The 120,343-nt window shown below is 44.9% G+C and overlaps 5 protein-coding genes and 1 long non-coding RNA gene across 13 annotated transcripts; 2 read left to right on the top strand and 4 right to left on the bottom strand.

Moving 5' to 3' along the window:
• Positions 1-15,574: 15,574 nt before the first annotated feature.
• LOC121846482 (leucine-rich alpha-2-glycoprotein-like) lies at positions 15,575-17,259 on the bottom strand. 2 transcript variants are annotated; one of them, XM_042321488.1, is made up of 2 exons: positions 17,123-17,259; positions 15,575-16,797 (listed from the first exon to the last, which is right to left on the bottom strand). In XM_042321488.1, exon 2 carries the CDS (start codon positions 16,785-16,787, stop codon positions 15,771-15,773), a length of 1,017 nt encoding a protein of 338 aa, XP_042177422.1. In that variant the 5' UTR covers positions 16,788-16,797; positions 17,123-17,259; the 3' UTR covers positions 15,575-15,770. The 2 variants fall into 2 exon arrangements, with proteins under 2 accessions (XP_042177422.1, XP_042177420.1); XM_042321486.1 differs by having other exon boundaries at positions 17,118-17,220.
• LOC121846483 lies at positions 16,176-18,886 on the top strand. The gene is made up of 2 exons (XR_006083346.1): positions 16,176-16,241; positions 18,782-18,886. It is a non-coding gene; the product is annotated as an uncharacterized LOC121846483 (long non-coding RNA).
• On the bottom strand, positions 17,583-19,739 carry si:dkey-90m5.4 (leucine-rich alpha-2-glycoprotein). Its single transcript, XM_024419554.2, has 2 exons — positions 19,610-19,739; positions 17,583-19,328 (listed from the first exon to the last, which is right to left on the bottom strand). The coding sequence occupies exon 2, from the start codon at positions 19,316-19,318 to the stop codon at positions 18,320-18,322; it is 999 nt and encodes a 332-aa protein (XP_024275322.2). The 5' UTR covers positions 19,319-19,328; positions 19,610-19,739; the 3' UTR covers positions 17,583-18,319.
• Positions 19,740-19,821: 82 nt separating this feature from the next.
• LOC112249926 (solute carrier family 66 member 3) lies at positions 19,822-25,518 on the top strand. Its single transcript, XM_024419662.2, has 7 exons — positions 19,822-20,350; positions 21,418-21,500; positions 22,714-22,783; positions 23,266-23,323; positions 23,705-23,825; positions 24,237-24,278; positions 24,506-25,518. The coding sequence occupies exons 1-7, from the start codon at positions 20,187-20,189 to the stop codon at positions 24,595-24,597; spliced, it is 630 nt and encodes a 209-aa protein (XP_024275430.1). The 5' UTR covers positions 19,822-20,186; the 3' UTR covers positions 24,598-25,518.
• A 1,374-nt stretch (positions 25,519-26,892) lies between these two features.
• On the bottom strand, positions 26,893-93,170 carry LOC112249925 (rho-associated protein kinase 2-like). Of its 7 annotated transcripts, none has more exons than XM_042321483.1 (35): positions 92,477-93,170; positions 75,294-75,375; positions 71,296-71,396; positions 70,218-70,355; positions 69,864-70,124; positions 66,319-66,463; positions 65,813-65,951; positions 59,532-59,623; positions 50,279-50,438; positions 49,540-49,624; positions 48,578-48,666; positions 48,404-48,452; positions 48,185-48,320; positions 47,545-47,636; positions 47,162-47,408; positions 44,740-44,846; positions 44,190-44,349; positions 43,600-43,760; positions 42,281-42,465; positions 42,003-42,072; positions 40,416-40,519; positions 39,129-39,315; positions 36,777-36,870; positions 36,509-36,603; positions 35,255-35,446; positions 33,294-33,465; positions 32,699-32,929; positions 31,954-32,021; positions 31,569-31,657; positions 31,227-31,305; positions 30,810-31,080; positions 30,353-30,663; positions 29,743-29,836; positions 28,274-28,384; positions 26,893-27,685 (listed from the first exon to the last, which is right to left on the bottom strand). In XM_042321483.1, exons 1-32 carry the CDS (start codon positions 92,573-92,575, stop codon positions 30,422-30,424), a joined length of 4,422 nt encoding a protein of 1,473 aa, XP_042177417.1. In that variant the 5' UTR covers positions 92,576-93,170; the 3' UTR covers positions 26,893-27,685; positions 28,274-28,384; positions 29,743-29,836; positions 30,353-30,421. The 7 variants fall into 7 exon arrangements, with proteins under 7 accessions (XP_042177417.1, XP_042177415.1, XP_042177414.1 ...); XM_042321481.1 differs by having other exon boundaries at positions 28,281-28,384; XM_042321480.1 differs by lacking the exon at positions 28,274-28,384.
• A 5,214-nt stretch (positions 93,171-98,384) lies between these two features.
• LOC112249830 (sine oculis-binding protein homolog B) lies at positions 98,385-118,491 on the bottom strand. The gene is given in 8 exon segments (XM_042321478.1): positions 98,385-101,340; positions 108,209-109,620; positions 109,623-110,210; positions 111,340-111,435; positions 112,637-112,788; positions 113,392-113,565; positions 114,157-114,295; positions 118,148-118,491. Coding segments are annotated over 7 exon segments (2,607 nt in total). The 5' UTR covers positions 118,241-118,491; the 3' UTR covers positions 98,385-101,340; positions 108,209-108,255.
• Between the last annotated feature and the right edge of the window lie 1,852 nt (positions 118,492-120,343).

The raw sequence follows: 120,343 nt of genomic DNA, 5'->3' as shown, positions 1-120,343 counted from the left end.
AGCCAGGCGCAAAAATGTTTTACAGAGGGCACACAGCGTCCGCCATGTTATTTTAGCGCTGTCTCAATTCAGTTGATAGATTTACAGGCTTATCATTAAGGAAATTGGTCACAAGAGACCGAGACCATAGATAGAAGTTACTTTACAAGAGGCTGAGACCATAGAGATAGAATCAAATCAAATTCTATTTGTCACATACACATGGTTAGCAGATGTTAATGCGAGTGTAGCGAAATGCTTGTGCTTCTAGTTCCGACAATGCAGTAATAACCAACGAGTAATATAACCTAACAATTACACAACAACTACCTTATACACACTAGTGTAAAGGGATGAAGAATATGTACATAAAAATATATCAATGAGTGATGGTACAGAACGGCATAGGCAAGATGCAGTAGATGGTATAGAGTACAGTATATTCATATGAGATGAGTAATGTAGGGTATGTAAACATTATATTAAGTTGCATTGTTTAAAGTGGCTAGTGATACATTCATTACATCCATTGTTCCATTATTAAAGTGGCTGGAGTTGAGTCAGTATGTTGGCAGCAGCCACTCAATGTTAGTGGTGTTAGAAGCTGTTTTTCAGTCTCTCGGTCCCTGCTTGGATGCACCTGTACTGACCTCGCCTTCTGGATGATAGCGGGGTGAACAGGCAGTGGCTCGGGTGGTTGTTGTCCTTGATGATCTTTATGGCCTTCCTGTGACATCGGGTGGTGTGGGTGTCCTGGAGGGCAGGTAGTTTGCCTCCGGTGATGCGTTGTGCAGACCTCACTACCCTCTGGAGAGCCTTACGGTTGTGGGCGGAGCAGTTGAGGTACCAGGCGGTGATACAGCCCGACAGGATGCTCTCGATTGTGCATCTGTAAAAGTTTGTGAGTGTGTTTGGTGACAAGCCGAATTTCTTCAGCCTCCTGAGGTTGAAGAGACGGTGTTGAGACCATAAAGATAGATAGAAGTGGTTTCACAAGAGGTTGAGACCATAGAGATAGATAGAAGTGGTTTCACAAGAGGTTGAGACCATATAGATAGATAGAAGTGGTTTCACAAGAGGTTGAGACCATATAGATAGATAGAAGTGGTTTTACAAGAGGCTGAGACCATATAGATATATAGAAGTGGTTTTACAAGAGGTTGAGACCATAGAGATAGATAGAAGTGGTTTTACAAGAGGTTGAGACCATAGAGATAGATAGAAGTGGTTTCACAAGAGGCTGAGACCATAGAGATAGATAGAACCAAGAGGTTGAGACCATAGAGATAGATAGAAGTGGTTTCACAAGAGGTTGAGACCATAGAGATAGATAGAAGTGGTTTTACAAGAGGCTGTGACCATATAGATAGATAGAAGTGGTTTCACAAGAGGCTGAGACCATATAGATATATAGAAGTGGTTTTACAAGAGGTTGAGACCATAGAGATAGATAGAAGTGGTTTTACAAGAGGTTGAGACCATAGAGATAGATAGAAGTGGTTTCACAAGAGGTTGAGACCATAGAGATAGATAGAAGTGGTTTCACAAGAGGCTGAGACCATATAGATAGATAGAAGTGGTTTCACAAGAGGCTGAGACCATATAGATAGATAGAAGTGGTTTCACAAGAGGTTGAGACCATAGAGATAGATAGAAGTGGTTTCACAAGAGGCTGAGACCATATAGATAGATAGAAGTGGTTTCACAAGAGGCTGAGACCATATAGATAGATAGAAGTGGTTTCACAAGAGGTTGAGACCATAGAGATAGATAGAAGTGGTTTTACAAGAGGCTGTGACCATATAGATAGATAGAACTGCTTCAGGCAAGTTGCTGGTGATTCCCTCCACGACTGATTTTCTCATCGCGAGAGACAATTATATTTTATGAACCGGAACAACCTTCTCAAGTGGTCTCGTCCAATGATCGCAAATGATTTGGGGTTGAAGTAAAAAACAAAAAAACATTATTGAGTGACTGTTTCATTAAGCGTAGGCCCATGGCTCCTCTAGGGCTTAATATTTATTTCACACGTTAGATTTAATCAGATATGCATTTACCATGAATAATTATGTAACAGCAAAGTCTGCATAATGACAATGAATGCGCCTAGACTAATAACTTGTAACACTCCCACTTGTGCGATGTTGATGGAAATACTGTGCAAATAGCAATAAAACAAGCACAAATATACATGGACGGATGGACCTAAAGTTGCCAATTCAGATGGATGAAGTGCTTCAGTCTACAAGCATAGATGTAAATACTGTACATGAATCTGTACATTGAGTAAGTAAGTACTTACTATACAGCTCATGATAAATTCCCATTCCCGAATTCCTGTCTGAATTCCTGTCCATTGGGGGGCATCCCAGGAAAGTCCAAACCTCTCCAAGGCCATTTAGTAAGTTTCTAACAACCTTACCATCTGTGACACTTAGTTGTCATCATCTTGACCCTGTTCTGATGTCATCACCTTGACCCTGTTCTGATGTCATCACCTTGACCCTGTTCTGTTGTCATCACCTTGACCCTGTTCTGATGTCATCATCTTGACCCTGTTCTGATGTCATCACCTTGACCCTGTTCTGTTGTCATCACCTTGACCCTGTTCTGTTGTCACCACCTTGACCCTGTTCGGATGTCATCACCTTGACCCTGTTCTGTTGTCATCACCTTGACCCTGTTCTGTTGTCATCGCCTTGACCCTGTTCTGATGTCCTCGCCTTGAGCCTGTTCTGATGTCCTCGCCTTGAGCCTGTTTTGATGTCATCACCTTGAGCCTGTTTTGATGTCATCACCTTGAGCCTGTTCTGATGTCATCACCTTGAGCCTGTTTTGATGTCATCACCTTGAGCCTGTTTTGATGTCATCACCTTGAGCCTGTTCTGATGTCATCACCTTGAGCCTGTTCTGATGTCCTCACCTTGAGCCTGTTCTGATGTCATCACCTTGACTCTGTTCTGTTGTCATCACCTTGACGCTGTTCTGTTGTCATCACCTTGACGCTGTTCTGATGTCATCACCTTGAGCCTGTTCTGTTGTCATCACCTTGACCCTGTTCTGATGTCATCACCTTGAGCCTGTTCTGATGTCCTCGCCTTGAGCCTGTTCTGATGTCATCACCTTGACTCTGTTCTGTTGTCATCACCTTGACGCTGTTCTGTTGTCATCACCTTGACGCTGTTCTGATGTCATCACCTTGAGCCTGTTCTGTTGTCATCACCTTGACCCTCTGTCTCCCGATTCTTTGAAGCTCATGCTTCAAAACAAACAGGGTTGAAGAGCAGTAGACGCGTCGGTCAGGGGCCCAGAACCGGACCCCACTAAACCTGTATCAACAGCTGGATGCTCCGTAATAGACGACAGGTTAAATCCCACCAGGATAGACGGAGCCAGTCACACACACATCTCATTAGAAGAGATTATAAATGCATTTTATATGTCCCCTCACATCTTATCTATGAGAGCTAATGAAGTTGAAAAGTTGTTTTCTTTGAACTTATAAGACTTAATTATAGTGTAAGAGGGCAGAGAAGGTGTTGCTGTGTAGTATATATTTAGATGGCAGCTTAGGCGAGAGGACAAAGATATCTTAACAAAAAGCCACAGCACGAAGGTGTGTGGTCTAATTGCATAGCGCAGGGTCAGGGAGGAGGTAAAGGTTAGCCAGTATTTACTCCATTGCAGGCAGACTTCAGCGTGCCAAAGGGTGAGAGTGAGACCTGCCAGTCTATAACTATAGCCACTCTGTAACGAGCTTCCACCTGTCCAAACCGCTCAGATCTACAGGAGGGACTAAAGAGGCTCGGGGCCAACAGCACTACTGTTTAGTCCTTCAACAGAAAGGTGAAACCTGCCAGTTTCTCACTACTACTCTCTCTCATTAGCCAAAGCACGCCTCTGCCTAGTTGTGGCTGGTGTTAAATTCATAGTCTGTCATCTCTTGTCTCGTCAAGTGATTGTTTTGGCTGCGTTTAGTTCTGCAAGGTCAATGAGATGGATGCCTGGGCTGTACTGCTCTCTATCATGGCTCTAAGAGAAATGTAAAACAGCAGTGTGCTCAATTTAAGCTGTCCCAACATTCGCACTTAGACTTTGTTGTTTTGTGTGAGCAATAGAGTTGGATGATTGGCAAAGTTGGCTAGGGTCAATTCAAGTTTTCAATTGAGTCAATTCCAGGAAGTAAGTTGAAATAGAATTTAATGATCTGAAAATGGCCACAAAAAAAATCTGTTGTTTTCAATTAGGGGGGAATTCTGACCCGAGTTAAGAGTGTGTAAATGGAATGTAAATCCCTTTTTTCTCTCTATGCTTATTCTGACCTTGAACTTAAGCAGGAAAATAGCATGCTATTCACCCTCTATTCCCTTGTGGGTTCATTTTGAAATCAGTCTGGGTAAGCAGGAGAATAGCATGCTATTCACCCTCTATTCCCTTGTGGTTTCATTTTGAAATCAGTCTGGGTAAGCAGGAGAATAGCATGCTATTCACCCTCTATTCCCTTGTGGTTTCATTTTGAAATCAGTCCGGGTAAGTAGGAGAATAGCATGCTATTCACCCTCTATTCCCTTGTGGTTTCATTTTGAAATCAGTCTGGGTAAGCAGGAGAATAGCATGCTATTCACCCACTATTCCCTTGTGGGTTCATTTTGAAATCAGTCTGGGTAAGCAGGAGAATAGCATGCTATTCACCCTCTATTCCCTTGTGGTTTCATTTTGAAATCAGTCCGGGTAAGCAGGAGAATAGCATGCTATTCACCCTCTATTCCCTTGTGGTTTCATTTTGAAATCAGTCTGGGTAAGCAGGAGAATAGCATGCTATTCACCCTCTATTCCCTTGTGGTTTCATTTTGAAATCAGTCCGGGTAAGCAGGAGAATAGCATGCTATTCACCCTCTATTCCCTTGTGGTTTCATTTTGAAATCAGTCTGGGTAAGCAGGAGAATAGCATGCTATTCACTCTCTATTCCCTTGTGGTTTCATTTTGAAATCAGTCCGGTAAGCAGGAGAATAGCATGCTATTCACCCTCTATTCCCTTGTGGTTTCATTTTGAAATCAGTCTGGGTAAGCAGGAGAATAGCATGCTATTCACCCTCTATTCCCTTGTGGTTTCATTTTGAAATCAGTCCGGGTAAGCAGGAGAATAGCATGCTATTCACCCTCTATTCCCTTGTGGTTTCATTTTGAAATCAGTCCGGTAAGCAGGAGAATAGCATGCTATTCACCCTCTATTCCCTTGGGGTGGAGCTCAAGTATATTAAGTTGTTTCTACAGATACACCGTATTCCGACATGGACTTTATTCCCTAATAATTCCATCATGAATAAAGTCTAGCGAAACTACCGGTTCCAAGTGGAAAAAGCATCTTTATTTTTGAAGACAGAAATAGCACCATTCTCCATGCACTTGTAATATACAACTTGATAAGAGCTATTGTTAATGGCTAAATGAGTCATCTGTTCGCAGAAGGGGATTGTAAATATAAATTACAATTGTTTTAGATCTAGTTTACCTTATAATCACTGGAGACAAATGTGAAACCAGTCATATGGCAACAATCTGAATCATATCAGCTTATCAACTTTCCCACAGGAATGTTTATGAAATGCTTTGCCATTATGCTGAATTTTTAATGTACAGACTTTTAATTTTCAGGGATGGGCACTCTCGAATGTCTTAATTATAGGCTACCCCGACTTTCTCTGTTTCCCATTTCTATCATGTTAAAAATGAGTCACTATCACTATAACCACACATATTACACTGTTAATTTACTGTTAGTTCCCTTCACTTGGTATAGTCTGCATTATCATTCCATTTATTGAAATAGTTTTTCGTTTACTCCATCTCCCACTAGGCACTGACGTCAATTCAATATCTATTCCACGTTGGTTCAACGTAATGTCATTGAAATGAAGTGGAAACAATGTTGATTCAACCAGTGTGTGCACAGTGGGTTGCTTCCTTTGTAAACTCCTTCACTGCTGTGTGGTTTTTGCTGAGGATCATTAGTAACATTTGATTATATATATTTTTTAAAGACATGTGGGCTCATTAAATCGTTATGGAGCGGAGCGCAGACCAAGCCATAACAGCTTGAACCCGACGCATGGTGCAATACTTGGCCTCTTCATCACACAGTTCCATGGTTGGTGCAGGCAAAAGACAAAGGCTGTTATACACTATTCTCCCTATTATAATTCTATGTAATTAACAGCTTCGCACCCCCCGCAGCTGCTTGCCCAAGCCTCCCCAGCTTTTCCTTCACCCAAATCCAGATAGCAGATGTTCTGAAAGAGCTGCAAAACCTGTACCCGAACAAATCAGCTGGGCTAGACAATCTGGACCCTCTCTTTCTAAAATTATCCGCTGTCATTGTTGCAACCCCTATTACCAGTCTGTTCAACCTCTCTTTCGTATCGTCTGAGATCCCTAAAGATTGGAAAGCTGCCACGGTCATCTCCCTCTTCAAAGGGGGTGACACTCTAGACCCAAACTGTTATAGACCTAGAATCATAAAACACGGGACGAGATATTAAAAACTGTCCATTGTGCCAATAGATGGAATGCACTCACATGAGATTTGCCGTGATGTTGACAGAGTGGCATGGGAGGTTTATTTCTTAGACTGGGTTAAGATGTCAATTTTGGGACACATCCTCAGTAGTGTGCCTTCGAATCAGTGGGTGTTTCGGCCTTTAATCACTAAACACCCTCATCAAAGGTGGCCAGCTAAAGGGTGATCAAGCCTTAGCTTGTGTCCCATGCCCAATTAAGATGTCCCACGGGACTATGCAAGGCAGGGGCGTCCTCTTCCCTGAGCCAACTCCTCAAGTTGGAGGGATCTGAATTGGGTTCTCAGGTGGGGGTGGGGGTCATGAAGTTATAGCCCAGCAAGGGTCCTTCCGTTTGATCCAGATCCACTGGCTGCCTCTTTCAGCTGCTTGAGAAACTGCTCTGACGGTCTGCCGCAGAGCCTGTCCATGGATTCCAAGTTCTTTCAGCAACCTGATGGTGGAAGAAGCCACGAATCCTCTGCATCCCACTTCAACTGGCCAGACTTTTGCATTCCAGCCACGCTGAGTTGCGTCTGCTGCCAACTCTGTGTAACGCAGTTTCTTACGCTCGTAGGCCTCTTCAACAGAGTTTTCCCACGGGACTGTGAGCTCTATGATGTACACAGCCTTTCGTGAAGGGGACCAGAGTACCATGTCCGGCCTATGGTTGGTAGAAGCAACCTCAGATGGAAAAATTAGTTGCTGGCCAATATCGACAAGCATCTTCCAGTCCCGGGCCATGGCTAGGTGTCCAGTTTCTGGCTTCGTAGGAGGATACTTGGGCCTTTTCTGTCCCTCCCGGATGAATGTTGTTGTTTTGCTTGTTTTTGGAGGTAATGAATTGGTTGCACTCCTCTTGGTCTCAAGTGCTGCAGCCAGGCTCTTGAGGACCTGATTGTGCCTCCAGGTGTAGCGGCCTTGTGAGAGGCTGGTCTTGCAACCTGTCATTATATGCCTGAGAGTCGCTGGAGCTGGGCAGAGGGGGCAGGTCGAGTCCTCGCCATACCATTGATGTAGATTTTTTGGTGATGGAAGCACATCATAAACAGCTCTTATGATGAAGCTGATGTTGCTTGCCTCCATTTGCCAAAGCTCACTCCAGTTGATCTTTCTCCTCTCCAGGCCTTCCCACTGCGTCCATTGCCCTTGTTTGGCAAGAGAGACAGCCTTTGCACTTCTTGCAGTCTCCTCCTGTCTGCGCACCTCCTCGACCACCAGCTTCCTGCGTTCAGATGTTGTTGCCTTATGGAACGTTGGTTTGCTTGCTGCCAGGCCAAAGCCTCCTCTTCCATGCTGGATATTCCCCACAATGTCTTGGTGTCTCAGGGCTGATGTTGCTTGCTGCACAGCCTTGGATGATGTCCATTTCCGTCCAGTTTGTAGGGGAGGTGCAGCCTTGCTAATGGTCTGGTCTTTGGAGTCCTTCAATGTCATCTGAAGTCTTACTTTAGAGCACTTGTACTCCTCCGTTAGACTTGTAAGAGGTAGTTCAAGGACCCCTTTGCCATAGAGGCCGATGTTACTCAGGCATCGTGGGACACCCAGCCATTTCTTCACGTATGAGGTAATGGTTCGCTCCATCTTCTCCACTGTTGTTATTGGGACCTCATAGACGGTGAGTGGCCACATTACCCAGGGGAGAAGTCCAAACTGTAGGCACCAAAGCTTGAGCCTCCCAGGCAGTAGGGTCTTGTTGATGTTCTCAAGACCGTCGGCGATATCCTGCCTTACTTGCTGAACTTGATCTTTATCCCGGAGGCTTTCGTTGTACCATCTACCCAGGCTCTTGATGGGTTGCTCAGACACCGTTGGTATCGGGTCATCTCCAATGCAGAACCTCACATCTTTAAGCTGTCCCTTGACTATGGAGATGCTTCGAGATTTGCTTGGCTTGATTTTCATCCGGGCCCACTTGATGTTATCCTGCAGTTTTGCAAGTAGCCGCCTGGTGCATGCTGCAGTGGTGGTCAGTGTAGTCATGTCATCCATGTATGCTCGGATAGGTGGGAGACTGAGCCCTTCCTTAGTTCTCTCACCGCCGACCACCCATCTCGATGCCTTGATGATGACTTCCATGGCCATAGTGAAGGCCAGAGGAGAAATTGTACAACCTGCCATTATGCCTACTTCCAAGCGCTGCCATGTTGTTGTGAAGTCAGGTGTTGTGAAACACAATTGCAGGTCTTGGAAATAGGCCTTTACCAGTGTAGTGATGGGTTCTGGTACGTGGAAAATGTTGAAGGATTCCCAGAGGAGTTCATGGGGAACTGAGCCAAAGGCATTGGCCAGGTCGAGGAAGATGACATAGAGGTCTCTCTTGTCTTTCTTAGCTGTTTGGATCTGGTGCCAAATCATACTAGTGTGTTCCAGGCAACCAGAGAAACCAGGAATGCCTGCTTTCTGCACAGATGTATCAATGTACTTGTTCCTTTCCAGATAAGTGGACAGCCTCTGTGCTATTATACTGAAAAAGATCTTCCCTTCGACGTTGAGAAGGGAGATTGGTCGGAATTGACTGATGTCTGTCGCATCCTTCTCTTTCGGGATTAGCACACCACCAGCCCTACCTATATCTATTCTGCTCTGCCTTTCTAAAGTCTTCGAAAGCCAAGTTAATAAACAGATCACTGACCATTTCGAATCCCATCGTACCTTCTCCGCTGTGCAATCCGGTTTCCGAGTTGGTCACGGGTGCACCTCAGCCACACTCAAGGTTTTAAACGATATCATAACCGCCATCGATAAAAGACAGTACTGTGCAGCCATCTTCATCGACCTGGCCAAGGCTTTTGACTCTGTCAATCACCGTATTCTTATCGGCAGACTCAACAGTCTTGGTTTCTCAAATGACTGCCTCGCCTGGTTCACCAGCTACTTCTCAGATAGAGTTCAGTGTGTCAAATCGGGCAGTCTCTATGGGGGTACCACAGGGTTCAATTCTTAGGACGACTCTTTTCTCTGTATATATCAACGATGTCGCTATTGCTGCCGGGGATTCCCTGATCCATCTATATGCAGACGACATCATTCTGTATACATCTGGCCCTTCTTTGGACACAGTGTTAACAAACCTCCAAATGAGCTTCAATGCCATACAACACTCCTTCCGTGGTCTCCAACTGCTCTTAAACGCTAGTAAAACTAAATGCATGCTTTTCAACCGATCGCTGCCCGCCCAATCACTACTCTGGACGGTTCTGACGTAGAATATGTGGACAACTACAAATACCTAGGTGTCTGGCTAGACTGTAAACTCTCCTTCCAGACTCATATTAAAAATCTCCAATCCAAAATTAAATCTAGAATTGGCGTCCTATTTTGCAACAAAGCCTCCTTCACTCACGCCCCGCCGAACATACCCTCGTAAAACTGACTATCCTGCCAATCCTCGACTTTGACGATGTAATTTACAAAATAGCCTCCAACACTCTACTCAGCAAACTGGATGCAGTCTATCACAGTGCCATCAGTTTTGTCACCAAAGCCCCATATACCACCCACCACTGGGACCTGTATGCTCTCGTCGGCTGGCCTTCGCTACATGTTTGTCGCCAGACCCACTGGCTCCAGGTCATCTATAAGTCTTTGCTAGGGAAAGCTCCGCTGTATCTCAGCTCACTGGTCACCATAACAACACCCACCCGTAGCACGCGTTCCAGCAGGTATATCTCTCTGGTCATCCCCAAAGCCAACACCTCCTTTGGCCACCTTTCCTTCCAGTTCTCTGCTGCCAATGACTGGAACGAACTGCAAAAATGACTGAAGTTGGAGACTTATATCTCCCTCACTAACTTTAAACATCAGCTATCTGAGCAGCTAACCGATTGCTGCAGCTGTACACAGCCCATCTGTAAATTGCCCATTCAATCTACCTACCTCATCCCCTTATTGTTTTTATTTACTGTTTTGCTCTTTTGCACACTAGTATTTCTGCTTGCACATCATCATCTGCACATCTATCATTCCAGTGTTAATTTGCTAAATTGTAATTACTTTGCCACTATGGCCTATTTATTGCCTTACCTTCTCACGCCATTTGCACATACTGTATATATATACTTTTTTTCTATTGTGTTATTGACTGTACGCTTGTTTATTCCATGTGTAACTCTGTTGTTGTTTGTGTTGTTTTGTTTTATCTTGGCCAGGTCGCAGTTGTAAATGAGAACTTGACCAACTGACCAACCTGGTTAAATAAAGTTGAAATAAAAAATAAATTACTTTTTTTATTTACATGAATCCTTTTCACCGTTTTCTTTCTGTCATGCATAAAGACGCTCTGAAACTGTATTTTAAATGATTTGTAAATACTTTCCTAAACTTATATAATCTAGAATTGAAGCTGAACTGGAGACAAATATGCATATATTTAGATGGCTCCCGACTGGTGCAGCGGTCTAAGGCACTATCACAACTGGCCATGATTGGGAGTCCCATAGGGTGGCGCACAATTGGCCCAGAGTCATCCGGGTTTGGCTGGGGTAGGCCATCATTGTAATTAAGAATTTGTTCTTAACAGACATGCCTAGTTAAATAAAGGTTAAATAAAAAAATACTATTAAAATATATCCCTAATATCTGAACCAGTTCTCTCAATATGTTCTCGTGAGTCTGTCGATAAAATAAGGGATGGCTTAAGATACTGTACATGTACTGAAAACCCTATTGAATGAAAACTGAATGAGAAAATCTGTTGAAAGGGCAAGTGGGAGGGTTTCAACTGTTGAATGAAATGTATTCAGAGCGTGCAAAGTAGCCACACCTGCAGAGCTAGTGACCGAATAAGTTAAATCTGAACAGAAAATACTGAGAACTGTATAGGAAAGGTGTATGAATCAGCCCCTTAATGAACTGAATTTTCATTCACTGCCTGAATTGAAAAGAGAATTGACCCCAACCCTGAGTCAGACAGCAATATCCATTAATTATAATCCACATAATAATTCACATGTCCGATTGCTACAGGACTATTTTCATGCTTTAGCAAATTAAGATCCTACACCTGTATGCTATCATTGAGGTATGATGAGTAGGTTCACCCTTAGTCAATTTATGCTTGATCTGAAAATGTAGTCAGACGCTACATATTGAGGGTGTGACGCAATTGCGTAGCCTCCAGAGGCCACATTTTGTAACAGTGAGGAGGTACAGCTCTAAATTGACAAAAATTTGTTGACGGTAGGTGGGGTGGAAGGTCCTGTATAAACACAAACTCACTTCCTTGACAACTTCCTACACAACAACTCTGCGCTGTTCCGCGAAGCGCAAGAAGTATGAATTCCCTTGCTGCGCAGCCGTATCACCTTAAGTGCTGCACGGCCAATGCAGATGGCAGATTGACCATGTAGAGCCTCTAAACATGCTCTCTCTTTCTGTGTGTGCGCGTGTGTGGCTGCAGGTATTTAATGAGCATGTCTCTTCCTCCTCTCACCGAGCTGCAGGTAGGTATTTAATGAGCACGTCGCTACCTCCTCTCAGTTTTGATAGAGCTTTGAACATCTACAACAAATAAAATGACCATGAACTGTGGGATTTCAAGGGCGCTGACATAAGAAATCCAACATGTGGGGTCTATTGAAAATAAACGTTTCAATAATTTGAGTACAGAAAAAGTAAGTCTACTGTACATTGATAGGCCGTCATTGTAATAATAACTTGTTCTTACTAGTTAAATAAAAATGAGTGGGAAACAATACTGTTTTCCTTTTCCAAATTGCACCCTATTCCCTTTATAGTGCACTACTTTTTACTAGGACCAATATGGCTCTGATCAAAAGTAGGGCACTATGTAGGGAATAGGATGCCATTTGGGAGGCTCCCTCAGTAATTCCTGGCCTGTATTCAGAAAGAGTCTGAATGAATGCTGATCTACAGTAGGATCAGTTTGGCCCTTTCGATCAAACAATAGTATTTGTGTCTTACAGGATTGGGATAAATTCCATTAATTTAGTCAGTTCGGGAATTAAATTCCAATTCCAAAATGTCCATGTAAAAAAACCATCACACATTTTTGGGGGGGAATTTCAGTTTTTCTGAACTTTTTGAATTGAAATAGAATTGACCTTACACTGCTCTCGTAACAGCAGGGTTAAGGTCCTGTAACGGCTCTCGTTGGTAGAAGGAGACCATGGCGTACATTGTATTTTCATCGATGACACAAAAAAAAACTGAACGCGCACAGTTCTGTAAGGATAAGACACTAAACAGAAAACAAAATCCCACAAAAACCCAAACGGAAAATGACAACTTATATATGCTCCCCAATCAGAGACAACGATAGACAGCTGCCTCTGATTGGGAACCACACTCGGCCAAAAACAAAGAAATAGAAAACATAGACTTTCCCACCCGAGTCACACCCTGACCTAACCAAACATAGAGAATAATAAGGATCGCTAAGGTCAGGGCGTGACAGGTTCATAGTTGTGAGCCATGATCCTTGCTTTACCACAATGGCACATGTATTCACAAAGGTGCCAGGAATCAGGCAAGACCTTAATGGAGAGAGTATTTATATAAGGCACTGTAGTTCAGAGATGGAAGATGACAACCTATTTATCAGGTGCTATAAATCATGATGGGGTGTATATCAATCAAACATTTAATGTGTCCCAAATGGCACCTTATTCCCTTTATAGTGCCCATAGGGCTCTGGTGAAAAGTAGTGCACTATATAGGGATAGAGTGCCATTTTGGATGAACACAATTTTCTATTCAATCAAACACTAAATCACAGCAATTCCATAAAGCATTTTTAGCCACAACTTGTTTTCAGTCTATTACTATAAAGCACTATAGCGTTCACAGCATTTTATTGAGATGCCATTCTCTACCCAAATGATTTTGACTGAAATATTTAGGTTGGCAAAAATACATTTCAGTTTTTCAAATGTAGAATATGAAGTTGTTATTAGTATTTCTTTTACAAGGCAGAGTTATTGAGCACCTACTAGTCATACTCATATCACATCACCCTCATTTGGAAGATGAATTACATTTTAACTCTTCATTTTGTAATGAACCATGTTTGTTTGGCGTGCATGAAAAGCCCTGCCAATAACATTTTAAAAGACCTGCCAATAACCTATTAAAAGCCCTGTTAATAACCGTTTAAAATACCTGCCAATAACATTGTAAAAGCCCTGCCAATAACCTATTAAAAGCCCTGTTAATAACCGTTTAAAAGACCTGCCAATAACATTTTAAAAACCCTGTCAATAACCTTTTAAAAGCCCTGTCAATAACTGTTTAAAAGTCCTGTTAATAACCTTTTAAAAGCCCTGTTAATAACCTTTTAAAAGCCCTGCCAATAACCTTTTAAAAGCCCTGTCAATAACTGTTTAAAAGCCCTGTTAATAACCTTTTAAAAGCCCTGTTAATAACCTTTTAAAAGCCCTGTTAATAACCTTTTAAAAGCCCAGCCAATAACCTTTTTTTATCACTGTCAGTCAGTCATTACAGTGCGGCCCGATGCCAGAGCACACACTCCGTCTCGTCCATCCTGATCAGAGAGAAAGGTCACCTGTTCGTGGGCAGAACGAGCGTAGGACGCATAAAGATGCACTAGAGATCTCTTATCTTTGCAATCTTTGTCTTTGTCTGATGCCACCAGCTATTGAGGGCTTTTTCTCTTTTAAAGTGGTCAATTTCCTCTCCTATGATTGTCTTGGCAGTACATAGGTGCGTACCACCACCTACTGTGCCGGAGTGTGTGAAGTCAGAACACGTCAAAGTTGGTGATTTAATTATGAAATGTTTACTCGGGAGTGTAATTCATTGGCTGACACCTCCTGCTGACTTGGATGGAATTATTTAATCCTTCTTTAACCCATAGCAAGTCCCACCCAGTTGGCTACTTCAAAATGGTTAAAGCCCTCAATTGCGCTGTCCATGGTAAAACGGGCTTTGGCACCCTCCATCCAACTCTATTGTACGATGCTGGGGGAAACCGCTCCGACGTCCGCTGACGTTTCAGGAAGCCATGTTTTCTTCCGCTCTTCAGCAAATATTTATGATCAGGGTTTCATTTTCATTAGTAACCACCTCTGGAGACGTGGGTGCTGCTTTACAAGAGTCATAAATTATTGGGTCTCTCACTTACTGTGATCAAGGCCTCCTGAGGACAGAGAGGCCTGTGCCACATCCGCAGAGGACAAACTCACTGATTCTCTCTCCCTCTCTCTCTCTCTCTCTTTCACTCCCTACCTCTCTCTCTCTCTCTTTCGCTCCCTACCTCCCTCCCTCCATCTCTCTCTCTCTCTCTCTCTCTCTTTCTTGCTCTCTCTCTCTCTTTCTCGCTCTCTCACTCTCTCTCTCTTTCTCGCTCTCTCTCTCTCTTTCTCGCTCTCTCACTCTCTCTCACTCTCTCTCACTCTCTCCATTGATTTCAATACCATTAAAAAACAGGAGAAGAAGAATGAAGTGCATATACAAGTGAGACAATGCAGAGGGGAAACCACAAAGTATTACCACCACCAGATCACTAGATCCACCAGGCTGATTGACCTGTAGAAAAGTAGCTGTCACAAAGACATCCTGTCACAAAGGTGTCCATTTTCTATTCATGTATAGTTGTTTTCAACCATGTATTATACATTAGAACAACTGTTCAGGACAGGTCACTCAATAGTCTACTAGGGAGTTTATCGTGCAAAAACATTGAATATGATGCCACCTAGTGCCAGTGGATCTTATAAGGGTATCCAAAAAATATACAGAAGCCTTTATTGAAATGCAAGAGGTGTTTGTCTCAAATGTGTATGTGAGTATGTAAGTGAGTGTATATATATATATATATATATACACACTCACTTACACATTTGAGACAAACACCTCTTGCATTTCAATAAAGGCTTCTGTATATTTTTTGGATACCCTTATAAGATCCACTGGCACTAGGTGGCATCATCATATATGTAAGTGAGTATATATATATATATATATATATATACACACTCACTTACATACTCACACATATATATATACATACATACAGACAGAGAAAGACCTTTTAGCCAATCAAAACACAGAATCATTTGCAGTTGTTACCTGAAGAGTGGGCCTGTTTTATTTGTCAGTTTTGAGGCCTAGCTCTTTCTCTGTCAGAGACACAACCGCTGGTCCTTAACAACCAGGGCTGGCACATTTCACCTCCTCCAGAAAGAACACTCTCCCCGGGGTCATACTGAGACACCTCCCCCACCGTCTTATTGTTTAAGTAAAAAATATAATCAGAGTCCTAGCTCACTGTCAGTTAGTGACATAACTGATCGTTCCTTCAGAGACTCGGGGCTGGCACACCTGATGTCATCGGCCAGGAAAGCTTTCTTCTGGTTCTTCTGCAGCCACTTCCACAGGTCCTCCACCTTCTTATCACACACCCAGGGGTTCTGGCTGAAGGCCACCCAAAGATGGTGGCTTGTCCATGGGGAGGAGAGCTGCTCCAGCAGGGTGTTGGAGATGTGACCAAGCCGGTTGAAGTTGAGAAACAGGAACTCGAGGCGATGGAGCCCCTGGAGGAGAGTCGGGGGAAGCCTCTCCAGTTGGTTCTCCTGGAGGAAGAGGTGCGTCAGGTTTGGGGTGTTCCTGAAGGCGGAAGGGTCCAGGGCGCTGAGTTGGTTCCCCTCCAGGTTGAGCCTCTCTAGGCTGCTCAGAGGATTCAGTGCCCCCGCCAGGAGCTTCTCCAGGCGGTTATGGGAGAGGTCAAGGTTCTTCAGGTGGCGTAGTTTCTGGAACAGGGCTGTGGGTACGGCCGTCAAGTGGTTCCCTGATAGGTCCAGCCAGGTGAGGTTACTGTTGTCAGGGAGCCAATCAGCATCCACACCGCTGATCAGGTTGATCTTCAGCACCAGGTTACGCAGTGGAGCGTGGCTGAAGACATATGGTGGCAGGAAGTGCAGGTGGTTCCCTGTGAGATCCAACGTGTGCAGGTGAGGGACAGCTCTGAGGAGATCTGAAGGAAGTGTGCTCAGGTTGTTGTAATATAGTTGGAGCTCTTTCAGAATGGGCGTGGCCTGTAAGTGGTTGGCAGTAATCGTGCTGAGGTTGGTGGATTGGATGGACAAGGAGGTGGTGTTGCCTGGGAGACCATCGGAGGGGAACTGGGAGAGGGAGTCGTCACTGCAGACCACCTTGGTGTCGCTGGAAGAGAAATGGCAGGTGCACATGTCTGGGCAAGAGAGGGCGCCATTGCTACGGCTGCAACAACAGGTCAGCACACACAGAGGAAGGAGGAACCAGGTGCTCATCTTTCTAAAACTGTGAAACAAAGAGATAGTTGGGCCTCAAAACATACATGATTTAATATTTGCAGAAGTGTATGTTAACGCAAAAGACATAGGTGACTCATAAATCATAAAGAATTCCTTAATGCTCTGTAACATCAAGTCCATTATACATGCAATTGTTTTAATGGATGATAATATTCTGATCGGTATCTTTCAATGTTCGATATAATCATAAGTCGTAAATAATGCATAACAAATAACTTGAGTTATAGTTTTTTTCAGATACAGATAAAAGCATTGTTTGTCAAGAGGATTAAGACACAGTAATTCAATCAAAGTCCTTTAGTTCACCTTACCTGAAGTCTTGCTGTCATTCATGTTTTGTTGCCTTCATTGGCTTGCTTGTTTCATCTGCTCTTACGACTATTTCAATGCTCCTTATATAAAATGTGTGTGTGTGTGCGTGTGTTTGTGTTTGTGTGGGTCAGGCTATGCACCAGACAGAGTAAATAATGAGTGGGTTTAGATAAAGTCCACAACCTGTTTTTGTGGATTTATTGCAAAATGTAAACAAAGAAATAGAAACCTGGGCAACTGGGGAATTTCCATTCTTAGTCATTCATCATACGCTTATTTTTTTGCTGTAACTATTTTTGGGGTAGTTGAAAACATGACATGGGCACTCTACACAACAACGACAAAATATCATGTAAATTAACAGTTGAATTACAGCTATTTTTGTTACGTTCGTTGTTGGAATGAGACGAAGGTGCAGCGTGGTAGGCAAACATCTTACTTTTATTTCAAATGAACAAAAAAAAAAAAAAAAAAAAAAAAAAAAAAAAAAACGACCGTAAAGTTCTGCAGGCTATACAGGAACTAACCAAATCAAGATCCCGCAACTGAAGGTGGGAAAAAGGTCTGCCTAAGTATGATCCCTAATCAGAGTCAACGATAAACAGCTGCCTGTGATTGGGAACCACACTAGGCCAACAAAGAAATAGAAACATAGATTTGCCCATCCAAGTCACACCCTGACCTAACCAAATAGAGAATAAAAAAGGCTCTAAGGTCAGGGCATGACAATTTTGGTAATTTTTTACAGGTAAAATATAAATTGTTGACGTGAACAAAGAGACTGCGGTGGCCTGTTGTTTGCATTTCCTTCAGTTATGTTCAGAGATTAATATCAGTACGTGTTTAATTAAGCCTTTAACATCTGACTACTTTTACAACAATTTGACTTAATACATCATTATTTAATAGGCATATTATTCAGTCAAGACGTGGGGCCAGTTGGTGGGGTATTTATACCCCTTTCTGACAGACTAAGGTGCTAGAGAGCAAGGATAGGACACCAAGATAAGTAATTTAAAATTCCAATTCAGGTCACTTTTTTATTTACGTGGATGTGTGCATAATTATGATGAAAATACACAATATGCAATAGACCAACATTACCTTAGATTCACTTGAGATAGGAGTTCAATAGACCACAGTTTGAGATAGGTTAAAGTGATAATTCATAATCTGAGTGAAAAAGGTTTGATGGATCAGAGTCCTAGCTCACTGTCAGTTAGTGACATAACTGATCGTTCCTTCAGAGACTCAGGGCTGGCACACCTGATGTCTCCGGCCAGGAAAGCTTTCCTCTGGTTCTTCTGCAGCCACTTCCACAGGTACTCCACCTTGCCATCGCACACCCAGGGGTTCACCGTGAGGTCCAACCCCTGCTCATCAATGGAGTGAAGTTGGTCCAGCAGACCAGGAGGGATGTGGCTCAGCAGGTTATCATCCAGACTCAGGTGCGCCAGGTTTGGGAGGCCATGGAACAGGTTTGGTGGCAGTTGTCCAAGCCGGTTCTCCAGAAGAAACAGGTGTGTCAGGTTGCGGTTGTTACTGAAGGTAGACACGTCCAGGGTGCTGAGTTTGTTCCCCTCCAGCGTCAGCCTCTCCAGTTTGGTCAGAGGGTGTAACGAATTTGGCGGGAGCTTCTCCAGGTGGTTATGTGAGAGGTCAAGGTTCTTCAGGTGGCGTAGTTTCTGGAACAGGGCTGTGGGTACGGCCGTCAAACGGTTCCCTGACAGGTCCAGCCAGGTGAGGTTACTGTTGTCAGGGAGCCAATTAGCATCCGCACTGCTGATCAGGTTGTTCTTCAGCACCAGGTCACGCAGTGGAGCGTGGCTGAAGACATTGGCGGGAAGCTGATCCAATGCGTTACCCGAGAGAGCCACCGAGAACAGGTGAGGGACACCCCTGAAGAGATCTGAGGGAAGGGTGCTCAGGTTGTTGTTGTACAGGTAGAGCTCCTGTAGAAGGGGTGTAGCTCTCAGGTGCTGTTCTGAGATGGAGCTGATGTTGGTGAACTGGATGGTGAGGGAGGTTGTGTTGCTTGGAAGACCGTAGGAGGGGAACTGGGTGAGGGGGACTTCATTACAGACCACCTCTGTTTTTCTTGGGGATATGTAGCATTTGCAAAGGGCTGGGCAAGAGAAGGTGCCATGGCAACAACATGCCAGAAACAGGAGAGGAAGGAGAAACCAGATCTGCATCACTAAGGCACTGAGCAAGGGAAAAGAGAGAGGAATGCTCATAAATCTTAGTTATTCTCCTTTCGGGAAATAAAAATTGCTTTGCAATTAAAATGCAATTGCTAAAGTGCTGTGCCTATAATGTTATTACAAGCGTAAATAATTGATTTGATTACATTAAATGTGGATATTTCCAACTACAGTAGGTTACATTTCTCAGATCACTAGTATAGGCTAAAGACATGTCCTTAGGCTTCTGTCCAAAACTATGAGCATATTGATCAATAAAAAGATATTTGAAATTTCACTTACCCTGGTTTTATAATAGTCTAAAATGATGCTGTAAATTATACCAGCTCCTGTTTTGTATCGTCCAGTCAGAATGGTTTCAACATTGCAGACGGGAATTAGGAAGGTGGATAGCCTGCCTTACAATCATTAATCATTGAGTAAATAATGAGCGATCAGAACTTGGCGGGAACAAACAGTTCCAAAAGTGAATCACGAACCTCTGGAGAAATAGGCCTACATTCATCTGTCTCATATTTCTTTCACGTTTTTCAAACTCACTGACCATCATATAGGCAGGCACAACTATAACTAAACATACAGTATATAGGCTACTGTTGTAACTGTATAGTTTGTCATCCATGTAATGTAATATAACGCTTCTTTGAAATACAAGCCATACAAATTCGGGGGCGCACTTCAACGCTCACTATGTGATGGCCAAAAGGTTATTGCTTGAAGTAATATACTGGAAAAATGCGCAGCCACCTGTCCAATTCTCTCGGGTAGACTGACTACACGCTGTCAAGTCAATCCGGCAACTAACAGGAGTGATAGGAGACTACAAGTATCATTATTTTTTACCCAATACCAAGACAATATGCTAACGTCACCCGTAGACGACTCGAACATTTTGTTACACTTGTTAAATTATAGTACATTCTGCTTGTGTTTAGTGTCTAAAATCCCGTCGATTGTTCTCGTAGCAAGAGCGAAGTCTTCCAAGGGATTCAGCCTGAAGGGCTTGCTGTTGGAGTTGACTGGGTAAGTTAAGGGACATCTCCACACGTCTGTACTCACATAGCTGTGTTTCAGACTAGCCTATTGGTACATGTATGTAAAACTTAAGCATACATAGTCTAATTTGCACGGATAAATTGAGACATAAAAACAACGGGTTTTATTTTTGTTTGGGGGGTTCTAATACATTTCGATGTTTTTGTAATAACTAGGAAGCAGCAATGATGGCTGTTTTGCTATTAATCAACTAGAAAACAGGTCACACCATCAACTACTAAATTAATGTCAAGTGGTTTGAAACATCTCATCTCCTCTGAGTAGGAACAGCATATGACATTCAATGTATTTCTTCTAAAGCATACTTCATGAGATATAGGCCTATAACCCATCAAAGATGCATTTCCGATAACGTTTCCAGATGCTATACCTACATTCTGAAATAACTTTGATCCCCCCTGAACTCTTCCTCAGCTTTCATTAACTTTGAAGCGACATGTAGGGGAAGAGGGGCTTAAACTAGGCATTCTATACTGTACTGGTCTCAGTATAGCTCGGCTGCAGCTGTGGTGCCCCATTACACTGTCACTCGACCCACTGGTAAATGTCAACTGGAAATGGATGGGGTACAGACTGATGGGGAGCGTCTGACTTTGGGAGAAAGGAGCGAGGGGAACCAGGGTGTCAGTTGGCAGCATGGTAAAGGCAAGGGCGACTCCTAACCCAACACCTAGCTACCTTGTCAAGAGATTCGGATTCAGATGTAATAGCTAAGGTGTTGGGTTGACAGTCTAAATGTCCCGGGTTCAAGGCCAGGTCGGGACAACCTCATGACTTCACTACAGTACAACATACTACAGAAATCAGACTCCCCTAATCCTAATTCCCTGCAGTTCAGTTTTGTGATTTAGTGTGTTGGCATACATGCAGCCTGTGTGTCTGGTCACTCTGCTGGTACTGGCATCTAAATGAATCCACTGTCTGTCTGCCTGCCTCTCTCTCTGCCCGTCTGTCTGTCCCTCTGTGTCTGTCTGTCTCTCCCTCTCTGTCCGTCCATCTGTCTGCCTGTCTGTCTGCATGTCCTTCCATTCCAGATATGTCGTGTTTGTCACCTACCAGATTCACCATGCTGCACCATCTTCCACATTCCTGGAGTACCCGATACTCATTGCCCAAGGTGATGTTGCACACGATCATGCTATCATGTGCTATGACCCCATCATGGCACGAGTCATGAAAGGGTGTTCTTCCTATGTGTGTGTGTGTTCTGAGTGAAATATATATAAATAGAGCATTGTGTGTGTGACAGAGAAGAAGATCCTTAAAGGTGAACTTCAGTATTTTACAACTTGATGTTAATGTTTTTTCATCTTGAAAGTATATGGACCAGGAGAAACTGTAATCCGGGGTTAGTTTTTCTGAAAAAATAGCTAATGTGCGCTAATGTGATTAGCATGAGGTTGTAAGTAACAACAACATTTCCCAGGACATAGACATATCTGATATGGGCAGAACCTTACATTCTCATTAATCTAACTGCACTGTCCAATTTACAGTATCTATTACAGTGAAATAATATCATGCTATTGTTTGAGGAGAGTGCACAGTTATGAACTTCAAAATATATTAATAAACCAATTAGGCACATTTGGGTAGACTTGAAACAACATGTTGAACAGCAATGCAATGGTTCATTGGATCAGTCTAAAACTTTGCACATACACTGCTGACATCTAGTTGCCAAAATCTAACTGCACCTAAACTGGAATAATACACTGTGGCCTTTCTCTTGCATTTCAAAGAAGATTAAAAAAATAATAATAAAAAAAGCATGTTTTTTTCTTTGTATTATCTTTTACCAGATCTAATGTGTTATATTATCCTACATTCATTTCACATTTCCACAAACATCAAAGTGTTTCCTTTCAAATGGTATCAAGAATATGCATATCCTTGCTTCAGGTCCTGAGCTACAGGCAGTTAGATTTGGTTATATCATTTTAGTCAAAAACCGATCCTTAACAGCCTATACAAACTTAAGCTAACTTTAGCCACAGCTAGCTAAAACTCTATGGGAGTAATACGGGCAACTGTGCAATGTTACAAATGTCGTCTTTAATGTCAAATAATTCAGTTGGTTTGGCCATGATATTTAGAAAATTATCACGGTTGACACTATACCATTGATAGCCAGCTAGAAGTGGCTAAAGTTAGCAGACGTTTGTAGAGGCAGTTTAATGAAATCTGAACCATGGATGACTTTTTATCCTTCCCATAGACTAGTTACAGGGTGAAGAATCATCTAACATTAACTACTGAAATCCCCCTTTAACAAGTCTGTTGCATTAACTAAGAGGTGTAAATTGAAGCACAGTGTATTTTTGTTTTAGACACCGTCCTGCTTCTGCTCATCCTCTATTACAATGGGAAAGCCAAGCACAGCTTGATCTACATTGCACTGTATCCTCCACCCAATCAGAATGCAGATGCTCAGGTAGATTTGACCGATTACAATCTTTCACAGACACAATTATACATTAAAGACCACTGAAAGGGGTGAGCGATGTGAGAGCGTGTATGCTATGCGTGTTTTTCTGAGGGCGATTGCGTTTTAATTGAAGGGGAGGGAGTCAGTACAAGCCTTTGACTCTCATGGCAACCGTAACCAATCACTGAGTACAAGCGTCTGACTCTCATGACAACCGTAACCAATCACTGAGTACAAGCGTCTGACTCGCATGACAACCCTTACCAATCACTGAGTACAAGCGGCTGACTCTCATGACAACCCTGACCAATCACTGAGTACAAGCGGCTGACTCATGACAACCTTAACCAATCACTGAGTACAAGCGGCTGACTTTGACAATCCTAACCAATCACTGAGAAATGACAAACATTGCTCACTGTCAGCTGTTGTAGTCTTTAATGTTCCACTCTAGATTTGTAGGGGGATGGAAACTTGTCACACTACAAGATTGGATCATTGATCTGGCTATGGTAAGTATAGCATGTTTAAACAAACTACAACTTGTAAGGCTTAGTGAAGGATTCATAAACTGTTTATAAGGCCTATATAGATGCTCCAGAAATCATTCAGCTGTTAGGTGACTTGTGTATAGGCCTTAATCCTGTTTCTGAGGGCCCACAGTGGGTGTGCAGGCTTTTGTTCCAGACCAACACAATCATCCAATCATCAAGCCCTTAGTTGAATCAGGTGCGTTAGGACGGATCTGCCCTCCGTTCTTACCCAGTGGGGCTTAAATCAGGCTGTCATTGTAAATACAAATGTGTTCTTAATTGACCTGCCTGGTAAAATAAAGGTAAAAAATAAAATAATAATCTTCATGTCTGTTCTTGGTCCTGTTTCTACCCCTTCAGAGCCTCTGTACCTTAATCAGTGCCAGCAGTAAGTTTGCCTCTGCCCAGTGCCTGTACCAGTCCAAGGACTCCTCCGGGGTCAGTGCCCTCGCCTGGAGCATATCCTGCTACACCTGCTTGGGTGAGTACCAAGCCAAGGGAGGTGAAGAGACTGTGGTCCAATTCCTCTACCATTCAAAGTGTGCACATGTTCACACCCCTTCATGTATTTACAAAGAATGGATTGGTGTAAGGAAATGATGGAAACTCCCAATACTTACATCCAATCCACTGCTTTTAAATCCATGAGGAGTGAACAGGTGGACACTTCAGGTTGAAGAGTAGAGAATCTGACTGCCAGTTTGGTACTAGAACAGTAGGCCTCTTCCATTGGTCATTTTGTATTGTGGGGGTCTGAATGTTTAAAGGGATATTTCACACATTTGTGATTTGGGTGAACTGTCCCTTTAATACAGTAATGGAGATATCATTGACTGTTTCGAGGGTTTGTTTGTGCGTCTATGTTTTTACACTCAAATCCTCTGTGTTTCAGCGAGGATGTTCACTACAATTATGACAACAGCAGACATACAAGGTCAGTATCTACTGCCTGCCTCACCATGTGATCTTAGTCCATAGAGATGTACTAGAGCTCATTTCATACTTTTGCTGAAATAGGGTTTTAGGCCAAGTGGGTCCTCTACCCAACTCTATGGCTTCGATGAAATAGATCACTTTCTGAAAGTTCAACAGAAGTTATAAACATTAGGAAGTGAGCCCACAGTGATCAGTTTGTGGCCTTTGGTTCTTTGATTCTTCCAGTTCTCACCCGGTTCGCAGTCTTGTCATCGCTCAATGGATTTGTGCTGGCCATGATATTCCACTACAGAAGAGATGTCAAAAAGGTGGAATGAGCTTTGGAGATGAGTCTGTCAGTCACCTGAGTCATATTCTTCAGGCAGCAAACAGAAGAACACAGAATGACACATGAAGGGACTAACTGGACTTAAAACTGGACTGTCCTATAAAGAAAACTAGCATTTTCACTTGCAAAATGTCTGACTTGTGAAACCACAAACAAGGTCTTATCCACTGGTCTTTTGGTCCCAGAACATGGTATTGAAGCAACCCTTAGGAAGAAAAAGTCTTAAATTCTCCAAAATGATGAGCAATACAAGTAAAACACATAATAAAGAATATTCACTGTCTTATCGAGTACAGTATTTATTCAGATTTTTTCCAACAAGCCATGTAGTAGACGGGCAGTGATATAGAACATAAATTGAATATAATTGTTCCAGTTCTGTCTGATGGTCAGCATTGTTTACTGAAGCCTGAAAACTGATGACGAGAAACTCCGGGGGTGAAGTCTTCTCTAGGTACAGATCTAGGAATCCCCTCCCCCAATCCTATCCGCAACCATTAGTGGGGTAAATACAAAACTGACCCAGGATCAGCGTCCATTGGGGCGACTGTGGAAGAATATTCCCATATTGTACTTCATGGTTCAACTTATTCGGTCATAAAGACAAACACTTTAGCTTGTTTCCAGATCCATTTGTGCCGTTTTGCCCCTTTGGTTGGTGTTGTTGACAAGACAGCACAAACAGAACTGGGACTAGGCTACAAACACTTTACTCTGATAATGTAACATGATTTGAATGAAGTAATACACTCATCTAAGTATCAATTGTAGACTAAACTCAGATTTTACACTTTAAATTATATTTTTATACATAGCCTATCTTGTAACATTACAGGGAAAAATATGTGCAGTGAAATATTTAGTTTTCGTAAAAATAAAACTATCACATACGGTACCAGTCAAAAGTTTGGACACACCTACTAATTCAAGGGTTTTTATTCATTTAAACTTTTTTCATACATTGTAGTATAATAGTGTAGACATCAAAACTATGAAATAACACATGGAATCATGTAGTAACCAAGAAAGTGTTAAACATTTGAAAATATATTTTATATTTGAGATTCTTCAAAGTAGCCACCCTTTGCTTTGATGACAGCTTTGCACACTTGGCATTCTCTCAACCAGCTTCATGAGGTAGTCACCTGGAATGCATTTCAATTAACAGGTGTGCCTTGTTAAAAGTTCATTTGTGGAATTTCTTTCCTTCTGAGCCAATCAGTTGTGCTGTGACAAGGTATACAAAAGATAGCCCTATTTAGTAAAAGACCAAGTCTATATTATGGCAAGAACAGCTCAAATAAGCAAAGAGAAACAGCAGTCCATCATTACTTTAAGACATGAAGGTCAGTCAATGCAGAATATTTCAAGAACTTTGAAAGTATCTTCAAGTGCAGTCTTAAAAACCATCAAGCACTATGATGAAACTGGCTCTCATGAGAACCGCCACAGGAAAGGAAGACCCAGAGTTACCTCTGCTGCAGAGGATAAGTTCCTTAGAGTTACCAGCCTCAGATATTGCAGCCCCAAAAAATGCTTCAGAGTTCAAGTAACAGACATCTCAACATCAACTGTTCAGAGGAGACTAGTGAATCAGGCTTCATGGTTGAATTGTTGCAAAGAAACCACTACTAAAGGACACCAATAAGAAAAATAAACTTCCTTGGGCCAAGAAACACGAGCAATGGACATTAGACCGGTGGAAATCGGTCCTTTGGTCTGATAAGTCCAAATTTTGCGATCTCCGCATGTGTGGTTCCCACCATGAAGCATGGAGGAGGTTGTGTGATGGTGCTTTGCTGGTGACACTGTCAGTGACTTATTTAGAATTCAAGGCACACTTAACCAGCATGGCTACCACAGCATTCTGCAGTGATACGCCATCCCATCCGGTTTGCACTTAGTGGGATTATCATTTTTACATTATCATTCTTACACCTCCAGGTTGTGTAAGTTCTATTTGACCAAGAAGGAGAGTGATGGAGTGCTGCGTCAGATGACCTGGGTTCCACAATCACCTGACCTCAACCCAATTGAGATGGTTTGGGATGAGTTGGACCGTAAAAATGCCCAGCATATGTGGGAACTCCTTCAAGACTGTTGGAAAAGCATTCCAGGTGAAACCGGTTGAGAGAATGCCCAAGAGTGTGCAAAGCTGTCATCAAGGCAAAGGGTGGCTACTTTAAAGAGTCTTAAATATAAAATATATTTAGATTTTTTTAACACTTTTTTGGTTACTACATGATTCCATGTTTTATTTGATAGTTTTGATGTCTTTACTATTATTCTACAATGTAGAAAATAGTAACAATAAATTAAAACCCTTGAATAAGTAGGTGTCCAAACTTTTGACCTGTACTGTATCTTTGTGGCAATAATACACTGACAGAACACGTATTCCTATATATACACACATACACACACCTAATACAGACCCATCTAATTATATAGCTTATGAGGATCACCCAGGCATGTAAAGACACAGGCAAATCTATGGCTAGGTCTGTATGTATTTCATCATGACATTTATAAAATAAGGCAGTTTTAGAGCGACCTGCAAAGTACTTCATTTTCTCGATCCATGAAATTGTACAAATTTGCCATGACATGCATAGTGTATGAAGCCTGGTGCCAGATCTGTTTGTGCCGTCTTGCCATTGGCATGACAACAGCACAGCAATGGAGTTGGCAAGACGGCACAAACGGCTCTAGGACCAGGCTATACTGTAGAAGGCAGAAGGTGAAACCATTTGGTTTACTGAGACATATGCAAGTCCGACTGCAGTCCTTACATGAATGCAACGTTAACCTGACCCTCTTTCCCTAAAATATCTGGCGTTTTGCAGTCTTTGGTTGAATCCAAAATGGCACCTTACTCCCTATATAGTGCAACTACTTCTGACCAGAACCATATGGGCCCTGGTCAAAAGTTGTGCACTATATAGGGAATAGGGCCCCATTTGAGACACTGCCTTTGTCTCTGAAAAGGCAAAGTAGATGTATAGGTTCCACTGTGTTCAGGCTCCAGTCCACATGATGTGAGAGGATTCAGCACATCTTTGTATCATAGAGGTAAACTGTGAAGAGAGAAAATAAATTAGTTCATATGGCATTTTGCTAGATGAAGTCGGATTACGCACATGAAGAGTGCGTGCAAAAACCCATACAGACAACAAATAGCTAACAAAACACCAGCCATCACCACCACAAACTAGCAGCACACAGCATGCAACGAAACAAAGATTTGTTGAGAACTTCTCTGACAACTCAAACGCACATTAACACTGACTGTGGTGGGTTCTTCAGCAGAACACTGACTGTGGTGGGTTCTTCAGCAGATATTATCATCATATTGTAGTGAATGTCCAACTCAGTGACTCCCATCAGAAAGCTCTACACAACCCAACCATTACTGGCAATCAATTCTGTTAAATGCCCCTATTGAAATCACACAAAACATGCATAATAGTGATAATACCGGTATGCTATTTAGTAGACACTTGTATCCAAAGCGACCTACAGTACAGTGAGTGCATACATTTTTAGTCTGTTATCCCTCTCAGAATTGAACCTACGACTGAGGTGGCATGCTCTTACCAATGGAGCCACACATGCATCAGGCCTCAACAAAAACTCAATTTCCCAGCAGCCACTGCTGAAGTTACCCCTCACTTCCTCAGAAGCCGAACATATCATCATCATCATCATCATCATCATCATCGACATCCTCCAACGACCAACTCCAGTCCTTCAGGCTTTCAAAATCAACAAGCAATCTGAAACGGTAGAGGGAGTCCCCCTGGTGTCAGTCCATGGCCTGCAGTCCATGTTTTAGTCAGACACTACAGTGAGCAATTCCTGATTCTCTACCCTTCTGCCCTAACTGTACACTTTCATGGATTGAAAAAGACTGGTGTAAGAAATATGGTGCAAACTCCCTAGTTCAGCCCATATACACACCAATCCAGTTCACTCCTAGATAGAGAACGGTAGAGAATTGGGACATGGGGTCAGCCCTGTACAGTTACTTGAAATGCATGACATGAGGCAGAGGGTGGAGGAGCGGCTGAGAGAGGGAGTGGTTAGTAGAGATGACATGGAGGAGCGGCTGAGAGAGGGAGTGGTTAGTAGAGATGACATGGAGGAGCGGCTGAGAGAGGGAGTGGTTAGTAGAGATGACATGGATGAGCGGCTGAGAGAGGGAGTGGTTAGTAGAGATGACATGGATGAGCGGCTGAGAGAGGGAGTGGTTAGTAGATGACATGGACATGGATGAGACATGGATGGCGGCTGAGAGGGAGTGGTTAGTAGAGATGACATGGATGAGCGGCTGAGAGAGGGAGTGGTTAGTAGAGATGACATGGATGAGCGGCTGAGAGAGGGAGTGGTTAGTAGAGATGACATGGATGAGCGGCTGAGAGAGGGAGTGGTTAGTAGAGATGACATGGATGAGCGGCTGAGAGAGGGAGTGGTTAGTAGAAATGACATGGATGAGCGGCTGAGAGAGGGAGTGGTTAGTAGAGATGACATGGATGAGCGGCTGAGAGAGGGAGTGGTTAGTAGAAATGACATGGATGAGCGGCTGAGAGAGGGAGTGGTTAGTAGAGATGACATGGATGAGCGGCTGAGAGAGGGAGTGGTTAGTAGAGATGACATGGATGAGCGGCTGAGAGAGGGAGTGGTTAGTAGAGATGACATGGATGAGCGGCTGAGAGAGGGAGTGGTTAGTAGAGATGACATGGATGAGCGGCTGAGAGAGGGAGTGGTTAGTAGAGATGACATGGATGAGCGGCTGAGAGAGGGAGTGGTTAGTAGAAATGACATGGATGAGCGGCTGAGAGAGGGAGTGGTTAGTAGAGATGACATGGATGAGCGGCTGAGAGAGGGAGTGGTTAGTAGAGATGACATGGATGAGCGGCTGAGAGAGGGAGTGGTTAGTAGAATGACATGGATGAGCGGCTGAGAGAGGGAGTGGTTAGTAGAGATGACATGGATGAGCGGCTGAGAGAGGAAGTGGTTAGTGGAGATGACATGGATGAGCGGCTGAGAGAGGGAGTGGCTAGTGGAGATGACATGGCAGGCAGTGCAGCAGACTGACAGTCACACACAATACTGACTGGGGTCTGCTACTTACAGTCTAGCAGAGTGATTAGCACTAGTATGATGGGGGGGTTCAAAGGTGAGGAGTCAAGTGTCAGTGGAGGATGATTCTGAGCATGGGGCCAGCACTAAAGGGAAGTGGCCAGTGGAAGAGAGTGAGTTAGGAGCTAGCTGAGCATGTGAGTAAATGAGTTTTCCAGCATTCTGGGGCTTTCTACACCCTTCGTATTCATTGCTAAGGTGAATGATGGACCTCACACTGATGACACCGACTTGGCTTTGGTTATTTGTGAAGGTATAGTGTTGAAAGTGTGTGTAAGTCCAGGACTAGGCATAATCTTTGTCTGGGAAACCGGCACATAGAGTTGTGACAGTTTGGAATAAGTATTGTCCATAAAAGACTCAAGCAACAGCAAGAACATTATGCCATGATTGCAGATTTGTTTATAAGATAAGTTACTTATTAGCTCATAAACTGGCATGAAGCTAAGCAAGATGACTCTGGTCTAAAAGACAAGTAACATAAACCATTATGTGATTACTGTGGAAAGTTCCTAGAATGAATAGTCTGACAAGTACACTCCTACACTACACAACATTTGAAAGATTTCCAGTTCCTAGTCAAACCCCACCCATAGTCTCACCTGGGCTTCCCTTCGAGCTGAGTCTTCTGGCGGCTGGGCTGGACCTTGATGGCTCCGCGGTAGGAAAGGCTAGGGGAGTTGCGGGGGGGGGAGCGTTGTGGGGTGTTGCGGGGGAGGCTTGTGGTGAGGTTTCTGGGGAGGAGCGAGAGGGTGGCTCGGGGCTTGGGCAGCAGAGGCTGCATTGGGGGCGGGGCTAGGGGTGGGGTGTTTCCGGGGGATGCGTTTGATTAGCTGGCTGACCCATCTCTTCTGCTCTGTCTGAGAGCCGGCCAATAGGAGCAGGTCTTTGGCCGTGGACATGTCATAGTTTACTGAGGAGAGACGAGGGTTAAGGTTAGTCAATACACTCTAAAACAGGTAGAAAAACCATTATGAACTGTGCTGTACATTGGTTAACAATACTAGTGGAGTATTTGAACCACGGCCCAACAAGATGTGACCTTTGCCCTCTACTGACCCCTGCAGGGGGCGATGACCTCCTCCTTCCGGTCTAGGTGGTCCTTGTGGCACTTGGTGTGGCAGCGGCGGCACTCCAGCGCGGGCGGCGGCTTGAACACGTTCCACAGAGGTCGCGTGCATGCCTCGCAGCTCGACGGCAGGTGGTAGAACGTGGGGATGAACTCGTGACCCTTGTGCCTGACGAAGGACGAGCGCTCGCCTGTCAGCGTTAGGGGCTCCACCGCAAACTCTTGCTCCCGCTTGCTCTCGCCCTCGTTGGCGTACAGAATCTGTGAGGGGGAAGAAAGGGAAGACAGAAAAGAGAGGGATGAGAGAAGTGAAATTCACCATTAACAGTTTTTCTACTGCTCAAAACAGAGGAATGTAAAACTAGTCCAGGACAGCTTGGCTCAACTTTGTGTCGGAGTTATGTTACCTGGAATATCCGGGGGATTTCTTTGACGTCAGCGCGGTACACGTCTGTCTGAGTGACCGGTCGGATGTGGAACAGCTTACTGCAAGGAGGAAAGAACAAGGTTATGAACAAGGTTATGATAGGCATCGCAATACAAGCAATTGGTCTCTATCAGCAGAGGCCATAGGAATTCATGGGACGAAAACAGAGGCTTTGTCTCAAATAGCACCCTATTAGCTACATAGGTCTCTAGTTAAAACCAGTGCACTATGGGCCCTAGTTGAAAGTAGTTCAATATATAGGGAATAGGGTGCCATTTGGGAGCAGACAGAGCCACATAAGAATGTGGATGTCTTCACTCACTTGATGTCTAGGATCATGAAGGGGTTGGACTGCTCTCGGTCCATCTCACTGTTGTAGAACAGAATCTTCTTACTGCTCACTACCACATACTGTCAGAGAGAGAGAGAGAGAGAACAGTCACACTTTATCATCTCAAATGCTGGGGAAATATCAACGTCTGTAGACATGGGTTCAAATAGTGTTTGTTTTCTTTTGAATACTTTAGAGTGTTTGATTGAGCCTGCCCGGAGTGTTAAATGGACATCGTTTAGACTTTTGGGACTATTCCACTTGTTCCCATTGAGCCAGGATAGCTCAATCGATCGCAGATAAAGCATTTCAAATACTATTAGTACCCAGGACTGTATTAGCAGAAGGATAGGCGGAGCCAGAGGGAGCAGCATACCTTTCTATCCCATCCAAACCTCTTGGTATTCTTGGCAGGAAGTGACAGCCAGCCCTCCAGCCTGGTATCTGTTTTGCATAAGGGAAAAGGGAATTACATTAGCAAATAAGAGCAATACACTATTCCAGTATATTCCATACTGCAGAGAAGTAGCGGAAGTTAGGAGCCAATCCACACGGCACACTTTGTCTCAACAAGTTAAACCCCTGTTGTCAAAACAAACATGTTGCGTGCATCATATTATGCCCTTTAGCCAATTCATTTATCTCTATAAACATTTTTTACATGACTTCCTTGCTATTGTATTTTGGTATCATCTACTAATTGTGCTTGAAACAAAGCAGGGCTGCTTCGAAAAGACACCCCATATGTCGTGCACTCATTATGGGTCAAAGAAGTGCATTATAGAAGGAATAGGGGGCCATTTCAGATACAGCTCAGGAACCCTACACTGGATCCATTCCAAAAGACAAACAATATCTGGACAGTCCTCATACTATAGTTTGAGTCAACTCAAGGTTAACAGGGGCCACAAAATGTTAGGCTGCGACTTTCCGCACACAGCTGCAAAACACCAGGCAGTATTAGTAGCACTGTAAAGCCACTGTCAGTAGTGTTAGACACACAGCTGAGTAAAGCCACTGTCAGTAGTGTTAGACAGACAGCCGAGGCGGGAGAGAGAAGGTGCGTATTTTTGGCAACTAGCTGCATTGTGTTTGAACTTTGAACCAGCATGCGGGTTCACCTGCACCACTGCGGTCAGGCTCTGGGGGCGGCTGCTCATAGGTGAGGGCCAAAGGTTGGCGGCCATGTTCTAACCGCCCGTCATTTCCTTCATACTCCTCCTCCTCCTCCTCATCCTCAAAGAGAGGGTGAGATACTCTGAAGGAGGGCCGGGTGGCAACGCTGACAGATTTCTGCGTGCGCTGGTAGTGGAAGGACATGGACTCAGAGGTCTGGGAGTGAGTGATGTGCACTACGCAGCCACAACAGAGAGAGAGATAGAGAAAAAGGATGAAGGGAAAACAGGCAGGAATAAGGAATAACAGGTGTATCTTAAAGCAGAGGTTTAGGAATAGTGAAACAAGGGGTGGGAAAGGCCATAGTGACGGGGGGAATAAACGTGTGAGGGACATTGTGCTGAGACAGAGAGATAGGGGAGGATAGAGGAGAAGAAATACTGTGGAAAGAGACAGCACAGAGATGGGGGAGGATTGACTCACAATTAGTGTTAAATTACTACGTGCTCAGCGTTTTGACTCGGGTGCTCGGCGTTTTGACTCGGGTGCTCGGCGTTTTGACTCGGGTGCTAAAGTGAGGGGTGTTGAAAGTGTTGTTACCTGGGTAACCGCTGTCGTCCATGTCCAGGTCATTACCACTGCTGAAGCTAGTGGAGTCCATGGAGGTGATGCTCAGAGAGGTCAGCTGACAGCGCAGCTGCTCGATGTCACTGTCCTTACTGTCCAAGGCCATCTGCAGCTCAATGTGCACCTGGCTCTCGTCTGATATCACCTGGAGGTGGAAATACACACACACTTTTGAATTTAGACATTTAGAATGTCAGTTAGGTTGGATTTACTGGTGTCTTCATATCGATGTAATTGTGGGAGGAAATAATAAAAACAGTTCAGTTGTGTATATTACTATATTAACAAATGGATTCTTTTTCATTCCTCAGTCATCATCTCATCGCTGCTCAGACAGTAGCAGTCAGCCAGCCAGTTATCTCTGTGTTCCCCATACTGTACTGCCTTCAGTCATCCTATTTAGATTGCCTGCCTAAGCATGCTGCAGAGCTGTCTGACAAAATCATTTGACTAGTTTTTCCAAAGTAGATAAGACATACTTTCACAAACGGTCTCTGTCCTTCTCGTTGTTGTGTTGTGTACATTCCTCCCTCATTTGTGTGCATCTAACCTAATGTTGCAGGCGTAAAAGTGTATCCGTCCAGAGATCTGTGCCATCACAGCAGCAAGATTTGTGACCTGTTGCCACGAGAAAAGGGCAACCAGTGAAGAACAAACACCATTGTAAATACAACCCATATTTATGCTTATTTATTTTATATTGTGTCCTTTAACCATTTGTACATTGTTAAAACACTGTATATATATATATATATAATATGACATTTGTAATGTCTTTATTGTTTTGAAACTTCTGTATGTGTAATGTTTACTGTTCATTTTTATTGTTTATTTCACTTTATATATTACCTACCTCACTTGCTTTGGCAATGTTAACACGTTTCCCATGCCAATAAAGCCCTTGAATTGAATTGAATTGAATTGATCTGTATATAATGACTAGATGCTCATGTTTCCACCTTAACAATGGGAGTCGTTGTACCAAAGGCGGGAAGGCAGGCGACAAGCTTAAGTTCAAAGTTCACCCGTTGGATTTATTTTGGACATTTGTCTCTTGTCCGAGACGGAAAAAATAGGCAGATTATGTTCATTGTAGTTAATTGCCACGTAGATTGAATATTTGGCTTAATGAAAACTATAATTGCCTTCAGCTCAGCGTCCCCCATAAAGTTCTTGACTTGAATTCTCTTTCGACAAATGCTGCGTTGGACTCACAAAACAAACAAAAAAAACATTGGTCAAATTACGAAACGTTGGTTAAAATCGCTCAGCACTAGGTTGGACTGACTGACTGCCTGTTAAAGAGTATGTGTGATGGTTAGTATAAGGTTGTGGTTGTGTTTTGGTTGTACGGACTGACTGCCTGTTAGTGGTTGGGTTATGGTTAGTATAAGGTTGTGGTTGTGTTTTGGTTGTACGGACTGACTGCCTGTTAGTGGTTGGGTTATGGTTAGTATAAGGTTGTGGTTTGGTTAGTATAAGGTTGTGGTTGTGATGGTTAGTATAAGGTTGTGGTTTGGTTGTACTGACTGACTGCCAGTTAAAGTGGTTGTGTGATGGTTAGTACAAGGTTGTGGTTTGGTTGTACTGACTGACTGCCTGTTAAAGTGGTTGTGTGATGGTTAGTATAAGGCTGTGGTTTGGTTGTACTGACTGACTGCCTGTTAAAGTGGTTGTGTGATGGTTAGTATAAGGCTGTGGTTTGGTTGTACTGACTGACTCCCTGTTAAAGTGGTTGTGTGATGGTTAGTATAAGGCTGTGGTTGTGATGGTTAGTGATGGTTAGTATAAGGTTGTGGTTTGGTTGTACTGACTGACTGCCAGTTAAAGTGGTTGTGTGATGGTTAGTATAAGGCTGTGGTTTGGTTGTACTGACTGACTGCCTGTTAAAGTGGTTGTGTGATGGTTAGTATAAGGTTGTGTTTTAGACTGACCGCCTGCATGTCGTTGATCTCTTTCTGGTACTTGATGATGGTGGAGTTGAGTTTCTCCTTCTCTGACCTCAGCTCCAGCTGCAGCTTCCTGTTCTCCTTCTCCTTCCTGCGCACGTCCAGCGTGTCGTCGCGGTTGTGACCCGTTCGCAACGTCTCCCTGCGGTTCATGATCTCGGCCAGCTTGTTGATCGCCTGGTGGGCATGTACATATACAGTCCACAATATATTATGGTAATGGACAGCACACTGCAATATATATTCTCAATGAAAAACACGTTATGGGCTGGTTTCTCTGGTTTCTCAGCCTAGTCCTGGAACAAAACACACACATGTAATGGAGATTCTCTATTGAGTATGCCTTTTAGTCCAGGACTAGGCATCTGACCCTATATATATTAAATCAACAAATAGATGCATACTATGTAACATTGGAGTTCTGTCGCTGTCCTGCTGAACCCAGGACATGAACAAAACCATCATTTGTATTCCAGGTGCTAGCGTTTTATGCTAACCATTACCCTACCAATAACATGGGCAGTGTTCAAATACCTATACTTGCTGTCTAAATAGTAAGCATTTGGGGTATGTGAAAATATACAATTTTATAGAAAGTGACATTTTGGGAAAGACGATGCTTTAAATGCCAGGATGTCATATACTCATTTCCATCTAGTAGAATTCACTGCACACTATTGAGGAAGAACAGCTGATAATCAGATATGACGAGCTGTACCCAAATGAACTATTGATTCCCGCCAATGTAATTGTGCATTCTCAGTATGGATGAGCCTCTCATCTGTTTTTACTAAACAGCACATTCTAAATAGTATGTAGTACTATTAGTACACAGTATTTAACTTACTACTGTAACACATTCTGGATAAGATCGTCTGCTAAATGACTAAAATGTAAAGATGTCGTTTTAGTAAGTAGTAGACAAGATAGACTTCAGACACAGACATCGTCTTAGTAGGGTTAGGGTGACGCTACTACAGGTCTCAGGGCAGGTGATGTCACCGCAAGATGGCTGCTAGCGCTCACTAGCCAGCTATTTCACACGTGACACACATCCGCCCAGTCTCATCCGCCCAGTCTCATCCGCCCAGTCTCATCCGCCCAGTCTCATCCGCCCAGTCTCATCCGTCCAGTCTCATCCGTCCAGTCTCATCCGTCCAGTCTCATCCGTCCAGTCTCATCCGTCCAGTCTCATCCGTCCAGTCTCATCCGTCCAGTCTCATCCGTCCAGTCTGTCACCTGAATCTTGAGCGTTCTCTCCGTCTGCAGCTGCTTCTCAAAGGACATCTTCACACAGTTCATCTGTCTCTCCTCCTCTCTGGCCTTCTGCAGCTCTGTGGACCAAACCAATACCAAACATTCTCACAACACCCCTGGAATGTTTTGGACAACACACAGCATCACCAAACCAATACTAAACATTCTCATAACATCTCTGTTACATTCTGGCCACTGTGAACCGGGGCTCAGAGCACAAGGGGTCTAGACAATGAGAGGGGTGACTCACGTTGCTGCATCTCCTTCAGTTGGTTATTGAGCTCCTCCTTCTCATTGGCCAGGTTGGCCACGTCCACTGTCAGGGTGCGGTTGGACTCCTCCAGCTGTAGGAGACAGCAGAGGACAGATCGGCGTTACAGACACTCCAAGTAGTGTGTGTGGTCTTGTCATGCGAGTACAGTACATAAAAAAAAATGTCACAACAAGCCTGATGGAAAAAGCACATTTTCCAGTAAACTTTCCAAATGTCAGCAAAATCAAAATACGCAAGACAAATTGGGATCTTTTTGTGTCTGTAAAATGAGTAATGCGAGAATTGGCGGTGGAAAAGCCTTTATGTTCAAATTTTGATGTAACAACATATCAAAGTGAACTAACGCGATGACGTGGTGTCTGGTCCTCCCACTATGACTCGTCAGGAAACCATGCAGTTTATTAGGCTACAGATGAAGCAAGTTATGATGAACTTCACAGGGTGGTGAAAGTGCAAGGAGATAAGCTTGATGCTCCTTTCCAATAAATATTGAGGGTCTGATTCTGGTGACATGATGATCGATGCTTGGCCGCTGTTTGACAAATAAAAATAATCTTGCTGTTCTGTCTATAATAGTCTCATCATGTAGGCTATACCAGCACTGTATCTGTGAGCTGCATGTGCCAAGACCAGAGCGGGCACATTCGCTATATAACGCAAAATCTTTTGTGACAAAACCATCAGTAGAATTGAAAATGCGATGGAAACAGATTTAAATTCTATTTGGTACATGGAAGTTATTTTTATGTGCACTGCATCATCAAGCACAGCCTTTTATCGATAACAAGTCAATTTGATGGAAACATCTCTGGAAGGAAAATGAACATTTTTATGCGGATTTTAGAATATTTGCATGAAAAACAGTTGGCTTTTGGATGGAAGCCTAGCTTCAGAAATCTAGCTAGTGAAACCTAGCTTCAGAAACCTAGCTAGTGAAACCTAGCTTCAGAAACCTAGCTAGTGAAACCTAGCTTCAGAAACCTAGAGCTAGTGAAACCTAGCTTCAGAAACCTAGAGCTAGTGAAACCTAGCTTCAGAAACCTAGAGCTAGTGAAACCTAGCTTCAGAAACCTAGAGCTAGTGAAACCTAGCTAGTGAAACCTAGAGCTTCAGTGAAACCTAGAGCTTCAGTGAAACCTAGAGCTAGTGAAACCTAGCTTCAGAAACCTAGAGCTAGTGAAACCTAGCTTCAGAAACCTAGAGCTAGTGAAACCTAGCTAGTGAAACCTAGAGCTTCAGTGAAACCTAGAGCTTCAGTGAAACCTAGAGCTAGTGAAACCTAGAGCTAGTGAAACCTAGAGTGTGAAAACCTAGCTAGTAAAACCTAGCTAGTAAAACCTAGAGCTAGTGAAACCTAGAGCTAGTGAAACCTAGAGCTAACCTAGCTAGTGAAACCTAGCTAGTGAAACCTAACCTAGAGCTAGTGAAACCTAGCTAGTAAAACCTAGAGCTAGTGAAACCTAGCTAGTGAAACCTAGCTAGTGAAACCTAGCTAGTGAAACCTAGAGCTAGTAAAACCTAGAGCTAGTAAAACCTAGAGCTAGTAAAAGCTAGTGAGCTAGTAAAACCTAGAGCTAGTGAAAGTTAGCTTCAGAAACCTAGCTAGTGAAAGTTAGCTTCAGAAACCGAGCTAGTGAAAGTTAGCTTCAGAAACCTAGCTAGTGAAAGTTAGCTTCAGAAACCTAGCTAGTGAAAGTTAGCTTCAGAAACCTAGCTAGTGAAAGTTAGCTTCAGAAACCTAGCTAGTGAAAGTTAGCTTCAGAAACCTAGCTAGTGAAACCTAGCTTCAGAAACCTAGCTAGTGAAACCTAGCTTCAGAAACCTAGCTTCAGAAACCTAGCTTCAGAAACCTAGCTAGTGAAACCTAGCTTCAGAAACCTAGCTTCAGAAACCTAGCTTCAGAAACCTAGCCAGTGAAACCTAGCTTCAGAAACCTAGCCAGTGAAACCTAGCTTCTTTGACAATATTCTTAACTGATTGATTGATTTCAGGTCTCAGTTTCACTCTCGGTATCTCTCTCTTCCTCCCTCTGTCAGTCCCCCCTCTGTCAGCCCCCCTCTGTGTCAGTCTCTCTTCCTACCTCTGTCAGTCTCCCCCTCTCTGTGTCAGTCTCTCTTCCTTCCACTCTCACTCTCCCACGTCAGTCTCTCTTCCTTCCACTCTCTGTCAGTCTCTCTTCCTCACTCCCTCTCTGTCAATCTCTCTTCTTCTATCCCCTCCCTCCCTGTTGTCTACTAGCTCCTGCCATCATTTCTCCTCTCCCTCCCTCTCTCCTCTCCCTCCCTCTCTCCCACCCCTTCCCTCTCTCCATCTATCTCCCCCTCTCACCGAGCCGATGGTAGCCTCCTTGTCTCCTAGCTCCTGCCTGTGTCTGGCCGTCATATCCTTCACCTCCAGTTCCTTCATGATCTTCTCCTTCTCTAGGTCAGAGTACTGCTCTTCGGCGATGGAGCGCGCCAGCTGCTCCGAGTCCGCCTTGGTCAGGCTCACCTCCAGCTGGGCCGCCAGGGAATCCCTGAGGGAAAGACAATCCGGAATATCAGGGAATGTGGGAACATTGGGGAATTGGACACTATAACCTGGGAAATGTTAATGAGACCTAATCTGTGCCCAGTACTGTTATGGCTGCCAGAGACCCCTGGAAATTAGGAATGTGGGGAAATTCTCACACTACTGTATGGGAAAATAAAGTTAATGAAACCTAATCTAGTCCAGTACTGTATGTCAAAGCAGTCACTGGAAGCCCGGAAAGGAAATCCCGTAATACCAGGAAAATCAGTGTTTGTGGGATTTTTTTAGACTACAATATGGGAAAGAGGAACAGATGACATTAGTGTCATGTTTGTCAGGGCATTCACATGACCAAGGCCTACATTAATCTCTCAAAGTCAGCAAATGTTATGTTCAGGCCAATCAATGAGCTCCATAGCCATTTCTATGAAACACTTACCCACAGTCCTACGGGCTTGCTGCTACAGGAGTCTACACGTTAAAAGTCTGTCTGTGTGACTTTACAGTGCGTGTTAATCTCGGTTAACTCAGAACTAAAATCTTGCGTCATTTTGTCAGATGCTCAAAGCTTATTGTGTTGGTGATATGGTGATTGATGGCACGCCACCTGTAGACTGGAGGTTAGGTAACACGCTGATCATATTACCTGCAGTATTGTCAGGCTATCATCTCGCAATTGACTGAGTGATAAGGGTGGAATGCATGTTGACATTAGGCTACAGATCATCTTTCAGGGACAGACTACAGTCCTAGAGAGACTAAGTGTGTGCTCATGACTCTAATCTTCAACAGTTTGTTAGAGGTGCTCAGAGGGTCAAGATGATATTTTCCTTTCAAAATGGTCCAGTCCAGCACCTACAGTAGATACGTAACCAGGCCAGTGCCGTACAGCTCGGCTCAGTTTGGTTTGGCTCAGTATTGTGAACAAATAGTGTCAGGTAGGGTTACAAAATTCTGTTAACTTTCCCCAAAGTTTCCAGAAATCCTGGTTGTAAGATTACTGTAAGATTTCTGGAAAACATGGGAATTTGGGGAAAAGTTACCAGAATGTTGCAACCTTAGTGTCAAGGATCAGTTTCTGGTTGGATCCTAATGTTCCAGTACCTTTCTTCCTGGTACTCCTCCAGTCTCTGCTGAATGTCTTTATACAGCTTGTTCCTCTCATCACACTCCTCCTTCAGCTCCCGGTTCTGGGTCTTGTACAGGGTCTGGTACAGAGGAAACGGTCAACACACAACAACCATGGGATGTCCCAAATGGCACCATATTCCATATGTAGTGCACTACTTTTTGACCAGGGTCCATAGGGATCTGGGATCTGAGCTTCAATGCCATACAACTCTCCTTCCGTGGCCTCCAACTGTTCTTAAACGCAAGTAAAACTAAATGCATGCTATTCAATCGATCACTGCCCGCACCTGCTCGCCCGTCCAGCATCACTACTCTGGACGGCTCCGACTTAGAATACGTGGACAACTACAAATACCTGGGTGTCTGGTTAGACTGTAAACTCTCCTTCCAGACTCACATTAAGCATCTCCAATCGGCTTCCTATATCGCAACAAAGCATCCTTCACTCATGCTGCCAAACATACCCTCATAAAACTGACCATCCTACCGATCCTAGACTTCGGTGATGTCATCTATAAAATAGCCTCCAACACTCTACTCAACAAGCTGGATGCAGTCTATCACAGTGCCATCCGTTTTGTCACCAAAGCCCCATACACTACACTACCCACCATTGCGACCTGTACGCTCTCGTTGGCTGGCCCTCGCTTCATACTCGTCGCCAAACCCACTGGCTACAGGTTATCTTCAAGTCTCTGCTAGGTAAAGCCCCGCTTTATCTCAGCTCACTGATCACCATAGCAGCACCCACTCGTAGCACGCGCTCCAGCAGGTATATCTCACTGGTCACCCCCAAAGCCAATTCCCTCTTTGGTTGTCTTTCCTTCCAGTCCTCTGCTGCCAATGACTGGAACGAATTGCAAAAATCTCTGAAGCTGGAGACTCACATCTCCCTCACTAGCTTTAAGCACCAGCTGTCAGAGCAGCTTACAGATCACTGCAGCTGTACATAGCCCATCTGTAAACAGCCCATCTATCTACCTACCTCATCCCCATACTGGTATTTATTTATTTTGCTCGTTTGCACCCCAGTATCTCTGCACATTCACCTTCTGCCGATCTACTATTCCAGTGTTTAATTGCTATATTGTAATTACTTCGCCACCATGGCCTATTTATTTCCTTAACTTACCTCATTTGCACTCACTGTATATAGACTTTTTGTTTTCTTTTGTTTTACTGTATGTTTTGTTTATTCCATGTGTAACTCTGTGTTGTTGTATGTGTCGAATTGCTACGTTTATCTTGGCCAGGTCGCAGTTGCAAATGAGAACTTGTTCTCAACTAGCCTACCTGGTTAAATAAAGGTGAAATAAAAAAATGAAAATAAAAAGTAGTGCACTACATAGGGGATAGCGTGCCATTTGGGACAAAACACTACACTGGTAAGCAGAATGAATAGACAGAAAAGAGATAATAGTCTTTCTTAGGGGTGCAAAATTAACTTTCCCAAAATACCCAGGAGTATACCAACCAGGATTTCTGGAAAACCTGGGAATTTGGGGAAAATTGCCCGAATTTTGCAACCCAGTCTTTCCACACATTGGAAATCAACAGTACCGTGAAATACTGCTCTGCCTCCAGCTGGTCCTTAAACTCCTTCAGCTGTCCTTCAGCCTCCTGTCTCTCCCTGTGATTGGGCAAAATCACTGTCAATCACTACCATGTCAAATCACATGTCAATCTGAAACAACTGACATACACAACTCCCACGACTTAGGGCATGGGAAAGAAAGACATGATATCTAACATCCATTGGTCATCACATCCTTTTCTCTCACACACTTATGTCCAAGCCAGCTGCCCGTGTGTGTGTGTTTGTGTGTATCCCACTCTACCTGCGTAGCTCATGGTTCTGTTTCTCCAGGCTCTGCTTCATGTCTAGCAGGTGGTTGAGCTCCTGCTTCAGCTGCTTCTCTGAGGAGCGCAGGGCGGTCACCTGCTGGGTCTGTGCCTTCAGGTCGTTCTGGCTCAGCCTGCGCTTCTGCTCCTCCTGCTCCATGCCCAGGCTCAGGTTCTTCACCTAGAGGGAGAAGGAGGGAGGGGGAGGTGAGAGAGAAAAAGAGAGCAAGATGGTGAGGTTAGTCAGGGTAAAGACAGCACCAAGCTACAGCTAACTGTCAAAATAAGTAAATGAGGGATACAAAGTATACTGAAAGCCGGTGCTTCCACACAGGTGAGGTTCCCGAGTTCATTATGCAATTAACATCCCATCATGCTTAGGGTCATGTATAAAAATGCTGGGCAGGCCATTATTTTGGTTGCTATGGCTATGTCCCCATAGGAAGACAATGCCCCCATCCACAGGGCACGAGTGGTCACTAAATGCTTTGATGAGCACGAAAACGATGTAAACCATATGCCATGATCTCAACCCAATAGAACACATAGCCCACCTATAATTTAGCCCAAACAACTACCTCTTTCCCTACTGTATTTATTTTGTTATTTATTTATTTTGCTCCTTTGCACCCCATTATTTTTATTTCTACTTTGCACATTCTTCCACTGCAAATCTACCATTCCAGTGTTTTACTTGCTATATTGTATTTACTTTGCCACCATGGCCTTTTTTTGCCTTTACCTCCCTTATCTCACCTCATTTGCTCACATTGTATATAGTCTTGTTTCTACTGTATTATTGACTGTATGTTTGTTTTACTCCATGTGTAACTGTGTTATTGTATGTGTCGAACTGCTTTGCTTTATCTTGGCCAGGTCGCAGTTGTAAATGAGAACTTGTTCTCAACTTGTCTACCTGGTTAAATAAAGGTGAAAAAAAAAAACTTATGGGGGAATCTGGAGTGGAGACTGACAGCATTTTCCACCACCAACAACAAAACACCAAATGGTGGAATTTCTTGTGGAAGAATGGAGCATTCCTCCAATAGATTTCCAGACACTTGTAGAATCTATGCCAAGGTACATTGAAGATGTTCTGGCTCATAGTGGTCCAAAACCCTATTAAAACACTGTTGGTTTTCCCTTTATGTGTGCAGCTGATGAAACAGAGAGAAGTCTTCACGAAACACAATCTTTACACACACACTCTCACACATTCAACTCCTTACACACACACAAACACAAGGTATGTACACACACACACACACACACACACACAGGGCATGTACAGACACACACACACAGAAACACACACCTCCTCGGCGAGTTTGTCCTTGTGCGTGTTCAGCTCATCCACTTTGTGCTGGGCCTGCTTGTAGTCACAGTCCAGCATGGAGTGTTCCTTCTCCAGCTGCAGCAGTCTGGACTCCAACTGCAGCTTGGAGCTCCGCTCCTCCTGCAGCGTCCTCTCCATCCCTGACAAACACAAGGAGACAATGCTACCATAACTATTAGAATAATAGACAATTGTATAATGTGGTCCATTAGCCAACACCTTTATCCAAACGGTCATTATTGACTCAGTAGTTTCTTGACCTCTCTTTTTTCCCCACATACATTTTTCTCGAATATGCTCCATTTCTATCCACCCCAGATTGCTGGATCGAATCCCCGAGCTGACAAGGTAAAAATCTGTCGTTCTGCCCCTGAGCAAGGCAGTTAACCCACTGTTCCCCGGGCGCCGAAAGACACGGATGTCGTTTAAGGCAGCCCCTCGCACCTCTCTGATTCAGAGGGGTTGGGTTAAATGCTGAAGACACATTTCAGTTGAAGGTATTCTGTTGTACAACTGACTAGGCATCCCATTTCCCCCAATCACCTCTACTTTTTCTTCCTCCCTCTCACCTTTCAGGGCCTCAGACTTGGCCTCCTCAATGGACTTATAGACCTGGTTCTTGTCAGCAAGGCGTGTCTTGGTGGCCTTGTGCTCGGCCTCCTCTATGTCAAAACTCTGTTGCAACGACTTGAGCTTGAACGTCAGGTCAATCTCCTGGTTGCTCTTCTCCTAATGGGCCCAACCAGAGGTCAAAGGTCAGCTGTGTGTTTGTTTATTTGTGGCTGTAATCTGTGTACATCCACAGGACAAAGCGAGGGCATCCGCCCCTGTGAGACCTGAGAGGACTTGAGATGATTAAAGAAATAGAAGATATTTCTCCCTCTCTGACAGGGACATTTTATCACATTGCTCACACCTATCCAATCCTCTCAGATCTCCACAAGAAATGGGGAGGGGCTAGAGGTCGATTTGGGCTTGGGAAATTCCCATGGAGCCCGAGTGCCATCTACATTAAGTCTTACCAGTGGGGTGGAGGGTTGTGTTCATCATGGCACATTTAAAAAAAACAGTCCATTTTCTTCCATTTGGTGTCCAATGAACACCACCCAGGCCTCTTACCTTCTCCATGTCAGTGAGTCTCTGCTGAAGCTGCCTCTTCTCAGTCTGTGTTCCAGAGAGAGAACCCTTCACCTGCTTCACCTCCTCTTCCAGACCCTGGATATGTCCTGACAGAGAGAAAATAAGATGGAGAATGAGAGAGTGTGTGGAAAACAGAAAGGGAAAAAGAAGTAGAGACACATTAGTATAGAGGTAGAGACACATTAGTATAGAGGTAGAGACATTAGTATAGGGGGTAGAGACACATTAGTATAGAGGTAGAGACATTAGTATAGGGGTAGAGACATTAGTATAGGAGGTAGAGACACATTAGTATAGAGGTAGAGACACATTAGTATAGGAGGTAGAGACACATTAGTATAGAGGTAGAGACACATTAGTATAGAGGTAGAGACATTAGTATAGGAGGTAGAGACACATTAGTATAGAGGTAGAGACACATTAGTATAGGGGTAGAGACATTAGTATAGGGGGTAGAGACACATTATTATAGGGGTAGACACATTAGTATAGAGGTAGAGACATTAGTATAGAGGTAGAGACATTAGTATAGGGGTAGACACATTAGTATAGAGGTAGAGACATTAGTATAGGGGGTAGAGACACATTAGTATAGAGGTAGAGACACATTAGTATAGGGGTAGAGACATTAGTATAGGGGGTAGAGACACATTAGTATAGAGGCATTAGTATAGAGGTAGAGACACATTAGTATAGAGGTAGAGACACATTAGTATAGAGGTAGAGACACATTAGTATAGAGGTAGAGACACATTAGTATAGAGGTAGAGACATTAGTATAGGGGGTAGAGACATTAGTATAGGAGGTAGAGACACATTAGTATAGGGGTAGACACATTAGTATAGAGGTAGAGACATTAGTATAGAGGTAGAGACATTAGTATAGGGGTAGACACATTAGTATAGAGGTAGAGACATTAGTATAGGGGTAGAGACACATTAGTATAGAGGTAGAGACACATTAGTATAGGGGTAGAGACATTAGTATAGGGGTAGAGACACATTAGTATAGAGGCATTAGTATAGAGGTAGAGACACATTAGTATAGGTAGAGACACATTAGTATAGAGGTAGAGACACATTAGTATAGAGGTAGAGACATTAGTATAGGGGGTAGAGACATTAGTATAGGAGGTAGAGACACATTAGTATAGGGGTAGAGACATTAGTATAGGAGGTAGAGACACATTAGTATAGAGGCATTAGTATAGAGGTAGAGACACATTAGTATAGAGGTAGAGACACATTAGTATAGAGGTAGAGACACATTAGTATAGAGGTAGAGACACATTAGTATAGGGGTAGAGACACATTAGTATAGAGGTAGAGACACATTAGTATAGAGGTAGAGACACATTAGTATAGAGGTAGAGACACATTAGTATAGAGGTAGAGACACATTAGTATAGAGGTAGAGACACATTAGTATAGAGGTAGAGACACATTAGTATAGGAGGTAGAGACACATTAGTATAGAGGTAGAGACACATTAGTATAGAGGTAGAGACACATTAGTATAGAGGTAGAGACACAAGTATAGGTAGAGACACATTAGTATTGAGGTAGAGACATATTAGTATAGAGGTAGAGACATTAGTATAGAGGTAGAGGCATTAGTATAGAGGTAGAGACACATTAGTATAGAGGTAGAGACATTAGTATAGAGGTAGAGACACATTAGTATAGAGGTAGAGACACATTAGTATAGAGGTAGAGACACATTAGTATAGAGGTAGAGACACATTAGTATTGAGGTAGAGACATATTAGTATAGAGGTAGAGACATATTAGTATAGAGGTAGAGGCATTAGTATAGAGGTAGAGACACATTAGTATTGAGGTTGAGACATTAGTATAGAGGTAGAGACATTAGTATAGAGGTAGAGACATTAGTATAGAGGTAGACACACATTAGTATAGAAGTTGAGATATCTATGAGGGCATCAAGCTAAGGAGAACACACACGGGTTCAGTCAAGGCTTCACACATTACATCATCTACCTGTATTCACTCATTCCCTTCTTTAATGTGTAAAAATAACATCTGTCAATGTTTATTTTCCTTGTTGCTCCTGACTCCACCCAAATGGAGACTTTGAAAGAGGGAAAACTATGAGACATCACAGCAAACAAAATCACTTGCCAGTTCCACACTGTCCCGTCTGAACTGAATGGACGCAATGATCCTGAATGGACGCAATGACCAATGTCCCAAAGTTTCCAAAACACAGGGTCTCTGTAAGAGTGACGTACTCTCAGGCAGCCCTGGGTCCTAGCTGTGCTTGGTTGAGCTTGCCTGGCACAATATAACTAATGAAATGGTTCCTAAAGTTCAAACCCTGCCCCTCTGGCACTCATGTCAATATGGAACCAATGGAAAGGTTACAAATGTGCAAACTCACCCTGCAGGTCAACTATAATCTCTGTCCCCAGACAGCGGTCCCTCCTCTCAGCCTCCAGGTCGGCCTGAAGGCCCATCAGCTGCTGCTCCAGGCCCATCTTGGCGTTCTCCAGCTGGGTGCACTTGTCCACCAGCTCCCTGAGGCTGAGCTCCAGGGCCTGGGCCTGCTTCTGGGCCTCCACCTGGCTCCTCCGCAGACGCCCCGCCGCCTCCTGCTCCTCTGCCAGCACAGCTGTCGCCTCATCCAGCTGAGAAGGAAGAGATGTGGTGGTGGGGTGGTTGGAGTTTTATCTTTATTAGTCAATTCAGGAGTGCAGAATTGGTGTGGAGTGAGCGAGAGCGCGACAGAGAAGGTAGGTAGAGAGATGGACTGTTCTGCCTCACCTGTCTCTGCAGGTGGATGTTCTTGTCACTGGACATCTGAGAGGTCTGGTTCCTCCTCTTCAGCTCTTCCAGCTGGTCCCGCAGGCTGTTCACTAGACAAGGACAATCAGGTGGACAGATCAATCAGTGTATCTGTGTTTAGGAGAGTGTGAACGTGTACAGGTGACATAATAGATGGCCAGGAGGATTTATTATGGAACCGAGGCAGCAGCTACTCTTCCTGTAAAGGTAACTGGAGTGTGTGTAGGGACAAAATCCTAACTTAATTGCTGAATTCCAAATCAACCCCCCTAGCCCTTACACCCTAGGCACTATAGATCTGAGAGGATTGGACAGATCTAAGCATTATGGTAAATCAATTCACATTGCCTTCTGATTGGCTGGGTGGAGAATGATGTCACGGTGTTGCTTCCACCTAGCCAATCCTCTCAGATGTAAAGGAGTGGCTGGGCAATAGGGGCTGGGCAGTAGGGGCCGGGCAGTAGGGGCCGGGGATCGATTTGGGACTCAGCAACTGTTTCATTGACATAATGTTGAGATAATTAGATAATGTTCCCTGCTAACCCTTGAATGGGGAGATCTGTTCAATGGATTCTACTTCTATGGTTCCATGTGTATGCGTCACACAGCCTGGGCTTACGGTCGTTCTCCAGGCAGCGTTTCCTGTCCGCCTCCAGCTCCACTTTGCGGAGGTTCTCTGCACTCTGGTACTGCAGCAGGGCCCTCTCTCTCTCCAGCTGCCTCAGAGAAGACTCCACTCTCTGCCTGCTGCTCATCTACAGGGACAGGGAAGGGTTCATGTGTGATGTGCCAAAACATTACTGACCAACTCTACATACTGCACATCACCCAGTCTCACCTCTTCCTCCAGTTCTTTAACCAGCTTCTCTAGATGACTAGTGGTAGTCCTGGGGAGAGAGGAACATGTGGGAGTAAGTAAGTAAGTAAGTGTGTGTGTGTGTGTGTGTGTGTGTGTGTGTGTGTGTGTGTGTGTGTGTGTGTGTGTGTGTGTGTGTGCTGAGGTGAGCCCTACTTGTATTTGTTTTCCAGGTGGTCTTTGGCCTGCATCTCATGGTTGAGCTGCTCCTCAAGACAATGGAGCTTCTTCTGCAGCTGATCTGACTGAAGAAGAGAGGGAAGGAGAGTTAACAGGTACGCACACTAACATGGAGCTCACCAGATGGAGCTCATACACTCAGGTATAGGTCTGTCAGTTCTGTCTGGTAATCACACAGAGCTGAGTTCTGTCTGGTAATCACTCAGCGCTGAGTTCTGTCAGTCTGACAGTTCTGTCTGGTAATCACACAGAGCTGAGTTCTGTCTGGTAATCACACAGCGCTGAGTTCTGTCAGTTCTGTCTGGTAATCACAAAGCGCTGGGTTCTGTCAGTTCTGTCTGGTAATCACGAAGCGCTGGGTTCTGTCAGTTCTGTCTGGTAATCACAAAGCGCTGGGTTCTGTCAGTTCTGTCTGGTAATCACACAGCGCTGAGTTCTGTCAGTTCTGTCTGGTAATCACAAAGCGCTGGGTTCTGTCAGTTCTGTCTGGTAATCACAAAGCGCTGGGTTCTGTCAGTTCTGTCTGGTAGAACGCTGGGATCAACCCTACTCCTCGGTCAGAGTGTCCAGTGTGCGCTCTGAATGCTCCGAGAATGAAACGCTCTGAATTTACGAACGGACAATCTGACAACCCTCTAAGTTTAAGAACGCCCAGAGGGCACTCTGGCACTCCAGATTCAATTTACAAACACATGCTGAGTATGTCTGAGTGTTCTATTCAATCAGTCTAAGAATTATGTCTGTCTATGAGAGTGTTCTATTTTACTGGTTAGTCTTCAGAGCTACTACATTGCATCAAACATTTCAATTTGACATTTGGGCTCAAATGTCATCTCAGGCCATCTGAGTACACATCTTCCCCTCTGCTCCCAGCTGTGCTTTAAAAACAAGCAAACAAACCCAAACACATGTATGTATGCAACAATTCAACAACCTACCTCTCCTTTGATGCTGTCCTGTTTTTCCTCACAGTTATCCACACAGTCCTCCACAGAGATCACTTTATTCACACTGCTTAGCAATCTGGTAGAGGAGGAGGTTAAAAGCAAGGGAGAGGGAGGAAAGAGGACATGGGTCTTTAAACTGGCTTTACCTGAGGTGCCCTACCACACCATGCCAACCTCCATGCCAGTGTCCCGCCCCATAACACATCCCGGCCCAACCCAGAACCCACCCACTTCAGACTCCAGCGCTACAATCCCCATTCACTGATCGTGATCATAAGATCAGACTTTTATCCGCGTGGATTTTCTAGAAGGGCTATTGGAACAAGGAGGCAGTGTAAAGCAGGAACAGACGCACAGTGTACGACTGGCTTAAAACGGTTTTACAGTTCTACACGTATGAAACACAATCTCTCCCTCCATCCCTCTCCCTCCCTCCATCCCTCTCTAGTTACAGGCAGAGCTGACTAAGCACATTTCCTGCAGAGCACAGAGAACCTTAAAAAACCAAATACCCTAGTGAATAAAGACAGACCGTTAACAAAAACACTCCCTTAAAACATACAGTACATAGATTCAAATTCATTCCAATTTAAATGTAGTAAACCAAACCCGATTCCTGGATAACTGGCTAGCTTGCTGAAGCTAAATATAACAATAATATAACTATATACAGACACTGTATAGATGCCAAACTTCACTCTTAGTATAGATAGAAAACAATTAGCCTTACTGGTCTTCCTTGAAGTAGGTGAAACCCACAAATGGCAGCTGGTTGCCCACAAAGGCCTTTGGTGTGGGAAAGGTCTCCACGTCGCCTTTTTCATCCTCAATCTCGTCAAAATTACTGGTGTCTATGTCACTGCTCAACTCCGGCACTACTGGGGCCACGGCTGAACGAGGGACAGGCAGAGAGTGAGAGAGGAATGCAGAGCGGGAGAGGCAGAGGAGGTAGAGAGGTGACAGAGAGGGAGGAGAGGCAAAGTGAGAGAGAGATTCAGTCAGAAAGAAGCAAAGAGTGTGAGAGAGCGAGCGAGAGAACAGGAAGGGGTAGAAATAGTGTGGGTTTGGGCAGAGGAAGGAGACAGATGGTTAAAATGTCTAAAATCAATCAAATCAGTGCTAAAATTGGTCTCAATCAAGAGACACTAACACAGAGATAACCGTTGGCTCCTCCGATTCTCAATAAGATATCATTTTTAGACTATACTGTGATGTTCTAGGTGTGTGTAGTCTATAGTACACCAAACCGCCCTGGGCACAGGCGGTAGGAGCGAGGTGGTGTGGGGCGGACTCCAAACCCACTACTCCTCTCTCTCCCCCTACAGTGCCCTCTTTGTGCCCCAACACACACTGTTGCCTTTCACACACCTAAACACACTCTAGGAGAGAGAGAACTAACTCCCCTCCATCTGTACAGTAGGCGGACAGAAATGTGTCAAGGGGCCAGGAGGCGAAAGCTGAGACGAGCCAAGTTGCTCGACAACCTATAAAGATGTCACTACTGGCTAGGAAACTAAGTGGCCATGTTGGATCTTATTTCTTCAACAGGATCCATTCTGGCTCCAGGCAAAGAGAACCAAGTCAAGACAGAACCCTCAGTAGGGAGAGATCAATAGATGGTGGACAAATGGAAGAGAGAGAAAAATGAGAAAGCGAGCAATAAAAGAGGGAATGAAAGAAAAAGCGAAAAGCAAGAGCTGTGTGGTGAGACTGGAGAGAGACAGACACGGTCCCAGCTCCTGGGGAGCCAATTGCGGCATGGCTTTCCCAGCATGCTCCTGATAGCGGGTAGGCTAATGACAGGCAGCTGTGGCCACAGTAAGAGTGGAGAGAGGAGGGAGCGACCGCCCTCAAATCTGATCTGGGGCTGGTGCAGTGGTTCTGGGGTGCCCCTCTTATTACTCCTGCAAGCACATAGGGGGCTACCTCTGTCCCCTCCCTTGCTCCATCATTGGACAGGGTGCTTACTAGCACACACAGGCTGTGTCCCAAATGTCACTCCATTCCCTATATAGGGCACTACCTTTGACCAGGGCCAATAAGGAATCCCATAGTGCTCTAGTCAAAAGTAGTGCACTTTGTAGGGAATAGAGGGCCATTTGATAAGCAGACCCAGTCTCCCACATCCGAGAGTTTCACAGCTTTATTTCAGGCAACAGTCAGAAATGGGGCTTCAGCATGCTAGCTAATGAGCAGACTAGAGAGTGAAGCTGCCTTCACATTCTCCAGCCTTATCCACCTGCAAACTTTCTCCCATTGATTTGGCAATGGTGGAAACTTTCCCCAGCCAATGCTTACACAAATCCTGCACTTTTAAATCCATGATGGAGAGTGTGTAAGTGCACACCTAGAGTAACGGGAGACAATGGGCTGACTATAGTGTGGGGGAACCCATTAGAACACTGATACTATAGCGTGGGGGAACCCATTAGAACACTGATACTATAGCGTGGGGGAACCCTTTAGAACACTGATACTATAGCGTGGGGGAACCCAACAGAAGAACACTGATACTATAGCGTGGGGGAACCCAACAGAAGAACACTGATACTATAGCGTGGGGGAACCTAACAGAAGAACACTGATACTATAGCGTGGGGAACCCAACAGAAGAACACTGATACTATAGCGTGGGGGAACCCAACAGAAGAACACTGATACTATAGCGTGGGGAACCCAACAGAACACTGATACTATAGCGTGGGGGAACCCAACAGAACACTGATACTATAGCGTGGGGGAACCCAACAGAACACTGATACTATAGCGTGGGGGAACCCATTAGAACACTGATACTATAGTGTGGGGAAACCCATTAGAACACTGATACTATAGTGTGGGGAAACCCATTAGAACACTGATACTATAGTGTGGGGGAACCCATTAGAACACTGATACTATAGTGTGGGGAAACCCATTAGAACACTGATAATATAGTGTAGGGGAACCCATTAGAACACTGATACTATAGTGTGGGGGAACCCATTAGAACACTGATACTATAGTGTGGGGGAACCCATTAGAACACTGATAATCTAGTGTGGGGGAACCCATTAGAACACTGATAATATAGTGTGGGGGAACCCATTAGAATACTGATACTATAGTGTGGGGAAACCCATTAGAACACTGATAATATAGTGTAGGGGAACCCATTAGAACACTGATACTATAGTGTGGGGGAACCCATTAGAACACTGATACTATAGTGTGGGGGAACCCATTAGAACACTGATACTAGTGTGGGGGAACCCATTAGAACACTGATACTATAGTGTGGGGGAACCCATTAGAACACTGATAATATAGTGTGGGGGAACCCATTAGAACACTGATAATATAGTGTGGGGGAACCCATTAGAATACTGATACTATAGTGTGGGGGAACCCAACAGAACAACACTGATACTATAGTGTGGGGGAACCCATTAGAACACTGATACTATAGTGTGGGGGAACCCATTAGAACACTGATACTATAGTGTGGGGGAACCCATTAGAACACTGATAATATAGTGTGGGGAAACCCATTAGAACACTGATAATATAGTGTGGGGGAACCCATTAGAACACTGATAATATAGTGTGGGGGAACCCATTAGAACACTGATACTATAGTGTGGGGGAACCCATTAGAACACTGATACTATAGTGTGGGGGAACCCATTAGAACACTGATACTATAGCGTGGGGGAACCCAACAGAAGAACACTGATACTATAGCGTGGGGGAACCCAACAGAAGAACACTGATACTATAGCGTGGGGGAACCCAACAGAAGAACACTGATACTATAGCGTGGGGAAACCAACAGAAGAACACTGATACTATAGCGTGGGAGAACCCAACAGAAGAACACTGATACTATAGCGTGGGGGAACCCAACAGAAGAACACTGATACTATAGCGTGGGGAACCCAACAGAAGAACACTGATACTATAGCGTGGGGGAACCCAACAGAAGAACACTGATACTATAGCGTGGGGGAACCAACAGAACACTGATACTATAGCGTGGGGGAACCAACAGAACACTGATACTATAGCGTGGGGGGAACCCAACAGAACACTGATACTATAGCGTGGGGGAACCCATTAGAACACTGATACTATAGTGTGGGGAAACCCATTAGAACACTGATACTATAGTGTGGGAAACCCATTAGAACACTGATACTATAGTGTGGGGGAACCCATTAGAACACTGATACTATAGTGTGGGGAAACCCATTAGAACACTGATAATATAGTGTAGGGGAACCCATTAGAACACTGATACTATAGTGTGGGGAACCCATTAGAACACTGATACTATAGTGTGGGGGAACCCATTAGAACACTGATACTAGTGTGGGGGAACCCATTAGAACACTGATACTATAGTGTGGGGGAACCCATTAGAACACTGATAATATAGTGTGGGGGAACCCATTAGAACACTGATAATATAGTGTGGGGGAACCCATTAGAATACTGATACTATAGTGTGGGGAACCCAACAGAATAACACTGATACTATAGTGTGGGGGAACCCATTAGAACACTGATACTATAGTGTGGGGAACCCATTAGAACACTATAGTGGGGAACCCATTAGTGTGGGGGAACCCATTAGAACACTGATACTATAGTGTGGGGGAACCCATTAGAACACTGATAATATAGTGGGGGAACCCATTAGAACACTGATAATATAGTGTGGGGAACCCATTAGAATACTGATACTATAGTGTGGGGGAACCCAACAGAATAACACTGATACTATATGTGGGGGAACCCATTAGAACACTGATACTATAGTGTGGGGGAACCCATTAGAACACTGATACTATAGTGTGGGGGAACCCATTAGAACACTGATAATATAGTGTGGGGAAACCCATTAGAACACTGATAATATAGTGTGGGGGAACCCATTAGAACACCGATACTATAGTGTGGGGGAACCCATTAGAACACTGATACTATAGTGTGGGGGAACCCATTAGAACACTGATACTATAGCGTGGGGGAACCCAACAGAAGAACACTGATACTATAGCGTGGGGGAACCCAAGAAGAACACTGATACTATAGCGTGGGGAAACCAACAGAAGAACACTGATACTATAGCGTGGGGGAACCCAACAGAAGAACACTGATACTATAGCGTGGGGGAAACCAACAGAAGAACACTGATACTATAGCGTGGGGGAACCCAACAGAAGAACACTGATACTATAGCGTGGGGGAACCCAACAGAAGAACACTGATACTATAGCGTGGGGGAACCCAACAGAAGAACACTGATACTATAGCGTGGGGGAACCCAACAGAACACTGATACTATAGCGTGGGGAACCCAACAGAACACTGATACTATAGCGTGGGGGGAACCCAACAGAACACTGATACTATAGCGTGGGGGAACCCAACAGAACACTGATACTATAGCGTGGGGGAACCCAACAGAACACTGATACTATAGCGTGGGGGAACCCAACAGAACACTGATACTATAGCGTGGGGGAACCCAACAGAACACTGATACTATAGCGTGGGGGAACCCAATAGAAGAACACTGATACTATAGCGTGAGGGAACCCAATAGAAGAACACTGATACTATAGCGTGGGGGAACCCAATAGAAGAACACTGATACTATAGCGTGGGGGAACCCAACAGAACACTGATACTATAGCGTGAGGGAACCCAACAGAACACTGATACTATAGCGTGGGGAACCCAATAGAAGAACATTGATACTATAGCATGAGGGAACCCATTAGAACACTGATACTAAAGCGTGGGGGAACCCAACAGAACACTGATACTATAGCGTGGGGGAACCCAAAAGAAGAACACTGATACTATAGCGTGGGGGAACCCAATAGAAGAACACTGATACTATAGCGTGGGGGAACCCAACAGAACACTGATACTATAGCGTGGGGGAACCCAATAGAAGAACATTGATACTATAGCGTGAGGGAACCCATTAGAACACTGATACTATAGCGTGGGGGAACCCAAAAGAAGAACACTGATACTAGGAGAACACTGCGTGCTCAGTCCCCTCCTTTACTCCCCATTCACTCATGACTGCACGACCAGGCACGACTCCAACACCATCATTAAGTTTGCTGATGACACAGCAGTGGTAGGCCTGATCACTGATAACGACGAGACTGCCTATAGGGAGGTCAGAGACCTGGCCGTGTGGTGCCAGGACAACAACCTCTCACCTCAACGTGATCAAGACAAAGGAGATGATTGTGTACTACAGGAAAAAGAGGACTGAGCCCTCCACCATTCTCATCGACGGGGCTGTAGTGGAGCAGGTTGAGAGCGTCAAGTTTCTAGGTGTCCACATCACCAACAAACTTACACCGTCCAAGCACACCAAGACAGTCGTGAAGAAGGCACGACAAAACCTATTCCCCCTAGGAGACTGAAAAGATTTGGCATGGGTCCTCAGATCCTCAAAAGGTTCTACAGCTGCACCATCGAGAGTATGACTGGTTGCATCACTGCTTGGTATGGCAACTGCTCGGCCTTCCGACCGCAAGGCACTACAGAGGGTAGTGCGTACGGACGGCCCAGTACATCACTGGGGCCAAGCTTCCTGCCATCCAGGACCTCTATACCAGGCGGTGTCAGAGGAAGGCCCTAAAAATTGTCAAAGACTCCAGCCACCCTAGTCATAAACTGGTCTCTCTGCTATCGCACGGCAAGCCGTACCGGAGCGCCAAATCTAGGTCCACGATGCTTCTAAACAGCGTCTACCCCCAAGCCATACAACTCCTGAACATCTAGTCAAATGGCTACCTAGTCTAGTTGCATTGCCCCCCCCTTTCCAATGTTTCTCTGTGTGTGTGTGTGTGTGTGTGTGTGATCCCTCCGTAGTACTTTCAATAGATTTGTCACATGATATCAAAATCAGTGAGGATGGAAAGATTGAGCAGCCCAAGTACATACTCCTCACCAAGCATGAATATGTGTAGCATTGCACAGTGTACTATGCTGTAATGAGCGATTAGTAATAGTTCAGTATACATCAAGAGTAGGAATGCTGATCCAAGATCTGTTTTGACTTTAAGATCACAATGAATAAGATCACATGGACAGCAGGAAAGAGCTGATCCTAGATCAGCATTCCTACTCTGAGACGAGTGATAGTGAACACACGGCCTCTGGCCATGCAGGGTTGTGCTGCAGTGCTGATGATAGACACATGACTGTTCTGCTCAGTCTCTGCTGATAGAGTAGAGATTCAGGTTCCCTACATGGGAAAAGCTGACCACGACTCCATTTTGTTGATCCCTGCCTACAGACAGAAACTAAAACAAGAGGCTCCCACGCTGAGGTCTGTCCAACGCTGGTCCAACCAAGCTGACTCCACACTCCAAGACTGCTTCCATCACGTGGACTGGGATATGTTTCGTATTGCGTCAGATAACAATATTGACGAATACGCTGATTCGGTGTGCGAGTTCATTAGAACGTGCGTTGAAGATGTCTTTCCCATAGCAACGATTAAAACATTCCCTAACCAGAAACCGTGGATTGATGGCAGCATTCGCGTGAAACTGAAAGCGCGAACCACTGCTTTTAATCAGGGCAAGGTGACAGGTAACATGACCGAATACAAACAGTGCAGCTATTCCCTCCGCAAGGCTATCAAACAAGCTAAGCGTCAGTACAGAGACAAAGTAGAATCTCAATTCAACGGCTCAGACACAAGAGGCATGTGGCAGGGTCTACAGTCAATCACGGACTACAAGAAGAAATCCAGCCCAGTCACGGACCAGGATGTCTTGCTCCCAGGCAGACTAAATAACTTTTTGCCCGCTTTGAGGACAATACAGTGCCACTGACACGGCCTGCAACGAAAACATGCGGACTCTCCTTCACTGCAGCCGAGGTGAGTAAGACATTTAAACGTGTTAACCCTCGCAAGGCTGCAGGCCCAGACGGCATCCCCAGCTGCGCCCTCAGAGCATGCGCAGACCAGCTGGCCGGTGTGTTTACGGACATATTCAATCAATCCCTATACCAGTCTGCTGTTCCCACATGCTTCAAGAGGGCCACCATTGTTCCTGTTCCCAAGAAAGCTAAGGTAACTGAGCTAAACGACTACCGCCCCGTAGCACTCACTTCCGTCATCATGAAGTGCTTTGAGAGACTAGTCAAGGACCATATCACCTCCACCCTATCTGACACCCTAGACCCACTCCAATATGCTTACCGCCCAAATAGGTCCACAGACGATGCAATCTCAACCACACTGCACACTGCCCTAACCCATCTGGACAAGAGGAATACCTATGTGAGAATGCTGTTCATCGACTACAGCTCGGCATTCAACACCATAGTACCCTCCAAGCTCGTCATCAAGCTCGAGACCCTGGGTCTCGACCCCGCCCTGTGCAACTGGGTACTGGACTTCCTGACGGGCCGCCCCCAGGTGGTGAGGGTAGGCAACAACATCTCCACCCCGCTGATCCTCAACACTGGGGCCCCACAAGGGTGCGTTCTGAGCCCTCTCCTGTACTCCCTGTTCACCCACGACTGCGTGGCCACGCACGGCTCCAACTCAATCATCAAGTTTGCGGACGACACAACAGTGGTAGGCTTGATTACCAACAACGACGAGACGGCCTACAGGGAGGAGGTGAGGGCCCTCGGAGTGTGGTGTCAGGAAAATAACCTCACACTCAACGTCAACAAAACTAAGGAGATGATTGTGGACTTCAGGAAACAGCAGAGGGAACACCCCCCTATCCACATCGATGGAACAGTAGTGGAGAGGGTAGCAAGTTAAGTTCCTCGGCATACATATCACAGACAAACTGAATTGGTCCACTCACACAGACAGCATCGTGAAGAAGGCGCAGCAGCGCCTCTTCAACCTCAGGAGGCTGAAGAAATTCGGCTTGTCACCAAAAGCACTCACAAACTTCTACAGATGCACAATCAAGAGCATCCTGGCGGGCTGTATCACCGCCTGGTACGGCAACTGCTCCGCCCACAACCGTAAGGCTCTCCAGAGGGTAGTGAGGTCTGCACAACGCATCACCGGGGGCAAATTACCTGCCCTCCAGGACACCTACACCACCCGATGTTACAGGAAGGCCATAAAGATCATCAAGGACATCAACCACCCGAGCCACTGCCTGCTCACCCCGCTATCATCCAGAAGGCGAGGTCAGTACAGGTGCATCAAAGCTGGGACCGAGAGACTGAAAAACAGCTTCTATCTCAAGGCCATCAGACTGTTAAACAGCCACCACTAACATTGAGTGGCTGCTGCCAACACACTGACACTGACTCAACTCCAGCCACTTTAATAATGGGAATTGATGGGAAATTATGTAAATATATCACTAGCCACTTTAAACAATGCTACCTTATATAATGTTACTTACCCTACATTATTCATCTCATATGCATACGTATATACTGTACTCTATATCATCGACTACATCCTTATGTAATACATGTATCACTAGCCACTTTAACTATGCCACTTTGTTTACATACTCATCTCATATGTATATACTGTACTCGATACCATCTACTGTATCTTGCCTATGCTGCTCTGTACCATCACTCATTCATATATCCTTATGTACATATTCTTTATCCCTTTACACTGTGTATAAGACAGTAGTTTTGGAATTGTTAGTTAGATTACTTGTTGGTTATTACTGCATTGTCGGAACTAGAAGCACAAGCATTTCGCTACACTCGCATTAACATCTGCTAACCATGTGTATGTGACAAATAAAATTTGATTTGATTTGATTTTGATTTGATTTGAACTGTTGTGTCAAGTCATGACAATAACAAGTTGGGTGATGGAGAGACAGATTGGGAAGGAGACAGAGAGACAGAGAGAGAGGGGCAGACAGGCACACACACACAAATAACCACACACACGCAGTATAACTGAAGACATACACACACAAATACACACGGTTTGACTGAACACACACACTTACTCTCTCGGATGGTGTCGAAGGTCCACTGGTCGTTCGTGAAGAAGGGGTGTCTCTTGATCTCCTCCACGCCGTTCCTCCCCAGACGCACCTCCCTGTACATAGCCAATGGGACGGAGCGGTCAGAGAGCGGTCACTCACTCAAACGTGCAAATTTACCGCAACATGAACACAAAGCAAAGCGCCACTTTGCTCCACACAGCTGGAGTGACCACTAACCCACTAGGCACTGACCACAGTCCACTGATTGGCCAGGCTGGACCGCCTCACGACCACTGCAGTGGTCAGTAACGGCCAGTAGAACAAGAGTCTTAGCGCAGCCAGTAAGAGTAGTGATACGAGAGAACGTAGATCCAGGAAGTTACACAGGAGCAAAGTAGGGACCAGACTAGTCAACAACACTACTGACACCCCACTACTATATCTACTGCTGCAATTCCCTCCCTCCTCTTCCCATCTGGCCTCACTCCCTCCTCTGCCACAGGGTGCAGGGCCGGAGGGGTGCGGCAGTTTGGACTGCCACATGTGGGACATTCCAGACTCAGCCAAAAGGAACAGAGCAAGGGAGGGGTGTGCCCCACTAGAAAACATGATGGGAGAGACCATGGCAGACACACAGAGCATGTCCCGAAGCTCAGAATACTGAGGTGAGAGTGAATATGAAAGAGCTATAGGGTAATACAGAAAGAGAACTATGGAGAGAAGAGAAAGAAAGGAGAGAGAGAGAGCGAGCATACCAAAACAACAAGGAGGGCCGATTGCCAAAGAGAGAAAAACAGAAATGTGGGGAAAAAAAGAGAGATGGGGAGGGACAGGATTAAGAGAGAGAGTTGACTGACTGAGCTGGTGAGTAGAGAGAGTTGACTGACTGAGCTGGTGAGTAGAGAGAGTTGACTGACTGAGCTGGTGAGTAGAGAGAGTTGACTGACTGAGCTGGTGAGTAGAGAGAGTTGACTGACTGAGCTGGTGGGTAGAGAGAGAGTTGACTGACTGAGCTGGTGAGTAGAGAGAGAGTTGACTGACTGAGCTGGTGGGTAGAGAGAGAGTTGGTGGGACTGGTCCTTACTGACTGACTGAGCTGGTGAGTAGAGAGAGTTGGTGGGACTGGTCCTTACTGACTGATGGAGTGAGCTGGTGAGTAGAGAGAGAGTTGGTGGGACTGGTCCTTACTGACTGAGCTGGTGAGTGGAGTTGGTGGGACTGGTCCTTACTGACTGAGGTGGTGAGTAGAGAGAGAGTTGGTGGGGCTGGTCCTTACTGACTGACTGAGCTGGTGAGTAGAGAGAGAGTTGATGGGACTGGTCCTTACTGACTGAGCTGGTGAGTAGAGAGAGAGTTGGTGGGACTGGTCCTTATTGACTGAGCTGGTGAGTAGAGAGAGAGTTGGTGGGACTGGTCCTTATTGACTGAGCTGGTGAGTAGAGAGAGAGTTGGTGGGACTGGTCCTTATTGACTGAGCTGGTGAGTAGAGAGAGAGTTGGTGGGACTGGTCCTTACTGACTGACTGAGCTGGTGAGTAGAGAGAGAGTTGGTGGGACTGGTCCTTACTGACTGAGCTGGTGAGTAGAGAGAGTGTTGGTGGGACTTGACCTTACTGACTGAGCCGGTGAGTAGAGAGAGAGTTGGTGGGACTGGTCCTTACTGACTGAGCTGGTGAGTAGAGAGAGAGTTGATGGGACTGGTCGTTACTGACTGACTGACTGACTGACTGAGCTGGTGAGTAGAGAGAGAGAGAGTTGGTGGGACTGGTCCTTACTGACTGACTGAGCTGGTGAGTAGAGAGAGTTGGTGGGACTGGTCCTTACTGACTGATGGAGTGAGCTGGGGAGGGAGTCAGTGAACCACAGTGTGTAATGGTCCTGCTACACTATAGCTATCGGGCGTCCGGCATTGCCATCAGTGATCAGATGTTGAGGAAATTATTCCTTTTGGTTGCATATGGCCTCAACTATACACCACTGGATATTTAACTAACATTTACGAAGTCAAGAAGCTACAAGTACTAGCTAGCTTGCTAGCTACATTGACTAGCTAGGTTCACAATGTAAACAAAAGCAACTTGTGTAGTTAGAGGATAATTTAGTACAACCATCAGCAACAATTGAATGAACACAAAGCTATTGTATTTACACATAATGGATGAAAATGGTACAGTACAGTAGGGGCAAAGTACCCAAATGTTATACTGTAGTAAAAGTAGAGACACCTTAATAGAAAATGACTCAAGTAAAAGTGAATGTCACCCAGTAAAATACTACTTGAGTAAGTCTAAAAGTATTAAAAGTATAAATCATAGAAAATTCCTTATATTAAGCAAATCAGACAGCACAATTGTTTTGTTTTTTAATGTATGGATAGCCAGGGGCTATCCTGTCCTGCTAAGCATTCAAAATGTAACGAGTACTTTTGGGTGTCAGGGAAAATGTATGGAGAAGAAAGTACATAATTTTCTTTAAGAATGTAGTGGAGTAAAAGGAACGTCACATTGAGTTGACACTGATGGCAAAGCCTATGGTGGAGCTGAGCAGTTAGCATGACAGAGGGGGAATAAGTATGAGTCAGTGTGTAGCAACGTTATTATAGTTGGGGTATAATATTCATTTTTATTTCTATTCATTTAAAAAAAATATTCAGTTGTTTCAGTTAGTTTTCAGACTTGATTTACCATTTTTTATTTAGTTTATTTGATTTCTATTTCATTTTTATATGATTTGTTTTCAGTGTTGTAGGCCTATAGATTGTTTTTGTGATGCCACTTCTTGCCATTGAGGGGCAGTAATACACAAGGTGATGGGCCAGGACCCTAGACTTGGATAGACATAACATCTCTATATCTCTCATGATGGCGTCTGTGAGAGTACAGGCAGTGCCATCAAGGCCATCTCCATCTTGGAAATAACTATCTGTCAAGAAAATATACTAAATTGGCTGATCCCTCCCGATGACCCAGCTGTCACGACTCCAACTAGTTCATCAGGAGGCATCAGCCAATGCAGTTGGAAGTTCCGCCCAGTTGACTAAATCAAAATGGCGAAGGGCCTCAATGGCGCTGCCCATGCCAACACAGTCTTTAGGCCACTAGAGGACTCTGTACAACTCCATGGCCAGGATGTAGGTTTGGTTAGGTTTAAATGATAAAACAATCCTAATACGACTTGGATTTAAAGGATAAGCGCCTAGACTGGTGGAAGAAACGAGGTGTAAGGAAACTCTTAACTCTTAACTCTTTTACATCAATCCAATGCGGTTTTATTTTCATTAGTAGTAGATGTAAGAACAACGTTTATCTGACAGAGAGAGAGGAAAACAACAACAAATGAAGTCATAGCACACGTGACCTGTTATGTTATGTAATATTAAACATGCATCACTGACTACCCTCTTCAAATTGGGTTAATAAAAACATCAACAGCAGTAAAAACACAATACAACACTTCTTCAGAAATCTATCCGTTCACAGCCAGACAGCGTGAGTGTGTGTGTGTGTGTGTTTCTGTTCAACCAAACAAGATTGTCTGCTGTATCTTTAAGAAGACTCTGCATTCCAGAGGAGGTGATCCTTTGGTTTCTCAAGCCTGATGACAGGCTGAATATTCTCTCCACGAGCGCTTGGGATGCAGGGGCAGAAACCAGACCCAGTGCCACAGGGCACAGCTTTGGATAAACATCCTTGCCTGCCAGAACTGGAGAGGTGACTGTAAACATGCCCACCTTCACAGCAGACTGTGACCACAGACACAATGGTCAATGCAAGGAAGCTATATTTCTGATGAAATGTGGTCAAGATGGTTTCAATATGCTGGCATCTTTCAGGGATCCTGCTGCTCCACAGCTGCACTCTGATTTGCTGAAGTATAAGACTCTGCTTCCCTCATCAGTGGCTCCATCTCTGTTGAACAAAGTGCCAGAGACCCACTTGTGTCATCAGGCAAGCTGCTGCAGGGGTTGGCTTGAAGTTGGCTGCCAGAGGATTTAGTATGCATGCGAAGCGCTCCCACAGTGACTTCAGGAGGACCCGTGACAACTGTTTGGCAACAGTAGTTGACTGAAAGTGTGCCTCAAGGTTGAGAAGGCATGGCACCACATCAGACAGCACTGGCTGTCAGTTTAAAGCTGGTCAGCGTGGATTGCGAACGGCTCCAGCAACTTAACAAGCTGTTCTACCTTGGCCCAGTCCAGTCTGTGCTCACCCTGGTAGTTACTGATACTGATGCACAAACTAGGCCTATTTGAAACGTTGCCATCTACTGGCAGCCTTTGCCCAACAGAGTCAGAAGCTTAAAAACCCATTTGAAATAAAACCCTTCAAAACCCCAATTGATTTTTAGAAGAAAAAAACTAAAAATAATTTGTTTTTTATTTTACGTGGTTTTGCAGTCAAATATAATAGTTTCAGTATAGTTTATTTCAGTTTACTAAGTAGTTTTTATTTTAGTTTCAGTTTACTATAATAACCTTAGTTTGTGTAGGGCGTGTGTGTGTATGGGTGTGTGTGCATCACTGTGTGTATGTGAGTGTGAGTATGTGTGTGTGTGTCTGGTGAGAGAGAGACTGCAGAGTGAGTGAGAGAAAGTAAACAGAGGGGAAGGAGAGTATAAGACATGCATTGTGTGGGGTAACAGAAAAGGTTTTTGACGTCTACTATACCACTAATGTCCCAGCTTCTCATTAACCTCTACTCCTATCAACTACTACTACTATGATGGTAAGTGTAATCATTAACCTCTACTCCTATCAACTACTACTACTTCGATGCTAAGTATAATCCTTCACCTCTACTCCTATCAACTACTACTACTACAATGATGCTAAGTATAATCCTTCACCTCTACTCCTATCAACTACTACTACAATGATGCTAAGTATAATCATTCACCTCTACTCCTAACAACTACTACTACTATGATGCTAAGTATAATCCTTCACCTTCTCCTAAGTATCTAATTAACCTCTACTCCTAAGTATCTAATTAACCTCTACTCCTATCAACTACTAGGATCCTAAGTATCTAATTAACCTCTACTCCTATCAACTACTAGGATCCTAAGTATCTAATTAACCTCTACTCCTAAGTATCTAATAACCATTAACAAAGAATCTCACTCAGGTGTTCCCATCTTTTCTGGTCCCAGTTTAAACTAAGAACAACTTTGTTAGTTGTTCAAGGCTTAACAACAATATTTATAGTGTTCAAAAGCACTACATTGATACTTCACAAATCATTTAAGCAAATTTATAATCCTTTGAAGTCAGAAGTTTACATACACTCAGGTTGGAGTCATTAAAACTTGTTTTTCAACCACTCCACAAATTTCCTGTTAACAAACTATAGGTTTTGGCAAGTCGGTTAGGACATCTACTTTGTGCATGACACAAGTTATTTTTCCAACAATTGGTTTACAGACAGATTATTTCACTTAATATTCACTGTATCACAATTCCAGTGTGTCAGAAGTTTACATACACTAAGTTGACTGTGCCTTTAAATAACTTGGAAAATTCCAGAAAATTATGTCATGGCTTTAGAAGCATCTGATAGGCTAATTGACATCATTTGAGTCAATTGGGCGTGTACCTGTGGATGTATTTCAAGGCCTACCTTCCAACTCAGTGCCTCTTTGCTTGTCATCATGGGAAAATCAAAAGAAATCAGCCAAGATCTCAGAAAAAAAAATGGTAGACCACAAGTCTGGTTCATCCTTGGGAGCAATTTCAAAATGCCTGAAGGTACCACATTCATCTGTACAAACAATAGTACGCAAGTATAAGTAAACACCATGGGACCACGCAGCCGTCATGCCGCTCAGGAAGGAGACGCGTTCTGTCTCCTAGAGATGAACGTACTTTGGTGCGAAAAGTGCAAATCAATCCCAGAACAAAAGCAAAGGACCTTATGAAGATGCTGGAGGAAACCGGTACAAAAGTATCTATATCCACAGTAAAACGAGTCCTACTAGGCTACATAACCTTATGTCTGGTGCTCTGCAAAATGTGGCATGACCAGTTTGCCGCCCTTTATGTGGCGTAGCACGACATTAGCTCAAGCTAAAGAATGCTGAAGCATATAGGTCTTAAGGGATTATGAAGGTTTCGTTAAGACACTTTCATTTAGTGGGACAGCTTTTCTCCCACATAACTCTCCTCTCCCTCCTCACGCTCCTCTCATTTGAAAAGGCAGTAACAGCCTTCACAGGAAAGTGTGAAAAAAAGAGATCACACTTTGAAGGAGCCGAGAGGTCAGACCGGTCACGGGGGCTTTGTTACGTAGGTCAAACATACTGTACCTGTCAGACAGGAAGGCACAGATGAGGTCCTTGGTATCATTGGACATCTGCACATTATCAGGGAAGTTGAGGTTATTCTTGTGATCCATGATCTTCCCGTATGTTCCTACTAGTGACTCAGCATAAAATGGGGTGTCGCCTAAAAAGAGAGGTGAAATTTAAAATATGTTTTGGGGCTTTTGTTAGGCTTTACAGGGGAGGTTAAACTAGCTTCAATAAACACAAATAGCCTAGTAGTGTGACCACTGGGTTTAAACCTAGGTGTACGGCATGCCACAAGACTGTTAGCCCGCTGAGCTAAATCCAAGACATTAGCTCAGGGAGCTAACACAAGTCTTGAGGTCTCAGGCAAGGTTACATATCACCCGAGCGGGGTTAATCAAACCATCTTTAGTCGCTAAGCCCCAATCCAAATGACAAAACTAAGAGAATTAACATTAGCAGGTCAACGGTCCAATTGAGATCCTGAAAACCATTCTGATTCAGGATCAAAGGAACTCACTCACCGACCAGCATCTCAAAGATGAACACCCCCACGGACCACCAGTCACACTCGCGGCCGTAGTAGCCGTCCCCCCCCTGGGACTTGAGCACCTCAGGGGAGATGTAGTCCGGAGTCCCCACCGCTGTGTCACAGTGGACCATGCCCGTCTGGAATGAGAGAGACGTGCAGACGGAGAGGCAGGCGGGGAGACAGGCAGACAGAGACATCGTTAAAGTAGGTAAACTAAACAGTGAAACATATTGGGCCAGTGTGCCAGACACAGATTAAGCCTAGTCCTTGAGTAAGAAGCTCTTTTAATGGTGACTCTGATTTTTAGTCCAGGACTAAGCCTAATCTGTGTTTTATTTATTTAACGAGGTAGGCCAGTTGAGAACAAGTTCTCATTTACAACTGCGACCTGACCAAGATAAAGCAAAGCAGTGCAACAAAAACAACACAAGGTTACACATTAACAAACGTACAGTCAATAACACAAAAGGAAAAATAGACAAATCTATGTTCAGTGTGAGCAAATGTAGAAGAGTAGAGAGAAAAGGCAATAAATAGGCTGTAGAGGCAAAAAATAATTACAATTTAGCATTAACACTGGAATGGCAGATGTGCAGATGATGATGTGCAAGTAGAGATACTTGGGTGCAAAAGAGCAAGAAGATAAGTAATGATATGGGGATGAGGTAGTCGGGTGTGCTATTTACAGATTGGCTGAGTACAGATACGGTGATCAGTAAGCTGCTCAGACAGCTGATGCTTAAAGTTAGAGGGGGAGATAAGACTCCAGCTTCAAAGATTTTTGCAATTTGTTCCAGTCATTGGCAGCAGAGAACTGGAAGGAAAGGCGGCCATAGGAAGTGCTGGCTTTGGGGGTGACCAGTGAGATATACCTGCTGGAGCGCGTGGCTGTTGCTATGGTTACCAGTGAGCGGGGATAAGGCGGGGCTTTACCTAGCAAAGACTTAGATGACCTGGAGCCAGTGGGTTTGGCAACGAATATGAAGCGAGGGCCAGCCAACGAGAGTGTACAGGTCGCAGTGGTGGGTAGTATATGGGGCTTTGGTGACAAAACGGATGGCACTGTGATAGACTGCATCCAATTTGTTGAGTAGAGTGTTGGGGGCTATTTTGTAAATGACATTGCCGAAGTCCAGGATCCGCAGGATAGTCAGTTTTACGAGAGTATATTTGGGGGCATGAGTGAAGGAGGCTTTGTTGCGAAATAGGAAGCAGATTCTAGATTTAATTTTGGATTGGAAATGCTTAATGTGAGTCTGGAAGGCGAGTTTACAGTTTAACCAGACACTTAGGTATTTGTAGTTGTCCACATATTCTAGGTCAGAACTGTCCAGAGTAGTGATGCTAGTCGGGCGGGAGGGTGCAGGCAGCAATCGGTTGAAGAGCACGCACTTAGTTTTACTAGCATTTAAAAGCAGGTGGAGGCCACGGAAGGAGTGTTGTATGGCGTTGAAGCTCGTTTGGAGGTTAGTTAACACAGCGTCCAAAGAAGGGCCAGATGTATACAGAATGATGTCGTTTGCGTAGAGGTGTATCAGAGAATCACCAGCAGCGAGAGCGACATCATTGATGTTTACAGAGAAAAGAGTCAGCCCAAGAATTGAACCCTGTGGCACCCCCATAGAGACTGCCAGAGGTCCGGACAACAGGCCCTCCGATTTGACACACAACTCTATCTGAGAAGTGGTTGGTGAACCAGGCGAGGCAGTCATTTGAGAAACCAAGGCTGTTGAGTCTGCCGATAAGAATGTGGTGATTGACAGAGTCGAAAGCCTTGGCCAGGTCGATGAAGGCGGCTGCACAGTACTGTCTTCTATCGATGGTGGTTATGATATCGTTTAGTACCTTGAGCGTGGCTGAGGTGCACCCGTGACCGTCTCAGAAATCAGATTACATAGTGGAAAAGGTAAGGTGGGTTTCGAAATGGTTGGTGATCTGTTTATTATCTTGGCTTTCGAAGATTTTAGAAAGGCAGGGTAGGATAGATATAAGTCTGTAACAGTTTGGGTCTAGAGTGTCTCCCCCTTTGAAGAGAAGGATGACCGCAGCAGCTTTCTCAGACGACACGAAAGAGGTTGAATAGGCTAGTAATAGGGGTTGAAACAATTTTGGCAGATCATTTTAGAGAGGGTCCAGATTGTCTAGCCCATCTGATTTGTAGGATCCAGATTTTGCAGCTCTTTCAGAACATCAGCTGTCTGGATTTGGGTGAAGGAGAAGCGGGGGGGGTTGGGCAAGTTGCTACACGGGGTGCTGAGATGTTGGCCAGGGTAGGGGTAGCCAGGGGGAAAGCATGGCCAGCCATGGAAAAATGCTTATTGAAATGATCGATTATTGTAGATTTATCAGTGGTGACAGTGTTTCCTATCTTCAGTGCAGTGGGCAGCTGGGAGGAGGTGCTCTTATTCTACATGGACTTTACAGTGTCCCCAAACTTTTTGGAATTAGTGCTACAGGAAGCAAATTTCTGTTTGAAAAAGCTAGCCTTAGCTTTCCTAACTGACTGAGTATATTGGTTCCTGACTTCCCTGAAAAGTTGCATATCGCGGGGGCTATTTCATGCTAATGCAGAACGCCACAGGATTTTTTTGTGCCGGTCAAGGGCAGTCAAGTCTGGGGTGAACCAAGGGCTATATTTGTTCTTAGTTCTACATTTTTTGAAAGGGGTATGCTTATTTAAGATGGTGAGGAAAGCACTTTTAAAGAATAACCAGGCATCCTCTACTGACGGGATGAGGTCAATATCCTTCCAGGATACCCCGGCCAGGTCGATTAGAAAGGCCTGCTCGCTGAAGTGTTTTACGGAGCGTTTGATAGTGATGAGGGGTGGTCATTTGACTGCAGACCCAGTACGCACGCAGGCAATGAGGAAGTGATCGCTGAGATCCTAGTTGAAGACAGCAGATGTATATTTAGAAGGCAGGTTGTTCAGGATGTGTCTGGGAAACTGTGTCTGGGAAACCGGAGCTTTTTGGCACAGTTTACCTGTCCTGTAAGTCATGATTCAGCCACTTAACCTGATAGACTTTCTATGTGGAAATTGACACTAAACAATTCATAATCTGACCACATGGTGGTGCACTGGAGCAGTGGAATTCCCCCAAACCCAGATTTTAGCAGTAGACAGTTCATCGCCTTGGAAATGGTCTAAAATTAGCTCATGTTAGAATTAAAAGTTACAGAAGAAAGCATAAAAAAAAGTAAGGTCTAGGGCTTGAGTTTGGTGTTTCAGACAAAATTACCATAACAAGACCATTTCGGGTTAGGATGGCGTCTCACTCAGAAAACCCCCACAGCCCAGTCTAGGCCCTGGACCAGTGCTTCCCAGTCCTGGGGACCCAAAGGGGTGCACATTTTGTTTTTTTCCTTAGAACTAACACACCTGATTCAAGTGAAGGCTTGATGACGAGTTGATTCTTGAATCAGCAGTGTTAGTGCTAAGGCAAAAAAACTTAATGAGATCCCCTTTGGCTCCACAGGACCAGGTAGCACTGCCCTAGACCCTCAGCCAATTCTCCAACTCCCCTGCAAACTCACAGAGTCCATCTTCATGCAGGTGCCAAAGTCAGCCAGCTTGAGGTGGCCATTTTGGTCCAGTAGTATGTTGTCTGGTTTCACATCACGGTGGATGAAACCCATAGAGTGGATGGCATCTAGAGCCAGCACCACCTCAGCAGTGTAGAAACGGACCCACTTCTCTGGCATGTCGTAGTTCATGGTCAGGGTGACCAGATCTCCACCAGGCATATACTCCATCACCATGTAGAGGTGGAGGTCATCTTGGAAAGCACAGCACAGCTGGAAAACACATATCACAACAATAACCGCTTGACTGACATTTGGAGTATGTGAGAGGTGTGTGTACTGTACGTGTATGAGTGTACATCTCACCTGGACGACCCAGGGGCTGTTGGAGAAGGCCATGATGTCTCTCTCCTCCCAGAAGAAGGCGGAGTCAGAGCGTTTGATCATCTCAAACTTGCTCAGCTGTTTCATGGCGTACACCTTCTGAGACGCCTTGTGACGGACCTGGAGGAGGGGAGGTACATTTTTTATTTCACCTTTATTTAACTACACAAGTCAGTTAAGATTCTTATTTACAATGACGGCCTCCTGCGGGGACGGGGGCCTGGGATTAAAAGGACAAAACACACATCATGACGACACAACACTACATAGAGAGACATAAGACAACAACATAGCAAGGCAGCAACACAACATGGCAGCAACACATAACACAGCATGGTAGCAACACAACATGACAACAACATGGTAGCAGCACAAAACATGGTTCAAACATTATGGGTCACAGACAACAGCACAAAGGGCAAGAAGGTAGAGACAACAATACATCACACAAGGCAGCCACAACTGTCAGTAAGAGTGTCCATGCTTGAGTCTTTAAATTAAGAGATTGAGATGACGAGGCATAAGATTACACACACACACACACACACACACACACACTTTATTTATACAAGTAGTAGACGCTACTGAGATTCATGATTTATTTTACGAGGGAAACTGCCAAAAGAAAGCAGTATAAACACACATTCATAACATAGTCACAAGTAGACAAGATACAATGTCACTTTGACAGTGACAAAGTTGCAGAGAATGCCTTTGAAGGCCCTTGATAACATAAAGTCCTGCAAACAACATGACAACACACGACACCCACAGGACAACATGTACACACAGATCGACAAGGCCCCCCCTCTTCACACAAGACTTCAGACACAAAATGAATCTTTCCAACACACACACACGACCTGTCTAAACATGCCTTTATTACAAGGTACACAGAACCTGAAAAATACACAAAGAAAAACATGCAGACAGGCAGGCACCTGGAAGGGGGAGACACGAACACAAGAGGTCACACAGGCAGTGAGGAATGGAAATGTTCTTCATCTGTTTGTGTATCATTGTATCTTTGTGCCACAAACACACGGAGGGAGTTTCTCACCAGTTGCACCTCTCCATAGGCTCCTCTGCCGATCATCTTGACCTTGTCAAAGTCCTCCAGTTTGATCTGCAGGTCCCGCATCTTAACCATGGCCTTCTCATCTACAGGACACAGAGGTCAGAGGTCAAATAGGTTACCTTGCAAACAGAGGCCCACGCAAATGGTTGCGTTCAAAGGAGAGGTCAGCAAGGGCCTCACAGAGGTCAAATACCTTTGCAGTTGTACCAGTGGTTAGTTACATTAACTTGCCCGTCTATCTGTGTTGTGTCACCAATTGCAACAGTAAAGGTGATACATGTTTGGCGTCGGGTTTCATACTGGTTATTATATAGTCTTCTGATATGAAATATTGCAAGGCAGGGTTGATACAGAAACTGTAGTTAATTGTTATAAACCTGGAACTAAGGGAGAGGTTGTACATTCACACTGGCAAAACAATCCAATCCAAACAATCTTGTTCGACGGTGCACCCGAGTGCAGAATAATTGATCAATTTACGAATGCACTTAATTCTGTTATGACAGGTGTCAGTAAACAGAGGCTAAAAACAGAATTAAATTGTTGCCAGTAGCATGGTTACAGTCACTAGGTGAGTAAAATTATCAGAATATATTCAGAATATGTTCTTCTCTCATTATAAGAGCTTGGATCTACACCGAGTGTACAAAACATTAAGGACACAGGCTCTTTCCATGACAGACTGACCAGGTGAATCTGGATGAAAGCTATGACCCCTTATTGATGTCACTTGTCACTTTAAAATCAGTGTAGATGAAGGGAAGGAGACAGGTTAAATAAGGATTTTTAAACCTTGAGACAATTGAGACATGGATTGTATGTGTGCCATTCAGAAGGCTAATGAGCACAACAAATGATCCTTTGAACAGGGTATGATAGTAAGTGTCTGGCGCACCAGTTTGTGTCAAGAACTGCAACGCTTCTGGGGTTTTCCACACTCAACAGTTTCCAGTGTGTATCAAGAATTGTCAACCACCCAAAGGACATCCAGCCAACTTGACACATTATTGGAGTAAACATGGGCCAGCATCCCTTTGGAATGCTTCAGACACCTTGTACAGTCCATTCCCCCAGTCAGCAATTTTGATCTTGCATTCTTTTGAACTTAACATGAATTGGGGTATTTAGGTATTGGGGTATTGGAGTACTATATAGCTTGAGAACATTAAAACAGAACAAAGCTATGTCAATAACTAAATTGACAAAAATGCAGATCACCATTTTAGTCCCAAGCTTTTGATTGGCACAAATTCCAGACACAAATCTGTTTGCTAGCACAGACTGGAATATGTTCCGGGATTCTTCCGATGGCATTGGGTAGTAAACCACATCAGTCACTGGCTTCATCAATAGGTCGTCCCCCACAGTGACCCTACGTACATACCCCAACCAGTAGCCATGGATTACAGGCAACATCCGCACTGAGCCAAATGGGTAGAGCTGCCGCTTTCAAGCTTATAGGAAATCCCGCTATGTCCTCCGACGAACAATCAATCAAACATGCAAAGAGTCAATACAGGACTAAGATTGAATCGTACTATACCGGCTCCGATGCTCGTTGGATGTGGCAGGGCTTGCAAACTAATACAGACTACAAAGGGAAGCACAGCCGCGAGCTGCCCAGTGACACGAGCCTACCAGATGAGCTAAATTACTTCTATGCTCGCTTCGAAGCAAGTAACACTGAAACATGCATGCGAGCACCAGCTGTTCTGGACAACTGTGTGATCACGCTCTCCTTAGCCGATGTGACCTAAACAGGTCAACATTCACAAGGTCTCTGGGCCAGACGGATTACCAGGATGTGTACTCCAAGCATGCGCTGACCAACTGGAAAGTGTCTTCAATGACATTTTCAACCTCTCCCTGACTGAGTCTGTAATACCTACATGTTTCAAGCAGAACACCATAGTCCCTGTGCCCAAGAACACTAAGGTAACCTGCCTAAATGACTACCGACCCATAGCACTCACATCTGTAGCCATGGAGTGCTTTGAAAGGCTGGTCATGGCTCACATCAACACGCTTATCCCAGAAACCCTAGACCCACTCCAATTTGCATACCGCCCAAACAGATCCACATATGACGCAGGTTCTATTGCACTCCACACTGCCCTTTTCCACCTGGACAAAAGGAACACTTATGTGAGAATGCTATACATTGACTACAGCTCAGCGTTCAACACCATAGTGCCCTCAAAGCTCATCACTAAGCTAAGGACCCTGGGACTAAACAAGATCCTGGACTTCCTGATGGGCCACACCCAGGTGGTAATGGTAGGTAACAACACATCCGCCACGCTGATCCTCAACACGGGGGCCCCTCAGGGGTGCGTGCTCAGTCCCCTCCTGTACCCCGTTCACTCATGACTGCATGGCCAGGCACAACTCCATCATTAAGTTTACGGATTACACAACAGTGGTAGGCCTGATCACCGACAATGATGAGACAGCATACAGGGAGGAGGTCAGAGACCTGGCCGTGTGGTGCCAGGATAACAACCTCTCCCTCAACGTGATCAAGACAAACAAGATGATTGTGGACTACAGGAAAAGTAGGACCGAGCCCTCCACCATTCTCATCGACGGGACTGTAGTGGAGAAGGATCGAGAGTTTCAAGTTCCTTGGTGGACACGACAAAGCCTATTCACCCTCAGGAGACTGATAAGATTGGCATGAGCCCTCAGATCCTCAAAAAGTTCTACAGCTGCCCCATCGAGAGCATTTTGACTGGTTGCGTCACTGCCTGGTATGGCAACTTCTCGGCTTCCGACCGCAAGGTACTACAGAGGGTAGTGCGTACAGCCCAGTACATCACTGGGGCCAAGCTTCCTGCCATCCAGGACCTCTATACCAAGCAGTGTCAGAGGCCCTAAAAATTGTCTAAGACACCAGCCACCCAAGTCATAAACTGTTTTCTCTGCTACCGCACGACAAGCGGTACCAGAGTGCCAAGTCTGGGTCAAAAAGGCTTCTTAACAGCTTCTACCCCCAACCCATAAGACTCCTGAACAGCTAATCAAAGGGCTACCCAGACCCCTCTTTTATGCTGCTGCTACTCTGTTTCTTATCCATGCATAGTCACTTTAACTCTACCTACATATTACCTCAATTACATTGACTAACCAGTGCCCCCGCACATTGACTCTGTACCGGTACCCCCTGTATAAAGCCTCACTACTGTTATTTTACTGCTGCTCTTTTAAATATGTTACTTTTGATTTCTTTTAAATATTTGTTACTTTTTAAAATATTTTTGACAATTTCTTAAAACTGCATTGTTGTTTAAGGGCTTGTAAGTAAGCTTTGCACTGTAAGGTCTACACCTGTTTTATGTGACAAATACCATTTGATTTGCTTGAAGTTAAGCAACGTTAGCCAGTTAGCTTGGGTACTTGACTGCTGCTGTGAGGCCAGAATGCTCGGATCAACCCTACTCCTCGGCCTGAGCGTCCAATGTTTTGCTCTGAACACTCCTGAGAGCGAAAACGCTCTGAATTTACACAAGGACTATCTGACAACGCACTGAATTATGTACGCCCAGAGCGCACTGACACACCGGAGTGAATTTACAAATGCACACTAAAGATGACAATGGATTACGATGTTGAAAGTAGCCAAGAAGATATGGAGGAGATATGAAGTCGAGCAATATTAAATATAGAGCAATATTTACGTGCTCTGGATATCTCCATTTTTCAGCTGCGTTTAGATTAGATGGTACGAGATAGAGCATGAAGGTAAATGCCGTTGAACCTGGCAGTTAATGCCATCAGCCGCCATGGTAGATGGGACTTGGCGCCGGCGTTCAAATATTTGTACTTTTTCTACTGGATGTTGATTTGCACTGTTTCTGAATCACCATAGCAACGCATACAACACGCTTGCTTGCTTTTGCCATCTCCTTCTTCCTTGCTACCTCAGATAATGCAAAGCATCTTATTACCAAGGTCTGCCTCAAAGCAATGATATAGCTTACATCTGTTTAAGAAGGCGTCTATGTTTTTGTTTTTCCGTAGCGCCGGGTAGTCCAAATCCAGGGCCAAAGCATTCATGGAATCCTGCGGAAAAAGTCAAATAAATCCAATCAATTGAATGTGTTTGAAATGGTTTTCATGCGTTATTATAGAATCTAATTAAGCCAAGAATTCAGTTCACCTGCTAAATACAAGCTTAAAGGAAAAGTTCAGTCATGACATGTTTTGACATTGTGTTTACTTACCTTGAAAGCTCATGATCAAAATATGTCAAATTGATGAAATATCGCTATCAGTTTTAAATCTTTCTAACCGAAACAGTCTGTGTTCCGATTCCAAACAGTCATACTACTTAGACTGAAGCAATGTATTGGGCTGGAGATGCATTCCAAGTCGTACGCTAGCATGGACAATGGAACATAGCCTGTCTTCTTTCTGATCTCCAGCAAACAACTCAATGATTTATACCATCAAATGAATTAATAAAAAGGGAAAGGTCAAAATGACTAGGCTAATGAAATCAATATCTCTTATTGCCCTTCATAGCAGCGTTCTCCCAAATGCAACACCCCTGGGAGAGAAGATGAGTCTGCTAATAGACAGAATAACAAGCAAATGACACAATGACTAGTGGAGTTCTGCCTTTGATGTAGGGGGTAACAGGGATGGCCTTCTGGGCATGGCATTTCAACAACCTCCTAGAGGGATGGCCTTCTGGGCATTTCAACAACCTCCTAGAGGGCTGGCCATCTGGGCATTTCAACAACCTCCTAGAGGGATGGCCATCTGGGCATTTCAACAACCTCCTAGAGGGATGGCCATCTGGGCATTTCAACAACCTCCTAGAGGGATGGCCATCTGGGCATTTCAACAACCTCCTAGAGGGATGGCCATCTGGGCATTTCAACAACCTCCTAGAGGGATGGCCATCTGGGCATTTCAACAACCTCCTAGAGGGATGGCCATCTGGGCATTTCAACAACCTCCTAGAGGGATGGCCATCTGGGCATTTCAACAACCTCCTAGAGGGATGGCCATCTGGGCATGGGCATTCAACATCTCCTTCCAAAACAAGTCACAGTGATATAAAGGCAGACCTCCTGCCTGTCCTTTCCAGGTCCTGTCTACACTCCACCACAGCCGGCTGGTAGTATATAGAGTGAGGGTAGTTTATAAATACCACACCCACGGGGGATGTGTGGGTGGTGAGGGACTCCATGCTACTTAAGACCATGGGTTTAGTAGGAAGAAAAAGTTTTGAAACATTTCAAGTTATTACCTCCAGGAATGTGGAGGGAGGGTCAAGTGGAGTCAACTAGGGGGAAGGGAGGATGTTCTCACAGCATCAGATGTCCCCCCTTAACTCTAGCCATGTGAGTGGCCAGGTCTAGGATGGCTCTCCCTGGCATGTGGAACAATTCCTAGCCTTTTGTTTGTGTGTGAGGGAGAGCTAAAGAGAGAGTGAGAGAGAGAGAGGGCTAAAGAGAGAGTGAGAGAGAGAGAGCCAAGAGAGAGAGAGAGCCGAGAGAGAGCCAAAGAGAGAGAGCCAAAGAGAGAGAGAGCGAGAGAGCCAAAGAGAGAGAGAGCGAGAGAGAGAGAGAGCTAGAGAGAGTGAGAACTAGAGAGAGCTATAGAGAAAGAGAGAGAGCTAAAGAGAGCTAAGAGAGCTATAGAGAGAGCTAAAGAGAGAGCTAGAGAGAGAGAGAGAGAGCTAAAGAGAGAGCTAAGAGAGAGCTATAGAGAGAGCGAGAGAGAGCTAAGAGAGAGGGCTATAGCGAGAGAGAGTGCTATATATATATAGAGAGAGAGGGCTATAGAGAGAGAGGGCTATAGAGAGAGAGGGCTATAGAGAGAGAGAGCTATAGAGAGAGAGAGCTATAGAGAGAGAGAGCTATAGAGAGAGAGAGCTATAGAGAGAGAGAGCTATAGAGAGAGAGAGCTATAGAGAGAGAGAGAGCTATAGAGAGAGAGAGAGAGCTATAGAGAGAGAGAGAGAGCTATAGAGAGAGAGAGAGAGCTATAGAGAGCGAGAGAGAGAGCTATAGAGAGAGAGAGAGCTATAGAGAGAGAGAGAGCTATAGAGAGAGAGAGCTAGAGAGAGAGAGAGCTATAGAGAGAGAGCTATAGAGAGAGCTATAGAGAGAGCTATAGAGAGAGCTATAGAGAGAGAGAGCTATAGAGAGAGAGAGAGCTATAGAGAGAGAGAGAGCTATAGAGAGAGAGAGCTATAGAGAGAGCTATAGAGAGAGCTATAGAGAGAGCTATAGAGAGAGCTATAGAGAGAGCTATAGAGAGAGCTATAGAGAGAGAGAGAGCTATAGAGAGAGAGAGCTATAGAGAGAGAGAGAGCTATAGAGAGAGAGAGAGCTATAGAGAGAGAGAGCTATAGAGAGAGAGAGAGCTATAGAGAGAGAGAGAGCTATAGAGAGAGAGAGAGCTATAGAGAGAGAGAGCTATAGAGAGAGAGCTATAGAGAGAGAGCTATAGAGAGAGAGAGCTATAGAGAGAGAGAGAGCTATAGAGAGAGAGCTATAGAGAGAGAGAGAGCTATAGAGAGAGAGAGCTATAGAGAGAGAGAGAGGGCTATAGAGAGAGAGAGGGCTATATAGAGAGAGAGGGCTATAGAGAGAGAGAGGGCTATAGAGAGAGAGAGAGCTATAGAGAGAGAGAGAGCTATAGAGAGAGAGAGAGGGCTATAGAGAGAGAGCTATAGAGAGAGAGAGCTATAGAGAGAGAGAGAGCTATAGAGAGAGAGAGAGAGAGAGAGAGAGAGAGAGAGCGATAGAGAGAGAGCTATAGAGAGAGAGAGCTAGAGAGAGAGAGAGCTATAGAGAGAGAGAGCTATAGAGAGAGAGAGAGCTATAGAGAGAGAGAGGGCTATAGAGAGAGAGCTATAGAGAGAGAGCTATAGAGAGAGAGAGAGAGAGAGAGAGAGAGAGAGAGAGAGAGAGCTATAGAGAGAGAGCTATAGAGAGAGAGAGCTATAGAGAGAGAGCTATAGAGAGAGAGAGCTATAGAGAGAGAGAGAGAGAGAGAGCTATAGAGAGAGAGAGCTATAGAGAGAGAGAGAGCTATAGAGAGAGAGAGCTATAGAGAGAGAGAGCTATAGAGAGAGAGAGAGCTATAGAGAGAGAGAGAGCTATAGAGAGAGAGCTATAGAGAGCTATAGAGAGAGCTATAGAGAGAGCTATAGAGAGAGCTATAGAGAGAGAGCTAAAGAGTGAGAGAGCTAAAGAGCGAGAGAGCTAAAGTAAGAGAGCTAAAGATAGAGTGAGAGAAAGAAAAAGGGAGCGAGAGAGATGTCCCCTGGTGCAGACCGTGTGTGTGGAAATAGACCCGGGGCTCAGGGGCTATAATGGTTTATTGAACAGTTCTCTGACTTGACCCAGCATTTCTAGGAGCTCAGGGTCCATTTAATTTTAGCAGCTGTGTGGGTCTGTGACGGAATACATTTTGTCATTGACTGCATGTATTCTATTTGTAATAGTGACGAATCCTAAATCTACATCCAGAGTACTCATCAAATGGCTCAGACACACCAGTAGGACTGTCAAACGGGTGGCTACTTAGCAACTCTGAACAGTTTCGGTAGCCAATCTCGTGTTCACACAGCAATGACCTTGAAGTCGTCAGCCACTCAGTTAAAATACTCCAAACCAGAAGGTGGCAGTAGTGTTTGACAATGCATGTCTGTCTGTTGCTTGGTGGTCAGAGAGCCTGTTCCTGGAGAGCTACCCTCCTGTAGGCTGTGATTCTCCTTTTTTACACAGTCTGTTAATACAACAAAAACTAGACTACGGTACCTCCTCCAATGCGATAAACTAGACCCCATCATTCCCTCTCTACATGCAGAGGATGCTGACCAATCACAAATAGTTTCTCTCACTCTCTGCATGGCATGCTGTCCCATTACAAGTGTCCCCGCTAAGAGTGAGCAGTTCGATGCTGGTGAGGAGAGAACGGCTATACCACAGAGTGCTTGTCAGAAACATGAGTGCTGCTGGTGCTAACAAGACCGTTGATATAGTGCCAAAGAAGGGTGCATCTTCAGTGGTATGGCCAGTGGCATGTATTCATGGATGCTAAAGTGAGCCAGGCTTCCCCAAAAAATGTACCAAGGAAAAAAACATACAAAATGATTTACCTTTTATCTCTCTGGGTTTCATAAATGTCCCTCAAATCGCAAGACTGAATGTATCTCACCGGAGAAAGCATCCTAGCAAACGAAAGAGCGCCCCTCTGTCTCAGTATGTGTAGCCCATCTATCTGATGCTGTCTGGTCAAAAAGAGTATGACATTGTTACCGCCCGTAGCGTGCCTAAACTGAGTGAACGCTGCTATGAACGGTCCTGGCACAAGGGAAGGGAAGCCCGTTTGGATTTAGCTTCACACAAATCACATCAGAAGACAAATGTCATTGAATCATTGCGTTGTTGTCCTCCGGTGGCTAGCCATCTAGCTAAAATCATCTCTTTCCTAAACTAGTCATGGATGGAGATAGGGATTTTGACTTGTGGTTTTACTTCATTCTCTGTACTGGCCAATGATTATAACAGCAATTCTGATCCAAACATAAATTCATACATTGTGCCCCTGGCCTGAAAGGATGGAAGTTTAAAATGTAGCGAGATGTATTATTCCACATCATATTTGGCTTACTTTGATTGGACTAAATCATTTGTTATCTTTTAGTTGTTACTGTATTAGACTAAGCATAGTTGACTAGATGATGTTGAAGTTGAAATGGTGTTGGATAATGTAGTCAGTGTTTGTTTTCTTTATGACTTGTGGTAACTTAATAGTTGTTTTGTGGTCCAAAAATGTCAAACATTAACTTGCGTGGCCATGCTGTAGGTCATGTAAGTGTTTGCTGTAACATATGATTGAACTAACAGGTTATAGAGCAAACAACGCAATTATCACAACACATTGGAAGTAATATGTATTTTTTCCACCTGGCTTGGCTTCCCTGGTGATTTTACCCACACACTGTTACTGAGTATGGCAGTATTTTGGCTATAGGCAAAGCGACCAAATGCAGGTGTTGTGCAAAAAGTGCCTCAGAGTTGTGGCGACGACACTACAAATGTATTCAATCATTTGAATATAAAACATGCCACAGACACATAGAAATCAGAGGCTATCCCTATAACATGACCAAAGACATGGCTCCTATCTACAAAGTCAGCAAAGACAGCTTCAAGAAGATGATAAACAAGCTGACAGGAGATACACGATTCCATCTTGCAGATATTTCTCCCAAGTCGCCATCCCAACACTATAACAAAATGAAGGGAGAAGTTGAAACATTGAATGTAGAGTTGAATGAGTGGACCAGACTACAATGTTTTGGACACTGGCTGCACCTTGCAACTGGTAGGTTAAGGCACTTTGACTTTTAATTCAATTATAATAATGATTGAACTTACTTCTACACAATCATAAGCTTCCTACTCCATCTGTAGCCTATGGCTGCCTGAATTAAAAATGAACTTAATTTAAGAAATCATATGCCTAATGATAAAATAAACTCAATGTTATGAATTAATTAATAAGTACTGTGCTTATAGCACACTATATTTTGATAATCATGTTAAACATTTGTTTGTTAATATGTAGGTGTAATAATGCTATCATATGTAGCCTATAACAATGTTGGAAAGTATTTCACTCGGTTAGCTGCGGTATGTATTCAGAATATGATCTCATTTTAGAAGTGACAGGTGTTTTAACCATGTCTGATGGAATTAACAAGTTTACACTCACATGTTTTTAAAAATTGCAATTCATAAATTGCTATTTATGCCCCCCCCCCAAAAAAATATCACAATTAGATATTTTGTCCAAATCCTGCAGCCCTACTTAGTTACTGTGCTAAAGTTGCTACTGTTGTAGAAAACCCTTGTTGATACTAGCCAGATGGCCACAGCTATATTCCAATACAGCAATTCCAAGATGGCGTCGTCCTCTCTTTACTTTTTGTATTTTCTTGTCTTTTTTGTATACATTGAAAAATACATTTAAATCTCTTTTACATTTTAAAATTAAATATACCTCCCGGTAACCCGCCTCACTCAATGTGACACGGATCCGCTATTTTGTTTTTAGACCTTATAGCCAAAACCTCCATCAGTTGCTAGCCATCAGAAGCTAAGCAGCTAATTAGCTACTAGCTATTTAGTCATTGTTAGCCACTGCTAGCGGCCTTTACCCTCTGCACAGGCACCAGACGTTTTTTAGCCCTGATAATACCTGCCAGCATCGGACTGTTTTCTCCACTACGACGCCGTATTCCTGCCGTAAACCCTGGACCATTACTCCTGATCATCACAGCTCGCTAGCTGCCACCGAGTGACCCAGCCCCGAAGCTAGCCCTGAGCCAGGCGCATCTCCCAGCTAGCAAACTAAATTCCTACAACTACAATACCTCTTCCGCCATCTGGCCCGGTCCCTTTGTCGCCACGGCGCCCCGCCGTACCACCACGACTGGTCCGCAGACGTAATTCCATCCACTGTGCCCAGCGTCGGCGCAGACGCTTCTACTTACCCCGGCCTGCTAACTTTAGACGCCGTGTCTCCCTCGTGCTAGCGTAGCAACGACTACCCCGTGGCTTCCCTGTTCCATCTATTGCTGTTCACTGGACCCTATGATCACATGGCTACATAGCTGATGCCTGCTGGACTGTTCATATCATGGTATTCCACGTTGTTTATCTGTCGGCCCCGAACTCAGGCCTTGTGTGTAGTTAACCAATCCTCTGCCCATTTATCGCCATTTTACCTGTTGTTGTCTTAGCTGATTAGCTGCTTTTGTCTTACCCGTTGTTGTCTTAGCTAGCTCTCCCAATCAACACCTGTGATTTCTTTATGCTTCGCTTTATGTCTCTCTCAAATGTCAATATGCCTTCTAAGTTTACAGTGGAGCCCCTAGTCCCACTCTACATGCCTCAGATTCCTCCTCAAATCAAATCAAATGTTATTTGTCACATACACATGGTTAGCAGATGTTAATGCGAGTGTAGCGAAATGCTTGTGCTTCTAGTTCCGACAATGCAGTAATAACCAACAAGTAATCTAACTAACAATTCCAAAACTACTGTCTTATACACAGTGTAAGGGGATAAAGAATATGTACATAAGGATATATGAGTGATGGTACAGAGCAGCATAGGCAAGATACAGTAGATGGTATCGAGTACAGTATATACATATGAGATGAGTATGTAAACAAAGTGGCATAGTAGTTTGCCCCCGGTGATGCGTTGTGCAGACCTCACTACCCTCTGGAGAGCCTTACGGTTGTGGGCGGAGCAGTTGCCGTACCAGGCGGTGATACAGCCCGCCAGGATGCTCTTGATTGTGCATCTGTAGAAGTTTGTGAGTGCTTTTGGTGACAAGCCGAATTTCTTCAGCCTCCTGAGTTGAAGAGGCGCTGCTGCACCTTCTTCACGATGCTGTCTGTGTGAGTGGACCAATTCAGTTTGTCTGTGATGTGTATGCTGAGGAACTTAAAACTTGCTACCCTCTCCACTACTGTTCCATCGATGTGGATAGGGGGGTGTTCCCTCTGCTGTTTCCTGAAGTCCACAATCATCTCATTAGTTTTGTTGACGTTGAGTGTGAGGTAATTTTCCTGACACCACACTCCGAGGGCCCTCCCCTCCTCCCTGTAGGCCGTCTCGTCGTTGTTGGTAATCAAGCCTACCACTGTTGTGTCGTCCGCAAACTTGATGATTGAGTTGGAGGCGTGCGTGGCCACGCAGTCGTGGGTGAACAGGGAGTACAGGAGAGGGCTCAGAATGCACCCTTGTGGGGCCCCAGTGTTGAGGATCAGCGGGGTGGAGATGTTGTTGCCTACCCTCACCACCTGGGGGCGGCCCGTCAGGAAGTCCAGTACCCAGTTGCACAGGGCGGGGTCGAGACCCAGGGTCTCGAGCTTGATGACGAGCTTGGAGGGTACTATGGTGTTGAATGCCGAGCTGTAGTCGATGAACAGCATTCTCACATAGGTATTCCTCTTGTCCAGATGGGTTAGGGCAGTGTGCAGTGTGGTTGAGATTGCATCGTCTGTGGACCTATTTGGGCGGTAAGCAAATTGGAGTGGGTCTAGGGTGTCAGGTAGGGTGGAGGTGATATGGTCCTTGACTAGTCTCTCAAAGCACTTCATGATGACGGAAGTGAGTCGTTTAGCTCAGTTACCTTAGCTTTCTTGGGAACAGGAACAATGGTGGCCCTCTTGAAGCATGTGGGAACAGCAGACTGGTATAGGGATTGATTGAATATGTCCGTAAACACACCGGCCAGCTGATCTGCGCATGCAGTGGCACTGTATTGTCCTCAAAGCGGGCAAAAAAGTTATTTAGTCTGCCTAGGAGCAAGACATCCTGGTCCGTGACTGGGCTGGATTTCTTCTTGTAGTCCGTGATTGACTGTAGACCCTGCCACATGCCTCTTGTGTCTGAGCCGTTGAATTGAGATTCTACTTTGTCTCTGTACTGACGCTTAGCTTGTTTGATAGCCTTGCGGAGGGAATAGCTGCACTGTTTGTATTCGGTCATGTTACCAGTCACCTTGCCCTGATTAAAAGCAGTGGTTCGCGCTTTCAGTTTCACGCGAATGCTGCCATCAATCCACGGTTTCTGGTTAGGGAATGTTTTAATCGTTGCTATGGGAAGGACATCTTCAACGCAAGTTCTAATGAACTCGCACACCGAATCAGCGTATTCGTCAATATTGTTATCTGACGCAATACGAAACATATCCCAGTCCACGTGATGGAAGCAGTCTTGGAGTGTGGAGTCAGCTTGGTCGGACCAGCGTTGGACAGACCTCAGCGTGGGAGCTTCTTTTTTTAGTTTCTGTCTGTAGGCAGGGATCAGCAAAATGGAGTCGTGGTCAGCTTTTCCGAAAGGAGGGCGGGGCAGGGCCTTATATGCGTCGCGGAAGTTAGAGTAACAATGATCCAAGGTTTTTCCACCCCTGGTTGCGAAATCGATATGCTGATAAAATTTAGGGAGTCTTGTTTTCAGATTAGCCTTGTTAAAATCCCCAGCTACAATGAATGCAGCCTCCTGATAAATGGATTCAAGTTTGCAAAGAGTCAAATAAAGTTCGTTCAGAGCCATCGATGTGCCTGCTTGGGGGGGGATATATACGGCTGTGATTATAATCGAAGAGAATTCTCTTGGTAGATAATGCTGTCTACATTTGATTGTGAGGAATTCTAAATCAGGTGAACAGAAGGATTTGAGTTCCTGTATGTTTCTTTCATCACACCATGTCTCGTTAGCCATAAGGCATACGCCCCCGCCCCTCTTCTTACCAGAAAGATGTTTGTTTCTGTCGGCGCGATGCGTGGAGAAACCCGCTGGCTGCACCGCATCCGATAGCGTCTCTCCAGTGAGCCATGTTTCCGTGAAGCAAAGAACGTTACAGTCTCTGATGTCCCTCTGGAATGCTACCCTTGCTCGGATTTCATCAACCTTGTTGTCAAGAGACTGGACATTGGCGAGAAGAATGCTAGGGAGTGGTGCACGATGTGCCCGTCTCCGGAGTCTGACCAGAAGACCGCCTCGTTTCCCTTTTTTGGGTCGCTGCATGGGAACCATTCCGTTGTCCTGTTTGAAAGGCAGAACACAGGATCCGCGTCGCGAAAAACATATTCTTGGTCGTACTGATGGTGAGTTGACGCTGATCTTATATTCAGTAGTTCTTCTCGACTGTATGTAATGAAACCTAAGATGACCTGGGGTACTAATGTAAGAAATAACACGTAAAAAAACAAAACACTGCATAGTTTCCTAGGAACGCGAAGCGAGGCGGCCATCTCTGTCGGAAGTACATCCTCCTTTGTTCCACCTCCCACACATGCGGTGACCTCACCCAGCATAACCAGCACGTCCAGAGATGCAACCTCTCTTATCATCACTCAGTGCCTGGGCTTACCTCCACTGTACCCGCACCCCACCATACCCCTGTCTGCATATTATGCCCTGAATCTATTCTACCACGCCCAGATATCTGCTCCTTTTATTCTCTGTCCCCAACTCACTAGATGACCAGTCTTGATAGTCTTTAGCTGTATCCTCATCCTACTCCTCCTCTGTTCCTCGGGAGATGTGGGGGTTAGCCCAGGCCCTGCGTGTCCCCAGGCACTCTCATTTGTTGACTTCTGTAAATGAAAAAGTCTTGGTTTCATGCATGTTAACATCAGAAGCCTCCTCCCTAAGTTTGTTTTACTCACTGCTTTAGCACACAGTTGAGGATGCCTGGTCGTTCTTTAAAAGTCATTTCCTCACCATCTTAAATAAGCATGCCCCTTTAAAAAAATGTAGAACTGAGAACAAATATAGCCCTTGGTTCACTCCAGACCTGACTTCCCTTGACCAGCACAAAAACATCCTGTGGCAGACTGCAATAGATCTCCCTCACTAGCTTTAAGAACCAGCTGTCAGAGCAGCTCACAGATCACTGCACCTGTTCATAGCCCATCTGTATACAGCCCACCTATCTACCTCATCCCCATACTGTATTTATTTATTTTGCTCCTTTTGCACCACAGTATCTCTACTTGCACATCCATCTTTTGCACATCTACCATTCCAGTGTTTAATTGCCATATTGTAATTACTTCGCCACCATGGCCTATTTATTGCCTTAACTCCCTTATTTGCACTCACTGTATATAGACTTTGTTTTCTTTTCTACTGTATTATTGACTGTATGTTTTGATCCTTCCATGTGTAACCCTGTGTTGTTGTATGTGTCGAACTGCTATGCTTTATCTTGGCCAGGTCGCAGTTGCAAATGAGAACTTGTTCTCAACTAGCTTACCTGGTTAAATAAAGAAATAGCATGGAATAGACCCCGCGATATGCAACTGTTCAGGGAAGTCAGGAATCAATACACGCAGTCAGTCAGGAAAGCAAAGGCTAGCTTTTTCAAACTGAAATTTGTATCCTGTAGCTCTAACTCCAAACAGTTTTGGGACACAGTAAAGTCCATGGACAACAAGAGCACCTCCTCCCAGCTGCCCACTGCACTGAGGCTAGGTAACACAGTCCCCACCGATAAATCCATGATAATCAAAGATTTCAATAAGCATTTTTCTATGGCTGGCCATGGTTTCCTCCTGGCTACCCCGGCCAACAGCTACGCACCCCCCGCAGCTACTTGCCCGAGCCCCCCCAGCTTCTCCTTCACCCAAATCCAGATAGCAGATGTTCTGAAAGAGCTGCAAAACCTGGACCCGTACAAATCAGCTGGGCTAGACAATCTGGACCCGCTCTTTCTAAAATTATCCGCCGCCATTGTTGCAACCCCTATTACCAGTCTGTTCAACCTCTCTTTCGTAACGTCCGAGATCCCTAAAGATTGGAAAGCTGCTGCGGTCATCCCCCTTTTCAAAAAGGGGTGACACTCTGAACCCAAACTGTAATACACCTATATCCATCCTGCCCTGCCTCTCTAAAGTCTTCGAAAGCCAAGTTAATAAACAGAGCACTGACCATCTCGAATCCCACTGTACCTTCTCCGCTGTGCAATCCGGTTTCCGAGCCGGTCATGGGTGCACCTCAGCCACACTCAAGGTTTTAAACGATATCATAGCCGCCATCGATAAAAGACAGTACTGTGCAGCTGTCTTCATCGACCTGGCCAAGGCTTTTTTTTGTTTTTAATTTACTTTTCTGCTATTTTGCACACCAGTATGTATCACTACTTGTACATCCTCTGCTCATCTATCACTCCAGAGTTAATCTGATACATTGTAATTACTTTGGCCTATTTATTGCCTTACCATCTCACGCCATTTGCACACACTGTGTGTGTGTGTGTGTGTGTGTGTGTGTGTGTGTGTGTGTGTGTGTGTGTGTGTGTGTGTGTGTGTGTGTGTGTGTGTGTGTGTGTGTGTGTGTGTATATATATATATATATATATATATATATATATATATATATATATATATATATATATACACACACACACACACACACACACGTTACGGTCGTCGTAAGGAGGAGACCAAGGCACAGGTTTTCATCAAGGATCTCTCTGTACATTGCTCCGTTCATCTTTGCCTCGATCCTGACTAGTCTCTCAGTCCCTGCCGCTGAAAAACATCCCCACAGCATGATGCTGCCACCACCTTGCGTCACCGTAGGGATGATGCCAGGTTTCCTACAGACGTGATGCTTGGCATTTATGCCAAAGAGTTTAATCTTGGTTTCATCCGACCAGAGAATCTTGTTTCTCATTGTCTGAGAGTCCTTTAGGTGCCTTTTGGCAAACTCCAAGCGGGCTTTCATGTGCCTTTTACTGAGGAGTGGCTTCTGTCTGGCCACTCTACCATAAAAGCCTGATTGGTGGAGTGCTGCAGAGATGGTTGTCCTTCTGGAAGGTTCTCCTATCTCCACAGAGGAATTCTAGAGCTCTGTCAGAGTGATCGTCGGGTTCTTGGTCACCTCCCTAGCCAAGGCCCTTCTCCGCCGATTGCTCAGTTTGGCCAGCTCTAAGAAGACTCTTGGTCCCCTTCCCCAGATCTGTGCCTCGACACAATCCGGTCTCTGAGCTCTACGGACAAATCCTTTCATCTCATAGCTTGTTTTTTGCTCTGACATGCACTGTCAACTGTGGGAACTTATATAGACACCTGTATGCCTTTCCAAATCATGTCCAATCAGTTGAATTTACCACAGGTGGACTGCACTCAAGTTGTAGAAACATCAAGGATGATCAATGGAAACAGGATGCACCTGAGCTCAATTCCCAGTCTCTTAGCAAAGGGTCTGAATACTAAGTAAATAAGGTTTTTCTGTTTTTTGCTTTTAATGTTTTCGCTTTGTCATTATGGGATATTGTGTGTAGACGGATGAGGAAATTGTTTTATTTAATGAATTTTAGAATAAGGCACGTATCAAAATGTGGGAAAAGTGAAGGGGTCTGAATACTTTTCCGAAGGCACTGTAACTAGCTAGCAAGATGACCAACAATTTCACCTTCCATCATTGCATACAACCCATAGATACATTTTTAGCTAGCAGGCTAACATTAGCTAAATGGTTAGCATGATTTACTAGCTGCAGTGCTAGCTAGGTAAAGTAAAATACACTGTATTTTTTATTTTACCTTTATTTAACTAGGCAAGTCCATTAAGAACAAATTCTTACTTACAATAATGGCCTAGGAACAGTGGGTTAACTGCCTTGTTCAGGGGCAGAATGCAGATTTTTACCTTGTCAGCTCTGGGATTCGATCTAGCAACCTTTCGGTTACTGGCCCAACACTAGAACCACTAGGCGACCTGCCGCCCCGCATTGACTCTCGGGCAGCTGCTTCATGGAAATACATTGCAATTTAATCATAATATTACTACAGTGGCCAGATAGCTAGCTTGGTAAAGCATTTAGTATTGTGTGCGCAATGTGCTGCACTTACCACCCCATTTGTTTCATATAAAGTCTGTGTTACTAGCCTGTTAACAAGCTAGCGTTAGCTAGCACATTATAAAAGCTAACAAACAGAAAAATATTTGAGCACAAAACTCCTTAGCTATATGTAAAAGATGTAAAGACTTGTTCTAGAAAAAATAAATGTAATATGTAGCTTTATAATTCTGATGAAAAGGTGGGTGGTTTAGACCGGAAAAAGTGCCCTCTTCCTTTTTCTTGTCACTCTTGTCAGCTCCCCCACGTGGAGGTTGAAGTGCTCTCTGATTGGCTCAAAGTCAGGTTGTCGGCCACTGCCGAGCATTGCGATTCTAAAAGTAGAAAGGTCAGGTTCGTCGGTACGCAGCAGGTACGTCTTTTGTTCTAGCAAGAGAAGGAAAGGTCTCTGTCGTAGTACCTATCGGCAGTCAGATTCTCTGTGCGTTTCATGGTTTACGATTTGACCCTTAAAGTTTTATCGCTAGTCTTATCACATTTCCATCTCAAACCTCCTTCCAGGCCTGTCTGTACATTTTGACTGAATGTAAGATGAACATATAAAACAAATACAGGGACAAGCGGACTGGTAAACTTACTCAGGAGAAACTTGTCTCATTGAAACGTGTATTCCTGCTTGTTTTCCTCACAAACGATGAGTGCCAGCGACTACACCAAAACAAGCGTAAACAAACAGGAAATAGTACTGTGTGGTCAGGGTGGGTTATCTCCATACTCAATGCCAGGATGTGCTTTCAGCTTCCTGAGGTGTGGTGCTCTGCAGCGGGGGCCAGCATGACTCATTTTTAGGCCTTCTACAGAGACTTGTTCAGTAAGGCACAGGATAGCAAAACATTAGCAAAACATTTTGCGGTCTTATTGGACAAGTTCGGATAGCAGTACATCCCAGTTTCACTTTTCAACAAAACGTTGTCAGCCAACTAATGTAGACACTAGCCTGTTTTGGTATCATCCAGTGCCCTCATATCACTAAATTGAATCAGCTGATAGCCTACCGCTCTTGTGATTTAAAGGGATAGTTTGAGATTTTGGCAGATGAACTCATGGATACAATGTATAGGCCACTGCGTGCTGTTAGAAGGAAGTTGAAGGTAGTTTCTGGGGCGATTTCTAAATATCTTTTTAAAATCACAAGAGCGCTAAACTATCAGTTGGGTAACCTTAGTGATATGAGGGCACTGGATGAAACAAAAACAGGTTAGTGTTTAGGCTAGTTGGGTGAAAATGTTTTGATAAAGAATGAAACAGATGTACTGCTATCTGAACTTGTCCAATAAGAACAAAGATTTTAGTGTTGCGTTGTGAAATGTTTTGCTATGCTGTGCCTTACTGAACAGGACCCAGCTCTGTAGGGCTAACAATGAGGCATGCTGGTCCCCAAACAATGACAAAGTCTAAGGGATCAGCAAGCATTGGCTTAATTGCCAAAATCCCAAACTATTCCTTTAACTAAGTCAGGTGGATTGAGGGATAATTGATTAATTGATCACAATAAACATGTATTATCATTGTAAAAAAAAACAATTTAGGAATGGTTGAAAAAGAGAGGCTTAGCATAGCTGGAATAGCAACTAGCCGATAGTGTAAAATACAATGCCCATATTTGGATCCATGACAGTCCTAGATTACGATCTAGTGAGCTCACACTATTGGTCTATTGTGAGGGTTTCAATGGGCCTTCCTTTCACAGTGACTCATGACAACCCAAAATAACAACACAATTATTCCCTTAAGCAGGTACTTTTGGATGTGTCGTCATTTTCACAAAAGACCATTAGGTTGCGTCACTCTCAAATAGCCTAATGTGGTTTCTTCTCCATCATCAGCAGATACACAATGATTGAAACCTATACCTAGCATGCTACCACTTAGCACCTCATTGATTCAGAGGGGTTGGGTTAAATACGCAAGAAAAGTTGAATACATTCAGTTGGACAACTGACTAGGTATCCCCCTTTCCCTTAAGCATGCTAGCTGTTACCATCGACTTCCAGTCATTACTCTAATGCTAGTTAGCAACTTCCTTCAAACTGCACACAGAAACATAAAAATTGTATCCAGGAGTTCATCTGACTCTGGGCAAGTAGATAAAATGGCTTCATTGCCAAAATCCTGATGTGTCCCTTTAAAAATGGAAGAAGATTTAGGCATATCCATTCAATAGCTTCCTCTGATATACTGTCTAGTAGCTTCCATTATTGTGTAGCTACTAAGGTCATAGTCTATATCATCATATGTGCTGGGTGTACCACAACAACCTGCCAATCCCTTTACTTGCAGTATGCTGATGTAGATAAAGTATGGGTTTGTTATCAATGTCTGTGGAGCACATGACACTTTTTCTTACAACCAAACACTCAAGAGTAGATCCTCTGGGGACTCTATGTAGAAGTGCTGATCTAGGATCAGGTCTTATTCATTGTGATTGAAAAGACAAAACTGATCCTAAATCAGTCCTCCTACTCAGACACATACAGGCCCAGATTTGAGACAGTCGGACTATGGAGTTAGCTAGCTAATCGGTTTCTTCCATAATCTCATAATGACCTCATATGCCTAACAATCTGCCTACACATAATCTGTTTATTCCAAACCTGTTAAATCCGCTCATGGGAGTTATGGGGGAGGGATTGAAAGAGATTATAAGAGTGTGTAGGTCGACTGATTTGACTTGTTGAATCCAAAACTGAGGTGTAATCCTAAACCATTTCCTCAAGTTAAAGCATCACATCTGTGAACTGAAATAGACATGGAATGAGGGGAATGGACAGTGAGTACATGTTCATCTAGAAAAGCATGTTCATCCAGTCTAGACATTTTTCTGTGAATTATTTTAAAGCGCTTCATTGGTTAGCAAATTAAGTGTGCCACCAAAAAATAAAAATGCCTGACTGTATTATAAGTAAATTATAGTCGAGATGTTATAGACACCTACTAAGCATGTTTTTATGATCCAAAACCCTGGAAATACCATAGATTCAGGGCATTAGGCCACTGCCTGAGGCTAAGGGGTGTGTGCTAAGGTTAAGTCAAATAAATGCACTGATAACAAGCTAGAACAAAAACCTAGTGACTCCCCCATCCCCTGACATCAGCTAACAATGAGCTGCATCCACACAAGGTTGCTTTCTGAGAGATCTGCGCTTCATTCCTTGATAGGTCAAGTTCTAAAATGGCCGCCAGCCAGGTGGTCACAAGGGGCTTGTCCAAGCAGAGGAGGTTGCTAGCTGTCAGGGAGACAAACATGGGTGGTTGCTCACCTCTTGTACTTATTTAACACTTGAGCCTACTACAGGTTGATTTAGCAAATAGGCCAACTCTTGAAGCCAGATTTTCAGATCTGTGTCCCATACACCTGATGCAACGAAGTGCAATCTTCCCTCTAGTATGAGGGGAGAGCAAGATGATGGGAACCTTATTGCTTCAGGCTCTGTTCAATCTAAATCACTATAGTTGTATAGGATGATAGCAAAACATTTGTCCTTCTATGTGACGGTAGTGTACTGTATTGGACTAAATTATTGACATGTGCTTTACACACCCACAAGATGTTATAAGAGTGAATTAACCCTGGGGGCAAAATCCCTGAATAGCCAAGATAAAGAGGAAAAATGACTACCATCATCTAATAGATTAGTTGGACGTTTGACTGATCAGCTACTCATAGATTGATGATATGCTACTGTAAGTCCATGCTGCTCCTCTCTCTTGACAGTTGTGTTGTCCTGTTGTTAGAAACTTACCAGTAAACTCTCCAAGTTTAACGCCGACTTCGGGTTTCTGATCAGCGATTCCAACTTTTTCAGCCGGGTGTCCAGCCTCTTCTCCGCTCCGGACGACATGATGGCAATTTAGTCAATCCAGGTCCAACAATGGCATGTGATGGTAACCTTAAATGTCACGACAACAACTTGGTCAATACCTGCGGTGTCCCTTTAACACCGTAGGGCAGCGCTCGCTATTTTGCTGCTGGTTGGCTGAACGATAAACTGATAACGCCGCTGAACAAGCGTTGTTTTGACGGTATAAATTGGTTAATAATTTATTGCCAGTTTTCGCTGCATATTATTCGACATTAAATAATTGCCGACAGAATCTCCCACTTAAAACGGACTCATCCAGATCCCAGGTTAGGCGCGCTGTTCCAAATCGTGTCTGTCTCAAGCTCCTGAACTCCGCAAGCATGACTCGTGTATTTTGTCGCTGTAAATGTCAAGTTTCTTCATTGAAACGGGTTCACCGAGAACTTCTATTCGGTGTCTTCACCAGTCACATACATTCAGTCCTCTGAACAACCCAGAACATCGTTACCCACAAGCACGCACTGAAACAGGAATTCCTCTCCTCTTATCTCATTGATCTCTTTTACAGTCACAGCCCGAGCTCGCCACAACTTCCAGTATTTTTGGAATGCTGATGTCGCCATGTAACTCGCCTGTGAGTCTTCTCTGACTAACCTATACATAGCCGATGACACATTTGCGGTGCAAGCTAATTATTATAGTCACTATCTTATTGGTGACTATAATAATAGTCTTTAGTAGCTATTGGCTTTAGACTACTGGATCAGCTCGTTCTCATAAAGACCGAGGTAAAGTTGGTTTTATATTCACACATTCGGACATTCAACAGACATTCGCCAAAAACCATTTACAAATGTAGAAATCAATAACTAATTCACCGTTTGTCATAGAATCATCAAACTAGATAGGATTTATTATATAAATGTACAGCATACTTTTCCAACATTTTGTTTTGAGGACAAATTTCAGTTTTGATTTGATAGAAATACATACAATCTATCAAATGCCATTTAAAGCTGTATAAATCAATAACTAATTCACCGTTTGTCACAGAAACATCAAACTAGGTATTATTTATTCTATGAATGTCTAGCATACTTTTACAACCTTTGTTTTGAATACAAATTCCAGTTTTGATTGGATAGAAATACATAACCTTTATGGACTTGGTATACAGTTGAAGTCGGAAGTTTACATACACTTAAGTTGGAGTCATTAAACTCGTTTTTCAACCCCTCCGCAAATTTCTTGTTAACAAACTATAGTTTTGGCAAGTCGGTTAGGACATCTACTTTGTGCATGACACAAGTAAGTTTTCCAACAATTGTTTACAGACATATTATTTCACTTCTTATTCACTGTATCATAATTCCAGTGGGTCAGAAGATTACATACACTTTTTTATTTAATTTATTTTATTTCACCTTTATTTAAAAAGGTAGTCTAGTTGAGAACAACTTCTAATTTACAACTGCGACCTGGCCAAGATAAAGCAAAGCAGTGCAACACCAACAACAACAGAGTTACACCTGGAATAAACAAACATGCAGTCAATAATACAATATAAATAGTCTATATACAGTGAGTGTAAATTAGGTAGGAGGTAAGGCAATAAATAGGCCATGGTGGCAAAGTAATTACAATATAGCAATTAAACACTGGAATGGTAGATGTGCAGAAGATGAATGTGCAAGTAGAGATACTGGGGTGCAAAGGAGCACGATAAATAAATAAATACAGTATGGGGAGGAGGTAGTTGGATGGGCTATTTACAGATGGGCAATGTACAGGTGCAGTGATCTGTGAGCTGCTCTGACAGCTGGTGCTTAAAGCTAGTGAGGGAGATATGAGTCTCCAGCTTAAGTGAATTTTGCAGTTTGTTCCAGTCATTGGCAGTAGAGAACTGGAAGGAAAGGCGGCAAAAGGAAGAATTGGCTTTGGGGGTGACCAGTGACATATACCTGCTGGAGCGCGTGCTACAAGTGGGTGCTGCAATGGTGACCAGTGAGCTGAGATAAGGCGGGGCTTTACCAAGCAGAGACTTGTAAATGGCCTGGAGCCAGTGGGTTTGGCGACGAGTATGAAGCGAGGGCCAGCCAACAAGAGATTACAGGTCGCAGTGGTGGGTAGTATATGGGGCTTTGGTGACAAAACGGATGGCACTGTGATAGACTGCATCCAATTTGTTGAGTAGAGTGTTGGAGGCTATTTTGTAAATGACATCGCAAAAGTCGAGGATCGGTAGGATGGTCAGTTTTACGAGGGTTTGTTTGGCAGCATTAGTGAAGGATGCTTTGTTGCGAAATAGGACTCTGATTCTAGATTTAATTTGGGATTGGAGATGCTTAATGTGAGTCTGGAAGGAGAGTTTACAGTCTAACCAGACACCTAGGTATTTGTAGTTGTCCACATATTCTAGGTCAGAACTTTCCAGAGTAGTGATGCTAGTCGGGCGGGCTGGTGTGGGCAGCAATCGGTTGAAGAGCATGCACTTAGTCTTACTAGCATTTAAAAGCAGGTGGAGGTCACAGAAGGAGTGTTGTATGGCGTTGAAGCTCGTTTGTTAACACAGTGTCCAAAGAAGGGCCAGATGTATACAGAATGGTATCGTCTGCGTAGAGGTGGATCAGAGAATCACCAGCAGCTAGAGCGACATCATTAATATATACAGAGAAAAGTGTCGGCCCGAGATTTGAACCCTGTGGCATCCCCATAGAGACTGCCAGAGGTCCAGACAATAGGCCCTCAGATTTGACACACTGAACTCTATCAGAGGGGTAGTTGGTGAACCAGGCGAGAAAATAATTTGAGAAACCAAGGCAGTTGAGTCTTCCGATAAGAATGTGGTGATTGACAGAGTCGAAAGCCTTGGCCAGGTCGATGAAGACGGCTGCACAGCAATGTCTCTTATCAATGGCGGTTATGATATCGTTTAGGACCTTGAGCGTGGCTGAGGTGCACCCATGACCAGCTCTGAAACCAGGTTGCATAGCAAAGAAGGTACGGCGGGATTTGAAATGGTCGGGGATCTGTTTGTTAATTTGGTTTTCAAAGACCTTAGAAAGGCAAGGTAGGATAGATACAGGTCTGTAGCAGTTTGGGTCTAGAGTGTCTCCCCCTTTGAAGAGGGGGATGACCACAGTCAGCACTAAGTTGACTGTGCCTTTAAACAGCTTGGAAAATTCCATAAAATTTTGTCATGGCTTTAGAAGATTCTGATAGGCTAATCGACATAATTTGAGCAAAGGACCTTGTGAAGATTCTGGAGGAAACGGGTACAAAAGTATCTATATCCACAGTAAAACGAGTCCTATATCAACATAACCTGAAAGGCCGCTCAGCAAGGAAGAAGCCACTGCTCCAAAACCGCCATAAAAAAGCCAGACTACGGTTTGCAACTGCACATGGGTAAAAAGATCATACTTTTTGGAGAAATGTCCTCTGGTCTGATGAAACAAAATATAACTGTTTGGCCATAATGACCATCGTTATGTTTGGAGGAAAAAGGGGGAGACTTGCAAGGAGAAGAACACCATCCCAACCGTGAAGCATGGGGGTGGCAGCATTATGATGTGAGGGTGCTTTGCTGCAGGAGGGACTGGTGCACTTCACTAAATAATTTTCCAGCCTAATGATGCCATCTATGTGGATATATTTAAGAAACATCTCAAGACATCAGTCAGGAAGTTAAAGCTTGATCGCAAATGGATCTTCCAAATAGACAATGACCCCAAGCATACTTCCAAAGTTGTGGCAAAATGGCTTAAGGACAACAAAGTCAAGGTATTGGAGTGGCCATCACAAAGCCATGACCTCAATCCTATAGAAAATTTGTGGACAGAACTGAAAAAGCGTGTGTGAGCAAGGAGGCCTTCGAACCTGACTCAGTTACACCAGCTCTGTCAGGAGGAATGGGCCAAAATTCACCCAACTTATTGTGGGAAGCTTGTGGAATGCTACCCGAAATGTTTTACCAAAGTTAAACAATTTAAAGGCAATGCTGCCAAATACTAATTGAGTGTATGTAAACTTCTGACCCACTGGGAATGTGATAAAATTTGAAATAAATCATTCTCTCTACTATTATTCTGACATTTTACTTTCTTAAAATAAAGTGGTGATCCTAACTGACCTAAAACAGGGAATTGTTACCAGGATTAAATGTCAGGAATTGTGTAAAACTGAGTTTAAATGTATTTGGCTAAGGTGTATGTAAACATCCGACTTCAACTGTATGTAAGAGCAATTTATTTTCGTGAATAGGATGGTGACCCTAATAAAGTGGCAACTGAGTGAAAATATCACAAACAACCCCTTTTCTGTCTGTTATACATTTGATCAGTGGGTATAATGGTAAATCTGATCCACAAGGTCCTCATAGGATCAATTAGCCTTTTAAAATGATAAACTTGAATTAGCTAACACAATGTGCCATTGGAACACAGGAGTGATGGTTGCTGATAATGGGCCTCTGTATGCCTATGTCGATATTCCCCCCAAAATCTGCCATTTCCAGCTACAAGTCATTTACAACATTAACATTGTTTACACTGTATTTCTGATCATTTTGATCTTATTTTCATGGACAAAAAAACGTGCTTTTCTTTCAAAAACAGTGACCCTAAACTTTTGAATGGTAGTGTGTGTTATGGTTCACTCTTAGTTGTCCTTATCTCCACTGTGGAAGGTCCATGTTGATCCATCCACCTGTCTTTTTTGTTAGTCAGGCCTGACCCCTTCATCCCATAGTTTTTTTCCTGTAATTTAATATGACTGAAGATGCAGAATCTTATGCCAGGTCCCTTCTAATAGGGTACAACAGACTGGTTTGAACTTTGAACTTTGGTTTGAACATGCACTCTAGACGGACTACATTCCCTCTATCAAATCAAAACTGGAATTTTTACTCTCAACAAAAGGTTGTGAAAGTATGCTATACATTTATAGAATAAATCATACCTAGTTAGATTCTTCTGTCATAATCTGTGAAAAGGTTATTGATTTATATAGCTTTAAATGACATTTTATAGATGTTATGTATTTCTATCAAATCAGAACTAGAATGTTTACTCAAATAAAATGTTGTAAAAGTTTATACCGCTTTTAATGGCATTCTATAGATTTTATGTATTTTTATCAAATCAAAACTGGAATTTGTATTCAAAACAAAGGTTGTAAAAGTATGCTAGACATTTATAGAATAAATCATTCCAGATATTCTGTCATTCTGTCAAATGTGTTAAAGTATAAACTGGGTGAGGTCGAGCCCTGAATGCTGATTGGCTGACAGCCATGGTATATCAGACCGTATACCATGGGAATGACAACGCATTTATTTTTACTGTTGTAATTACATTGGTAACCAGTTTTTAATAGCAATAAGGCACATCAGGGGGTTGTGGTATATGGCCAACTCCGCTTTGCGTCGTGCTATGAACAGCCCTTAGCCATGGTATATTGGCCATATACCACATCCCGTTGTGCGTTATTGCTGAATTGTAACAACGTCATTAACTGAGATAAAGACTTGCATCCCAAATTGAACCCTATTGTGGGCTCTGGCCAAAAGCAGTGCACTATATAGGGCAAAGGGCTCAGATCAAAAGCAGTGCACTATATAGGGCAAAGGGCTCAGATCAAAAGTTGTGCACTGTATAGGGAATAAGGTGACATTTTGGATACAACCAAGATATGGCAGAGAGAATATTATCTATCCCACATTCGGATGTTACGTTTCAGTGAATAGTTTTGACCTTGGTTGCTATACTTAGACCATTTTACATTGAAAAGTATATTTGTTCTGTGATACAAAGTAAACAATGACATCAGATATGAAAAACACATGATGTTGTTGTTCTCAGAATAGCCTTTATTCACTTTACAAATAGGTCTCCACCAAACAGCTCCCAGTTGATGCTATTAATTTAGGCCTAAATACAAACAATCGGTGAATTGTCAATTATACGGTGCCTTACATGTTCAATGAGTGTCCCGAGTCCACAATCTATGGGTTTCAGACAACTTAGCTTTTTTTTTTTGTTCTTCCCAATTTCCCCCCCACAGTCTTGAATAAACAGGTGAGGGACAGTGATGGTAGGTGTAGTATACTATAGGGTTAGGGTTTGAGTTAATTACTATAGGCAGATGGGTAATATACCATGGCAGTTTTTTGTTCACTTCTTGGCCACTAAAGCAGTGTTTCCCAACACCCCCAACAGCACACATTTGTATTGTAACCACAGACAAGAACACCTTATTCATTTGTCAACTAATCATCAAGCCCTCAATGAGTTGAATGAGGTGTGTTTGTCAAGGTCTACAACTAAACTGTGTAGTGTTGGGGGTCCTGGAGGACCAGGGTTGGGAAACACTGCACTAAAGGTATGGCTAGGGGACTATCCCCAATATCACAAGACTGATAGTATAGAGATGCCAAGTGACGCCACCACTGACTCATATAGTTGTTGACACAGTCCCTTGGCCAGACTAAGATTACAATGACACTACAGGGTATAACCTGGGGTGAGCATGTTGACTGGAATTAGCTACTTTTCACCATGGTTACACATGCTGATTGACGTGCTTTTTGGAATGCAGTTTTGAGATTGCAGAGGCATGTGTGTGCGTGTTTGTGTGGGTGTGCGAGAGAGGAGAGTGTGGGTCAGGAGGCTATTCGAGGTCATGACTATAGAAAGACCCTGGAAAGCCAGTGTGGTCACTCCCCCGTAGCAAGGAGTCTGCTTTCCAGCCAATGACTTGGCAATGTTGTTGTGGCCATAGAAATAGAATGACCCATTATGGCCTCATTGACTTGAATGGGGACATCCTTCTAGGAATTGTATTTCTATGGTTGTGGCAATGTTCTACTTTGGCTATAGTGATGGCAATAGGTGATGTTCTGTGGCTGGATCGAGGCATAGATCGAGGCATTGTTGAAACTGGGCTGTCGTGAAAAAAGACAAGACTTATAATTGGCAGTAAATGTATGGTTGAATGAACAATTGTGTACGCTATTAAAAACTCTATTGATATAAAGGTATATGAGACAGGTAGTTGCTATGTTCCATAGACAGACACTGCACTCTAGTGGACAAATTCAAACAAAACATTTGGACACTGGTAAGAGCTTCGGCACTCGCAAACAAATACAGTATAATAATCAGGATCGAAATAAAAATCAATAAAGCACTTTCTGGAGATCTATGAAGGCATCATTCATAAATTATTATAAAGTCAAAGTCTATGTAAAGCAAAAACTAAAAGTGAATTCTCACAATGTGACGATGAGTGTTGGCAAGGCCTCCAGATGATGATGCTACCACTAGATCGTTTTCAGGCTAATCCCAGATCTGTTTGTGCTGTTTGGCATGACAATGACCAGAAGAGTGGGCAAGACAGCATGAACAGATCTGGGACCAGGCTTATAGTTAGTATCATCATTATAAACCCCCAGACTAGGGGAAACTGTAATACTGATAGCTGCTTTTTTGCAGCCTTTGACAGTTCAAAATAATACCATGGCTGGTAACATGACTGCCCAAACCCACCAAAAGGAGTCATCTGAGTAAGATAAAGAGCGTCAACAGAGTGAGTAGGTTTGGACACTGAAATGATCTACCTCTGTCCCATGGCCGAGTCAGTGTTGTAAATCAAATGACTGGGTTCGAAAGCTGGGTCTCCGGCACACCACAAGACTGTTAGCCCTTCGAGCCAAAACCTAGGCATGAGTTTTGGGGAGCTGACACAAGTCTTCCGGTCTCAGGCAAGTCACAAATAGTGGATTTCATGATATATGGGACTCTCTTTCATTATCATATTACATAGTTTACAGTTAATTATTTTGTCATTTTTCATTGCCCCAAGGGACTCCATCCCTCTTTCAAACAGAAAACCACCAGAGAAATATGTGCTGAACTGACCCTCGTCCCCTCGTCCATAGAGGGGGGAAATAGGAGGGGAAGAGGACATTAACAAGCAATTGGTGTCAGAGTCACACTTTAGGACAAGTGTGTGTACCATTGGAGAGGGGACTGCGGGGTGGAAAGGACAGGAAAGAAGGAGAAGGGTACACACATATTCCTGGCCCTCCGTCAGACAGAACAATTTAAAAAGACAAACTCCTCCTGAAGCCTGAGCCCCTGTTAGCCAGGTAACCCAAAACCAGAGTAGGAGAGTCAGTGTGGGATATGGGGGAGAGGAACAATATGGCTCTTTGTGTGGAGCCGGGCAGAGAAAACAAACCATTTCCCCAGGAAAGAGATCAGGTTCAGTCTCCATTGGAGAAGACCACACAAGGCTGCTGATCGTAGCCTAGCAGCCTACCATCTAGTGCAGTGTAGAGCCCCTGACTATGGCTGAGGATTGTATCTGGGAACTGGGCTGAGTGGGCTCTTTGGGCTGGCTTCATAGGCTCCTGGACTATGGGAGAGATCAGAGATGGAATTGTCTGTCCCTTGGGAAGGTCCAGAAATGCCACATAAAAGGTACATACAGCACACACACACACACACACACACACACACACACACACACACACACACACACACACACACTCACACACTCACACACTCTCTCTCTTGTGCTGTGAATGTACTGGAAGTGCACATTGAGCTCTTTGGACTGCTTCTCCCATTGGACTGCTTCTCCCATTGGACTGCTTCCTCCATTGGACTGCTTCCTTGATTGGCACGTCGGGGTCAGAAGAAGGGTGGAGTTGATCTCCCAGGTGGCTGAGTAATGGGTTGGAGGGAGGGCGTTGGTGCTGGTGATGTACCCAAGAGGGCGGGGCACTGGATCTGGTACCGCTGTACATTACATACAGAGAGAGAGAGAAAGAGGAAAACGGAGAGAGAAACACAGGGAGAGGCAGGGATGAGAGCGAGAAAGATGTCAATTTCAGTTCCATTTACATCCATATTACAGTCTGCCATCTATCAATCTGCCATCTATCAATCCTCCCTTCCTTAATCCACCCAGTCACTGTGAGAATGAGGTTTAGGGCACTATCAAACCAAGAACATCTGTGCTGAACACATGCATACACACACATATATATACGCACACACACACACACATACATACATACTGTTCTGCCTTCTTATTATTCGAACATGCTGATCATTTATGAACATTTGAACATCTTGGCCATGTTCTGTTATAATCTCCACCCGGCACAGCCAGAAGAGGACTGGCCACCCCACATATGCTCTCTCTAATTCTCTTTTTTTCTCTCTCTCGGAGGACCTGAGCCCTAGGACCATGCCCCAGGACTACCTGACATGATGACTCCTTGCTGTCCCCAGTCCATCTGACCGTGCTGCTGCTCCAGTTTCAACTGTTCTGCCTTATTATTATACGACCATGCTGGTCATTTATGAACATTTGAACATCTTGGCCATGTTCTGTTATAATCTCCACCCGGCACAGCCAGAAGAGGACTGGCCACCCCACATAGCCTGGTTCCTCTCTAGGTTTCTTCCTAGGTTTTGGCCTTTCTAGGGAGTTTTTCCTAGCCACCGTGCTTCTACACCTGCATTGCTTGCTGTTTGGGGTTTTAGGCTGGGTTTCTGTACAGCACTTTGAGATATCAGCTGATGTACGAAGGGCTATATAAATAAGTTTGATTTGATACATACACGCACGCACAGACACACACACACAAACAGCTTTGTTTTCGTGAATTTGCAGGACTTTTTGGGGAGTAAATATGCACATGCGGACAAGAGCACACACACACACACATGTACACGCACACGTATGAGGGGCCAAGAAGCCATTGCTCTCTGCACTCTCTAACTCTACTGCCTGTTTCCCTCTTCGTTTTAGTTTCAAACGCTCTGCAAAAACCAATGTGGAGGGATTCATTTCCGCATGGCAATAAAATAGCCCAAATAAAGGCAGGGAAAACTGAGACGAAACCGGCCTATTTCCTGAGGTGAAATCCTCCAATCCTCCAGTTGGCCTGTTGATTCTGTCAGAGCTAAAATACTTTAAATGTTTTTTTTAAAGAATACTTTTAGCAGTGAACACAATGGAACTAGATAACCATATTCCCCTTGGCGCTGAGAGGCGCTAAACTAAAATCAGTCGACTATGAACGCAGCCCAGCTCCCATTACACACGGGCACGCGTGCACGTATGTACACACACACACACACACACACACAGGCTCCCCTTACATAGAACACCAAGCAATAAATCCGTCTGCGCAATGCTGGCAACACACTATGATTTTCATATGTATTGGTTACTAAGGGAAACGGAGGACCGCGCAAAACCACAACAAATGACAAAGGGTGAAGCAGGGACATCGTTCTCTGCAAAAGCAAATCGTTTAATACTTCTGGCATGTCGTTGTTGGGAGTATACGTTAAACCAGTTAAAACCAGTTATGGGGTTATGTGTCACTCTCTGCCAATAGCCATCTTTTATTAAGATGACCCTTGACCTTTCAAGGTTTTTGATATGCGATGGGAAAGGGGAGTAAGTAGAGGTAACTGGAAATGAAAACCTTTTCGGTCATCATGTGTACATTAAGCCCACGATGTAAAACTGAAACATGAGCACATAATCACACACAGCTCTGGGTGGCAACGGGACCATTTGAATGAACAATCTGGAAAGGGGAACACGGAGAACAATCTGATTGGTTGAAAGTAAGGAGGGTTCCAATCTGATTGGTCGTTAGGGTTGTTACTGTAATGTACTGTGTATCTTCCATAGAACATCTGGTTCAATGGAAGAAGAAGAAGAAGAAGCTGTGAGGAGAGAGAAGGAAATGGGAGACGAGAGGAAAGGAGAATAGAAGAGAGAGGAGAGGAGGGAAGAGAGGAGAAAGTAGAGAGGAGAGGAGAAAAGAAGAAGAGAGGAGAGGGGGGAGAGAGAAGATGAGAGAATGAAACTTAATGAGAGGAGAAGATTCCACACCACTATACTGAGAGCCGGGGCCTGGGCCAGTCATTATGATGACACACGGAGCCGGATCTCTCCGGTTCTACTGCTCCGTTTTCTGAAGCCCCAGAGCTCTATCACTGAGGGCTGGCTCTCATATTCACAGCACACAAACATCCACAGCGCCGCCAAGTCTGACGATCGCCACTGTCTCCACGACAACACCAGAAAGACGGCTGGGGCAGAAGAGTGGAGGCTCATAGGAGAAAATAATATCACAGCGTGGTGTGTTTGGTGAGCTGCTGACCAGTGGACCTCACTCAGACACACTCAAACATACTTTCTCACCAGACCTGGGTTCAAAACGGATTTGAATGCAGCACTGTTTGATTGAACTTGTACGGTGCAATGGAGACACACACACGGGTCACACAATATGCGCATGGCCACTAAAGAGAATGGCGCCAAAGAGAGAGAATCTCAGTAACTTGGCACTCCTCACAACTCTAGGGTTACAGCTAGGCCAGAGGAAGGGACAGACAGACAGAAAGCTCTTGGGTTATAGCTAGGCCAGAGGAATGGACAGACAGACAGAAAGCTCTTGGGTTATAGCTAGGCCAGAGGAATGGACAGACAGACAGCTCTAGGGTTATAGCTAGGCCAAAGGAAGGGGCAGACAGACAGCTTTACAGATACAGCTAGGCCAGAGGAAGGGGCAGACAGACAGCTCTAGGGTTATAGCTAGGCCAGAGGAAGGGGCAAACAGACAGCTCTAGGGTTATAGCTAGGCCAGAGGAAGGGGCAGACAGACAGCTTTACAGATACAGCTAGGCCAAAGGAAGGAGCAGACAGACAGCTTTACAGATACAGCTAGGCCAGAGGAAGGGGCAGACAGACAGCTTTACAGATACAGCTAGGCCAGAGGAAGGGGCAGACAGACAGCTCTAGGGTTATAGCTAGGCCAGAGGAAGGGGCAGACAGACAGCTCTAGGGTTATAGCTAGCAAACAGACAGCCAGGGGAAGCCAGAGGCAGACAGACAGACAGCTCTAGGGTTATAGCTAGGCCAGAGGAAGACAGCTCTAGGGGTTACAGCTAGGCCAGAGGAAGGGACACAGACAGAAAGTTATAGCTAGGCCAGAGGAATGGACAGACAGACAGCTCTAGGGTTATAGCTAGGCCAAAGGAAGGAGCAGACAGACAGCTTTACAGATACAGCTAGGCCAGAGGAAGGGGCAGACAGACAGCTTTACAGATACAGCTAGGCCAGAGGAAGGGGCAGACAGACAGCTCTAGGGTTATAGCTAGGCCAGAGGAAGGGCAAACAGACAGCTCTAGGGTTATAGCTAGGCCAGAGGAAGGGGCAAACAGACAGCTCTAGGGTTATAGCTAGGCCAGAGGAAGGGGCAAACAGACAGCTCTAGGGTTATAGCTAGGCCAGAGGACCAGACAGACAGACAGACAGCTCTAAGGTTATAGCTAGGCCAGAGGAAGGGGCGGACAGACAGACAGACAGACAGACAGACAGATGGCTCTAGGGTTATAGCTAGGCCAGAGGAAGGGACAGACAGACAGACAGCTCTATGGTTATAGCTAGGCCAAAGGAAGGGGCAGACAGACAGAGACAGACAGACAGCTCTATGGTTATAGCTAGGCCAAAGGAAGGGGCAGACAGACAGAGAGAGACAGACACAGACAGCTCTATGGTTATAGCTAGGCCAGAGGAAGGGGCAGACAGACAGACAGCTCTAGGGTTATAGCTAGGCCAGAGGAAGGGGCAGACAGACAGCTCTAGAGTTATAGCTAGACCAAAGGAAGGGGCAGACAGACAGACAGCTTTAGGGTTATAGCTAGGCCAGAGGAAGGGGCAGACAGACAACTCTACGGATACAGCTAGGCCAGAGGAAGGGGCAGACAGACAGACAGCTCTAGGGTTATAGCTAGGCCAGAGGAAGGGTCAGACAGACAGACAGACAGACAGACAGACAGACAGACAGACAGACAGACAGACAGACAGACAGACAGACAGACAGACAGACAGATGGCTCTAGGGTTATAATTAGGCCAGAGGAAAGTGGCAGACAGACAGCTCTAGGGTTATAGCTAGGCCAGAGGAAGGGGCAGACAGACAGCTCTAGGGTTATAGCTAGGCCAGAGGAAGGGGCAGACAGACAGCTCTAGGGTTATAGCTAGGCCAGAGGAAGGGGCAGACAGACAGCTCTAGGGTTATAGCTAGGCCAGAGGAAGGGGCAGACAGACAGCTCTAGGGTTATAGCTAGGCCAGAGGAAGGGGCAGACAGACAGCTCTAGGGTTATAGCTAGGCCAGAGGAAGGGGCAGACAGACAGCTCTAGGGTTATAACTAGGCCAGAGGAAGGGGCAGACAGACAGACAGATGGCTCTAGGGTTATAGCTAGGCCAGAGGAAGTGGCAGACAGACAGCTCTAGGGATACAGCTAGGCCAGAGGAAGGGGCAGACAGACAGCTCTAGGGTTATAGCTAGGCCAGAGGAAGGGGCAGACAGACAGCTCTAGGGTTATAGCTAGGCCAGATGAAGGGGCATACAAACAGACAGACAGCTCTAGGGTTATAGCTAGGCCAGAGGAAGGGGCATACAGACAGCTCTAGGGTTATAGCTAGGCCAGAACAGACAGACAGCTCTAGGGTTATAGCTAGGCCAGATGAAGGGGCAGACAGACAGCTCTAGGGTTATAGCTAGGCCAGAGGAAGGGGCAGACAGACAGCTCTAGGGTTATAGCTAGGCCAGAGGAAGGGGCAGACAGACAGCTCTAGGGTTATAGCTAAGCCAGAGGAAGGGGCAGACAGACAGCTCTAGGGTATAGCTGGGCCAGAGGAAAGGGCAGACAGACAGCTCTAGGGTTATAGCCAGACCAGAGGAAGGGGCAGACAGACAGCTCAAGGGTTATAGCTAGGCCAGATGAAGGGGCAGACAGACAGACAGCTCTAGGGTTATAGCTAGACCAGATGAAGGGGCAGACAGACAGCTCTAGGGTTATAGCTAGGCCAGAGGAAGGGGCAGACAGACAGCTCTAGGGTTATAGCTAGCCAGAGGAAGGGCAGACAGACAGCTCAAGGGTTATAGCTAGGCCAGAGGAAGGGGCAGACAGACAGCTCTAGGGTTATAGCTAGGCCAGATGAAGGGCAGACAGACAGACAGCTCTAGGGTTATAGCTAGACCAGAGGAAGGGGCAGACAGACAGCTCTAGGGTTATAGCTAGGCCAGAGGAAGGGGCAGACAGACAGCTCTAGGGTTATAGCTAGACCAGAGGAAGGGGCAGACAGACAGCTCAAGGGTTATAGCTAGGCCAGAGGAAGGGGCAGACAGACAGCTCTAGGGTTATAGCTGGGCCAGAGGAAGGGCAGACAGACAGACAGCTCTAGGGTTATAGCTAGGCCAGAGGAAGCCAGACAGCTCTAGGGTTAAGCTAGGCCAGATGAAGGGGCAGACAGACAGCTCTAGGGTTATAGCTAGGCCAGATGAAGGGGCAGACAGACAGACAGCCAGAGCTGGGAAGGGGTGCAGACAGACAGACAGCTCTAGGGTTATAGCTAGGCCAGAGGAAGGGGCAGACAGACAGCTCTAGGGTTATAGCTAGGCCAGAGGAAGGGGCAGACAGACAGCTCTAGGGTTATAGCTAGCCAGATGAAGGGGCAGACAGACAGCTCTAGGGTTATAGCTAGGCCAGAGGAAGGGGCAGACAGACAGCTCTAGGGTTATAGCTAGGCCAGAGGAAGGGGCAGACAGACAGCTCTAGGGTTATAGCTAAGCCAGAGGAAGGGGCAGACAGACAGCTCTAGGGTTATAGCTGGGCCAGAGGAAAGGGCAGACAGACAGCTCTAGGGTTATAGCTAGACCAGAGGAAGGGGCAGACAGACAGCTCTAGGGTTATAGCTAGGCCAGATGAAGGGCAGACAGACAGACAGCTCTAGGGTTATAGCTAGGCCAGAGGAAGGGGCAGACAGACAGCTCTAGGGTTATAGCTGGGCCAGAGGAAGGGCAGACAGACAGACAGCTCTAGGGTTATAGCTAGGCCAGAGGAAGGGGCAGACAGACAGCTCTAGGGTTATAGCTAGGCCAGATGAAGGGGCAGACAGACAGCTCTAGGGTTATAGCTAGGCCAGATGAAGGGGCAGACAGACAGACAGCTCTAGGGTTATAGCTGGGCCAGAGGAAGGTGCAGACAGACAGACAGCTCTAGGGTTATAGCTAGGCCAGAGGAAGGGGCAGACAGACAGCTCTAGGGTTATAGCTAGGCCAGATGAAGGGGCAGACAGACAGCTCTAGGGTTATAGCTAGGCCAGATGAAGGGGCAGACAGACAGACAGCTCTAGGGTTATAGCTGGGCCAGAGGAAGGTGCAGACAGACAGACCGCTCTAGGGTTATAGCTAGGCCAGAGGAAGGGGCAGACAGACAGCTCTAGGGTTATAGCTAGGCCAGAGGAAGGGGCAGACAGACAGCTCTAGGGTTATAGCTAGGCCAGATGAAGGGGCAGACAGACAGACAGCTCTAGGGTTATAGCTAGGCCAGAGGAAGGTGCAGAGCATAGAGAAAGTGAGAGTCATTTTGAAAAGGTATCACCTAATCAGGCAGGGCCTGTGACAGTGCTTTGTTTGGATGTCTGCTTGCTTCCTACGGGGTTCTCATCTTTATGAAAGTTCCTTTACCTAATTTTCACGTCTTCTGTCTTTCTCATTCCGATTCCTCTCTAACATCGCCATTGCGTTAGTGTCCCAAAAACCTGTTGTAACAAGAGACACCTACCTCCCTTCCCTACTTGATCTGATCTCGGATGCGGAGGCACCGTCTCTTCAGAGCAGGCTCCATATCCCCAGGTCCAGCCACACTCGGTGGGCATAGTAGAACACCCTTGTCCCTAAGCTTGGGCAGGAGGAGAGTGGTGGGGGTGTTGGTGGGGGCACCGCCCGCTCTGGTGGGTGTAAGGTTGGGGGTGGGCAGGGCATAGGCATGGTCCTCATCTGGGACGTGGGGGTCCTCGGAGTCGCCAGCGGCCGAGGGCCCCTCTGATTGGCTGGTGGGGATGGATGGAAGCTGGACCTGTCCATTGGAGCAGCTGTTCTCTTTGACTGCCTCCAGCTCACTGAGGGCGGCTTCAGGGCCAAGAGGCGGGGCCTCTCTCTGAGACTGGGAGGAGTCTGGGCTGGGAGGAGGATCGGGGGATGATGACGGTGTTGTTTGTTTGGGGACGTCTGGGAGTGTTGAGGGGGAGGGGGTGGCGGTATCGCAGGGAGGGCTGCTGCATTCCCCTCTGGGAGTTGGTGGGGTGTCTGAGGGGGTCGTATGTTAGGGCTCTGGGGGTAGGCGGTGTTGTGCAGAAGAGGGGGTGACTGGGTTAGTGGAGGGGTGGGTTTGATAATGTCATGGTGGTGGTTGTGGTGGTCCACTCTGGTATCCACCAGCCTGGTGCCTTGCCCCATTCCGGGCTCACCCGGACCCGACAGGTCCACCACTCCGTGGGGGTTGGGCTCCAGCTTGACCGGGGTCCTCTGGAGCACTCTCTGGATGACCTGCCTCTCTGGCTGCTGCTGCTGGCTCAGCTTAAAGTCTGACAGCCCCTCAATCACTGAGGTGGAAGATGGGGAAGCATCGTAGCGAGCCCTGGGGGAGGACACTGCACTGTGAGGGATCGACATGGGTGACTGAGCCTGCATCTCTGACTTCACCCAATCTGTGATGTCCCTTCTGGGGTGGTCTGAGGGTGAGGGGAGACCCTGGTTGGTGGTTCTACCCAATCTGTTGGACACCACGCTCTTGGGAGAAGGCAAATTGACACCCCTGGAGCGTCCCCCCTCTATCCCCTCCGGCACGGGCTGGATAACCCCACTGTGGGGGACCCCTGGGGCTTCTGGAGGAGCAGATTTAGGGGGTATGGGTATTGGGATAGGGATGGGAATGGGGACTGGGATTGGTACAATGATGGGGTAGGGCACCAGGACCGTGGGCTGGGGGAAGAAGGGGCCTAAAGACGGCCATCCCCCGAAGTTCATCATAGGGAGCATGGGCACGGGGCCACGGAGCCCCATCATGTTGATAGGGGGGGAGTGCAAGCCTGGGAAGTAGGCCCCCGGGTAGGGGTGTATTCCGGGTGGGTTCATGGAGGTGGCCGATGGGGGCTGGAGGTGGGGTTGGTGGGGGGGATGGGGGAGTGAGGGGGAGGCTGGTGGATGGGGCTGGAAGGGGGCCAGGGTGGCCCCTGGGGGTTGGCCAGGGGGCTCTTCAGGCCCTGGGCGTGGAGAGGGGGCCGGATGAAGGGCAGCGGGATCTGAGGCATGGCCTTGTGGTGCTCCATGGAGGGGTGAGGAGGGTGGGGGGCGGGGTGGTGGCTCGCTACCTGTGCAGGTGGTGGCAGGACGTGCCTCTCCAGGTGCCTCAGTCCTGAAATGTTAACCTTCAATGACGAAGATGACGCCTCGGATGGAGACACAGTCCTTGGTGCCGCTGTACCATTGATCGGCGTCTGACCTTTGGGCGACCTGGTCGTCCCCCTCACGTCCCCAGCATTGCTGCTCCATGATTCAGGGGTCAGGAGCTTCTGGTTCTGGACCCCTCCGGTGGACTCGGGTCTCCCCTCCTGGGTTGGTCTTCCTGGGCTGGAGCTGGTGAGAGTGGCCCTGGCCTCTCTGTAGAACACATCCATCTTGTACTGGTTGAGACACTTGGTGCTGCAAAACTGGAGCCGCTCCTCACCGGCGCCAAAGTCCAGGTACTCTTTGGTGTGGCGGACGTGCTTGCACCAGTTGCACACCTGCGGTACAGGCGAGAGAGACTGTGAAGAGTTACTTAAGTGACATGTGAAAAGGAAAACGCAAATGACTGGTGTCTGGTGTCGTAGAGATGGTAATATAAAATATGGAATATTCTATATGACAGTATTATGAAAAGCTGCTTCATTCACAAAGCTTGTAAAGGCATAGTTCAGGGATTTTTACAAATGTTGATATTTATTTTATTTTTTTACCTTGAAAGAAGTCTATGGCCAAGGAGTGACTGCAATCCATACTGATTTTGTTAACCTAGCCACTTCCAACAATTAGAAACAGTCGCATTTTGGGACAAATTCCCCATGTAAATCAATCTCCCCCGTTCAGCATGTGTTAAATGTCATGACCAAATCATATTAAATTGATTGCGTTATTTTGAGCTGATTTGGGCATGAAAAATAATCCATGCTAACAGGCGAGATTAAATTACATGGCTAATGTTGCTAATTGTTGGCAAAGGTAAGGAAACAAATATGGAAATACTATATGTAACATCCCTGAACTATCCCTTTAAAGGGCGGTTTCACAGACCCACAGTTAAGCCTAGTCGTAGACTAAAAAGCAAACTCAATGGAGAATCTCCATCAATAATTATTTTTAGTCTAGGACTAGGTTTAATCGGTGTCCTAGAATCTGCCCCTTAATCTGTGTTTTAGGAACTGTTCCCTAATCTGTGTCCTAGAAACTGCCCCTTAATCTGTGTCCTAGAAACTGCCCCATAATCTGTGTTTTAGGAACTGTTCCCTAATCTGTGTCCTAGAAACTGCCCCTTAATCTGTGTCCTAGAAACTGCCCCTTAATCTGTGTCCTAGAAACTGCCCCCATAATCTGTGTCCTGGAAACTGCCCCCATAATCTGTCCTGGAAACAGCCCCTTAATCTGTGTCCTGGAAACTGCCCTATAATCTGTGTATTAGGAGCTGTCCCCTAATCTGTGTCCTAGAAACTGCCCCTTAATCTGTGTATTAGGAACTGTCCCCTAATCGGTGTCCTAGAAACTGCCCCTACATGTTTTGAAGTAGCTCTCAAAGACAAACATGCATTAATGCATAACTAGTCTGAGCTAAACTATTTATATTATATTTCTACAAAGTGGATTGTGTTTTGTTCTTACTCTGGCACCTCCACTGTTCAGCACGAGTCGTGGTGAGTCATCAGCATGGGTGTGTTGGGGGGACCTCTCCGCTACATGGAGGTCCTCATCCCGGGCCTGACGGAGTGGGGCAAAGCTGCATCATTATACACTTAAAACAAACTATCAAGAGCTGGGTCATGTTCATTAGGCACCAAACGAAACAAACAAATCTGGGAGGGACTAGCTGGATTTGTCCAATAACAAAACATTAATTTTCGATCTCTGTTGCAAAACATTGTGTGCCCTAATGAACAGGACACCGGATTGTGTTAAAGCTGTTTCAGAGTAGAGCCTGGATTCAGTAGTATCCACTATGGGATTTAAGCATCAAGTGTTGATGAAGTAGCAGTTGCTTTAAATCATCAAGGCTCCCGTGGTTGGTCATTAAAACAAACTTACATAACCAATCCCAAAATAACCACTGCACAATTTGCCTTGTCATAGGGGTTCAAAGTAACAGAGTACATTGACCTATGGGCTTTGAGGTCACTGAAACAAAGGGACTGTTTAAAAAAAGTTTGGGTAACATTTTGGAATGTTTCAGTAAGATAAAGTAGATGACAAGCCTGAACCCTCATTTTATTCTCAATGGTCCCTTCTTTGTGACCCATTGAGACGTGTGGAGTTACGAAACATGAAGCAGATGCAGGTAAGGTATGCACTGAAAGTAGACACCTCACCCCCAGGCCCTCTGCCCTTCTCCCTCCAAGTAACAAGCAGGGACAAGCCAACGGCCACAGTTCCATCCCCACTTCCACCAACTAAAGGGTTTGTTGCAGGTAGGCAGCAGACGACCCCCCCTCCACCTTTTCGCTCCATGTCTGTTGTCGTGTGAATAAAACCTAGCGCGGCAAAACAACAGGAACGGTGAAAGGGGATAGCCTTGCCTGACACCCCCGCGCCTCTAAGAGAGGGTATCCATGTCTTGGATGGAGGGTGAAAAATGGTGGTAATGTGTATAGGAGTGGAGTTGTGTATAGGAGTGGAGTTGTGTATAGGCACTGCTTCCCTGATGCTTCCCGATCCTCCAGACCCAAGCCACATTATGACTGGCCCTTCCTCCATTAAGCCGTAACTGATACTAACTAAGTGTCCTCTGCAAACGTTGACCCCTTCCCACCCTCAAAACACTGGCCTGTCCATAAAAAAAACACTGTGTGTGTGTGTCATTTTCTCCATCTGAACTGCTGCAATTGACGAGTCAGTTTTGTCTGACCTAAAATTGTCCCATTGATTCCAAGTTGAAATAAGGTTGAACCAAGGTTGAATCCCTCACCTTGTTGCGTTTGAAGTAGGCCCGTCGGCAGGCGGCGAAGCACTTCTCACTACAGAAGCTCTTCAGCTCGGTGCCCATACAGAGAGAGTAGCGCTTCACCCCTTCCTTCTGACACCACACACACACTATCTGCACATTCTGCACGTCTTCCACTGTGGACAGAGCCAAAGGGGAGAGGAATCAACATCAACATGTGAAGTGTGTTTGATGATGAAGATGATGTGTGAGTGTTGAAGAACCGTAGGCTCATATGGTAGTGATGATGATGATGTGTGAGTGTTGAAGAACCGTAGGCTACGTATGGTAGTGATGATGATGATGATGATGTGTGAGTGTTGAAGAACCGTAGGCTACGTATGGTAGTGATGATGATGATGATGTGTGAGTGTTGAAGAACCGTAGGCTACGTATGGTAGTGATGATGATGTGTGAGTGTTGAAGAACCGTAGGCTACATATGGTAATGATGATGATGATGATGATGGTGTGAGTGTAACAGGGGTGATTTAGTGAACCACACCTGTGTGATGAGGAACCTTGCCTGAGACCTGAAGACTTGTGTTAGCTTCCTGAATAATGTCTAGACTTTAGCTAGGCAGGCTAAAACACTTTTGTGATGTGCAGGAGACATGGGTTCTAACCCAGTTGATCACACAAAGGGTGTGTGTTTGCATATGCTCAGTGTGTGTGTGTATGTGTGTGTGTGTGTGTATGTGTGTGTGTGAGAGAGAGAGATTTTTTCAGGCCTGTCCCTACCTGCCGATGGCTTTATAAGCGGGACAATTACGGGGGCACTCTTTTGCTCCTTAGGGCTGGTCAGAGAGGAGGAACCGGGGGAGGAAGAGGGGACTCTGGATGATTCTCTCTCTCCACTCCTCATGGCCAGTGTCATGGGGCTGTCTAGGCTCTTGGATTTGGGCACCGAGTTTTCTGGAAGGCACAGGATATCTAGGATCACTTCAGAGTGAATTTATGTTCTTAACATACATATAAAGTCATGTAAAGTGCCAACAAAAATGGAATCTGAATTCAGTCAGTTTCTCTTGGCACCACTTCCACTCCACACACACAATTTAAATACAGATGTAGATTCAGCCTAAAGGGCATGGACAGAAAACAATGACATTGAAAACTGTAGAAAGATAATAGTCCATCCACACAGGTTTACTGTAATGATAGTAAGTGAAACATAAGAAGGGTGAAGTAATATGTCTGGATTGAACAACCTCTATGTTCTGTTACTGGGTTACCTGTGAATTCTGTCTGACCTCTGTTAAATATGTTAGCTGTATTGTACAGATGCCCAGCAGGCAGCAAATGTTCAGTAGGCAGTAAACGTTTAGAAAGGGAGTGAAACAAGGATACTACCTTAACAAATTACCTTGGGTCGTGTTTAGTAGGCAGGAATCGTTTTGAAAAAGGAGGTACTACCTGTTCAATTAAGACACAGATTTCCACTCTCCATTGCAAAGCGTTTTACTCCGGTGTGGCCTAGTGAACAGGGCCCTGGCCTTCCCTCACCTTTAAGAACTGAGACGTGCTGCTGGCGTCTCTCACGGTTGGGGTAGTTCCGTATCTCGGTGGCCTCGGAGTCTCTGAGCTCCAACTTGTCATAGCCGTACCAGCCTAGGAGCTCATTCATGGTGCTCTCTGCAAACGTCTAAAAGGGAAAAAATGGAAAATAACCTATAATGTTGCTCAGTGATTTATGTCAGTCAGGGGACATGGCGGGAGACGGGACAACCGAGCCACTGCTTGCTAACGCTAAGCCAATGTGAAGTTCAGTTGTGAGTGACCTTACATCCGAGGTTTGTTAGTGGAACTTTTTATCCCACTCTTTAAATGTAACCAGAGCTTCCAGTCGCGAATCAATGTGCTGATTCTTTAGACTTCCAGACCAGCCCTGACTGGATGAAATGAGCAAGGGAACCCAGAAGAGTACAGTATGACTATTTTTCCATGATGTATTGCAGTTTGTTTACTCTTGCTAAATAGGAGACGGAAAAGTTTTCCAACCTAATACCAGTGTAAAATATATGAATCATTCTTTGTTTAGCTCTTTTAATTGGGGAAAAAAAGAGACAAAATAAAGAAGTGTTCTCAGCAGATGTGTTGTGAAGTGAACATCCTGGCTTTTTAAACATTCCGACCATATGAAAGAAAACAACACAAAGGTCTCTCTCTCTTTTCATCCGCCCACCTCGTCTCCTCTGTGGCTTTGAGGCGAGTGGGGATTGGAGCAGAAATCCGATCTGAAATTAGCAGAAATCCGAGCAGGACACCTTACACCACCGCTAGGTCCCACGGTTCTCGGAAATGCCCTGCTCCTCTCCCAAGTGTCCAGCACTATGCAGTCCCTCCCTCCCCTGCTCCTCTCCCAAGTGTCCAGCACTACCCAGTCCCTCCCTCCCCTGCTCCTCTCCCAAGTGTCCAGCACTACCCAGTCCCTCCCTCCCCTGCTCCTCTCCCAAGTGTCCAGCACTCCCCAGTCCTTCCCTCCCCTGCTCCTCTCCCAAGTGTCCAGCACTCCCCAGTCCTTCCCTCCCCTGCTCCTCTCCCAAGTGTCCAGCACTCCCCAGTCCTTCCCTCCCCTGCTCCTCTCCCAAGTGTCCAGCACTACCCAGTCCCTCCCTCCCCTGCTCCTCTCCCAAGTGTCCAGCACTCCCCAGTCCTTCCCTCCCCTGCTCCTCTCCCAAGTGTCCAGCACTACCCAGTCCCTCCCTCCCCTGCTCCTCTCCCAAGTGTCCAGCACTCCCCAGTCCCTCCCTCCCCTGCTCCTCTCCCAAGTGTCCAGCACTCCCCAGTCCCTCCCTCCCCTGCTCCTCTCCCAAGTGTCCAGCACTACCCAGTCCCTCTTTGTGTGTCCTCTCCCAAGTGTCCAGCACTACCCAGTCCCGCCCTCCCCTGCTCCTCTCCCAAGTGTCCAGCACTACCCAGTCCTTCCCTCCCCTGCTCCTCTCCCAAGTGTCCAGCACTACCCAGTCCCTCCCTTCCCTGCTCCTCTCCCAAGTGTCCAGCACTACCCAGTCCCTCTTTGTGTGTCCCCTCCCTCGCCTGCCCTCTGCCTCTCCCCTTGCCCCCACCCTGCACCTTCCAGCCCTGATACCCGACACTGCACTCCCTCTCGGGTTTCAGCCTTTTCCAGTGTGGACAGTCTGCCTGTTGTAGTGTTACACCAGGGCTGTGGTACTGACTACACATTCTTCCCTCTGCTTTCCTCACTCTGACAGGGCCTCAAAGAAAAGGAATTGTGTGTGTCCCCAAGTGTGTGCGGGTGTGTTTGTGTGTATGTAGAGGTATCATATCCAGCTAAATATGCCTAACGATGAATAAAGTCAGGTATCTGGTGTCCGTGCTGTGCTACGGTCTGGCATGGAAGGAGTGGGTTTGACTGTGGTATTGAAATAGATCCCTTGACTAAGACAACACTGGACTGGACCGGAGCAGCCCGCCGACAGACAAACAGCTCCTGAAATCACTGTCTGTCTGTCTTCTATTTTGTCCATCTGTCTCTGAGAGTTCTATTTTGTCCGTCTGTCTGTCTGTGATCTGTCTGTCTGTCTGAGAGTTCTATTTTGTCTGTCTGTGTGTGTCTGTCTGTTTCTATGACTGTGTGTGTGTGTGTGTGTCTGTCTGTCTCTCTGATCTGTGTGAGAGTTAGACAAAATATATCTGTCCATCTGTCTTTCTTTATCTACCCTTCTCTATTTCATAATCACACACTTATACCACTGACCTTCAAGCCCAACAGCCCCAGTTCATTACCGCGGTCACCCAAGGCCTGTTTTGTAAATCCACGTGGCTCCCTGTAAGTCTGAGAATCACAAAGTAGTACTCTGCCTGTGCTGCCTGCATCCCGTGGGACTAGCCTAGTCTACATCAACAGTTCCATCAGGGCATGTCCTCCTATATTACATTGAATTCAGTGTTGTTTTGTCTCACTATTTTCTCATTAGGGAGAGACAGGATTTTTTTTTATTTCTCCTCCCTGTGCTTTACTTCCCACAATGTTGTTATTGTTTCTTATTGGCAGTTCAGACAAACATTTGCTTTGTGAGAGTGACAAGCCCCACAGAAAGAACCCTGACCAAAGGCAACAGCGCAGGGCCGACCCCCAGATCCAGCTCAGATCCAGGCTGGGCTGACTTACATCAAGCACAGACAGCATTTAGCATGTTTTCATTCAAATGAGTTAAGTTGCAATTCTACACCACTCCCTGGATATCAAAAGCTACCATCCAAACCACTTACGCAAAAAGAGCACATTTCCTCTCACAAAACAAGACGATTGTTTACATTTAATTTAATGTTGAATTCACAATAGTTGACAACTCAACCAAATGTAAATCAAAACTAGACTTTGAACTGACATCTGTGCCCAGTGGCCAATGTCAGAACTCATAAAACTGAAGGCAGACAAAATGTGGGCTTGTAGCCTAGCCTACTACAAGACTTGCACTCTAGCAGTAGGACTGAAACCAATACCATCATATTCAATTTTGTTTTGAATTGGAATCACCAAAATAAAACAGTAGACATAGTTTCCATGAAACTGATTCTGAGTCACTTTCCAAGGGCACAATTACTACGGTTACCTGTTTAGGATCGGCCTACTGATCCTTTGCCCTAGCGGATATTCTTAAGTGATGTAACTATGTATGTTCGTTCGAATGTATTTATTTTTTACAACGTTACATTGTTGTAAACATGTAAACTAGCCTACTACAACAAGTCGCGCACAACCGAAGCGGGGAAGAAGTAAAGTGTTCTTGCGGTTTGGTGGTGACGCACATCTGGAACACCACTGGACTTTGCTGCGCGAGGCTACGGATGGACTGACAAGGCGTCACTACAGAAGGGCTACCTACCATTCAGTGGACACGACATCAAATATTAGATAACCTAAGAGTGACACTTTAATCAAACAGTCACACGTTTTCATTCCCTCAGAAAGCTATATTTCCCGACAGTCGGTTTATTGTGGCAAGGCCAGGTAATATATAGCTGTCTTATTTCATCATATGAAATTATCATCATTATCATTATTCATCATTATTTCGGAAGTGTTCAATAATATAACGGCAGTCAATTATAAGCAAATTGAATTGTTTCAATGGGAACAAATCGAAGTTTTCATGGCGTCTGTGAATGCCTCCAACTGTGTGATTAGTGCGCACGGAGCTCTCTCCCAATGCCTCAAAAGTCTCAATCTGCACTTTTATTTTTATCTCATCTTTATTTAACTAGGCAAGTCAGTTAGGAACAAATGATAATTTACAATGACGGCCTACCAAAAGGCAAAAGGCCTCCTGCGGGGACCGGGGCTGGGATTAAAAATCTAAATAAATTAAATAAAAATATAGGACAAAACACACATAACGACAAGAGAGACAACACAACACTACATAAAAAGAGACCTAAGACAACAACATAGCATGGCATGACTTAAGACTATTCACAAACAGAACACTGCTAAAAAAAAAAAAAAGCCAAATAACTAATTTCCCCTCACCTTCATCTCTTGGTTGATCTCTCTCTTTACGGGGTGCGCGGGTTTCCTACTGCGTTTGTTTTCCGGCGGTCTCCCTTTCTCCATCTCTGGCATAGTTCTGACCGGCTCCGTGTCACTTCTTTGGCGTGCGACTGATAGAGCGCGTCACTCCGGGGCTAGTCAAGGCTAGTCAAGGTGCGGCGACAGAGAGCGAAAGCTGTCACTCTCGGTGACAGCGGCTGTCATTCCCAGACGTCTGCGTCGGTCATCTGGGGGAACCTTCCACTGACTCTCCACTGAACATGGGTGCTGTGGGCTGCTGCTGCCGCCCTACCGCCGCCGACTAACAACCCCTCTCTCTAAATCCCAGAGAGCAGGGAGGGGCCTCCGCGCTGTAACCCAACACCTGCGGCCACCCCTCCCGAATCTCAACAGATACATTTCATGAGGAATGCAAGGACTGTTTTATCTGCGGGGAACACAGAACCAACACAGTCTATTATATTCCAGGATTTAAATAAAAGAGATGAAAATCCCGCCTGGGTAAACGATACCACGGTAGAATGTTTTGGGGTTTCTCAAATTACATCTGTTTGATCAGAGCGAGAGGAACACAACGCCTGTGAAATGCTTACTTACAAACCCCTAACCAACAATGCAGTTCAAGAAATATAGTTAAGAAAATATTTACTAAATAAACTAAAGTAAAAAATGGTAAATAAATAAAAAATAAACACAAGAAAATTACATAACAATAAGTAGGTAATTTGTAATGTGACTATGTATAGATAATAAAAAGCAAGTAGCAGTAGTGTAAAAATGTAAATAGTATGGGTGGCCATTTGATTAATTGTGCAGCAGTACTGGGATAGGCCTGGGATAGGCCTGAGGTCATCTGCCTTTGGCTTAAGGGGCAGGAACCTGGATTCACCAAATAAATCAGAAATACAGACATTGTCATCCTACAAGAAACATGGTATAGAGGAAATGGACCCACTGGTTGCCCTCTAGGTTACAGACAGCTGGTAATCCCATCCACCAAACTACCAGGAGTAAAGCAGGGAAAGGACTCAGGGGGTAAGCTAATTTGGTATAGAGCAGACCTACCTCACTCTATTAAATTAATCAAAACAGGAACATTTCACATTTGGCTAGAAATTAAAAAGGAAATTATCTCAACAGAGAAAAATGTCCTGCTGTGCTACCTATTTCCCCCCACACTAGAATCTCCATACTTTAATGATGACAGCTTATCCATCCTGGAGGGGGAAATTAATCATTTCCAGGCCAAGTACATGTACTAGTCTGTGGCGACAAATTCCAAAACTGGACAAGAACCTGATACCCTCAGCACACAGGGGGACAACACCTACCTGGTGGTGACAGCCTTCCCTCCCCATACGCCCCCCTAGGCACAATTACGACAACATAACCAAGAAAAACAGGTCACAAATTCTGCAGCTCTGTCGCACGCTGGGTATGTACATAGTCAATTGTAGACGTCGAGGGGACGCTTACGGTAGGTACACCTATAGCTCATCTCTTGGCAGTAGTACTGTAGACTACTTTATCACTGACCTCAACCCAGAGTCTCTCAGAGCATTCATAGTCATCCCACTGACATCCCTATCAGATCACAGCAAAATCAGTCGACTTAAACAGAGCAATACTCAATTATGAGGCATCAAAGCCAAAGAAACTGAATAAAATTAAGAAATGCTATAGATGGAAGGAAAGTAGTGTGGAAACATACCAAAAAACAATTAGGCAACAACAAATTCAATCCCTTTTAATTTAACTAGGCAAGTCAGTTAAGAACAAATTCTTATTTACAATGAAAGCCTACCCCAGCGATACTGGGCCAATTGTGAGCCGCCCTATGGGACTCCCAATCACAGCCAGATGTGATGCAGCCTGGATTCAAACCAGGGACTGCAGTGACACATTTTGCACTGAGATGCAGTGCCTTAAACCACTGTGCCACTCGAGAGCCCACTTGGAACAAGTATGGATAAATCACTTCTTCAATCTTTTAGACAACTTCCTGGACAAATCAAATTGATTTATATAGCCTTTCGTACATCAGCTGATATCTCAAAGTGCTGTACAGAAACCCAGCCTAAAACCCCAAACAGCAAGCAATGCATGTGTAGAAGCACGGTGGCTAGGAAAAACTCAAATGTTCATAAATGACCAGCATGGTCGAATAATAATAAG

This window comes from Oncorhynchus tshawytscha, linkage group LG05 (genome assembly GCF_018296145.1).
Source record: "Oncorhynchus tshawytscha isolate Ot180627B linkage group LG05, Otsh_v2.0, whole genome shotgun sequence".
NCBI lineage: Eukaryota > Metazoa > Chordata > Actinopteri > Salmoniformes > Salmonidae > Oncorhynchus > Oncorhynchus tshawytscha.
This window is presented reverse-complemented; position numbering and strand designations above follow the sequence as displayed.

Excerpts from the sequence above, each read along its gene's own strand:
- si:dkey-90m5.4 (XM_024419554.2), bottom strand. The coding sequence starts at position 19,318 with ATGCAGATCTGGTTTCTCCTTCCTCTCCTGTTTCTGGCATGTTGTTGC.
- LOC112249925 (XM_042321483.1), bottom strand. The coding sequence starts at position 92,575 with ATGTCGTCCGGAGCGGAGAAGAGGCTGGACACCCGGCTGAAAAAGTTG. Across the intron at positions 70,125-70,217 it reads ACAGCCCCTGGGTCGTCCAG|CTGTGCTGTGCTTTCCAAGA; the intron begins GTGAGATGTACA and ends TGTGTTTTCCAG. Across the intron at positions 47,409-47,544 it reads ACATCCACCTGCAGAGACAG|CTGGATGAGGCGACAGCTGT; the intron begins GTGAGGCAGAAC and ends CTTCCTTCTCAG.
- LOC121846482 (XM_042321486.1), bottom strand. The coding sequence starts at position 17,140 with ATGACAGCAAGACTTCAGGTAAG. Across the intron at positions 16,798-17,117 it reads ACAGCAAGACTTCAGGTAAG|TTTTAGAAAGATGAGCACCT; the intron begins GTGAACTAAAGG and ends TTTGTTTCACAG.
- LOC112249926 (XM_024419662.2), top strand. The coding sequence starts at position 20,187 with ATGCTAACGTCACCCGTAGACGACTCGAACATTTTGTTACACTTGTTA. Across the intron at positions 20,351-21,417 it reads TTGCTGTTGGAGTTGACTGG|ATATGTCGTGTTTGTCACCT; the intron begins GTAAGTTAAGGG and ends CTTCCATTCCAG. Across the intron at positions 23,324-23,704 it reads GGATCATTGATCTGGCTATG|AGCCTCTGTACCTTAATCAG; the intron begins GTAAGTATAGCA and ends CTACCCCTTCAG.